The sequence below is a fragment of the Rhamphochromis longiceps genome, linkage group LG6 (genome assembly GCF_057381845.1).
Source record: "Rhamphochromis longiceps isolate RC_006_pf linkage group LG6, R_longiceps_female_GT1.1, whole genome shotgun sequence".
Taxonomy (NCBI): Eukaryota; Metazoa; Chordata; class Actinopteri; order Cichliformes; family Cichlidae; genus Rhamphochromis; species Rhamphochromis longiceps.
This window is the reverse complement of record NC_140562.1, coordinates 13,712,099-13,829,968: the sequence shown is the minus strand read 5'-3', so window position 1 is coordinate 13,829,968 and position 117,870 is coordinate 13,712,099. Positions and strand designations below refer to the sequence as shown.

General features: G+C 40.6%; 7 protein-coding genes, 1 long non-coding RNA gene and 1 pseudogene across 9 annotated transcripts in view; 8 read left to right on the top strand and 1 right to left on the bottom strand.

Moving 5' to 3' along the window:
* Positions 1-7,944: 7,944 nt before the first annotated feature.
* LOC146667642 (zinc finger BED domain-containing protein 4-like) lies at positions 7,945-11,323 on the top strand. The gene is made up of 4 exons (XM_085408794.1): positions 7,945-7,953; positions 8,182-8,372; positions 9,379-10,763; positions 10,905-11,323. The coding sequence occupies exons 1-4, from the start codon at positions 7,945-7,947 to the stop codon at positions 11,321-11,323; spliced, it is 2,004 nt and encodes a 667-aa protein (XP_085264920.1).
* A 6,288-nt stretch (positions 11,324-17,611) lies between these two features.
* LOC146667641 (B-cell receptor CD22-like) lies at positions 17,612-25,888 on the top strand. The gene is made up of 10 exons (XM_085409297.1): positions 17,612-17,829; positions 18,134-18,424; positions 18,508-18,741; positions 18,847-18,951; positions 19,058-19,273; positions 19,982-20,326; positions 24,552-24,897; positions 24,991-25,030; positions 25,167-25,336; positions 25,413-25,888. Exons 1-10 carry the CDS (start codon positions 17,775-17,777, stop codon positions 25,438-25,440), a joined length of 1,830 nt encoding a protein of 609 aa, XP_085265423.1. The 5' UTR covers positions 17,612-17,774; the 3' UTR covers positions 25,441-25,888.
* Positions 25,889-25,933: 45 nt separating this feature from the next.
* LOC146667640 (uncharacterized) lies at positions 25,934-34,101 on the bottom strand. Its single transcript, XR_014912086.1, has 3 exons — positions 32,371-34,101; positions 31,193-31,307; positions 25,934-29,465 (listed from the first exon to the last, which is right to left on the bottom strand). It is a non-coding gene; the product is annotated as an uncharacterized LOC146667640 (long non-coding RNA).
* Positions 34,102-39,462: 5,361 nt separating this feature from the next.
* LOC146667639 (uncharacterized) lies at positions 39,463-42,861 on the top strand. The gene is made up of 7 exons (XM_085408498.1): positions 39,463-39,517; positions 39,776-40,066; positions 40,150-40,383; positions 40,489-40,593; positions 40,700-40,918; positions 41,463-41,801; positions 42,061-42,861. Exons 1-7 carry the CDS (start codon positions 39,463-39,465, stop codon positions 42,414-42,416), a joined length of 1,599 nt encoding a protein of 532 aa, XP_085264624.1. The 3' UTR covers positions 42,417-42,861.
* Positions 42,862-51,064: 8,203 nt separating this feature from the next.
* LOC146667638 (B-cell receptor CD22-like) lies at positions 51,065-54,866 on the top strand. Its single transcript, XM_085408497.1, has 8 exons — positions 51,065-51,438; positions 51,513-51,746; positions 51,834-51,896; positions 52,132-52,344; positions 52,445-52,786; positions 53,646-53,991; positions 54,068-54,125; positions 54,246-54,866. Exons 1-8 carry the CDS (start codon positions 51,123-51,125, stop codon positions 54,360-54,362), a joined length of 1,689 nt encoding a protein of 562 aa, XP_085264623.1. The 5' UTR covers positions 51,065-51,122; the 3' UTR covers positions 54,363-54,866.
* Positions 54,867-59,130: 4,264 nt separating this feature from the next.
* On the top strand, positions 59,131-66,639 carry LOC146667637 (uncharacterized). The gene is made up of 9 exons (XM_085408495.1): positions 59,131-59,185; positions 61,492-61,788; positions 61,863-62,096; positions 62,183-62,287; positions 62,474-62,686; positions 62,789-63,130; positions 63,755-64,100; positions 64,184-64,241; positions 65,463-66,639. Exons 1-9 carry the CDS (start codon positions 59,131-59,133, stop codon positions 65,598-65,600), a joined length of 1,788 nt encoding a protein of 595 aa, XP_085264621.1. The 3' UTR covers positions 65,601-66,639.
* Positions 66,640-78,128: 11,489 nt separating this feature from the next.
* On the top strand, positions 78,129-86,026 carry LOC146667636 (B-cell receptor CD22-like). The gene is made up of 9 exons (XM_085408494.1): positions 78,129-78,183; positions 79,290-79,586; positions 79,661-79,894; positions 79,984-80,088; positions 80,275-80,487; positions 80,590-80,931; positions 85,204-85,549; positions 85,627-85,684; positions 85,784-86,026. The coding sequence occupies exons 1-9, from the start codon at positions 78,129-78,131 to the stop codon at positions 86,024-86,026; spliced, it is 1,893 nt and encodes a 630-aa protein (XP_085264620.1).
* Positions 86,027-92,990: 6,964 nt separating this feature from the next.
* Positions 92,991-99,375, top strand: LOC146667635 (B-cell receptor CD22-like). The gene is made up of 9 exons (XM_085409295.1): positions 92,991-93,004; positions 94,581-94,753; positions 94,828-95,061; positions 95,170-95,274; positions 95,466-95,678; positions 95,777-96,118; positions 98,534-98,879; positions 98,957-99,014; positions 99,136-99,375. Exons 1-9 carry the CDS (start codon positions 92,991-92,993, stop codon positions 99,373-99,375), a joined length of 1,725 nt encoding a protein of 574 aa, XP_085265421.1.
* Positions 99,376-114,971: 15,596 nt separating this feature from the next.
* LOC146667634 (B-cell receptor CD22-like) overlaps positions 114,972-117,870 on the top strand; it is a 6,974-nt pseudogene continuing 4,075 nt past the window's right edge. Inside the window, exons 1-6 of the transcript XR_014912085.1 lie at positions 114,972-115,026; positions 115,210-115,515; positions 115,590-115,823; positions 116,931-117,035; positions 117,212-117,445; positions 117,535-117,870. The exon at positions 117,535-117,870 is cut by the window's right edge and continues 6 nt beyond it. The product of XR_014912085.1 is annotated as a B-cell receptor CD22-like (transcript). The remainder of the gene's footprint in view (positions 115,027-115,209; positions 115,516-115,589; positions 115,824-116,930; positions 117,036-117,211; positions 117,446-117,534) is intronic.

The window sequence follows — 117,870 nt, the reverse complement described above, 5'->3', positions numbered from 1 at the left end:
CTTTATGTAAACGCAGAATGTGTTGTTGAAGAGGACACAAAGTCCCCTTTCTCTGCTAGTATCATAGAGTAGTTCTTCCCTGAGAGTTAGTCCAGGAACATATATATTGTGGGGTATGTTGCCATGCTGGGTAGATGGGAACAGACATAACAGTCTGTATTTGCCGATTCTGCTTTTGTTCTTTCGTGGATATAACGGTACCTGGCATTGTTCATCCACGGATGAATGTGGTCTTGCGTCATATCCCTTAGGTGAGAGTTGTCGTGTGTCCATCTTCTCTGCCTTCCTCCTGGTTCAGCTGTTTCCGGCACCAGCTGGGGTCCTGTAAAAGTGAGCGTCGTAGTCAAGGTAACCAAGAGGGTCCACCTTCCCATGGTTGCACACAGGTCCGTCACGCCTCGCACTTGGTTGCCCTAGAGTTGATCAGAGGCTGGAGGTTGAAGTGCGAGTTTACCCTACGGGGGCTCAATCAGCACTCCCCCCTCACCACTGAAACAACCAAGTGTGAGATTTCTCTATTGTGCTGTCTTGAGGGTGCCGGGGTTTCTTGGGACCTCGACCTCTTTGCAGTGGCTCTGATAAATCCAGGAGGATCTCTCCGCTATTTTGCAGGCAGTTGAAAAGGTCAGAAGCACTTGAATTGGCCTCTATCAACCCCCATCACCTCACTTCAGGCCTTCATCCTGCGGTAGGAATACTTATGACTCTTCTACTGTCCATCCTCTGCAGAAAAACACCTCTGTGGAAAGGGTGCTGGGTTCAGTTATCTTACTGCTGTTGTGATCCCAGCAGTCTTCAGTGTGCCATCGTATGCACAGTATAGTGGCACAGCATTAGGTGTTGTTCATAGGAAACTGCTGTCATCACCACCATGGCTTCTGGTTCCTGGGGTTTCACAGAATCATGATGCCATCCTTAGATTCCCTCTGCGCTGTCGATGGAGCTTGGCATGCTCTCTCCATCCCTCAAGTTTTCATATTCCAACGCTGTGTGGGAAGTCTCCTCTTGATCTCCCGGAAGCTCAGTAGCACAGCTCTCTGTGTGATGTCCGCTGTGCTGAAGATGATCTCTGATCCTCCTGAAGCCTCTCTCCTGGCCTCAGCTCCCATCTTGTGGACGATCCTCTCAGCCACTCCTTCTCGTCATGCATAGTCCTGATTTCTCAGGAGATTACTGCTGCACCTGTATTTCCTTGCTAGGAAGACAAACTATTTGGAGAGTATGTCAACAATCATCAAACCACATTCTTTAGTTCAGTGAACTTCACTTATAGGCCATCAAAGCCTCATCTGAACATGGGTGCACCACTTGCATAGGTTTAATATTTGTAAATAAAACGGCTAATCACACAAATCGCTGCAAAAATTATATAAAACAAAATTTAATGTTAATTCCAAAATTTAATGTTAATTCATTGTTTCATATTAGTCCTGGATCCCTTCTCTTGACACATGCACACTCCCATGAGTCAACTCATCAAAATCAGATTCCTGTCTTAAAGAAAAAGATTAGCTAGATCATATCCCAGGCAACATCAGGGCATCTCCTCCCCTGGAGCAGCACCACCCTGGACCTATAATCCTGCAATAAAAATATTAGTGTGTTTTGCATAACACCTGGCTCTGCCAGGAGCCTGCATACACACCATCATGGCCTGGAAAGCAAAATCTGGAAGTGAAATCAAACTTCACACCTATAAACACCTATAAAGTAATAAAGCATTCAGCACTAGCAGGACAAGTGTCATGTGCAGGTTTTCTCAAATCAGTAAACTACAATTATTACCATAATTTGCCTCAGACATGGATCATCCCATGTACTCAGTCAACAGTAATGTAATCAGTGACTTCTCGTAAGCAAAGTCACTCCACTCATATATTATTTATGGGCTCAAGAGTGGCCAGCAAATGAGCCCATATTAACTATTCCATAACACCGCATCTCTTATTTGTTTGTCTCATGTCACTTGTCCGCTTCTGCCGAATCTTTTACATGTAGTCTCAAAAAACAAACATTAGCAACACACATTGATCATCCTGGTGGGCAGGCGCCAGCCATCCACATTCCAGAGGTGCCATAAAAACACCATAAAGTTAGCCATCCCTAGCTGTAGAAAGAATGTCAGTCACATATAAACCCAGAAATCCTATAGTAAAAAAAAACATTAACTAATCCTCTTATAAATCACATGATCAAACACATGAAAAACTGCAATGCTGTAGAAAAGAAAATGCAAATGTTAGCGCTGCGCAGGCATATGCATACTTTGTCACCGTTACCTCTGTAAGCAACACAAGGTAGTGAATAACACCCCTGGTAGATGCACAGACACAGAAAATGGCATTTCAAAGGTTAAACCATCATGCAACCTCGAATGTTGCTGTCATCTTTCTGCTCCTGTAACAAAAACACATAAATTCATCCACCCTTGTGTCCTGTCTAGGTGGGGGTTAACCTTGAGTCGTGGTCAAGTCCTGTCAGCTTTTACCAGTCAGTCAGTTTGTTTTTTATTTCCATTCATTCATTCATTCATTCTTTCTTTGCTGATAGTGGAAACCATCGTCGCATTTAGTTTCCACTTTCAGCAAAATGACGTCATTTCAAAAGAAAAAGAAAAAGAAGAACTTCTAGATCGGATTACCTCGCTGAATCCTTTTTAGGCAGGGACGCTCATCTAATATTGTCCCAAATAAGTAGCTTTCTCCAGAGCCCATTTTAATGTGGAGAAAACTCACTTGTAACGGCTTTCTCGACAGGTCGTATAGCACTTTCAATTCCCGACGTGCAGATCTGCTTAAAGAAAAGAAATAGACAAACAAAATCAGTGCCTGTTCAAAAGATAAAAAATGAAAAATAACCGAGGTTATCAAACCAAACTTCCAGTGCACTGTGAAAGTATCAAAATAAAAAGGCCTTGTTATAGTCATGACACAAGCTCCTCATCTCAGGAGGGTAAATCACCATTAGCATGGTTCATCATACCATCATACTAATTGGCAGGCTCAACTTCACAACAAAAGAAAAATCATCAGCTAGATTAACTCCAAACCAACCATCAGCTGCACAACACACACATAAGCCTAATGTCTTATTAGCTATGAGTTTAAACACCAGGTCTGTGCTCTTCACTCATTTAAACCACAGATCTATTTTATTCAATTTTCCTTTTTCCCTTCATCATAAAACATGTGACATGCTGTCATGCACTTCACAAAAGAAGTTTGTTCTGACATATTCAGAGTTGTGTATCTAAATACAGGATTCACTCGCACATCAAAACAGGAAACTCAGTGTTTTAGAGTCTCCACTCAACACACAACAAACATCCCATTCACTCGTGCTAGAATTCAGTCACCTTTCATTAATCTAAAACCGATCAACTAATTTGCATATCAGCTATTAACCCACTAAGTTGACAGGACGACAGAAATGCATGTTCAAAATAGTATCACAAAAGACAATTTCCCTCATACAGTAAATTACTTGCGCTGCATCAATCAAGCAGGAAGCTTCTCCCAATTTACTATATTAACAACTAAATTTATTGTCTGATCACTGGTTGGTCAAACCAGGATCTTTTTTCCCACAAAAGTTAAACTGTTGTCCTGCAACCTAGAGAGTCAATTTTTTGCATTGGATAAATTCAGTATTTGATAACGAGTGTCTGCTAAATTGACACTATTTTAACACTGATGAAAGATAACAAGCTAATTTTCATTGCATGGGTGTTTGTGTTATTAGGCAGGTCTAATGCATGTCTGTGGAGCTGCATATCCAGCAGAGCATGTTCTTAAAAGCTGCCTTTTCTACACACTTCTCTGCTATTATTTAATCATTTCTTAACTAATGTGCTATGAGTCTTCATGAGTCATTTTGTGTATGGAATTGTTAGTAGGGTTAATTCATGTTCTGCTTGTTTGTGTGATTTTGTATGTTTCTATTTTCACAATGTTTCAGACTCCTTCACAATTTTCCAACTTAAGCAGTCAGTTTTCTTTTCCCCAGGTTTGCTAACCCAAATTTTGATTTCCCACATTAAATAACAGCATTCCTCTGTGTTCTCACCTAGTCTTCTCACTCTGTGTTCCTCTCCCACTTTCAACAGTCCAACAGCCGGCAGTTCTTCAGCTTTGTCCTGTGTCCCACTGTCTCTTCTTGGCATTTTACTCCACAGGTGGCAAATTTCAAACTCCAACAGTTCAGTTCTCCTCAAACGTTTTCTTCACATGCACAGTGAAGTTTCAGCTTGTTGTAGACACAGTGCCATTCATCTGATCAGTCAGGATGATGGGTTTGCTCTTTTTCTCTGATGCTGTTTGTCCACATTGCTGCTGCTTTGCTGGGACTCTTTGCTCAGGACTTGCTGCTGTCTTTATCTGCCATGTTATTGCTCTTTGGAGCTGCATTCTTCAGGGAGGAGTGAGCACTTGCTTGTGAGGTTGAGAGACACATGGCGCTTTAAATAAGTCAGCCAGAAACTTGGCCTGCATGTTTCCAATGATGTTAAACTATAACTTTCTTTCGACCGCTGCATGTGGAAAATTGATTCAGGTCTGCTTTTCACCTGAAAGTGACAAACTAAGACATGTTCATTATTATCATCGCTGCTTAATCAACACACATCTCTCTCTCTCTCTCTCTCTCTCTCTCTGTTTTTGTGAACAGTCCTTTCTTAAAAGCAGAAAATAAGATTGTAGTTGTTCTTGGCTGATCAACACAAAACCTTTTTCCTATAATTATTTTTCATCTACAATGTAAATTTTGTCTCTTTTTCACTCTTTTTTTAATATATATATATATTTTTTAAATAGCTGGTGACCTGCAGAATCACCGCTCTCACAATCAAAGGCAATTACTTTTACACAGCGCACAAAAACACTGTGACGTCAGACACATTCACACTCACTTTTTCATCTGCGTAAATAAATCACATGGCTGATGATATGTGCCATGGTGATCCATAAATATGATCACCAGTTTATTTAACTATTTTTCAACCCAACAAAACAAATAAACAAAAACATGATGCTGATGTTATGAACACTCTACACACAAGTCAAGATGCAGGAAAACTGCTCACGGAAACGCTGCACACTCCAGTTATCACAGTTATCACAGTTCTGTTTGTGTGAATTATCTGCTTTCATTATTAATACCAGTTTATAGGTTGTTATCCTTTTTATTATTAGTTTGAATGCATTAAAATTAAGTTGTAATTTAGCTTTTTGTTTATTTTACTTTATTCCTCTTGCATTTACATCTATTCAGTCGGGTCTGTTTCCAACCCTTTTTTAAACTACTTCAAACTACTGTGATCTCTAATTTTTGCTGGGTGAGGGATTATTATGTTCTTCCTAGTCTGAACTGCTCTCTTTACCTGAGCTGCTATCCTATTCTGAGTTACTGTCTTCTTTGTTTCTTACAGTCACGTACAAAATGTCCCTCTTTTCCACACCTCCAGCATGTAGTGTTAAAGCCACTGTTTGGTGTGTGTGTGTAGCCTCTACCTCTTGCTCTTCCACTATGCATTCCTCTCTCTTTCTTTTGGATTAGTCCTGCTCCGGCTTGCTGTTTTTCTAGACATTTCTCATCAGGTGTTAATTTTTCTTGTTTATCACCCATTTTCAAAGATTTTGCTGGGCCGTCACTGGCACGCTTGACTTCAGAGTGGTTTACTGATATGGCCTTCGACTTCACCCTAACGGTGAAGCGGTATCAGTTTTATGAGATGAAACTCAACCGTTCTCCTGTCACCAGCACTTGAGCCTGAGCAAAGAAAACAAAAATGGAAGTAGTTCAGCAGCGTATTGTGCTGTAAAACCAACTTACTTCCAGACACATACACACACATAGACAGTTGCGCGCTAATTTGTCACGAGATAATTTCAGCTACCTCTAAAACTGGTCGAAACATAGTTCCTTTTGCCAAACTTAAACCTAATTTGTCACGAGATAATTTCAGCTACCTCTAAAACTGGTCGAAACACAGTTCCTTTTGGCGAACTTAAACCTTTTTTACCACATTTCTTTAAACTTTTGCGGCCGTCTTATATACCAAAATAGTGTTTCTCACCCCTGACGTCCCACTGGTGATTCAGATCATTGGACTGAATCCCACCGCCGTGGACCAGATTATAACACCGGCCCAGACCCGAATTTAACGTCCTGGGGCTCTCTCCTCGTCCAAGAGGGCTGTGCACAGGCTTCGGTGCTGGCTCCCCACGGCGTCAGGAATCAGTGCTGGATCCTGGAACAGAGTCACAGATAACAATTCTGATATTTTCTGCTCCGGCTACGAAGGACCAAATAATGTTAGGGAAAATATTCTAAAACACTTCTTCAGTAAAGACTCAGAGAAGAGAAACACACAGAGTTCTTGCTAGCAAGGGCAGCTCCCTACTGAGAGACTCGCACTAAGAAACTGCCCCGGTCTTTATTTATACTTCAGTGTGTGTGTGTGTGTGTGTGTGTGTGTGTGTGTGTGTGTGTGTGTTACTGCTGATCAAAGGGTCAAACATCCTTGGTCAGGAAGAGGGTAGCCTCCCCCTCACCCTAGATGGTTCACCCTAGATAACACGGTGAGGAAGTCCTGCAGTTCATCTAAACAAAGAGCACTTAGACTAAAACAAACGTAACTACGTTAATCCTGCCATAAAACAATAAAACCAGGTACAAGCTCTCTCGTGCTCCCAGGACATGGGGGTGCATTCCTGGGGTGCACCCCAAGCCTGCAGCCTGTTAGTGATCACACACAATTAATTATATGCCTCTAAGTATACATGGTTGAATATTTCCTAATACAAATAACTACATGCAGTATTCTACCATATGCAAACTTATATCACTAAAAGATTATACTGACTACTAAATACAATTTTCCATTGACATCAGCCAACCAAAAAAACTGTCTTTGAATACTGTTCGCTTCTTCTGCTTTCAACTGGAGTGCATTACCACTGAGTTACTTTGCATCTGCTCTTAATATTTGGCCAGTCACTCACCTAACCAAACTACTGCCAGGGTGAAAATGAATAATACCTTACCACTAAATCAGGGGAGAGCAAATGTAGTTTCACATTGTGTGTGTGTGTGTGTGTGTGTGTGTGTGTGTGTGTGTGTGTGTGTGTGTAGTGTAGAGTAGAATAGAAGAGAAAAGAATGCCTTATTTTCCCTATACAGTTGTACAATGAGATAGAGGGCATCTCCTACTCAGTACAAACATGCTGGGTGGGGACAGTTCTGCAGCACTATATACGCATGGACAGTATTAACAGAAAAAAAATATATAAAGTTTACAAATATACAAACCAGTTTTAAAAAGTAATATGTAATAAATAGTGTTATGTATATACTAGAGATGGCACATACTACTTTTTTATGTCTGAGACCGTTACCGATATCAGAAATTTGGATATCTGCCAATACCAATATAAATCCGATGTAGCGTATTTTATAATCAACATAATGTTTTTTTCAAATATGTTGCTGCATTTTGTATAGGTTCATACTGAAGTTTTTAAAAAACAAAACAAAACAAAAAACACTGAAGCTATTCAGCAAAAAATACACTGCACCCAAAATATTTCATAGTTCAGCAATTCTGCTCAATCTAATAAACTTAAGCCTACATCATCCTTCCTATTCTGGTATTTTAAAGAGTACTTAGCAGAAATATTAAGCAACCTAACTAATAGGTTTGCCAACTCCCAGCTAGAGTTGGATGTCTCGAGACCGGTCTTGGTCTCGAGACCACTTTTACGTGGTCTTGGTCTCGTCTTGGTCTCGTCTTGGTCTCGACGTACTTTGGTCTCGGTCTTGTCTTGGTCTCGACGTACTTTGGTCTCGGTCTTGTCTTGGTCTCGCTGTCTTGCTGTCTCAGGTCAACATAGTGGTCGGGAGATTTGGAGTCAACAGTATCCATCACACACAGCGTAACGTTCGATAATGTATCATGTGGAAAAGCTTTATCTCTGAGAGCCGTGCTTAGAGAGTGCTTTGTAGTGAATCAGAATAGTCAACTCCCATTGAGCGAGAGCCGGCTCCTCAATTAATTTCCTTTTGCTGCTCAGCTGTCACACAGCGACACACAGTGGCTCAGCCATGCTCAAATCCCTCCACATTGTGGCATTTTATTATTTCGCCTTTCGCGCCCTTCACACACAACTAAATGCAACCCGTTAGATTGAGTCAGTTACAGAAATTTCAGCGACTTCGTCTGTCATAAAGTTTGCGTTCATAGAACACAAAGAGTTTTTGGTAAATGCAAAAAAGAAGCATTCGGCAAAGTGCAGGTTTTGTAAAGTCTCCTTGACCGAGACAGCCGGGACTACCTCAACCTTCACCAGGCACCTGGAGCGCAAACACCCTCAAAGGTAAGTTAGCCGGTAGCCATCTATCCATCTTCAAACTCTTCTAACTACCTTTCCAACCTCAGATGACCAGGTCATGTTTATGTAATATTGTTATTTATAATGTGTTCTTCAAACATTATAAATTATGTAGGGACAGTTTTTTTGCAACCGTCCCTGCAGACTTAACTTTAACTTAACGTTACGTTACATGCTATGTACAGGTAGCTAGCGCTAGCAGTGGCTATCAGCTACTTAAACAATTTTCATTAACTTTAGGTATTTTGGTGAATTCATTGAGCAGAAATATATCGAAACCATTTCAGTGAGCACTTTAAGGGCTGGTATGGTGCTTTGTTGTGGACTTTAATGGGCATATTTATATGGTTGCTGACTCGTAAGGACGGGCGTTTCAAGAGTGTCCCTATAACATTGCTCGGCTAACAGCAGCGTTCTCGACAGTGAAGACCAGATCAGAGCGGTCTATGGCTCTGGTCCAGATAGCACGGATCGCAAAACTGAGTCCTAAGGTTCTTAAATCGAACTTAAGGACCTTTGACTATGACTTTCTTAGGTGTTTTCTACTATGTTGCCCTACTAAACCAGTCCAGTGTGTAGGGGCTATTTTAGCATTATTAGACACAGTTATTTTGTATTGGTGTAACTTCAGACTTTATTGAGTAGTTCATTTCTTGTCAATACAGCTGTGTCTGATAGCTGACTGGCAGGAGGAGGCTTAATGCAACCTGCAAAGTTAATGCACAGACATTTTGTCTTTTGTAGATTCCATTCAACTGTTTTTCTGTTCTTCTTATTTAAGGTCTTGCAACCCTGAACACTCCAGTATTTTCATTATTACTAGTTGTGCCTAATGATCTATATGTGTCACACTGGATTAGATTAGGTTATTTTGTATGCAAAGGTCTGCCCTCATTGATAGGTTTAAAATTACTGTGCTTGTAAGATACAGTAGTTTTTGTGGTTGAATAGAAACCGATGTTTTACAGATTCCTATTTCCCTGTTTTGTAGGTACTTGGAGTACAAGGCAGGATCTGCAACATCAGTGATAGCGGTCAATCCCACACAGCCTCAATTATCATTGTTTGCTCCAAGCATCCACTTATTTTCCCCAAATTCACCCAGGCAACAGGCCATCACCCAGTCCATCCTCCAGGACCTTATAGTTGGATGCTCTCTCCCCTTGTCTATCGTTGAGAATCCACATTTTAGACACTTCCTGAATGTCTTGGATAGCAAATACACTCCTGTGTCTAGAACCACCTTGACAGAGAAGCTGATACCTCACCTTGTCACTAAATTGAAGGGTGACATAATCAAAGCCCTGGAAGTCCAGCCAAATGTAGCAATAACAACAGACCTCTGGTCTGACCGGAGGCTTCGTACTTTCCTGGGAGTTACTGCTCATGCTGCCTGCAAGAACAAGGACTCTTACAGTTTACAATCATTTTTGCTTGACTGTAGGCGTTTCACAGGGAAGCACTGCGGCGAACGAATCGCCTCAGCATTTGACAGAATAGTTGAGGAGTATGGCATTGGCCATAAAATAAGCTACATTCTGACGGATAATGCATCCAATATGAAGCGGGCCTTTAAAGTCAAGATGCCAGAAGTAGAGCACCCTGAAGGTGACAGCAGTGATGACCTCGATGATGAAACAATGTGGGAGGATGCAGAAGGTTCTGATCCATGGTCAACGGGTGAACGTCTTTCTTGCTTCGCCCACTCGCTGCAACTTGTAATCAGTGATGGGATGAAAGAGGTAAAGGCAATAGCTAGAGCCATTGCCAAAGCCAGCAAGTTTACAAACCTGCTGCACAGCAGTAGTAACCACAAAGACTTGTTTGAGGCACACTTTGGCTCCAATAAGTCCATCCCAGCAGGAAACAACACCCGCTGGAATAGCACCTACAGACAGTTAAAGGCTCTGATCACACTTGACCACGGGACCATCACTGAAATGTGCAGCAATACAGAGAATTTAGTGTTTTCAACCCGAGAGTGGGCTCAGCTGAAAGACCTTTGTGCTTTGCTTGAGCCTTTTTCTGATGCAACAGACCTTACAGAAGGTGATCATCAGGTGACTATTAGCATGGTGGTCCCCACTGTTCTGGACTTGAAGAATCATCTTATAAAGATGGAAGTACAAATGCCCCAGGCCGTAACTATAGTCAGGGCACTGAAAAGATCTTTAGAGAAACGGTTCTCTGGAATTTTCAGGCAGATTTGCATGGACGAAAAGGATCCAGAAGAGCCGTTTAGCCATCGGATCTACTTCCTTGCCACCATGCTCGACCCCCAGTTTGGACTGACCTGGGTAGATTTAGATGTGCAAAATGGTGAAACCGGACCAGCGCTGAAGAGGTTCAGAGATGACCTTAAAAAGTCATTAATAGGTTACTGTATAATAATAATAATTTATTGTTATTGTTGTTTTTGTTGTTCCACTTAATATCACTGTCTTTGGTTTTATAGCATCATTAGAAGCATCCTGTCTAATCCTGTCTTTGTATGTGTGTGTGTGCACCCTTTTCCAGACCTTTTGATCACAGAGGTAGACAGAGACGGACCTGCAGCACCAACAGAAGAAGACACAGAATTATCAGATAGTGACTCAGCGCCACCCCCAAAACAACGTCTTCTTTCACGCTACAAGGCATTTAGGTTGCAACGCAGCACAAGCCAGGACTCGAGCACTGATGCACAAATAAGCAAGTACCTAGACGGCATAAATGACTCTGACTGTGATGCACTCACCTTTTGGTCAAAAAACAAAGAGCGTTTCCCCAGTCTACACAGTGTTGCCTTGAAGGTCCTCTCTGTCCCTGCCTCTTCTGCCCCAGTTGAGAGGGTTTTTAGTAGAGGAGGCATTCTAATGAGACCCCACCGCGCACGGCTAGGCTATAAGATGTTGCAATCTTTAGTTTTCTTGAAGTGCAATCAATCACTGTTTTAAAATGTGAACTGTTTTCTCTCACTCCTCTCTGAAAATATGCTGTTTGTTCATTATATATTTGTTCATAAGATATTTGTTATTTGTTCATAATGTCTGTGTTCTATTGTTCCTGCCCTACTGAACAACAGGCTTGATTTCATTGGCAGTGTGTTGTAATCTCATGCCACTGAAGACATCAAGATGCCAGAATCTTTTAAGCACTTGTTCTTATTCTTATTAATGCACAATTTGTATTGGTATGTAATATTTGTAGTTTGCATCTGATTCATGTGAGGTGTGCACATGTCTTTATATTGTTTGATTACAGAATTTTACTTAAAATGGTGTTGTTTGACTAAATAAATGTGACCATTGACTTTTAAATAACATCTGCATATCACTTTGTGTTGACAGGCCTTATCCATTTTAGGGAAGTTGGTATCATACAGTGTAATTTGGCTAGTACTACTACAATAGGACATGATGCAATTTCAAGTTTATAATCTTCAGTTTGATGTTACAATTTTATCTATATATAAAGTATAACTGAAACCAGTTACATATTTCATATTTTAGTTGTTGGAGGTGATCGCTGTTTTGTCAGATGACTTTGGGGCCAGTCAGTACCATCATGTCAGCCCTCAAAAGCACACAAAAGTTAGTCTTTTTTTGTCCCGGTCTTGGTCTCGTCTCGACTTGGTCTTGGTCTCGGTCTTGGTCTCGATACCCTCTGGTCTTGGTCTTGTCTTGGTCTCGATACCCTCTGGTCTTGGTCTTGTCTTGGTCTTGGATTAGGCGGTCTTGACTACAAGTCTACTCCCAGCAAAAAAAAAAAAAATAGGGAACCACCCCCCACCTTCCACCTCATAATGCTTAATTGACGTAGTCAACTTTAATTTAATGCACGCGTAAGAAAATGTACAGAAATCAATAATTTTTCTACAATAATTAAATAGATTCAACATCTTTCTTCAACAAAATTGCAGACTGCACAGATGGTATCTTCCCAAAGGAAAAGGTACTACAGCTTGCTAGGTTATAAATTTGACTTAATAGTTCCTATATCAAATAATGAATTTTTATACATTTTACATCAGATGAAAACTTTGGTTGTAGGATTCAGATAATTATTTATGAAAAGCTAGACATGACAATTAGAAAGAAAATTCTGGCCCCCTGGCAAACATTTGCTGATGCACCTGTAGCACTTCCTTTAGGGAAGCAGGCTGAACATGTTGAAACCAGGGTGGAAGCCGTCGTTGATGACGTTTGCTGCTCTGTTGAGGCAGCGGGAGGAATAAATGTCCATCAGGGAGGGGAGAGGGCAGCCGATGATCTTTTGTGCTGTCATGACTACACTCTGAAGCCTCGGTCTATCCAACTCAGTGCAGCTGCCGTACCATACCGTGATGCTGTAAGTTAGCAGGCTCTCAATGCACGAGTGGTAGAGGGTCAGCAGCAGGTTGGAGTTCAGCTTGTACTTCCTGAGGGCCCTCAGGAAGTGCAGGCAACGTTGGGCCTTTTTTTTTTGTTTGTTTTTTTTTTTTTGCCTGTCCCGTTTGGTTCTTTTGCCATCAGAATTATTGTCTAAAGGCGAGGAAAGATGCCCAACGGATTTACTTTACCAAGTTGACCATCCCAGCCTTGCCGTAATGGTCTATTTGATTCACCTTTTATTGTTTATTTTTTATTTTTTTTTTATTTTCACTTGCTAGTTACGGGACAGACTTTAATGAGGAAAAGAAAAGGGAGAAAGGAAGAGGGGGAAAAAACTGCGGAGAAGAGGGACGGGGATAAAGGGCAAAAAAAACCCAAAAACCAACTAAATAAGCAGACACACAAAAAAAAAAATGCATATATCAATCACCTGGATCGCCTGTTGAGAAAGAAAAAAGAAAACAAGCAGAAGAAAACGAGAGCAATACAATAAACAACATCACAATGATATATGGGAATATAACAGTAAATATTAAATATTAAACATTATTGTGCAGCACGTAATATCGACAGCGCACAGTGTGCTTTGAGGTAGGAGCCAAAAAGGGTGTCGTTTGTGTGTGTGAGCACCCGTGTGTACACCTGTGAGCATGAACACGTTTGTTTTTAAAAGGTTCCTTCATGTAATGATCTGCTAGAGGGTGTGGGGGGGCCACAGCCCCGTCCTCCAGGGCATGAAGCAGGTATGGAGGAGATCAAGACTCCAGACATCCAGAGGCCCCCAGAACACAAGAGACCAAGGAAGACCAACAGAGGGGCAGCCGCGCCACTGTCCCAGAAAGAGCTGAGGAGAGTCCCAGATGAGGGCTCACTCAGCAGCTGCGGAGCAGAAGCCAGGGGGGGTTGCAGTGATGTGCCCGTGAGCTCCGCCGGCAGCCAGCTGCGCCAGAGTGACTGAACCCCAGGCCGAGAGGCCGAGGGCACCCCACCCCCGAAGTGGCCCGAGCGAGCCCCAGGCTCCAGGCCCTGATAAGCAGCCACCAAGGAGTGAGCCGGTGTGTACCTGGGCGCCCACCCCCGGACACAAAGAACCACCAACGCGCTGATGTCTGAGGGCGTCTGCCACTGGCAGGGGAAGTGGTGGTGGGTGATAGGCCTCCATACCTTAGAGGGCCTGAGATGTCCCCAGAGAGGTGGCGTCTGATACCCGACCTGACATATGGACACAGACAAACAGGCACACACAGATACAAACATCCATTCCCACCCTCATGCTCTCATATGCACTTACTCCACACTCAACCAACGTGGAGACAGACATATAGAGACACTGTACACATGATCACACTCCCCAAGCGTACTCTAAGAACCTGGTCTAGGTACCTTTGCCCCTGGAGGGGGGAACTGCACCCAGACCCAGGTGGTGTTACCCTTTTTCCCTGCGGTGGCGAGAAGCAGACCGTCCCGACTCCGCAGCAGCAGGGAGGCCCCACATTCCAGACCCCAGTCGGATGGCCAACTCCTCCTCCCGGCCCCCCGCTCCAGCAGGTCGCAGAGAATGGGGGTGAGAGAAGACTCCAAAACCTCCCTCCGCCCACTCATATGTAGTGTTGATGCATGTGTGTTCTAAGGTGCATTTAAAACCCAGGAGGGCATGGAGCTACCTGCCAGAGAGCAGCAGGTAAGCGCATAGTCCCTCCTGATAGCCCTCAGTGTCTGTATTTAAAATTGAGAGGTGGGCAACGACGCCAGGGGTGAGGTGTACACCCTGATGGTCTTTTGGAGTCCGTGTAGCGTGCCCACCCCCAAGATCCTATATGTATGTGTTATGAGAGTGTGAGTAATGTGAATGTCTAAGTTGTGAGATAAAATTAAGGCACAAGAAGCCAGAAGGGGACAGAGGGGGGGATGCCTCCCCTGCACCCTGGTGACACACCTTTACCCCAAGGACCTGCATGTGTGGGTGGTTGTGGTGGAACGGGAAGAGGGAGGCAGCTGGAGATGGGGAGGGAAGGAAGGGAGGGGCAAGTGACCCCTCCCTGGGGCCAGCTCCCCCGCTGAACCCAGTAGGCACCTCCATACTCCGCAACCCGCCAGGGAAAGGGGACCCAGGCCCATCCGGACCGGGGCCCAGAACAGCAGCGCCGCCCAGCCCCACAGAGCCCGGGACAGCCCACCTGACCCCACCACAGAGAAAACTGCACCCACCCCGTCATCCACTCATCTTCCAGACTACACAAGACAATAGACGCCCAGGCTGAGATCTTCCTCCACCTCTCCTATATCTCCCCCTCCTGCAGAGTGAGTTCCTGAAGAGAGGAGAGCTCCTGCAAGGTGTAACACCCCCCCACCAGTTGAAGAGCCCCCCAGGTGGCTCGATGCACTGGCAGCACCCTGCGCCAGGGCCGGGCCCCCATACACCCACCCGCCCACAACCCCAGCAACATACCAACCAGGACCCAAGCCCCCGAGGCCCAGCCAGGGCCCCAGCCCAGAGACGGAGCGCCCCCAGAACCTCACGCCCGTCCCAGACCCACCCAGGGGCAGCCAGGCTACCAGGTCAGTAACCCACGTCCGTCAGCACAGACCCTCCCCTAGCCATGCTGCACACAGCCACGAGGAAACCGTCACCTAAGAGCCAACAGAGCCCCTAATAGGCCATGACCGCTACCCCGGGTTGAGCCACCCAAGGAAGATGCTCCTGGGGAACCCCCCGACGAACGTTGGGCCTTCTTGATGACCACTGAGATGTTATCTGTCCAGGAGATGTCAGCAGAGATGAGGACACCAAGGAACCAGAAGGAGTGGACCCTCTCCACACAGTCCCCGTGGATGTAAAGGGGGGGGGGGAGGTATGTCAGTGCTGTGCCTCCTGAAGTCAACAATGACCTCTTTGGTTTTCTTAGTGTTCACTGGCATGTTGTTCTCTGAACACCATGCTGCCAGCTTCAGGACTTCCTCTCTGTAGTCTGCCTCCTCTGCCTTTGAGATGAGTCTGACTACTGTGGTGTCATCAGCAAACTTGATGATGAGTTTGTTGTTGTGGGTCGAACTGCAGTGGTGGGTGTAGAGAAAATACAGGAGGGGGCTCAGCACACAGCCCGGTGGGGAGCCAGTGCTCAGTGTGCGATTTGAGGAGACATTAGGGCCAAGTCTTACAGTGTGTGTGTCTGTGTTTGAATCCATCTCTCACCCCAACCACACACCTCACCTCTGTTTTACTGTTCTGATACATGTCCTCCAGCAGCCTCACCCTCTCTGTCCCACTGCTGTCCTCCTCACACAGTACCAAGGTTCCTTTCTTGTCACGCTATGTCCTCTTCTTCTTTTACTAAGATGAATTCCTTCTAAAGAAGGAAGGACATTTTTATATAATAACTTAACGCCATCTGTCATCACCTACAAAACAACAACCTACCTTGTTGTCATGACAGTGATTAGGCATACAAAAACAGCTGTACCATCAATGTTTCTGAATAAAGTTGAAGGATGAGGAGAAGGTTGAGGAGAGCCATGCTTTTAGAACATGTAAGCAGGAAAGCATACATGTTCTTTAAGGTTCACTTCTTTGTTTCATTTAAAAACTTTGATGTCTGCTAATGAAAGTTTCTGGTAAAGGGATGACTGGACACACAAAAAACATCTAAAACATCTATGGATTAAAAGGTCAGATAAAGCAAAGTCCAACTGGAAATGGTACACTATGCACAAGCAGGGCAACAAGTATGTTCTCTACAGACGAAACCAGGGTCGTGGGCGTGTCTGATGGCTTCCCCACACAGGTGATCAAGGATGTGAGAGAAAGTGATGCAAACATTTACTACTGCAACAAGTATAGAAACAACCAAGAACACTGCTGGGACAGGAGAGTTAAACTCATTGTTTCAGTATGATGCTTGCAAACAGTGATTATTTTATGATTATCACACCGATGAATGCATATCCTCTCAGAGCTGAAGGTAAAGGTGATTCCTGCCTAATCACGACCTGAAAACAGCTCCATCTTAGCAGTGATAGAAAATTGAAATTCAGAGAAACGCTAAAGATATTTGAGATAAAATGAATGAAAATTTTGGTTCCCACAAAATATGAATAAAACAGAGTAAAAGAGGGTACGAATATTACTGAACAGTACACACAGCTTTTAGAGGCTCACACTGCTACCATTCATATAATACCCCCCCCCCCCCCTCTCTCTCTCTCTCTCTCTCTCGTCCAAACATGGATGAAGTATAGACCCAGTGAAGACATTTGATGTGTTATAAAAAAAAATTTAATCGTTTTTCTTCTTTTTTCTATTTCTGTATACTAATATAGGCCAGTCACTGCATCTTTATCAGTAAATCTGCTTGGTCTGATTTTTTTTAATTTAGACTTTACAAAGGTGAGTATACTAGTAATATATAAAAACACACATGTATTTATTATATATAGCAATAGACTACCTTTACTGCTCATTTACTGAAGTATATTTACAGATGAATGAAATGAAATGATATTTTGAAAAATAAAAATATCACGCCTGTTAGTGGTTCTGGTAAGTTTCTTTTTCTGCACCACAATAACCATTAATGCCGCACCATTGTTGTTACTCTGCCAATAGTAACAACTTTGGGTTTTTTGATGAAAATGTAATGAAATGTGGTCATGTAGCATATTTAATTGGGATGCTTTGTAAATTTTAAAAATAACAAAGACAAGAAGTGTGACAATACACAAAAAACCCCACTATAAATTCAAAAGTAAGAGTCCAATAGCTGCTGCAAACATGCATTCTTCACTAGAGGGCTCTGTTGTGAAAAAAAAATTATCATAAAGGAGGAAGTGACTTTGGTCGTGTTAAAACGTGTTTGTCCTGCAGACACGCTGAAATCAGCTCTGTATTCAGGTTTTCCTCTTAGACAGCTCATGAATTTGAACATTTATTCACATTTCTGATATTTTATAAATTTTGATATTAACAGAAGTCATAGCAAGGACTAAATTATATTCACATAATCAACTTTTTGATTAGAAGAGAAAATCTACAGCAGCCATGTTGTTGGCAGAAGCTGGATGTTTGTTTCTGGGTTTCATTCTGTGTCTGTCAGGTAGGAATAATTTGTTTCTCCTCCTCATGATGACTGTGATGATGTTTCTGGAATCTAGAAAAAGATGCAGAAAGTTACAAGTTTTTCTCAGAAGTTAAATTAAAGTGAATTTCCTAAAAAAAAACTCACTTAAGAGATTTACTGTTAACATGATTTTTTCTTGTTTTGAAGTTCTGAACTGTCAAGTGTATCAAAGCACCAGATTGTGATCCTTTACAGTAACATGCTGTCATCACAGATTAGCACAGAAAAGAAAGTTAGCATAAATGTTCACCATGTTTTCTAATCACATGTTGTGTTAAAGGTGTTCAGGGAAAACCAAACAGCATCTGTGCCTTGAAAGGTTCATCAGTGAATCTGCCCTGCTCACATCAACATCCCACTGCAAGAAATGGCTGGTACACTGGACACGATACTGTCTCCAAGATAATGTTCTCAGTAGAGGAAACACATGTAAAGTACAGCATGTCAGCAGAGAGTAATTTCACTCTAACAATCAATAATCTGACAGAGAGAGATGCAAATTTTTACTGCTGCATTAAAACTGCTGACAGATCAAAGTGCCAACAAAGTGGAATTCATCTCCAAGTTACAGGTACAGTTCTTTTTACAAATGCATCATAAATGAATGAGTTTATGAATGATCAGTGTATTCATGTTGGTCATGTGACCTCTCAGAGCTGCAGGTAAAGGTGATTCCTGCCACAGAGGGACAGACAGTAACACTGATGTGCAGCAGCAGCTGTCCTCTGACTGAAAAGCCTGCAGCCTACATCTGGTACAAGAACAGAGAGTTTCTCTATGAGGACTGGTCTCCCTGGTACCAAGAGCTGCTCAGCAGTGAGGAAGCAGTCACATACTCCTGTGCTGTCAAAGGCTACGAGCATCTCAGAGCCCCTGAAGTCTCTGTGGGTGAGTCATGATGGACGCCTCCTCATCATGTTATGAGATGTTAAACACAAACACTTTACTCTTCAGACTCTAATGAATTTACGGAAAGTTGTTGGTTTTTCTCAGGTTCCATCACAGAGACCTGCTTCAGTGTGACCTATGCTAAAGGGAGAATGTGTTCTTCTCAGCAGACATCAGTGGACGAGTCCTGCTCCATCACATATCCCAGAGGTGAAGTTCTGGACAAACTGCACTTTGAAATTTCATTTTTATTTCTTAATTTATTTGACATGACAGAGATGAACTGGTGGAAAATGTGTTCATCATCTCCCAACAGAAATTCATGTCCAGAGGCCTGCTGAACACAGAGGTCACATCAGACTGACCTGTAACAGCAGCTGTTTTCTGACTGAGCCTCTGATTTCCCTTGTGTGGTATGAGACCAGAAAGCCTACAGTGCAGGAGGGAAAACAAATTCAGTTTTCCATCTCTCATCCAGACAGTTTGTCTTGTGCTGTAAAAGGTCTTGAGGATGTGCGCTCTGCTGACGTCTGTGAGTAAACTTACTGTCTCTCAACTTTCAAAGAACTAAAGCTTTTGTTTCTCAAAATATTATCACCCCTTCTTGCAATTAATACTAAGTCTATTAGTCATCACACTAGTAAATCCAAAACGGTTCATTCTGTTCATCTGGACATAGCATTTTCAGTAGGAGAAACGTTTCGTCATTCATCTAAGTGACTTCTTGAGTCTCAGCTCACTGCAGTTTTCCCCAACCTCATAAACTGTACATTTCCACAATGACTGAAACTAGGTCAGTTTCTTGATCATTAATGAGTGATAAATTATTTTGTAAATGTTGGTGATCACATCACAATTCTCAGCTGCAGATCCAAAACTCTGGACTCATCTCCCTCTTCAGATCTGCTCATCTATGATACTAACAGTATTCATCTCCTGACTTCTGCTCAGCTTTTTCAGTCTCAGCCAAGAGTAACTCAGTCTCTCATTTTCCTGAATATATTTCTTTTCCTGATTTATATATTTTTAATGTTATTATTTTATTCTTATAAATTATTTAGTTGATTTTGTATTTTTATCACTAATTATTACAGTAATTTAAAGTACTTTTTAGTTGTTGCGTTGTACTTTGTTGTCAGTTGTTAGCCGACCCACAACATCTGTTATGTTTAAATATATAATATAAATAAACTGATTTGACAAATTCAGTTAAAATATCTGTGTCTTATCGATATTTCAGGTGTTAATGATGATTCCTGCTGGAGTTTGAATTATGTCCACAGCAGAATCTGTGCTCTGGAAGGATCTTCAGTCAACATCTCCAGTAAATACTCACATCCTGACTACCAGCAGATACAGTCTAAATGTTGGTATAAAGTCAAGAGAAATGCTGAGGAGGACATCAGGAGGAACCTGACTGAGGATGCAGATCATGTGGAGTATGATGACAGCATGAAGAACCAACACATCCTCAGATTAAAGAAGCTGAAGAGAGATGACTCAGCAGAATACAGGTTCACCATCACAACAGAAAATGAAGAAGTGAAACAGTTTGATTTTCCTGGAGTTACTCTGACTGTCACAGGTAATTATGGTTTGTCAGTAAGCAAGAGTAAAAATATTATATTTTTCAAACCTACTAGCTCTTAATAGAATATGAAGAGCCATCATTCAACTGTGTCTTACATATGTAATGTAAGTCATCGCACAGATCCAACCAAATGCATGATGCAATCATCAGATTTCTCGAGCCATTCATTTCTTCTGCATATCCATTTTCAAGTTTCAAGGTCCCATCCAAGGTAGTGGCAGTGAATGTAAACAGCAGTAAAACTATAAACATCTAATCTTTACTGCCACTGTTGTGTATTTGTGAATCTTGCACTATATATGCACTAGCCATACTACAGTGATGTTTTAAGTGCAAAAAAGGAAAATATTGTACTTCTGAGTCAAAGGCGTCTGGGAAGGGATCTCGCATTTACGACACCAACTCTCTGCCATCTATAATCCAGTTTTGAGATCCCTTCCCAGACGCCTTAACGCCCACTCACGTCTGGGAAGGGATCTCAAAACTGGATTATAGATGGCAGAGAGTTGGTGTCGTAAATGCAAGATCCCTTCCCAGACACCTTAACGCCCACTCACTTCCTGGGCCATCTGACCTCAGGAATTCGCATGATAAGGTGGGGCCAGGTTTCACAATGAACACACCCGAAACTCTGGCTGATTGGGACCCACACCCAGTTTCACACCTTGGCTCAGGCGATTAGAGGATCATCAGGGGGTCCTTTTGTCCCTCTGTGGGGGGTTACTCCCACTAGGTTTATATCTGGGACTCTCCACCATTTGACCTTAGAACTGAAGAAGCTTCTCGGATGAGAGGTGAAACGTCTTCAAGCAACTTAAAGAAGTCCAGACGCTTTTCTTTGCAAGCTCCTTTGACTACGATGACCTGGATGACTGAGAACCTTCACAGACACATTGTACTTCTGACATATCTTGATTAAGGCATAATACATAATGCCTATGCTTAATTTCATCAGTTGACCAAACCCATGTCTTTGTGAGATAGAGTACTCAGAGAGAGCGCACACAGACACAGCTCCAGCATGCAGAGAGACTGAAGCCTGGATTTGAACCAGGTGTGAGGCAACAGTGCTAACCACCTTCTCACCCACTCATAAAATGTTTATGCTATGTTAATGCTGACTTAATTTTATTTCTAAACACTACCTGAGGTAGAAACTCTGCATTTCCTGTTGACAGGGGATTTCTTAAAATCACCCCGCAATTCTTCAGCTGAGACACTTGAGTTAGAAAACACAAACACTGCAGTTGTCTTTACTTGCGAGGACAAGTGACAGAGCGCTCCTACACGTAAGAGACACTCACGGACTTGCACTCTGTCACCGTCTGCTTTCTTTATTTATACAACAGGAATTAATACATTCGTTCAGTGACATGAGCATGTGCATATGTGATTGTGTGTGTGTGTGTGTGTGTGTGTGTGTGTGTGTGTGTGTGTGTGTGTGTGTGTGTGTGTGTGTGTGTGTGTGCACAAGGTCAGAACTGCTTGTTCAACTTCTTACTATCGCTGTGGATAGATTCAGATACAAATATCAGAACACGTTTCATAAAGAACAATCAGTTCTGAGCAATGAAAAGATCATCATGCAGCATTCTATCACAAATAAACTTATATCATTAAAAGCTTATACTGACTGAACAAATACAATTCTCTATTGACACCTGTATAGTGTCTTCATGTTTTTCACCCATGCATGTTCTGATGTTAGTATGATCAGTTAGGAAAGAAAAAAGAAGAAACTATTTTAGCCAGGCAAAAATGTTTCTGCTGTATTATTCTTTATTATAAAATCTGAATTAATTCAAAATAAAAACAGAATGCAGTGATTTGTAAAAGTCACACAATATAAAACAGAAAACAAATCAAGCATATAAGAATATATTTTTCTTATGAATTTGATGCCAGAAATGTTTCTCAAAAATGTTGGGACAGGGCAAGAGTAAAGCAAATTGGAGGAAGTTTTGCAGCTAAGTTTCATTGGCAACAGGTCTGTAATAAGAAATAAAAAGAACATGTAGAGTTTCTTACATGTAAAAATGGGCAGAGGTTCACTAACCTGCAAAAAACTGCATGTACAAATTGTGAAAATTTTCAGAATAATGCTGCTCAGTCTGTATCAGAGCCTAGACTCTGATTGTAGAGGTGAAGAAGGTGGCTCGAATGGAGCTTGGGTGCTTGAGTGTTAGAGATGCAGGGGGGGTGGGTTATGCAAAGGCATTTGCAAAGGAGAATGACAGATATGGTAAATGGTAAATGGCCTGCATGGCCAGCGCTTTTCTAGTCCCTAAGGACCCCAAAGCGCTTCACACTACATTCAGTCATTCACCCATTCACACACACATTCACACACAGGCGATGGCAAGCTACATTGTAGCCACAGCTGCCCTGGGGCGCACTGACAGAGGCGATGTGCAATGAAATTTAATGTATGAAGCATGAATGCTGATTGGCCTGGAGAAGGTGACTGGACAAGACCAGTGATGGCACAGTTTGACAGTGTGGGAGAGTTGGAGTGATTAAGCTTAGATTTAGCTGGTAGCACCTAGAAGTGGACAGATGTGAGACCATAGAAACTTATGCATAATGTTCATTCAAATGTAACCTGAGATAAACAACAACACATGGCATATCTGTGCCACTATCCATCCATCCATCTTCATCCGCTTTATCCGGGGCCGGTTCGCGGGGGCAGCAGCCTAAGCAAAGAGGCCCAGACCTCCCTCCCTCTCCCCAGCCACCTCCTCCAGCTTATCCGGGGGAATACCAAGGCGTTCCCAGGCCAGCCGAGAGATATAATCTCTCCAGCGTGTCCTGGGTCTGCCCCGGGGCCTCCTCCCGGTGGGACATGCCTGGAACACCTCACCCAGGAGGCGCCCAGGAGGCATCCTTGTCAGATGCCCGAACCACCTCAGCTGGCTCCTTTCGATGTGGAGCAGCAGCTGCTCTACTCTGAGCCCCTCCCGGATGGCCGAACTTCTCACCCTATCTCTAAGGGAGAGGCCAGCCACCCTTCGGAGGAAGCTCATTTCTGCCGCTTGTATCCGCGATCTCGTTCTTTCGGTCACTACCCACAGCTCGTGGCCATAGGTGAGGGTAGGGACGTAGATCGACCGGTAAATTCAGAGCTTCGCTTTTACACTCAGCTCCCTCTTCACCACGACGGACCGGTGCAGCGTCTGCATTACTGCAGCTGCAGCCCCAATCCGTCTGTCGATCTCCGGCTCCCTTCTCCCATCACTCGCGAACAAGACCCCGAGATACTTGAACTCCTCCACTTGGGGCAGGAACTCATCCCCGACCTGGAGTTGGCACTCCACCCTTTTCCGGCTGAGAACCATGGCCTCAGATTTGGAGGTGCTGATCCTCATTCCCGCTGCTTCACACTCGGCTGCGAACCGTTCCAGTGCAAGCTGGAGCCCTCACCCGATGAGGCCAACAGAACCACATCATCTGCAAAAATCAGAGATGAGATTCTCTGATTCTTCTCCAAGTCCACAAAACACATGTTGACTGGTTGGGCAAACTCCCATGCACCCTCAAGTATCCTGGAGAGGATAAAGAGCTGGTCCAGTGTTCTGCGACCAGGACGAAAACTGCATTGTTCCTCCTGTATCCTGGGCCACTATTTATTCCAAAAAATACTAAGCAAAAGGCAGGCACTAACTCGCGATAGGGGAAATCCATGAAGTAGTCAGCTTTATTTCTGTACAATTATTATACATGTTACTGCTACTACCTGCTACTATACTATAATCATAAAATGTTGCTAGTTTTTAACACACTGCTTCTGCATTTTGTTTTCATTTTAGTTTAAAAAAAAATAATAATACAGTGTAATGTATCATATGTTACAGGGTGGCTGTAACAGGTCACCAACTAACTGGAAGGTTGGTGGTTCAATCCTAGTCTGCTCCAGTCTGCATGCCAAGTATCCTTGGGCAAGATGCTAAACCCATGTTGCTCTCCAATGCATCCATCAGAGTATGAATATATGTGGATGTTAGTTATGAAGCACTGAGAAATGGTAGAAAAAAAGTGTGAATGGGTGAATGCACAAGTTGTGTAAAGCACTTTGAGTGCTCAAAATAGAGTAGAAAAGTGTTATATAAGAACCACTTCATTTATCATTTTGTTCTTATTCACAATTCACATTTAATGCATAAGCCACAGAGGAGATTTGCTATAAAAGAGATTTCTTTGACCAACGTTTCTCTTTCAGAGCTGAGAGTGAAGATGAGTCCTTCTGCAGTGGTGACAGAGGGTCAGAGAGTCACACTGACCTGCAGCACCAGCTGTCCTCTGACTGACAACACAAACTACATTTGGTACTTGAACAGTCGACCTCTGACCCCGAGAGAGAACCAGAACAAACATCTGATCTTAGACCCAGTCAGCAGGGAGGATGCAGGAAGCTACTCCTGTGCTGTGAAAACCAACAAAGATATCAGCTCTGCTCCAAAGACTCTCACTGTCCAAAGTATCACAGGAACATGGACACCAGCAGCTGCAGGAGTTTCTGCTGCTCTGCTGGTTTTAGTACTTCTCACTGTCTGCTGGTGGATCAGGTGAACATTAATGTTTTGTCTCTCACATCAACCAGATTCAATCTCAAGTTCACACACTAACCTGTTTCTATATTCATCTGTTTCACTGACCAGAAAACAGAGGTCAGGAAATGAAACAATGGAGAACTTCACGGTAAAGAAAATACATTTAATAATCTTGCTTCTGTATAGGGACAGTCTTTTCCACATTTAATCCTACCACTCCTCTTTTTCACCACTTAATTTGAAATGTTTGTTCTGTTTTGCATCACTTACACTTTGATTTCAAGTATGAAAGCTTCTCACCTCCGCTGACAGAGGAGGAACCTGACTACAGTGAAATCTGCTTGTCCAAGAATAAAACAGAGACTCTCTACTCCACTATTCAGCCATTTCAACCACAAAAGCAGGACCATCACCCCTATGATGTTGTGGACTTGAGAAACAAGACTGCTCCTGAGTGAGTATGTTCTGTGGATATAAATCACACTTTAATTGAATTATTTTAATTAATGCACTAGTTTTCTTACTTTCAGGCTCAATGAACAGGCTCTGGACACCTAGAAACTTTACAACACATCAACCTAAAGAAGATAAAATATAACAACACATCTGGCTGTACAGGACTTGAGTGAATTTGTTGAGATGTTGGCCTTTTTTTTGATGAGTATTTACGTGTTGTGGGTGCTCTTGACAGCATTAATGGATACACTTATAGGAATTGAAACTAAGTGACTAGGGAGGCTGAGCAGCTCTTGATCTTGAGACGCTCGCTCTCAGGCTCTGCCTCACACCAAATAAGAGGAAGCCTCAAAACCTGTGCTTTTTGTATAGTGTGTAATTAAAAGCACTAGTCTTTCACACATTACAAAATCTCAGTTAAGTCTTGGAATTTTCCACTGAATATATAATGAACTGTTTCCCAAAAATGTGCCATTTTAGGAGTTATTACTTTTTAGTATCAAACTGGGAGTCTTATTTAACCTTTTTAACTATCATCTACTGTTTTAATCAAAACTGTTTGAAGGAAAAAATGTCCATCCCGGTTTTCCCTCCAAGGCACGAGCGATAAGCAGAGTTCTGTCCTTTCCTTCTAAGATTCCTAATTATTTAAAGTAACACTCAGGTATGCCATTCAGCTGGGTTAGTTACGACGTCGGGAGCAGCTTGGGAGAACAAGGAAACACAGACTGCTTCAGGTTGTCTTCCCAAATCGACTCAAAGGTTTATTTGATACACAGCAGTTTATATAGAGGAAAAAAAGGTTCGTGTGTCAGCAAGTTCTCAGTTCAAACCAGTACAGACCAAATAAGGAAACGTCTTCCTGCCTTGTGAGCAAAGAAGTATCCTGTGTGTAGTTTATCAGTTCAGCTACAATTTATGATCATCCCAGCAAAATACACAGAATACAGAGTTCTTTCATTAGTGAATTCTGAAACAAACCACCTGGCCTTTAACGAGCCTTTTTCTAAGAGATAAGGAAGGGAGGATGGGAGTAAGGAAGTGGTCTCGTCTCTGTGGTGTTTTCGACCTTGGGGTACCAGCCTGTGAGTCTTACACATTAATTCTTGGGTCACAGAGAAAGAGAAAAACAACTAGTAAATGGGCCTTATTGAGTAACAGTTTCATGTATGATATCAACTATAAAACAATATCCTGTAAATGCTACCATGGTATCAAAATATCATAACAGTTCTCCCCTTTTATCATGAAATGATAACATAGTATAAAGACAGAATGTAATAACATAATATAAAGATAAATCATAACTGTAACTGGTCCTTCGAGCAAGCTTAATATCAAAAATTCTGAGAGCGTATACATGGTATCACACAACAGACAATAATCATCAAAAACATGCTGCAACGGTTACAAAGGCTACAATTAGTTCCTTCCATTTTCCAAACGTGTCCTGCAGCCACTTGTCTAGCCACTGACCGTGGCCGGTATTGGCAATTAGTTCTATCTTCAATGCTTCAAGTTTATTCATAGCTTGTGTGAATGAACCGTTAGGAGCGGTATTATTGGGAATGAAAGTACAGCATACATCAACGGTTACTAGACCACAGGTACCGGTCCAATTAACAGGTAAAGCTAATCTAAGGGTATTATTGCACAACCAATAAGCGTTAGGGATTGCTCTAGTTAGGCGCGTGACCATGTGTGATTCAACTAACTCCCCCCCAGTCAGTATCATTTAAGACACCCTCTGGGGGAACAATGATCGATTCTCTGCTCGAACTTGAACTGTGTGTGTGTTCCTCCAGATATGATAAAACTTCAGCCATAGAGACAGCTAGCCGTGTCTCATTACAGCGTGCACCTGGGGAGTCAGAGAAGAATGTATAGTTATCCTTTGTATAATCTATGTGTGTGTCTGGGCCAGTTAACTTTAGTCTGCGCAGACATATCATACTAGTATTAAAATGGAGAGGGATCTGTCCTAAGGGCAGTGAGGGCTTTAACCTATTCTTAGGGCGTTTCATTGGGGCGCAGGTCCCTGCGGTGTCATTAGATAACTTCAATAATTCGCCTAATGGAGTCTCAGGGTTAGTTGGTGTGTGTGTGTGTCTAAGTAGGCAGTCGAGAGGGCTCAGAGTCAACTGTAAAGCGTCTTTAAAGAGAGCATTATCTCCGCCGATTTTCTCTAGTCCCTCAGTGAGGGGGAAACCGGATATGGGGTATCCTACTATTACCTGTTCTGGATTAGCCTTTGAACAGACATAACAGTTACTGTTGCCTAAATCACGAGCGGCTGTTCTGGCATTTTCATACCAGGCGTTAGCTCCTGTTCTAGAGGGCGCATAAAATGGTTCATTAGTGGCGTCTATGTTGCTATTTACTGATTTTAGGGAACGTGAGGAGTGCATTAAGTAGGTGTCTTGCAAAATAGAGCATGAGGTATAGTCAGCAAAATATGACCTGCAGAAATATGAACATGGTTGCAGTTTACAATACAAAATAGCAAAGAGAAATCCTAAGGTTAATGCGATAGATATGATAAATAACCTAAATATATAAGAAAGACAGTTCTTCAGTCGTCTTCTGGCCTGGTCCCAGGTTCGAGAGACACAGAATAAGCGTCGTGTGATGACAATGGGCATTTCATTTTCTCCATTATCAGGATGGAATGAGTCTAGCTTTATCAGGTTAGACATCATGTGGTACTTTTGGCTTTCTGTTCCTGCTAGATGTTTGAGTACCTTGTTGTTGTTCTTTCAGACGTTGTGTGTTAATCAGTGATTGCGTGTGTGTATGTAACTTTTGGATCCGGGCGCTGGCTCGCCTGAGATGTCATCTACCCGTGTGTGTTTATTTGCTCTAGTTCCGGGCGCTGGCTCGCCGGAGATGTCGTCTGCTTGATCCGACGCCTGAGATGGTCCGATTGGGCTGGTCTTAACCCTGCTGGCATGAATCCACTGAGGTTGTCCGTCCGTAAGGATGCTGGTTCTTCGTCACTGCCAGTACAGTCTGGGGCTGGAACACGCGCGGCCTCCCAGAGAGTCCTTGGTTTTAGTGGCTTCTCCAACATGCATCTCCTTGTCTCCACTGGTGGAACTGTGGAGGGGAAAGGCTGAGAGAGACAAACTTTCTGATAGTTATTATTCAGTTTTTCTACCAGGTTGTGAACATCAGTGGACAATGCAATATACATCACCTTCTACTAGCGGTGCCCCTCTGGAAGCTGACCATGGTGTTGGAAATAGTCTTATTTCAAATGGAAATAATTTGGTTACTGTAGATTGAGTCATTCTAATCTCGCAGAGGATTTGAGGAAGTAATTTGACCCAGGTCATTAAAGTTTTAGCACACTTTTGAATTACTTCTAATGTGAATGAAGATCCTCTATCACTGTTAATTTGGTGAGGTATTCCGAATCTGGGTATTATTTCATTGCTCAACTTTTGACAGACTACTTCTGCAGTTTCTTTTGAGGTTGGATAAGCTTCTACTCATTTACTAAATTGATCCACTATTACCAGTAAGTACTTGATGCTTCCTTGCGCTGGCATATGTGTAAAATCAATTTGTAATGTATGAAATGGAAAATCTGGTTGTGGTAAATGCTGATGTTTCGCTTTTGAGCTACCTACATTAGTTCGTGCACATGTTAGACAGGTTGCTAATATGCTTTTTACTGCATGTGATGTTTTCTCAATTACAAATCTTGATTTTATTGCCCCTATTACCCCTCTTTGTCCGACATGACTCACACAGTGAAAATGTCGGACAAGGACTGGCATCAGGGAATATGGGAGGGCAATCAAACCCTTAAGATTTTGTATAAGCCATCTCTGTCATCTAAGGTACAGTCATTATTCTCCCAATAGGTGTAATCAGATGCAGAGGCTTGCTCTTGTATAAATTTTAAATCAACATTTTTGTCTAAATAGTCTGGGAGTGTAACAAGTGGCAGCTGTAGGGGCACAGATAATACTTCCTGCGGAGGTGGGAGCTGTGATGCAGCTGCGGCCTTGGCTGTCACGTCTGCTAAGGCATTACCTGTTGCTTCGTCTGTGTCAGCTGTACTGTGTCCTTTCGTTTTTACAACTGCAACGGCCGATGGCAGCTGTATAGCCTGAAAAAGTCTTTGAACAAAATCAGAATTTAGCAATTTATTTTCCATCAGCAGATCTAAATCCTCTCTGTCTCCACAATGTGCCAAAGTCATGCACAACGCCAAATGCATAGCGGCTGTCTGCGTAAATTGTCACATGCTTATCCAAATGTAGCTCACAGGCGCGTATTAAAGCCATGAGCTCTGCTTTTTGTGCTGAGTGAAATGGTAATGAGTGAGCCTCTAGTATGATGTCAGGCAATGTCACCACTGAATAGCCACAAAGAAATGAGTTGTCATTCGGCCTTGAACAGGACCCGTCCACATAAACCATGGCTGAGTCTGGGATAGGTGTTTGCTCTAAATCTGGACGTGGTGCTGTGGATTCCTGTATACGTGTCATGCAGTCATGAACGTCAAGCCTGTCTGAGCCATCCTGTCGGTCAGAAGAACATAGCATAGGATCAATAAATGTGCTGGCGAATCAGGTGTGCTGCTCGCTTTTATAGTGAGATTTGCATATGTTGTGTAGTTATGTTTGCTAGAATGGTCGTGACCTGGTGATTGGTGTGTAGAATAGTGTCATGTGAGAGTGTGAGCTTCTCGCAGTCCCTTATCATGATAGAGCAAGCTGCTACTGCCCTCAGGCAGGCCGGCATTCCTGAACAATTCAGGCAGCACCTTTGAGTGGCGGAGGTCAGCACTCCCTGTAATGCATTGAAAGAGGCAGTCATTTCTGTGGACCACAGTATTCGAGGAGGCTTGTCTTTTTTACAACAGTCACGCAGAATGTGGTCATGAAAAGAACAGTCTGGTATCCACTGTCTGCAATAGTTCACCATGCCCAGGAAGGACAACATTTCCTTCTGTGTAGTGGGACGAGGGACAGAGGTCACAGCTTTGACCCTGTCTGCAGTCATGGAACGTTTTCCGTGAGACAGTGTGAATCCCAAATATTGAACAGAAGTCTGACAGTACTGCATTTTCTTTGCTGATGCTTTGTGGCCAGTCTTTTGGAGGTGCTGGAGAAGCATGTGTGTAGCAGTTTGACATAGTTTTTCACTTTCAGCACAGAGGAGGAGGTCATCCACATGTGGATCAGGGTGCAGCCCTGGAGGAGTGAAGCACCATTGAGAAAGCAGCAGAGCTGTCTATCATGCCTTGGGGCAAACGAGTCCAAGTGTACTGCTTATTTCTATGTGTGAATGCAAATAACGGCTGTGTGTCTTACTGAGAAAAAGGAGCGGAGCATAAATCCACCACGGTAAAGTGTGTATGCAATGCATGTCAATATGCTGTGAACATCTGAAACGAGAGGTGGCAGAGGAATGTTGACTGCATTAATTTGCCTTAAGTCTTGTATGAAACGCCATACGCCAGGTTTGTTAGGCTTTGGCACAGGATTGACAGGAGTGTGGGCTTTATTACCCCTGTAGTCAATAAATCTCCTATCATGACATCTAGGGCTGCGGCTTTTTCGGCAGAAATGGGATGTTGCTTGACATATACTGGCTTGTTGTGTTTTAATAGGTGTACGTGATAAAGTGTACAGTCAATAAATCCTATATCATTCTCACTTTTTGACCACAATGTCATATTCTGGTATTCAGCTGGCAACGTAAGTGCAGAAATAGTACAGTCGATAGGGTAGGTTAGATCTATGTGACGACATATTTCGTAACCTATGTCTGAGTTATGTAACAAAATCACTGTTTGACCTTAGAGAAACAAAAGTGTGGCTCCCAGTCATGGGATTACCTGTTAGTGGCGTCTGTACACGTTTTTTTTGGCACAGTGTGTGACATAGAGTACCGGACAAAAAGGATGTTGAGTTCATTCTCTGCTGAGGGTCCAGCTGACACAGAGGATGTTCCTTCTCCATCATGTCGGTACATAGGGCAGAGAAAACATAAGCTGTTATCAGTGTCAGCAAACATTTCACCCTTTATGTTAAATGAAATACACAAATTCATTTTTGCTCTGGGTGTCTGCGGCTGCTGGAAAACTGAGCTAAATTTGCACCTCTAGCTTGTCCAACAGTGCATAAAGCGTTTTATGAATACTAGGATAGATTCATCAGGCTTCTGTTTACACATAGTTACTGCATTTAAGTCAATTTTGTCTCTGGACATTGTTAGCAGGAATTTCTTTAGATTCTTAAAGAAATTGGTGATTTTGTCATTATTTACCCACAAAAACTCTGCAGTTGTGGATGCTTTATCATGCTTTGGGTCTGTTTGTTTACTACCGCGAGTGTTGGCGTAAGGACCTTTGTCATTCCGGCTTTGTTTTTCCTTTTTTCCTTTTAGATAAGTCTTTATTAAAGTTCGGGTAACAGGTTTTTCTTTAGCTACCTCTAAACCTCTAGCTACGATATCGTGGCGTTTCATGTGGGTGTCTATTGTGGACACTGCCTGATGCAAAAGTTTTTCTTCATAGTCGTCTGAATTGTTTTTCATAAGTTCCTCACATTCTTCTTTCAAAAGTTTTTCTCTTTTTTTTATGTTCTGCTAATTCTTCCTCGCGGCGTATATATTGTTTTTCCTGATCCTGTTTAAAGAGATGGCTGAGACCCGTTGCATGTGATTCAGGTTTTTTGTCACTGTCTTTTAAGCTGGTTGGATCAAAGCGCTCACGTTGTTTACATGCGGCTGCTGCAGTAACTATTAATTCGGTCTCATCTTCGTAAGGCGGTGGGGCTGTGGGCTGAATGGCTGAACATGCAAGACTAGCTTTTCCTGCGGTAGATTTATTTTCTTTGCTAGAGCCTGCACTAGTTTTATTTGATGTTAAAGTATCTACGCCTGGTTCCGGTCCTTTTGTCCATAGCGGTAACATTTGATGCATCACGTCGCGGCATTCTATCATATTTTCTACAGGACTTTTTAAGCAGACTACTTTCCTTATCACAAATGATATTCAACATTTCTACTGACCTGGTTTCTGGCGATAATCGTTCGGGATAAGGCTCCGAAAAGAGATTAGAATGCATTGTACTCACAGTCCGTAAGTTGTAAACAAAGTCAGTCACATAAGCACTTCCGCATGTTCTGGATACGTAATCATGGAAGTCTTCGCCGATTCGTGGACGTGGGTTACACGTAACTGGAAATGGGAGTCGTACTGAGCTGTTGTTTGAGACTTTAAATTTAATTTTTTTTGGTTTTACAGGTAATTTTGATTTTTTATCGGACCTGTCTGTGGTCTTTGAATAATTCTGACCCATGTTCAGTGATTTCCAGAGGGGTTTACACGCTAGGAGGATTTATGTTAGTATTTTCGCTGCGGCACAGCTGAGGTTACTTTAAATTTATTGCTAGCAATTTTTTGTTTGTGTGAGCAACTCTCACTTAGCGAGCAACTTCTCGCTTAACGAGCAACTTCTCGTAAAACAACAGGCAACTTCCTGTGTCTTTCTGCTTTTAATTTACTGCTTTTAACCCTTGTATGGTAATCGGGTCTGTGAGACCCGTTTTCAGTTTTCTTTCGTTTTTTTTTTTTTTTTTTTTTTTAACAAAATTAAATTTAATTATTTACTAGCTTTCTGTGAGTGAGCAACTTCTCACTTTTTAACGTACGTTTCAAGATAACAGGCAATCTTCCTGTGTCACTCTTTCTGAGCAACTTCTCACTTAACGAGAAGTATTTAAGACAACAGGCAACTTTCTGTGTCACTTTTTCTGAGTGAGCAACTTCTCACTTTTTAACGTACGTTTAATTAAACAATTAATTATTATTATTATTATTTTTTTTAAACAAAATTAAAATATTCAAGACAACAGGCAACTTCCTGTGTCCACCAACACCACACAAGGGTTAATCTACTTTATTCGGGGACTGAGGAAGTCGTCAGTGTATCTCTCTGGATCACTAAGTGAAACTTCGTCAGCATATCCCGTTTTTTTATGGATCGATCACTGAGAGAGGTATAATACGGTCTTTATATAAATATGAAAGACGCATATTTACCTTCTGTCAGTCAATCCCACTTCTGACACCAAATTGAAGGAAAAAATGTCCATCCCGGTTTTCCCTCCAAGGCACGAGCGATAAGCAGAGTTCTGTCCTTTCCTTCTAAGATTCCTAATTATTTAAAGTAACACTCAGGTATGCCATTCAGCTGGGTTAGTTACGACGTCGGGAGCAGCTTGGGAGAACAAGGAAACACAGACTGCTTCAGGTTGTCTTCCCAAATCGACTCAAAGGTTTATTTGATACACAGCAGTTTATATAGAGGAAAAAAAGGTTCGTGTGTCAGCAAGTTCTCAGTTCAAACCAGTACAGACCAAATAAGGAAACGTCTTCCTGCCTTGTGAGCAAAGAAGTATCCTGTGTGTAGTTTATCAGTTCAGCTACAATTTATGATCATCCCAGCAAAATACACAGAATACAGAGTTCTTTCATTAGTGAATTCTGAAACAAACCACCTGGCCTTTAACGAGCCTTTTTCTAAGAGATAAGGAAGGGAGGATGGGAGTAAGGAAGTGGTCTCGTCTCTGTGGTGTTTTCGACCTTGGGGTACCAGCCTGTGAGTCTTACACATTAATTCTTGGGTCACAGAGAAAGAGAAAAACAACTAGTAAATGGGCCTTATTGAGTAACAGTTTCATGTATGATATCAACTATAAAACAATATCCTGTAAATGCTACCATGGTATCAAAATATCATAACACTGTTGACTAGCAGGTTTGCAAGTCAGAGATGTTTTGCCAGGTTATGGTTATGTTATGCAAGCAAGTTACTCTTGTAGACTTTTAGGCATTGCAGAGACACTACAGAAGAAAGAGACTGGTTACTCCAAGACTGCAGAGTTGACAACAGGATAAGAGGTCATAGAAACACAACTTCCAGGTGGGGGAAAGTCCAACTCCAGTCCTCTAGAGCTACTGTCCTGCAGCTTTTAGACGCGTCCTTGTTCTGACACACCTGAATCAAATGAATGGCTTGTTACCAGGCCTTTACCAAACTTGATGGCATGCTGAAGAGGTAATCCAATCATTTGATTCAACTGTATTGGAATAGGGATGCATCTAAAAGCTACAGGAGAGTAGCTCTCGAAGACTGGAGTTGGACACACAGGATTTAGAGATTCATAAATGACTTCCCCAGTTCCCAGATGTAATTCTGTCAAGTTTCAAGACTTGCTGGAAGCATTCTGGAGCAAGATAACGAAAATAAATTCTCAACCAACATGAAACATCTGCCGTCAGATGACATATACCCAGTTAATTGGATATTTTAATAAAATATAGTATTAGTAAGTAATTCTTTTTTCAACTTTTGCTTTTATTTAGGCTACAGTTATGAATTTTATGTTTTAATAAGCCGGGGTCCCTATGATTTCTTGTCTACTTTTATAGTTACACATAATATGTTTTATAATATCCAAAGGTTCTCATGTGTTTTCAGTATTTGCCATAATCATGTGCATTATGTTATTTTTTTGGTTTGTAATATGACTACTTTTGAAAATATAGGTAATTTGACATGCACATTATCATTACAATTAATGTCCATGGTTTTTCACTTTTGTGTCTACTTCTGTCTTTATAAAAGTTGAGTTAAATTAAACCTGTGCTCCAATGTTTTTTTGATGGCCACACTTCTTAATAAAATATAGGAGTGTAGCCTGACTGGGATTATTTAAAACAAGACCAATTTCAAATGTTATTCATACATTTTATTAACATACCATTGTATTACAGGATTAAGTCAGGTAAAACAGATGAATAAAAGAATGCTAAGTAATTCCTTGCCTACTTCTTCTGCAAAAAAACAAATCAGTCATAGGAGTGTTCCTGTAAGTGCTGGAGTGAGAATGAGGAACAAGAGAAAAAGAAAAGAGAAGGAATGCAACTCTTTTCTCGATGGTCACTTGACACTGTCTTAGACAGTATACATTTCCTCTTTACTCAGTCCACAAAAGGATAAGCTGTACAACCTTTTCACTGGTTAATGTGTTAAAAGTAAACTTGAGCAGCAGGATAAGGTGACCAGATGCTGTAAAACATCTTTAAAGAGGCTTTAACACGTCAGGTGTTTCCTGTGTTAGTTTTCCATATATACTGCTTTGCACTCAATTTCAGAGTAATAGTGAAAGGAACTTTGGTTAAACTGACTCATTCAGTTGTGATTTTCTTGTGCTTTCAGTTCTCCACTAATATTTTTCCACATACTGGAGGACCTCCCTCTTTTCATACACTACACTGCATCGCTCACCTCTTCCAGCAGCACCCCCTGAGACAGCTGGGGACTCAATCTGCACACAGTGATTACTAGATAATGGAAACAGACAGTTCTTTAAAGAGAGAAAAGTGAAAGTTTGCTGGTTCACTTCCAGCTAGAGACACAAATCCCCATCGAGCTTGCATCTGGTTTAAAAATGCCAAATCCAACATGCAGAGCTACCTGCAGTTAACCCTTTTGTCACAAGACAGCAGCAAACGTTTGTTGACATTCAGACTTTGGCTAAAAGACAATTCCAAATCATGTATCATGTACTTGTATTAGGAGTGTGACAGTTAAACTGAGCCAGCTGAAGTCTCTAGACCTGTGATGCTGTAAAAATATTTTGTGTGTTTTGAAATTCTGCATCATGCATGTGAGACTGCAGCATTTGGGTTCCCAGATGTTTGTAGAAGCTGAAAAGCTTATTTTAAAATTGAAAAATGTTCACACAAACATCTTTCCTTGACCCTGCAGCGGTGAGTTCTTCCCTCCACACCACTCAAGCTGCTGTAGTTATCTTTTGATATTCAGTTTCACCTCATCATGAAACTGAATATCACATCAGGTTTGTTTTTGATTGAGTGTCATTCTGCCTGTAAACACGATAGCTCAAAAACCTGAATTAACTTAATGAGTCATTTGTTGAAAATTGACAAAAAGCATAGAAAAGTATAACTTAAACAAACTATGAACCTTACAAGTGTAGTGGGTATTGTCAACATATATAAAACCTTTCTAAGGTTATAAAGTAACTTTATTTGTTAAAAGTTTTTTTTAAAAAATGCTCATGTTTAATTGTATATTGTATTGAGGCTCTTATTTTGTGTTCTAATTTTAATTTTGTTTCTTTTATATTTATTTGTTTTCCATCCATCCATCCATCCGCTTCTGCTTATCCTTTTCAGGGTCGCAGGGGGCGCTGGAGCCTATCCCAGCTGTCATAGGGCGAGAGGCAGGGTACACCCTGGACAGGTCGCCAGTCTATCGCAGGGCCAACACACAGGGACAGACAACCATTCGCACTCACATTCATACCTAGTGACAATTTGGATTATCCAATTAACCTATCCCCACAAGCTGCATGTCTTTGGACGGTGGGAGGAAGCCGGAGTACCCGGAGGGAACCCACGCAAACACGGGGAGAACATGCAAACTCCACACAGAAATGTTGGAATTGAACTCAGGACCTTCTTGCTGTGCGGCAACAGTGCTAACCACCGTGCCACCGTGCTGCCCTTTATTTGTTTTTATTTATTTAAATTTATTAAAATTTTATTTTTATTTCCATATCATTCACTTTGGTCAGTGGTTGCTGTTTTTAAAGTGCTTTATAAATAAAGTTGGGTTGCTTTGGCTAAAGATCTAAAATAGGATGTCACTCAGTCAAGGAATGTTCGACTGATGCCACTCTCCAGTGACATGCGGCGAGTGCTACGCTGTGGGCTCTTGCTGAATGAAGCTAGGACAGCCACTGATGTTTCTTCATTAGTGACAGTTTTCTTGCGTCCACATTTTGGAAAATCCAACACTGAACCAGTTTCACGAAACTTAGCAAGCAGTTTGCTAACTGTAGCATGGGAGATGGGTGGTCTCGTAGGGTGTCTTGCATTGAAATCTGCTGCAATGACCCGGTTACTGCGTTCACCAGATATCAACACAATTTCGATCCGCTGCTCACGTGTTAACCTGTTCGACATGTCAATGGCTGTGAACAAAGAGAAACTTAATAACTCATGAAAGAATAAAGTTACATTGAAACCAAGCACACCATTGTTTTTCTTGTGACATTACCAATAAGTTTGATGTGTCACATGACCCTCTTCCTATTGAAAAAACAAAAGTTGTATCCAAGATGGCCGACTTCCAAATGGCCACCATGGTCACCACCCATCTTGAGGAGTTTTCCCCCTCACATATACTAATGTGCCACAAACAGGGCTTTAATATCACCAACCATTCCCATGTTATTACATTGTATCCATATAAATGGCCCACCCTGTGCTATTTTAAACTTTGTTTCTCACTGCCATTGTTTGAATTGACATTAAGGCTTTATTTTTTTATTTTATTTTTTTTAAACTGTGCTTAAAATGTGACTTACTTAGGTTTACTACTTTGTTTGTATTGGCAACATTTAGGAAACCATTATGGTATATGTGGATTATAAATATAGTAAACTAGTAAAGTAAACTAGTACCACGGGCAGCAGCCAAAGCAAAGACCAAGACCTCCCTCTCACCAGCCACCTCCTCCATCTTATCCAGGGGAAAACCAAGGCTTCAGAGGCCAACAGAGAGATATAATCTCTCCAGCATGTCTTGGGTCTGCCCTGGGGCATCCTCTCAGTGGGACATGCCTGGAACTAGCAAAAGCTTGTAACCATAGGTGAGGGTAGGAACGTAGATCAACCAGTAAAAATGTGTTACCATGGCAACTGAGGCTTTGTGTGGATTACCGTCTGTTGAATTCAAGGACTAGGCAGGATGCTTTTCACCTGCCTTGAATTGAGGAGTCCTTGAATGTTGCTCTGTTGCTGTGTTAAGATCATTCTTAGGGTTTGCTAGCTATTATCACCGCTTTGTCCCAAGTTTTGCCTCCCTAGCTCATTCAGAGCTTCAGGAATGAGGTTTTGCATGACTTACATAATGGGCATAGTCACCAGGGGATAGACAGAATTGAAAACTTGATACAGAAGAGATGTTATAGTCCAGGTGTGTTTAGAGGTTGAAGATCATTGTCAGCAACACTGTGTTCAGACTAAGGCAGTTTATTCCAGACCTAAAACAACCATGGGTCACCTCATGGCTGGGAGGCCTAATCAGATTCTAGCAATTAATTTCTAATGCCTTGAACCCTCTGTTGATGGTCATATAAATGTATTGATTCTTACTGATGTGTTCTCCAAGTTTACTGAGTCCATTGCCACTAAGGATAATTCCTATTGAAATAGGTACCTCTCCAAGGCCACATTTAGCTTTTGAAAAGCTTAGTTCAAGTTCTCATCATATTATGAGATGCTAAACACTAATACTTTACTGTTCAGACTCTTCAGAAAGCTTCTCTTGTGCTGTTAAAGATGTTGAGCATCCATTGTTAAATAACTGGATAACAAGTAGATATGAAGATTAGTATTAAAGCCAGTGTGATGTGATGATTTCAACAATTTAAACAGAAATGAAGTCACTATAAAATGGCTCCTGTGAGAGTTTAGGATGTTGGACTTTGCTTATACATCATAAAAGTATTGTTAATTAAAAATAAAACACACATATATTTTGTATTTTAAATATGTAACAGCAGTACATGTATTCTGTTACTCCCCAACACTGTATAAAACCTAAATCAAGCTGTCTTAGAAAGTTTAGAAGGCCAAATAGCACTGCTTAGACCAGGCATTCACACAGCCCCAGATTCCTGTGATTATAAAGAGGAAAAACAGCCCCGCCTACCAGAGGTGGTTCCCAGACTCAGGTCTTACCTGTCACGTTAATGAGAATTACATTAACATGAATCCAATATGATTTTTAATTTCTGCTGCAGTATATCAGTTCTACACTAGAGGTCTCTTTGTAGTGAAAGAAATGATTGATAAACAAGGAAGCGACGGTATTAAAACTGAATGCAGCTTGGAGAAACACTTAAATCAGCTCTGCATTCAGTCTATCCTCTTAGATGGCTTTTGATTGATTCTGGTTTCTGATATTTTTTCAAGTTTAAAATAAACAGCGGCAGTAACTAGGCCTTTAAAATATTCATACAGCCAACTTTTTCTCATTAGAAGTTAAATTTAATAACAGCCATGTTATTGGCAGAAGCTGGATGTTTGTTTCTGGGTTTCATTCTGTGCCTCTCAGGTAAGAATAATTTGTTTCTCTTCATGATAACTGTAAGGAATATGTGTCAGGAATGTAGAAAAAAGACGCAGAGAGTTACAAGTTTATTTAAGAAATGAGAAAAGTCTCAGTTACTTGTTCTGCTGTTCTGAAATCTGAAGTATATCAAAGCACCAGATTGTGATCCTTCACAGTAACATGCTGTCATCACAGATTAGCACAGAAAAGAAAGTTAGCATAAATGTTCACCATGTTTTCTAATCACATGTTGTGTTAAAGGTGTTCAGGGAAAACCAAACAGCATCTGTGCCTTGAAAGGTTCATCAGTGAATCTGCCCTGCTCACATCAACATCCCACTGCAAGAAATAGCTGGTACACTGGATACTTGAGTATCTCCAAGATATTGTTCACTACAGATGAAACACATGTAAAGTACAGCATGTCAGCAGAGAGTAATTTCACTCTAACAATCAATAATCTGACAGAGAGTGATGGAAATTTTTACTGCTGCATTAAAACTGCTGACAGATCAACGTGCCAACAATGTGGAATTCATCTCCATGTTACAGGTACAGTGCTTTTTACAAATGCATCACAAATGAATGAGTTTATGGATGATCAGTGTATTCATGTTGGTCATGTGACCTCTCAGAGCTGCAGGTAAAGGTGATTCCTGCCACAGAGGGACAGACAGTAACACTGATGTGCAGCAGCAGCTGTCCTCTGACTGAAAAGCCTGCAGCCTACATCTGGTACAAGAACAGAGAGTTTCTCTATGAGGACTGGTCTCCCTGGTACCAAGAGCTGCTCAGCAGTGAGGAAGCGATCACATACTCCTGTGCTGTCAAAGGCTACGAGCATCTCAGAGCCCCTGAAGTCTCTGTGGGTGAGTCATGATGGACGCCTCCTCATCATGTTATGAGATGTTAAACACAAACACTTTACTCTTCAGACTCTAATGAATTTACTGAAAGTTGTTGGTTTTTCTCAGGTTCCATCACAGAGACCTGCTTCAGTGTGACCTATGCTAAAGGGAGAATGTGTTCTTCTCAGCAGACATCAGTGGACGAGTCCTGCTCCATCACATATCCCAGAGGTGAAGTTCTGGACAAACTGCACTTTGAAATTTCATTTTTATTTGTTAATTTATTTGACATGACAGAGATGAACTGGTGGAAAATGTGTTTATCATCTCCCAACAGAAATTCATGTCCAGAGGACTCCTGCTGAACACAGAGGTCACATCAGACTGACCTGTAACAGCAGCTGTTTTCTGACTGAGCCTCTGATTTCCTTTGTGTGGTATGAAAACAGAAAGCCTACAGTGCAGGAGGGAAAACAGATTCTAGTTTCCATCTCTCAGCCAGACAGTTTGTCTTGTGCTGTAAAAGGTCTTGAGGATGTGCGCTCTGCTGACGTCTGTGAGTAAACTTATTACTTATTGTCTGTAAACTTACAAAATAGAACAGTTATGGTATGGTACAGTTGATTGTTCTGTGTTGTTGTTAGAATATCTGACCACAATAACAGAAACACTGTAAATTTTAATGCTACAATAATAATGTGGTAAACACCATTTTTAAGATCTGATAATGTTTTATTTTGTTGGAACAGTCACAGGTGTTGTTCTTTTGCATTTTTATGCTGTTTTGACTCATTATTGTATGAGGTGTGAGTCTCTGTTATAGCTATTGGCAATTGTCAGTGCTTATTTTGCAATAATTTTATATATTTTGTAATGATTTTGTAATAATTCACTGAGGGGTTTTTTTCTGAAAACAGTTTTTTTGAATCAATAATTTACTGTATATCTTATAGGTTCTGATAAAATATTTGCATAGCAATTGATTAAAAATTTATGATCAAGGGAAATCATTTACATATGTGATACAAGAGCATACATAAACAGAAATAATTATTATTTCTGTTTATGTATGTTATATTTCTGTTTCATCCATATTTCAGGTTTCAGTGATTCCTGCTGGAGTTTGAATTATGTCCACAGCAGAATCTGTGCTCTGGAAGGATCTTCAGTGAACATCTCCAGTAAATACTCACATCCTGACTACGAGCAGATACAGTCTAAATGTTGGTATAAATTTAAGGGAAATGCTGAGGAGGAAGCTGAACAGCTGACTGAGGATGCAGATCATGTGGAGTATGATGACAGCATGAAGAACCAACACATCCTCAGATTAAAGAAGTTGAAGAGAGATGACTCAGGAGAATACAGGTTCACCATCACAACAGAAGCTGAAGAAGTGATAGAGTCTGATTTTCTTGGAGTTACTCTGATTGTCACAGGTAATTATGGTTTGTCATTATATATGTAAAAACAGCTGTCAACACAATATCCTCTGCAATGCTTTCAACTGAATTGACAAGAAAAAGATGCAGGAATTTTCCTCAGGTGATGATGATGTTTTATTTAGTCAAAAAGCTACAAAGAGTTTTTAATGCTTCTTGCACTCTTCAGAAGTTAGTGAAAATCCAAAGCACCAAATCCTGTTGTCTCTTTAATGAGAAACCGTTACAGTTACTGACCAGTCTGAGTGTTTTTCAGAGCTGAGAGTGAAGATGAGTCCTTCTGCAGTGGTGACAGAGGGTCAGAGAGTCACACTGACCTGCAGCACCAGCTGTCCTCTGACTGACAACACAAACTACATTTGGTACTTGAACAGTCGACCTCTGACCCCGAGAGAGAACCAAACCAAACATCTGATCCTAGACCCAGTCAGCAGGGAGGATGCAGGAAGCTACTCCTGTGCTGTGAAAACCCACAAAGATATCAGCTCTGCTCCAAAGACTCTCACTGTCCAAAGTACTACAGGAACACGGATACGAGCAGCTGCAGGAGTTTCTGCAGCTCTGCTGGGTTTAATACTTCTCCCTATCACTGTCTTCTTGTGTATTAGGTGAACATTATTGTGTTATCTCTAAGACCAGTCATGTTTAAACTTTATTTGTTTTTGTACAACAGGACTTCCAATCCATAAACTTTACAGAATTTCAGAGACATTGCAGCAATATGAATGTATGTGTGTGTGTCAGGTTGTGTCTTAGACTCCACCTTTCTCAGAACATCTCATGCTGCTCCAGGTGTGGGGGCCTATTTCACCCTACCATGCTCCCTGCTGGTGGCTGGTGCCCCACCCGCCAGCTGCTGCTTGGTGTGGCCTGGTCCCCCTGGCTGTGTCCAGGGCCTGCTGGGGTGGGGGCCCAAGGGTCTTCTCTTTAACATGAATTTATGATCACTGTCTCGTCTCATCAGATGACCCTTGATCTCATTTATGAAAACATCTCAGCTCAGTCAGCAGGGCAGGATGATCATCACTACAGCAGACTGCACTTCAGTGAAAACCACACAGCTGACCTCTACTCCACCATCGAGCCACTGTGTGCTCAATAAAGAAACGTTTGTTAATATGGTGATTTTTTTCTCCAATGATAAACGTTTACCATCACAGCAAAGACACTGCAGCTTCTTGATCCATCAGTGGATTACGCTCACTTTATTGGAATATAAATTACAGGAGAAATAAGTTGAAATTGAAATCCAATTGAGATTGAAAAGCTCTAATCTTAAGCACTTTACTTTGTGTGCTTCTGATGCCATTAATGAAAACATCAAAGTCATTGTGTCTGCAGGTTTCTCTTCTGTTAGGTTTTTGTCTGTACCACAAAATAACCACTAACAGTGTCACATGTCTCTGCTCTCACTGTCAGCACTGTCAGGTTTTAGATGAACATATAATAATATGTAGCCATGTCACATGTTTAACTGAGCTGCTTTGAATGTAGTTTGTCTGGAGAAAGACTCAGAAAAATCAAATCTCTTTTCAGCCTTTCAGGTAGGAGTAATGAAAATGATGTTTCTGGAATGTAGAAATTATGCATAATTTTACTCATTAATTTATTTAAGTTTATAATTTGATTTGATCTGTATGACCTCTGAATTGTATTAAAGTACCAGATTTGTATCCTTAACACTAACGTGCTTTCTTCACACATGAAGTCCATCATTCTACAGTGAGAAAGATTATCGACAAGTGAAAAACATTCAAAACTGGCTTCTGACTATAACATGCTGCTGTGCAGTGCAACTAAGATGTCCTAACCTACCAACAACTGTACCAACCTGATTCAAGCTTATTTCAAATACAATGATCAAACAAAATGAAGTATATACATAATATGTGTAACGGGGTTCAGTAACCTTCCAGTGACTGAGGTGGCCATGGCCCTCACAAATTACTGTAAGTTATTACAGTAATTTGCCTTTACCCAGGGGATGCCATACCCTGCATTTACGGACTTCCTAAAATCCACAAGGAAGCTGTCCCACTCAGACCCATAGTCAGTAGCATAAACTCAGCCACTTATAACATTGCTAAACACCTTGCTACCATCCTTGCTCCTCTCGTGGGGAACACCCCACACCACATCAAGAACTCCACCGACTTCATCGACAAGGTCCAGAAACTTACCCTGGATCCAGATGAAACCATGGTGTCCTTTGATGTAGTCTCTCTCTTCACTTGCATACCCACCACGGAGGCCGTGGAGACTGTCAGAAAACGACTACAAGAAGACAGCTCCTTGGAGGACAGGACCAACTTCACACCCGATCAGATCTGCACACTGTTAGACCTCTGCCTCACCACTACATATTTCAAGTACAACGAAGGCTTTTACAGACAAAAACATGGCTGTGCCATGGGCTCCCCCGTGTCACCTATTGTAGCCAACCTTTACATGGAGGAAGTGGAAAGGAAGGCTCTTGGCTCTTTCAAAGGAAGAGTACCCAGCCACTGGTACAGATATGTGGACGACACCTGGGTCAAAATCAAGACACAAGAAGTGGAATCCTTCACTGCGCACATTAACACTGTGGATAAAAACATCAAGTTCACCAGGGAAGACACAAAGGACAACTGTTTGCCTTTCCTGGACTGCGCTGTGCACATTGAAGAGAACGGCAAACTTAACATCGAAGTTTACCGGAAGCCCACACACACAGACCAGTACCTCCTGTTTGACTCCCATCACCCTCTGGAACACAAACTTGGAGTAATCAGGACCCTACACCACCGGGCAGAACATGTTCCCTCTAAGCCTGAAGGGAAAAAGAAGGAACACACACATGTAAAGGAAGCACTCAAAACGTGCGGCTATCCTAAATGGGCGTTCTTAAAGTCAGCAAAGAGGCACAGAAAAGAAGACCAGACACCAGCGAGGGAGGATAAGAAGGACAGACGCAACAACATTGTCATCCCCTATGTAGCCGGTGTATCAGAAAAACTCAGGAGAGTTTTCTCCAAGCATGACATCCCGGTGAATTTCAGACCCAGCAACACGCTCAGACAGAAACTGGTTCACCCGAAAGACAAAACGCCAAAACACAGACTTAACAATGTGGTGTATGCTGTACAGTGCAGCGAGGAATGCTCAGACCTCTACATTGGAGAGACCAAACAGCCACTTCACAAGCGCATGGCACAACACAGAAGAGCCACCTCCACAGGACAAGACTCAGCAGTCCATCTGCATCTTAAGGATAAAGGACACTCTTTCGAGGATGCCAGTGTTCACATTTTGGACAGAGAGGACAGATGAAGTGAAATAAGCCATTTATGTCCACTGTGAGCGAACATCTTTGAACAGAGGCGGTGGTTTATGACACCAACTCTCTGCCATCTATAATCCAGTTTTGAGATCCCTTCCCAGACACCTTAACGCCCACTCACATCCTGGGCCATCTGATCTCAGGAATTCACATGATAAGGTGGGGCCAGGTTTCACAATGAACACACCCGAAACTCTGGCTGATTGGGACCCACACCCAGTTTCACACCTTGGCTCAGGCGATTAGAGGATCATCAGGGGGTCCTTTTGTCCCTCTGTGGGGGAAAACTCCCACTAGGTTTATATCTGGGACTCTCCACCATTTGACCTTAGAACTGAAGAAGCTTCTCGGATGAGAGGTGAAACGTCTTCAAGCAACTTAAAGAAGTCCAGACGCTTTTCTTTGCAAGCTCCTTTGACTACGATGACCTGGATGACTGAGAACCTTCACGGACTTATTACTGTAAGTTATTATTAATTATTAAGTTAAGGCCATCTGTGTGACAGCTAAATCCTAGACTAAAATGAGTGATACAAAGGACAGTGAACCCAAGCTCAGCAGCAAATCTTCAACAGAATGGCTTAAAAAGAAAAGAATCAAAGTGTTGCAATGGTCCAGTCCAGTCTTTCCAGACCTTAGCCTGATAGAAATACTGTGTTGAGTCATTAAGAGGGATGTGCAAACCTCCATGAAATGAAGCAATGCTGTAAAGAAGGGTTGGCCAAAATTCTTCTGAAATGATGCAGTTTCTTATAGGAACTGAAAGTAAGATATTTAAAGACTTAGCAGCTCTTGAACTTGAGACACTCTGTCTCTGTCAGGCTCTCTCACACCAAATAAGAGGAAGCCCCAAAACCTAATCAAAGGAGCTTGCAAAGAAAAGCGTCTGGACCTCTTTAAGTTGCTTGAAGACGTTTCACCTCTCATCCGAGAAGCTTCTTCAGTTCTAAGGTCAAATGGTGGAGAGTCCCAGATATAAATCTAGTGGGAGTGACCCCCCACAGAGGGACAAAAGGACCCCCTGATGATCCTCTAATCGCCTGAGCCAAGGTGGGAAACTGGGCGTGGGTCCCAATCAGCCAGAGTTTCGGGTGTGTTCATTGTGAAACCTAATCAGATTTAGCTTCATATAAAGGCAAGCAAACCAGTAAATTGTCTGAAATCAGGCCTACTAAAATCCAGGAACTTTTCATTGAACACAAACCATATTTGAACTTGTTCTAATAAATGTGCTATTTTAGGTATTATGACTTTGTACATTATTGTGGATGGAACAAAAGGTAAAAATCTTGATCCCAGACTCAGAGGACTCAGAACTGGTTCATCATCACCATCATCTCAGCTGCACCTAATATATTCTTGATGGTCTGGTTGTATTAAAGGTTCTTTTTATTGCGCAGCTTAAGGGAAAATTTCAGTGACTTGGATGCCTTTTGAAACTGCTGGAGTGAGAATGAGGAACGAGACAAAAAGAAAAGAGAAGGAATGCAACAGCCAAATGACGCTGTCACAGTCAGTATACATTTACTCTGTACTCACAAATCACAGAAGAATAAGCTGTATAACATCTTTATTAGTTTTTTTTTTTTTTTTTGAGGCGAAAACTCACACCTTGACCAGTCACCAGTAAATGATTTAAACTCATGTTTTTGGTAGATGCACCTACGACATGAATGCCAAAATCCTATGTTGCTTCATTCTTGAGTTATCACATTCACAAACTTTGTGTCCATGCTGCCCATTTGGGGCTAAAAGCTTCTGTTAAATTTATGCATGAATATCTCAACTGGTTTTAGCAACAGTTATTTAAGCCACACTGCCATCTACTGACAAAACTGAATATTACTGCCATATCACTTTAGAGCAGGGTTGGGGAACTCCAGGCCTCAAGGGCCTGTGTCCTGCAGGTTTTAGATATCATCCTGGGTCAATACACCTGAACCAAATGATTAGTTCATTACTGGGCCTCTGGAGAACTACAAGACATGTTGAAGAGATAATTTAACCATTTAAATCAGCTGTGTTGAAAACCTGTGGGACACTGGCCCTTGAGGACTGAAATTCCCCCACCACTGCTTTAGAGGAAGAAGTCTTAAAGATATGACAGGAAAAAACACAGTGGGTCATACAGTGAAACGCTTCAATCAATATCATTTTGTAGAAAGGACCCAACACGACTCAGATATGGCTGCTTGTGCACTTTTTTCTTTATCTTATGTCACACTTTGCAGTGTTTCCTCCATCCAGAAGGAGACTGAAGAGCCTCCAGGCCAGAACCAGCAGACTGAGAGATAGCTTCATCCATCAGGCTGTGCTGAATTCTCTCCCTGCTCTGTCCCTCTCGACTCTCTCACACACCAACTCCAGACCTGCATTCCTGCCGCTTCCCGCTGAACCCCCCCACCCCCGAGACATGCAAAACTCTGAACCTCCACCAGCGCCTTTTCACTGACTGCCCCAACCCCACTTGCACATGAGCTCTTGCCCACAAGCATTCTGATTGTGTTGGACACTGTTATTTATGTAAGCTTGTATTGTATTGTATTGTGTTGTACTTAAGACTTTTATTTTATTTTTTAATCTTTATACTGTTTTAGTGTACAGGAGGGTCATGGGAGCATTGCAATTTCAAATTCCTGTGTATGACCTGTAGATTGGGTTTTTGTCATAAAAGCTGACTTTGACTTTGACATGTGACAGATGTGGAAGAATCTGGAGAAGCTGTGGAGGATGTTATGCTGTCTGTAACATCGGGGAGTTATATCCAAGGAGGGATGCACAGACCTTACAGGCTAGGTAACAGCACCCTGACTGCCATTAGGTATCGGGATGAAATCTTTGGACCCACTGTCAGACCCTACACTGGTGCAGTGGGTCCTGGTTTCCTCTTGGTGCACGACGATGCCTAACCTCATGTGGTGAGAGTATGCAGGCAGTTATTAGAGGATGAAATAATTAATAGCATTGACTGGCCCGAACACTCGCCTGACCCCCAGGATAGCATTTGTCGTGACTTCAGGAGGATGTGCTGATGTTGTCAGGCATGCATAAAAGCATGTGGGGGCAGTACAAACTACTAAGTATCAGTTACAAAAACAAAATTTTGGCAAAAAAGCCTGCTGTATCATATTTCCACTTTGATTTTTAGGGTGTGTTTGAATTCTGCCCTCTGTTGCTTGGTCATTCTCATTTCCATCACACATGGCCCAGAGTAGTGGCGTCCTTTAATTCCTTACACAGTACCCAGTCCACATCAGTGTAGAAATGACATTTTCTTTTCCACACTAAAAATTTGGGGGGGGGGGGGTTTGCTGAAAAAAATAAAGTCAGGCACTTGTTTAAAAGGAAATAAAAACTATAATATTACTAAGTAAGGTGATGAAAAACATACAGAGAAAACCTGCTGCATTATGCAATTCTTTTTAAAACCCATGATGATGGAGGAAGTGATTAACTGGTGTTAAACCTTCATACAGTTTATTTTTAGATGTAGTGATGTTCATAACTGTCAGTTCTGTTTTCAGCCTTTCCTGTGAGAACGTTCAGCTGTAAAGATCTTTTAAAGATTCATACAATCAACTTTCTGACTAAAGCTGAAATCTACAGCAGCCATGATCGTGGCAGAAGCTGGATTTTTGTTTTTGGGTTTCATTCTGTGTCTCTCAGGTAGGTATGATTCTTTCTCCTCCTTCCTCCTTACAGGTCTTAGCGTTTTAGCTTTGATGAGCTCTTGAAGAGTCTGGAAGTGCAAGATTATTTTCTTTTATGGTACAATAATATCGGTGGCGGCAGTGTCTGGCAGCCTCGCCTCTGTCAGTGCACCCCAGGGTGGCTGTGGCTACAATGTAGCTTGCCATCACCAGTGTGTGAATGTGTGGATGACTGGTTGTGTAAAGTGCTTTGGGGTCCTTAGGGACAAGTAAAGCACTTTGTTGAACACATAACCTTATCTTGAGCAGTTATGCATGCGTGTGTAGGGCTTGCTGAGCCTTGGTCTCTGGGGACATGGTCATGAAGTGAGGGGTTTGGGGGCTTGAGGCTGAATGTTGTGGCGTGGTCATTGACCAACTGTCTTGATCAGGGATTGCTCAATCAGGGTGGTCTCTGCCAAGTCCTGGGCAGTTCTTGGGCGCCTGGAGCGCAAAGGCAGCCTATGATGGGGACAGTTGCCTGTTGGCTATGGTCCTCTGAACTTGCACCCCCCCCCCCCCCCCCCCTCTTTTTTTTTGGCCCAATTAGGGCCTCCCTTCTTCTCCTGCTGGGATGTGTGTGCAGATATTGCCAAGAAGTGTGGCCTCAACATACCAGTACCGGGCCGCGAGAGTTGAGGCTGGGGTGTGAAATTTATGGTTTTCAGGGTTTTTATTGTTAACTTGGCTTAGCTGGGTCTTTTCCCGCGTTGTAGTTGTGTGTCTTATTTTGAAAGAAATATTTCCAAGTTACCATAGCGACCAGAGAGCATTAAGAGGCAGAGAGGAGGATATAAAATCCTGGCTGACATTAAACCAGTCCGTGGCGCAAAAAAGGGGTGGGACCGCGGCTCTTCAGGGCTGCGGATGGCCCCGTTCTCCCGGTTCCATCTCTGTTTTTCCTCTGCCTCATGAGGGCGTAATTGTGGCATCCCACCCTCATTTTCAAGTACATTTCGCGAAAAAGACACACACTCACACCCTGTAAGAATATTGTTAATTTATGTACCTGTACATTTTTGATTTTTTTGTGTTGAAGGTGTTCTCTGTTTCTTTTTTACACGTGCATTTCTATTTGTACTCTATCCTTTTATTACATCTTCCTGTGTAATAAAAAATAAATAATATAAAATAATAAAAATAAAATGTGACGGAATAGCTGCTTAAAGATTGCTGATACAAAGGATTGCAGAGACATGCTCATAAGAAGATAAGTATTCATTGATGTTGTGATAGACAAAAAGCTGCAGCTAACCACATTGTTGTTTCCCCAACAACACTTTAATTGTGTTTTGCATGTTTTTGCAGTTTTTTGTTTCTTTTTTTCTAAGCCATCTTTTGTGGGGTTTTTAGAACACACAGACTGTGTGAATGTGAAAGCTGTTTGTGATTCCAATTATTTCTGATTGGGGTTGTAGGGTTCACAGCAGAGTAAGGTCTTCATCATCACAGCTGTTCATGTTAATCGCTGATCTTCAGCCTGGAGATTCTGTTTCACCGCAGAGGTGTTACCATTATAAACCAGACACAGACAACAGTTTTCACCACTGCAGCTTCCTGCTCTTGCAAAAACAACCTCAAAGAACACGTCATTTGTAATACGATGAACAAAACAGACTAAAATGAGAGAAAGAAGTTCTGTTTTGCTGTTCGATGTGTTAGACAGCTAAATATGAAACTGTTCAGTTAGCTGATGCACTTAGATTGTCTTTTTAACATATGAGCTGTTGTATTTATTTTCTCAACTGTCCATGTAGAAGCTACAACAATAACGCTGTGAACAAATGACGAGTGTCTTATACTGTGTTCATTTTGTGCTTTGCCTATAGGATATGAGTAATTATTGAGTATTGAATTATGATGAGTAAGCGCGATTGTGGCTCAAGAGTTGGCAGTTCGTCTTCTAATGTCTCGGTCATTGTGTCCTTGGACAAGACACTTCACCTACCGCCTACTGGTAATGGCCAGAGGGGCTGATGGTGTGATATGGCAGCCTCGCTTCTGTCAGTCTGCCCCAGGACAGCTGTGGCTATAACTGTAGCTTGCCTCCACCAGTGTGTGAATGTGAGAGTGAATGAATAGTGGAACTATAAAGTGCTTTGAGGGTCTCAAAAGTGCTATATAAATGCAATCCATTATTATTTAGGAGTCATTAAACATGAATAAAAAGAATTTAGAAAGTAGATACTGCATGGCTGTCTATAACTTAAAATACTTTCTCAAGTTATTTCTTACAGTACAGTACAAACATTATTTAACAATTAATGATAGAAAAACAGAGAGTAACAAAAATAATGTATCTGCTCACTAATGAAAGTTTCTGTTAAAGGTGTTAATGGAGGAGAAACCAGGATCTGTGCTCTCAAAGGTTCATCAGTGGATCTGCACTGCTCACATCAACATCTGACTTCAAGCAGCAAATGGTTCACTGCACACTTAAATGGATCAATGAGTGAGCTCTCTGTGGATGGACAACGTGTAACGTACAACATGTCTGAAGAGACAAAAACAACTTTAACCATCAATGATCTAAGAGAGAGTGATGCAAACACTTACTGCTGTATGAAGACTACAGACAGTCCAGGAAACTGTTCACTCAGTAATATTACTCTTCAAGTTGTTGCAGGTACAGTGACTTTTACTCATGAATTACTTTCCAAATGACATCATTGTATAAGTTGTTCTCCATCATCCTCTCAGAGCTGCAGGTAAAGGTGATTCCTGCCACAGAGGGACAGACAGTAACACTGATGTGCAGCAGCAGCTGTCCTCTGACTGAAAAGCCTGCAGCCTACATCTGGTACAAGAACAGAGAGTTTCTCTATGAGGACTGGTCTCCCTGGTACCAAGAGCTGCTCAGCAGTGAGGAAGCAGTCACATACTCCTGTGCTGTCAAAGGCTACGAGCATCTCAGAGCCCCTGAAGTCTCTGTGGGTGAGTCATGATGTTTATTGTTCTACAAAACAAACAGAATGAGTCACACAGTGAATCATTTGAATCAGTATTATGTCTTTGTTTCAGATTCCATCACAGAAACCTGCTTCAGTGTGACCTATGCTAAAGGGACAATCACATATCCCAGAGGTAAAGTTTAAACAAATTATCAAATATCTTCCATCAAACCTCTAATATATATTTGTTCAATGTCATTTTCATTATAAAAAATTAAGCTAAATATGACCTTTGTTAATTTTTTAACAAAGGTCATATTTAGCTTAATTGACATAATAATTTTTTTTCTTAGCATCCTAAAAACAAAATTTGAATTATAAACATTATGCTACGGTTACTGATGAAAACTGTATTTATTATCTTTCAGAATTTCGTGTTCAAAGAACGAATTACCCATCAGATAGTGTCACACTGACCTGTAACACCACCTGTAAGCTGTTTGACCCTCAAACTGCCTACATGAGCTGCAAAAACACAAGCGGAAACTACAAGAATCAACAATGTTTAACTCACAGCAATTCAACATACAAGTTCTCTTGTGCTGTAAAAAACCACAAGTACCTTCACTCCGCAGAAGTCTGTGAGTAATAAAGAAGTCTTTTTTTTTCTAGTTAACTATAAATACAAATGTCAGCATACAGGCCATTTAAATAACTCTAAATCTTCCATCTATATTTCAGGTGTTCAGGGTAAAAACTGCCGAATTAGGAATTATGTCAGCAGGAGAATCTGTGCTCTGGAAGGATCTTCAGTCAACATCACAAGTGAATACTCGCATCCTGACAACATGAAGCCAGAGTTTAAGTGTTGGAGTAAAAAATGGAGAAAAGATAAAGTGGAAGTTGAAGAGCTGCTTCAGGCTGCAGGTCGTGTGGAGTATCAGGACAACATGAAGAACCAACACATCCTGACCATCAACAACCTGAAGAAGAATGACTCAGGAGGATACACATTCAGATTCAACAAAGATCATGAAAGATGGACTCAGTCTGATCTGCCTGGAGTCTTTTTGGTTGTTACAGGTAAATCTTAGGTAAATTCATTGTATCTGTCAGTGCCATTTATAGGTTGTTAATCTGTAGGCCCACAAAACCCCTTTACAAGAAATTGATTTCGGCTTGCTGATGAAAAAAGAAAAGTGTATCGATACATTCATGTGTTTGATTTGCAGCTGTGGCTGTTTAAGGATCAGTTCATTTTAACTACCTTACATGTATACTGTTGATTAGATTAATCTACAGTAATAAAACTCTATCTGTAAGATCACCATTTCAAATGTTGTCATTCTGTCAGATCAATGTATCTCTGAATAGTCGACTTTAAAAGGACTCAGACAACCTGCCTGTTTCTGACTGTAAAAATAACTGTTACATGTAATGTAGAAGGGTTTTAGGCTTCACATCCTTCAAGTTTTTTTCCTTCTGTAAAAAATGCATGAAGGTATATTTTGTATTTTTATAGTTGTGCTTGTGTAAGATTTACACAGTTCTTAACAACTCTACATGTACACTGTTGGCTAGATCAGCCTTCAGTGCCTTCAGTGAAATAAATCATAGGTATGAATCATATGAAAATATAGGTATTTTATTTTATTAGGAAAATGATTCCAAATCATAGTAAAAAAAAATGGAGAAAACACTAATTTACAAAATGGAAAAAATGTTGTGGAGTAATAATTACAATACTTTTGTGTAAGAGGATTTAGATTGAAGTTACACAAATCTGAAGTTACAAATACCTTGAATTTGCACACTTCTTTGGTAAATACCTTTCACCGCTGAACAGGACTAAAGGATCATTTTGTAGTAAAGTCATGAAACCATCTTTCATGTCTAAGCCGCACAGGAAATTTTTTGTTTTTGACCAATGTTCCTCTTCCAGAGCTGAGAGTGAAGATGAGTCCTTCTGCAGTGGTGACAGAGGGTCAGAGAGTCACACTGACCTGCAGTACCAGCTGTCCTCTGACTGACAACACAAACTACATTTGGTACTTGAACAGTCAACCTCTGACCCCGGGAGAGAACCAGAACAAACATCTGATCCTAGACCCAGTCAGCAGGGAGGATGCAGGAAACTACTCCTGTGCTGTGAAAACCCACAAAGATATCAGCTCTGCTCCAAAGACTCTCACTGTCCAAAGTATCACAGGAACATGGACACCAGCAGCTGCAGGAGTTTCTGCAGCTCTGCTGGTTTTAATACTTCTCACTGTCTGCTGGTGTGTTAGGTAAGTGTTGGTTCACAGCAGTACCTTTAATCTCTGCTCTGAAGTCACTTATTTTCAGTTTATTCACTTCAACCAGGAAAAAGAGAACTTCTGCTCAGTCTCCAACAACAACAAGTTCTGACCACATTGAACAGGTAAAGATTAGGGTTGTAGATTGTCTAATCTTTCCAGTGGCCATTTCATTTTTGCCATCATATAGTAGAAGGAGTCAAGTTTAAAGTGCAATATAATGTAATGCTGTTTTTCTCCATCAGGTCAGCCCTGGTCCTGTGTATGAAAACATCTCAACACAACTGAAGCAGGAGGATGAAGTCCACTACAGCAGAGTGCACTTCACAAACAAACACGTGGTACCTCTTTATTCCACCTGACAGTCAGTTCAGCCCTGAAAACAGGAGCATTTCCATGATGCTGTTGTCAGTGCCTGTAACCCAGTGTTTTCTAGTTTGTGGACATTATGCTTTTTATTTTTGAAATATTCATGGTTATTTTTACATCTTCTATTAAGTTTGTTTCAGTCAGTCTTCAGTTCTTTGTGATTTAATGAGTTGTATTTTTTGTACTTCCTGTTTTATTTTATTAGTCTTTCATCCTGTGTTCATGTGTTCAGTTTTGCTGCCCCTGTGTTGTTATGCTGGATTTGTTCCCCTTGTGTTGCCACCTGCTGTCCATTCTCTCGTTATTGTGTGTGTGTATTTAAGTCCTGAATCTCGTTCGTGTGTGGTCCACGTTCCGTTGTTTATGCTAAGTATGTTTATGTTAAGTTGTGAGTTCCTAGTTGAAAGAGTCTTAGTTTCTAGTTTAGCTTTTGTTTGTTTCTTTTAGTGTTTTTTATACTTCATTTTAAGTTCTGCATCTCAGCAAATAAAGCTTCCTCCACAACTTAAATCCCTTGTCTTGGATTGTGTTTGGGACAGTTGCTGTACTTAAGTCCAATTTTCAGGTATCTCTGCATTTCTTGAGTATTTTTCTGACAACTTTTTACTTTTACTCCCTTCTGTTAGGTCTGCACTCTCAGGCCTCGCTAACTCAGAGACTTATCACCATGAACAAAGCAAGACAATCAGAGCTCAATTGGTTTTACTTGTGCAAGGGAAGCCCAGTCAGATTCTCAGAGTTGCAAGTTCTGCAGCCGACCTCAGTCAGCTCCAAAGCCCCAGCTTCCCTTCGCAGCTTTTATTGAATGAAAACAGTTACACAACCCCCCACTGTAAACCCCATATGGTGTGTCGTAGAAGCTAAGGCTATGTGTGTATATGCACGTGCGAGTATGTGAGTGAATGTGTGTGAATGTGGGTGTGTGTGTGTGTGTGTGTGTGTGTGTGTGTGTGTGTGTGTGTGTGTGTGTGTGTGTGTGTGTGTGTGTGTGTGTGTGTGTCTGTATACGTGACTTCCTGGTTACAACCGTTTTAACAACATCTCTGTTCATAGAAGGGTCATCTCCCCTCACACCCCGTATAGGGCTTAACCCCTTTAATGGTCCACCATATACAAGTACAGGTAGGGATGGGTATCGTTTAGGTTTTATCCGATACCAGCACCAAACCGGTACTTTTGAAATGGTGCCGGTGCTTAAACGGTGCTCGAACCGGTGCTTAAAGAATGGAGAACACAAAATTGGTCCAAAACCTCTCATGTTTAGCTGTTTTTTGTAAAAAGATAACAATTTTAGCCTTTTCTGAAGCTATAGGGGATTTATGGTATCACTCTTGGCTGGAAGCAGTGCTTAATCAATGGAAAAAACAAACTTTGTCCAAAAACCTCTCATGTTTAACTGTTTTCCACATTTTCTTTGGTCATTTTAACCTTTTTGGCCAGGGTGAGGGGAGTATCTGCCATCAAACAAGAAGAGAGCCGCATGTAACTACGATGGAGTTTGCTAGTTCACCTTACATGCATTAATTTAATAACGTGGTTACACACGAACAACATTAAGCTACTGACCCAGAGAAGAACGGCTGCTGCTGCCATCATCATCCGTCATCATTTCTGCTACACTGGCAGGGCTAGGGGCCAGGACTCTCCTCTTTGGGTTTTTGGGGGATGTTGCTAACTCCGGGTCCGATAACAGGCAACCCACCCGCAATAGATGTGCACGGTGTGAGGTCTCGCAGCAAGCTATCAAATACGGTGCATTTCTTGGCTTTTAACTAAATGCTATAGGTCGCCAGGTGTTTCATCACATTCGAGGAGTTACCTCCTTTGCACAGTATCACCTTAAAGCACTTGTTGCAGGCTGCTGAGTTTGCATCTTTTGCTGTGAAGTACAGCCAGACTTTGACCGCTTCGCCTTGGGCATTTTCAATCTGTAGCTCTGCTCTAAAAGAACTGGGCCCACCTACTATCCTCGGAAAGGTAAAATGATTGGCTAGAATCCAAAATGTATGACATCTCAGGAAAAAAAACCCACCGAAATAAAGCACCAAAATGTGCGCTGCTTTTCGGTCTGGTTACTACCGTTTATGTCAGAACATGGCACCGGATACCGGTACCCATCCCTAAGTACAGGTGAGCCCATAAAGGGCAGGAAGGGAAAATTTCTAACTAAATAAGGAAACCAGAATCTTTACATGGAATGTGCCTGCAGTTAAACACTATAGCTATAGCCTCCCCCACCATCCTACATGTAGGGAAGGAGAATAAACACAGAAGAACATCTTTCATTTATAACATTTATACTGGTTACTCAGGGGGTTAAAATGGGCCCGAATTAGTTCTGGTGTCTGTAAGTTGTAGCCAGCATCTAGCTAGCACTACAGAACAGGAATCAGCTTAAAGGGAGTAGCATAACATAACGATTCTACATTTCTATCAACTCAACAAACATTAGCAAATACAAACTGTTTACTGTTAAGTAAAGCAGTTTCGCCCCTGTTCTTTTTTATTCCTCGGGCATCCAGAGATGGCACCGGACTCAGTAGTCATTTTACAAAACCTTTATTCATCCAGTTACCCATGCATCTTCTAGAAGGGGAGATGTGCAAGGCCGGTGTCCCTCTGCAGATCTTCACTTCTTTGTTTGTTACAACCAGTTTTATAGAAGCAACCCCATTGTAAAACCCCCATGGTGTGTTGCAAACTCTGTGTTTGTGTATGTATGTGCAAACACGTGAGTGCCTGTGTGTGCATGTACCCGTGTGTTTATGTGAGTACACGTTAGTGACCGTGCATGTGGGTGTGTGAGCGTAACCATCAAAGCACTGTGTGTGTGTGTGTGTGTGTGTGTGTGTGTGTGTGTGTGTGTGTGTGTGTGTGTGTGTGTGTGTGTGTGTGTGACTTCCTGCCGGTCAAAAAAGTAATCTCCCCTCTCCCAAGCTACACCAAATTCCTCTACACAACATACAAAACAGAGTTAACAGATTACAAGCACTGAGACCCCCACTCTGCATCCACTGGGCCATTGGCCTCTTGTTGTCTTACATTTACAGGTAAGCAAGTGGAGAGTCTCCTGCAAACCTACTTCTAACTTGTGACAATTATGAGCTTTTATTAAATTCAGGTAAAAACATCAGCATCAGCATCCCCCCAACTGTAGCTTCCTGTCTCCTTTTATGACAGGCAGATCGCCAGTGTCAATAAATTCCTTTCCCTCTACACAATTACACACACTCTCAGGCCTACAGCTAAGCCAAACTAAAACACACAGACCTATTCCTCTGATCTACTGCTGGACCCTCTCATCTAAGCAAATTTAACACATCATATTGTAATAATTGTTTTCTTGTACTCACAATACTGGAATATTTCTAACATTTTGAGTTATTTTCCAGTGTTAGAAAATCAGCACTGCTCAGTGTTAGCCATTGTTAATCTTCAAAACTGACTAGGTTACTTTTAAACATATAACACTGTCAAAAGTGTTAATTTAACACTCAACAGTGTTGTATTTAACACTCAGAGGTGTGGACCCATATAGACACTCTCCAGTGTTAATTTAACACTGGAGATTTTGTTGTGTAGGCTGAGACCTCCCAGTAACTTCACCCCCTCATTTCTGAACCCCCCACCCCGCAGATGAGGAGAGCAAGAGCCTCAACCCCCATCATGAGCACCTTTTACAAAGGCACCATTGAGTATCCTCACCAGCTCCATCACTGGGTAGTATGGCTCCTGCACTGGGTCCTTCCGGAAAAAGTTACAACGAGTAGTGAGAGCAGCAGAGAGATCATGGGTACTTCCCTTCCCTCTCTCCAGGACATCTACTATCTCACGGGAAAAGCCCTTTGCATTACATTACCTCTCGACTCTCTCACACATGAACTCCAGACCTACATTCTCCTCCTCCTTCCTCCTCCCTCCACCCCCGAGACATGCAAAACTCTGAACCTCCACCATCGCTTTTTCACTGACTGCCCCAACCCCACTTGCACACAAACTCTTGCCCACAAGCACTCTGATTGTGTTGGACCCTGACTGACATGGTACCAGGATGAAATCTTTGAACCTACTGTCGGACCTCGTGCAGTGTAGGATCCTGGTTTCCTCTTGGTGCACGACGATGCCTAACTTCATGTGGTGAGAGTATGCAGGCAGTTATTGGAGGATGAAAGAATTAATAGCATTGACTGACCCCAACACTCGCCTGACCCCGAGGATAGCATCTGTTGTGACTTCAGGAGGATGTGCTGATGTTGTCAGGCATGCATAAAAGCATGTGGGGGCAGTACAAACTACTAAGAATCATTTTTATTTACAAAAACAAAATTTTGTATCATATTTCCACTTTGATTTTCAGAGTGTGTTTGAATTCTGCTCTCTGTTGGTTGCTCATTGGTTGATCAGAGTAGTGGTGTCCTTTCACTGCTAACACATTACCCAGTCCATATCAATGTAGAAATGTAGAATGACATTTTTTTCCACACTAAAAACATTAAAAATGTTTGGGGTTTTTTTTGTTGTAAGGTGATGAAAAACATACAGAGACAAAAATACTGCATTACGCAATTCCTTTTAAAACTCATGATGATGGAGGAAGTGATTAAAAGGTGTTAAACCTTCACACAGTTTATTTTTAGACGTAGTGATGTTCATACCTGTCAGTTCTGTTTTCAGCCTTTCCCGGGAGCACGTTCAGCTCTAAAGATCTTTTAAAGATTCATACAATCAACTTTCTGACTAAAGCTGAAATCTACAGCAGCCATGATTGTGGCAGAAGCTGGATTTTTGTTTTTGGGTTTCATTCTGTGTCTCTCAGGTAGGAATGACTCTTTCTCCTCCTTCCTCCTTACAGGTCTTAGCGTTTTAGCTTTGATGAGCTCTTGAAGAGTCCGAAAGTGCAAGATTATAATCTTTTATGGTACAATAATATCATCATTAAATGACTGGCACAGAGTAGAAAGACGTGTAAACTTAAATCTGCACACATTTGATAATGAATCTTCTGTTGTGTTTCAACATATAAAAAGATCAAAAATGGTCTCCTGTCAGCTCACAGTATGAATATGTTGATAGTATAAGAAGTATAACATCATTACTGGAACAACAATCCCCAGACTGAGATAATTATTATGAGGTGTGTTAAGATTAAAGTGCAGTCAGTATCACAGAGGTGGCTGTCTTAGTACAATGTCAGATCTCCACCGTAACCTTTGTTGAACACATAACCTGATCTTGAGCAGGTATGCGTGTGCAGGCAAACTGGGCAGTTCTTGGCGCCTGGAGCCCAGGGGCGGCCTATGACAGATCATCTGGTCCGCTGGAACTCAAACCCTTTTGGCCATGAACCTTGGCCCAATTAAGGCCTCCCTTCCTCTCCTGCTGGGATGTATGTGCAGATATTGCCAAGATGTGTGGCCTTAGGTCTTCAGTACTTTACGGCAGTGGTCCCCAACACCCGGGCAAAAGACCAGTACCGGTCCATGTGTCGTTTGGTACCATGCCACGAGAGTTGAGGCTCAGGTGTGAAATTTATGGTTTTCAGGATTTTTATTGTTAAATTGGCTTACCTGGGTCTTTTCCCGTGTTGTAGTTGTGTGTCTTATTTTGAGAGAAATATTTCCGAGTTACCATAGCAACCAGAGAGCATTAAGGGGCAGAGAGGGGGATGTTTTTGGTCCATTTCAGGAGGATGTTGCTGATAATGTTACACAATTACAAGGTGAATTCACATTTATTATTATATTTATAAAATTACACAGTTTTTGTCTTGGTTGTATCATTTTATTTTGTTGTATTTATCCGCAACACCTTAAAGGCTGGTCTGTAAAAATATTGTCTGACATTAAACAGGTGGCGCAAAAAACTTTTGGGACCGCTGCTCTACAGGGCTGCAGATGGCCCGGTTCTCCCGGATCCATCTCCGTTTGCCTCTGTCTCATGGGAGCGTTATTGTGGCATCCCATGTCATTTTCAAGTACATTTTGTGACAAAGATACACACATTCACACCCCATAAGAATATTGTTGATTTATGTACCTGTGCATTTTTTATTTTGTGTTGAAGCTGTTCTGTTTCTTCTTTACACGTGCATTTCTATTTGTAGGCGATTTTTTTTATTACATCTTCCTGTGTAATAAAAAATAAATAATATAAAATAATAAAAATAAAGTGTGACAGAACAGCTGCTTAAAGATTGCTGATAAAAAGGATTGCACTGAGACATGCTGATGAGAAGATGAGTATTCGTTGATGTTGTGAGACACAAAAACATGCAGGAAATCATATTGTTGTCGCCCCAACAACACTTCCATTGTGTTTTGCATGTTTTTGCAGCTTTTTGTTTCTTTTTTTTCCATGTTGCAGTGCATCTGACCTCTGAAGGCCACCTTATAAAATTCCTATCCCATGTCATTGTTTGTGGGGGTTTTCTAGAACACACATGCTGTGTGAATGTTAAAGCTGTTTGTGATTCCAATTACTTCCAATTACCTCTGCTTACTCTGCTGTTAAAAACAGCAGAGTAAGCAGAGTTCATCATCACAGCTGTTCATGTTGATCGCTGATCTTCAGCCTGGAGATTCTGTTTCACCGCAGAGGTGTTACCATTATAAACCAGACACAGACAACAGTTTTCACCACTGCAGCTTCCTGCTCTTGCAAAAACAACCTCAAAGAACACATCATTTATAATATGATGAACAAAACAGACTCAAATGAAAGAAAGAAGTCGTGTTTTGTGTGTTCGATGTGTTAGACAACTAAGTACGAAACTGTCCTGTTAGCTGGTGCACTTAGATTGTCTTTTTAATATTCAAGCTGTTGTATTTATTCTCTCAACTTTACATGTAAAAGTTACAACAAGAACAAATGATGGGTGTCTGATACCGTGTTCAATTTGTGCTTTGCCTCTAAGATATGAGTAATTATTTAGGAGTCACTAAACATGAATAAAAAGGATTATATTATTATAAATATATTATAAATTATATAAGCTGTCTATAACTTAAAATACTCAAGTTATTTCTTACACTGCAGTTATAACATTATTTTAAAATTCATGATATAAAAACAGAGAGTAACAAAAATAATAAATCTGTTCACTAATGAAAGTTTCCATTAAAGGTGTTAATGGAGGAGAAACCAGGATCTGTGCTCTCAAAGGTTCATCAGTGGATCTGCACTGCTCACATCAACATCTGACCTCAAGCAGCAAATGGTTCACTGTACACTTAAATGGATCAATGAGTGAGCTCTCTGTGGATGGACAACGTGTAACGTACAACATGCCTGAAGAGAAAAACCCAACTTTAACCATCAATGATCTAAGAGAGAGTGATGCAAACGCTTACTGCTGTATGAAGACTACAGACAGACCAGGAAACTGTTCACTCAGTAATATTACTCTTCAAGTTGTTGCAGGTACAATGACTTTTACTCATTAATAACTTTCCAAATGACATCATTGTATAAGATGTTCTCCATCTTCCTCTCAGAGCTGCAGGTAAAGGTGATTCCTGCCACAGAGGGACAGACAGTAACACTGATGTGCAGCAGCAGCTGTCCTCTGACTGAAAAGCCTGCAGCCTACATCTGGTACAAGAACAGAGAGTTTCTCTATGAGGACTGGTCTCCCTGGTACCAAGAGCTGCTCAGCAGTGAGGAAGCAGTCACATACTCCTGTGCTGTCAAAGGCTACGAGCATCTCAGAGCCCCTCAAGTCTCTGTGGGTGAGTCATGATGTTTATTGTGCAACAAAACAAACACGAGTCACACAGTGAATCATTTGAATCAATATTATTTCTTTGTTGTACAGATTCCCTCACAGCGACCTGCTTCAGTGTGACCTATGCTAAAGGGAGAATGTGTTCTTACAGGAAGACAACAGTAGATGAGCTGTGCTCCATCACATATCCCAGAGGTGAAGCTTCAACAAATAAGCAAATATCTTCCATCAAACCTCTATATTAGTTTAATGTCATTTTCCTTATATAAGATAAGGCTAAATATTGCCTTTGTTAATAAATCTAGTAGCAGGCATTCTAAAAACAGAAATAAAATTTTGTACATTATTGTGTCTTATGAAAACTTTTTAATCATCTTTCAGAGGTTCGTGTTCAAAAAACCTCCTACACATCAGATAGTGTCACACTGACCTGTAACACCACCTGTAAGCTGTTTGACCCTCAAACTGCCTACATGAGCTGCAGAAACACAAGCGGAAACTACAAGAATCAACAATGTTTAACTCGCAACAATTCAACATACAAGTTCTCTTGTGCTGTAAAAAACCACAAGTACCTTCACTCTGCAGTAGTCTGTGAGTAATACACAACTCGTTTTTTTCTGTCAGTTAACTATAGACAAAAGTTTCAGCATACAGACCAATCAAACAACTCTAAATCATCCGTCTATATTTCAGGTGTTCAGGATAAAAACTGCCGGATCAGGAATTATGTCAGCAGGAGAATCTGTGCTCTGGAAGGATCTTCAGTCAACATCACAAGTGAATACTCACATCCTGATAACATGAAGGCAGAGTTTAAGTATTGGAGTAAAAAATGGAGAAAAGATAAAGTGGAAGTTGAAGAGCTGATTGAGGCTGCAGGTCGTGTGAAGTATCAGGACAACATGAAGAACCAACACATCCTGACCATCAACAACCTGAAGAAGAATGACTCAGGAGGATACACATTCAGATTCAACAAAGATCATAAAGGATGGACACAGTCTGATCTGCCTGGAGTCTTTTTGATTGTCACAGGTAAATCTAAACTCCTCCCTCAGCAGACTTTACTCATTAATGTCTGAACAGGAGCAGAGGTGGAAGAAATATTCAAATGTTGTGAATATAGTATCAGCACACTGTAACACCTTGAAAGTATTTACATGTTTTCAAGAAATCAACTTAAATAAATAAAAGTTTTCCCCATCTGTGCTTAGCTAATTTTGACAGTTTTATGCACAGATTGTTTGGTATTTCAAACTGGAGTTCCTTAAATCATAATAATCATTTGTAGTTTTGCTGTCACCCGTTAATTTCTAAATATATTTACATTATTAAATTTGACTCTTTTCAGGTTTAATACAATAGTTTTAATACCAGACATAGCAAGATGGATAAATATTGAAGAGTAAAAAGTATAATCATTTGAGATGGTGGAATATAAAGTTACACAAAACTGAAAGCAAAAGTACCTTGAATTTGTACTTAAGTACACTGCTTTAATAAATAAATACTTTTCATCACTGGAGAAAAGGATTGTGTAAACCCGAGAGGTTTTTTGGTTCTTGTACCAAGGAGGTTTTGTAGTAAAGTCATGAAACCATCTTTCATGTCTAAGCCACACAGGAGATTTTTTGTTTTTGACCAATGTTCCTCTTCCAGAGCTGAGAGTGAAGATGAGTCCTTCTGCAGTGGTGACAGAGGGTCAGAGAGTCACACTGACCTGCAGTACCAGCTGTCCTCTGACTGACAACACAAACTACATTTGGTACTTGAACAGTCAACCTCTGACCCCGGGAGAGAACCAGAACAAACATCTGATCCTAGACCCAGTCAGCAGGGAGGATGCAGGAAACTACTCCTGTGCTGTGAAAACCAACAAAGATATCAGCTCTGCTCCAAAGACTCTCACTGTCCAAAGTATCACAGGAACATGGACACCAGCAGCTGCAGGAGGTTCTGCAGCTCTGCTGGTTTTAATACTTCTCACTGTCTGCTGGTGTGTTAGGTAAACATATGTTTTCTTTCAAATTGATCCTGTTATTTTTAATGTCATGTTTCTTGACTTTTTCATTAATTTTTATGAATCAGGAAAAAGAGGACTTTCAGTCAACCTCCAAGAAGGGAAACTTCACACAACGAACAGCAGGTACTAACAGGATTCAAACAAGAACAACTCCTCATCTGTTCTATTACTGTTTATTTGAATGATCATTTATTCTCCATCAGGAAAAAAATGTTTGCGTGTGTGTGTGTGTGTGTGTGTGTGTGTGTGTGTGTGTGTGTGTGTGTGTGTGTGTGTGTATTGATCACACTGTACAGTATTTTAGTATTAAAGCCAATCAATTAATGTGTCAGTATTTAGCAGTGTGATCAGAACTGCTGCATAGCATTTGAAGACAGGAAAACAAAATGTTGGTTAAAAAAAAAAGCAGATGTAAAAATTGATCAGGCTTATCAATTAAAGTTAAGAATTGATCAAGAAACGATCATATAAAGAAAATAATTACCTTATAAACATAATTCAATGATAATACTTTGTCTATGTGCAAATTTGAAATAAGGTCTACAAATAGAAACAGGTGCTCTGTTTTATTATCACATATAAATAATTACAGGCGTCAATATTCCTGGCAAGTGTCTTAAATTTTTTTGCAGCCAACAGTCAAAAGTCAAAAAATAAAGAGTCCTCTAAAAATCTGTATTCTTACTGATCCTTCTCAGGGAAATGCAAAGACTTTAGAGGCTCTTTAAAAACTTTAGACCATACTTCTATCAAAGGAAATGTCCTAAAATAGTGATGCTATTTTCTTGACAAATGATTGTTTAGCCTGTGATGACTTCATACCTGCTGATGTCTAATCAAGAACAAAACCTGCTCCTGAGGTGGTTATGGTCATAGTGCCTTTAAGAATCATGATTACTGATGAGCATCAGTAACAAAGATTCTTCAATGCAACTTTATCCTTTGATTTTTTTTTTCCTGTCAAGTACAACTATTTGATTGTTTTTTAAGCATTGATATATCACTATAAGACAAGACATTTACACTAACCTGTTTATCATTGTATCACATTTAATAGAAACTTTACATTAACAGTTCTTACAACACAGTAGATTCATATCAGTCTCATATGTCGGTTTTGTAACTGACTGGATTAAACAGTAGTGATATAACTGATGGGAAACATCAGCTCTCTCTGAATTCAATGGCATGAAAACCTGTGATTTAAATAGTTTTTTAATAAGCCAATGAACCAACCTTTATCAGCTCAGACCTACAAACAGATATTTTATAATATTCTGATAGAACAATGAAATGTTTAATGCAGTTTAATATGAATTTATAATAACTGTCTCGTCTCCTCAGATGAACCCTGACCACATGTATGGAAACATCTCAACTCAGTCAGCAGAGCAGGATGATCATCACTACAGCAGACTGCACTTCAATGACAACCACACAGCTGACCTCTACTCCACCATCGAGCCACTGCCTGCTCACTAAAGAAAAGGTTGTTACCATGGTGATTTAAAGGGACCGTTTCCCCTTAAGGTTTTTGTGTCTAAAATGAGTTCAGTATCATAGCAGAGACATCAAAGCTGCTTCATCTGTCAGTGTTTGTACTCTCTGTACTGGAACATAAAATACAGAAAGGAATAACAGAAATACAGAAATGTCTGAGCTTTCCCATTCAAACATGTCTGATAATGAAATACATGTGTTAAAAATTCCTGTGAAACATAACTCAAGACAAAAAAAATAGGACAACTTTATAAAAAAGAAGTGTGTTCTTGCTTTTTTTACTATCTTTTGGCTGATTTGCACTTTTAAATGTAAAACTAACTGTTTCTGGCAGAAATGAAAACACGCTATCATGTCTGCAGGAAATTATTTTATTTTATTTTATTTTATTTTATTTTATTGGGGGGAGGATGAAAATGTAATGAAATGTGGTCATATCACATGTTTAAATCCAGAGAATGTTGATAAGTAGTACAAAACAAAAACCTCAGAGGTAAAATCAGTATGAAGTGGAAAAACCACCTGCAATACATCAATTCTTCACTAGAGGGCTCATCTTCGAGAGAAAAAAAAGATAAATGAGGAAGTGATGATGTTAAAGCTAAATGCAGTTTGTCTGCAGCCACACTCACACAAGTTGGTCATTCCTGTTAGACAGAAGTTGATTTCTGACATTTATTCATAGTTCTGATATTTTCTAATCTCTGATGAGTTTTAAGAAATATGTACTACCAGTAATCAGCCATTTATCATAATAATGTTAATCAACATACAACCTTCTTTCTCATTTAGACTAAAAACATATAGCAGCCATGATGGTGACCAAAGCTGGAGGCTTGTTTTTGTGTTTCATTCTGTGTCTTTCAGGTAAAAATAATTTGTTTCTCCTCCTCCTGATGATGTTGCTGGAATTCTGTATCTTCAATGTAAATGCAAAAGTTATGAAATTATTTTAGAAAACAGGAAGTTTACTGTTGTTTTCACCTGTTGTTTCTCTTCCTGCTATGTTCTCTCAACTGTATTAAAGTACCAGATTCTAATCCTTAACAGTAATGTTTATTATTCAAATGTTGTGTTAAAGGTGTTCTGGGAAAACAAAACAGAATATGTGCCTTGAAAGGTTCATCAGTGAATCTGTCCTGCTCAGATCAACAAGCCACTGCAAGAAATAAAGTGATCCTATAATGTACAGCATCATGGGAGCAGAGAGGAACGTCACTCTAACAGTCTAACATAGAGCAGTGAAGTTTTTTCCTGCTGCAGAGAAACTGCTGACAAATCACAAAACTGTCAGCAAAGCAGATTTTATGTGTTGCAGGTACAATGGTTTTACCAACTAACAAAATAATGACTTTAATAATCAATATATGAATGTTATTTATTTATATTTCACTGAGCTGCAGGTAAAGGGGATTCCTGCCAAAGAGATCGATCCCTGACCCTGTGTTTTCTGACGGACCCTCTGACCTTTGTGTGGTACGAGAAAAGAAAGAAAACTACACAGTTGTTTCCGTGTATTTTTGCTAGAGATTAGAGGATCTCCTTTTTTCTCATCCATTTGAGTCTCCCACAACATGTCCACCAGGACTGGTCCTCCTGAGACAGCTGGGGACTCAGTCTGCACACAGTGTAATAGAAACACCTTTAAAGAGAAACACACCTTAAAGATGGCCAAATCAAAGTAAATAAACAACACTGTTCCTAAAAAAAATATTTAAGAAATACTAATTATTTCTATGTATGTTTTTATGTATGTAATCTACATTTTTTTAAGGGGGAATTTGGCCAAGCTGAAGTCTGTGATCAGCTGTGATCCAATGGAAATGATGAGGGATTTTTTTTTTTTAATCAAAGTGTGAAACCTGGGATCCCCCATGTTTCCAGACTTAATAAAAAGAAACTCAAAAGCTTACCTTTACATGTACACCTGACCGTCTCTCCCCTGCAACGGTGGTTTCTTGCTTCTGCTATGATTACTGTGCTACTCACTCATTTATCCAATCTGTTACTGCCATCTACTGGCGGAACTTGATATTGCATCACCGCTACGTCAGGCGAGTGCAAACGTTTCTAAAGGTGCAGTCAGTCGTTTGTTTGTTTGTTTTTACAGAAAAAAGGAAGAAAATTGTTCTCATAAATATACAATCATAAATATGTTAGTGTGTAATTATTTCTGTTAGGTATTTTAGTACCATGGTAGCATTTACTGGATATTGTTTTATAGTGACATTATGCAGGAAAACTCTGTCATTCAATAAGGCCCCTTTGTTTTAGTTATTTTTCTCTTTGACCCAAGAATTGATGTGTGAGAATCACAGGCTGGTACAAGGTTGAAATACCACAGAGATCACTCCCTCAGCTACATTAGTTTCTTAATCTTTTAGACGCCTGTTGAAGGCCAAATGGTTTGTTTCAGATTTCACTAATGTAAGAACTCTTCGTTTTGTGCCTTGAAAATATGTCGCTGAGATAATCACAATTGTAGCTGAACTAATAAACTACACAAAGGATGCTTCTTCACCCAAGGGCAGGAAGACGCTGCCTTATCTTGGTCTGTACTGGTTTAAACTGATAATCTGCTGTCTCATGAATTTTACCCTCTATATAAACTGTTGTACTTGTGAATAAAGTTGAGTCACTTTGGGAAGACAATCTAAAGCAGTCTCTGTTTTCTTGTTCTCCCAAGCTGCTCCCGAGCTGCTCGTACTAACACGCTGAATGGCATGCTTGAATATTACTTGAGAATATATTTGACTGTGTTACAGACTAAGGGACATTCTCTGCTGATAGGTGAAGGTACATTCTCTGCTGATAGACGTCCACGCCTCGGAGGAAGCCGATCCACGGAGTAGGCCCTGGAAACAGTTTCCTTCAATTTTGGTGTCAGAAGTGGGATCCTGACGAAGGTAGGCACGTGTCTTTTATTTTATAAGACTGTGTTATGCCTTTCTCAGTGATCCACATAGAAACGGGATACGCTGACGAGGCCTTCTTCAGTGGCCCACATAGTAACAAGTGGGATACACTGAGGAGCCTTATTTAGTGGCCCACATAGAAACACAGGAAGTTGCCTGTTGTTTTGTAAATAAAAGCAGAAAGGACACAGGAAGTTGCCTGCTGTCATAAACTAAGAAGTTGCTCACCAGCAGAAAGGACACAGGAAGTTGCCTGGGGTCATAAAACGAGAAGTTGCTCGTTAAAAAGTGAGAAGTTGCTCACTAAAAAACATAAAATTGCTAGCAAAAAATCAAGTAACCTCAGGTGTGCCACAGCAAAAATAAAAACTAACTTAAATCCTTCAAAGCGTCTAAACCCCTCTGGAAATCACTGACCATGGGTCAGAATAATTCAAAGACCTTAGACGGGTCCGATAAAAAATCAAAATTAACTGTAAAACCGAAAAAAATAAAATATAAAATCACAAATAGCGGCTCAGTACGACTCCCACTTCCGGTTACGTTTAACCCACGCTCGCGAATCAATGAAGACTTCCATGATTACGTATCCAGAACATGCGGAAGTGCTTACGTGACTGATTTCGTCTCGAACTTAAGAACTATAACTTTAATGCATCCTAATGTATTTCCGGAGCCCTATCCCGAACGATTATCGCCAGAAAACAGGTCAGTAGAAATGTTAAATACTATTTGTGATAAGGAAAGTAGGCTGATTAAAAAGTCCTGTAAAAAATATATGATAGAATGTCGTGATGTGACCAATCGCATGCTACCACTATGGAAAAAAGGACCCGAGCCAGACGTAAATGCTTTAAATCAAGCCAGTGTAGGCTCTAGTAAATCCACTGCAGAAAAAACTAGCCTTATATGCCCATCCGTTCAACCTACGGCTCCGCCGCCTTATGATGAAAAAACAGAATTAATAGCTGCTGCGGCGGCTGCACGTCACCAGCGCGTATATCCTGATTTAACAGCAGAATCCCAAAAGAGTGAGGAAGGCACTGAAATGACACCTAAATCAGAAGAAGATGACTGGTTTAACCTAGATCAAAGACAGGAACGAGAATACACTGAACGAGAAAGAGAGTTACAGGAACATAAAAAGCAAACAAAACAGTTAATGACAGAGTGTGAGGAAATCATGAAAGATCCTTTAACTGAACGTACGGAAGCTGAACTGCAGGAAGCCGTTTCTGTCATAGATAATCATGTTCAGCGCCACACTAGAGTAGCGAATGGTTTGACTGTGCCAAAAGCAATAACTAACACCAGAAATTTAATAAGGAACTACTTAAAGCAGAAAAAAGAGGAAAAAACTCAAGAGGGCCCCCACAAAAACACCCGTTATAAAGAAAAGCAGGGATCACAATTTAATGACGTCAGCACCTCCCTCCCGTTCATGATAATAGGGGACATGTGTTGCATTCAACCCCCTAAAATTTCAGAGTTAGCAGCAACCATTAAAGAACTCCCCGATCCTCTACAAAATCCTACAGCCTTTGTTTCTGCATTACAGAGAAGTACCAGATACCACCACTTGGGTGGGCCTGACTATAGATATATATTATGTCAACGAATTCCAGGTGTGACTGAATCTCAGCTTATTGAAGAAGTAGAGGAACTAGACCCTAAAAATGACCAAGCAGCCAACACCACCTCGTTTTTTTGGATAAATGATGACAAAATCACAGCCTTTTTTCAAAATCTAAAGAAATTTCTGCTCACAATGTCTAGAGATAAAATTGATTTAAATGCAGTAACCATGTGTAAGCAAAAGCCAGATGAATCCATTCTAGTGTTTATGAAACGTTTCACACACTGCTGGACTAATGAGGCATGCATGCCTGAAGGAGGAAATGATCAGATTTTCATAACAACATTCTTGAACAATATTCATCCAGAATGTTCACAACTATTGAAGCTGACTGCCACTGATAATCTCTATGACATGAAAATAAAGAACTTTATCACACTTGTCAAAACAAAAGCTGGTGCAGATCTTTTCCCCAACAGCACGAAGGCTAAAACTGTTAAGATGATGTTGAATTTTGATGTTGAAGGCTCAGAGGAAAGTGAAAAAATGATGTATGCAGGGGCCCCGCCCCCTCAACAAGCGCAGCAGGGAGATTTCAGAAGGAGAGATAGGAGTGGAGACGTATGTTTTTATTGTGGAATAATAGGACACTGGAGGAGGGAATGCAAATCAGCAGCAGGTAGATCTCAACCACAAAACACAGGACCAGCTCCTGCCACTAGGCGTAAGCAGAGCTCTTACAGACAAGGTAACTGGCAACGCAGACAGGAATCACATCAAAGAAACGGCCCCTTTGCACTTAGGCAGCAACCTTATAATCCACATTTTAATCCCCACCCATGTGATAACGAAAGACTGGACCAACCATAGGGAGGCCCAGGTGATGATGAGGGACAGTGTGAAGCACTACACACGATGCTGCATTTGCAATTGTCCCGTAACACAGAAAGCTTGCCCATGTTAGATATAGAGATAGGTGAAAAGACTTATTCCTTTTTAGTTGACAGTGGAGCCACTAAAAGTTCACTGTCTGGAAAATTCTATAGTGGGCCTGTTTCCTCTGTGTGCATCAACACCATGGGAATAAACGGAACTCTAGTGCAATGCCCCAAAACTCATTCTCTAAAAACACGCTGGGGCCCAAAACCAGATGAAATTACATATCATCCATTCATAATTATTCCAAACTCGCCTGTGAATCTATTAGGCAGAGATTTAATGGCAAAAATGAACTTGTGTATTTCATTTAACACAAAGGGTGAAATGTTTGCAGATACTGATAACAGCTATGTTTTCTCTGCCCTATGCACCGACACCATGGAGAAGGAACATCCTCTGTGTCAGCTGGACGCCTCAGCGGAGAATGAACTCAATATCCATCTGACTGGTATCCCACGTCACACTCTGTGTCAAAAACATGTGCAAACACCGTTACCAGGTAGCCCCATGCCTGGAAGCCACACTTTTATTTCTCTCACACTGTTCAACAACATGATAACTGCTCACACCAGTGAAGGCCAAACAGTGGTTTTGTCACATAACTCAGACATAGGCTATGACATTACTGCACCATGTCAACACATAGATCTAACCTACCCCATACACTGTACTATCTCTGCTGTCACATTGCCAGCTGAATATCAAAACATGACATTATGGTCAAGAGGTGAGAATGATGTAGGATTTATTGACTGTACACCTTATCATGCTCAGCTGAAAAACAACAAGCCGGTATATGTCAAGCAATATCCCATTTCCGCTGAAAAAGCCGCAGCCTTAGACATCATCATAGGAGATTTATTGACAGCTGGAGTAATAAAGCCCACAGTATCTCCATATAACACTCCTGTCAATCCTGTGCCAAAGCCTAACAAACCTGGCGTATGGCGTTTCACACAAGACTTAAGGCAAGTTAATGCAGTCATTAAGCCTCTGCCACCTATTGTCCCAGATGTTCCCAGCATACTGACATCTATTCCAGCAACAGCTACACATTTTACTGTGGTGGATTTGTGCTCCGCCTTTTTCTCAGTACCTGTGCATGAAGACACACAGCCGATATTTGCATTTACACATAGAGATAAGCAGTACACATGGACTCGCTTACCCCAAGGCATGGTAGACAGCCCTGCGGCTTTCTCAATGGTAGTACGTGCTACCCTGGACGGCTTCACTCCTCCAGAGGGCTGTACTCTGATCCAGTATGTAGATGATCTCCTCCTCTGTGCTGAAAGTGAAAAACTATGTCAAACTGCCACACACATGCTACTCCAGCACCTCCAACAGACTGGCCACAAAGCATCAGCAAAGAAAATGCAGTACTGTCAGACTTCTGTTCAATATTTGGGATTTACACTGTCTCACGGACAACGTTCCATGACTACAGACAGGGTCAAAGCTGTGACCTCTGTCCCTAAGCCCACTACACAGAAGGAAATGCTGTCTTTCCTAGGCATGGTGAACTATTGCAGACAGTGGATACCAGACTGTTCTTTTCATGACCACATTCTGCGTGAATGCTGCAAAAAAGACAAGCCTCCTCGAATACTGTGGTCCACAGAAATGACTGCCTCTTTCAATGCATTACAGGGAGCGCTGACCTCCGCCCCTTGTTTGGGTCTGCCTGACTACCACTTACCGTTCCACCTGTACGTCACAGAGAACGGCACAACCTGTGCAGGTGTATTGGCCCAAGAGCATGGCTGTGGCTACCGTCCAGTAGCCTTCTACTCAAAGGTGCTGCCAGCAGTAGTTCAGGGGATGCCGGCCTGCCTGAGAGCAGTAGCAGCTTGCTCTATCATGATAAGGGACTGCGAGAAGCTCACACTCTCACATGACACTATTCTACACACCAATCACCAGGTCACGACCATTCTAGCAAACATAACTACACAACACATGACCGCACAACGTCGCTCAGGTTATGAAGCTACACTGACTTCAACAGCAAATCTCACTATAAAAGCAAGCAGCACACCCAATTCGCCAGCACACTTACTCATTCGTATGCTGTGTTCCTCTGACCGACAGGATGGTTCAGACGACCCTGACGATCATGATTGTATGACACGTATACAGGAATCCACAGCACCACGCCCAGACTTAGAGCAGACACCAATCCCAGACTCAGTCATTGTTTATGTGGACGGGTCCTGTTCAAAACCAAATGACAACTTATTTCTTTGTGGCTATTCAGTGGTGACATTGCCTGACATCATACTAGAGGCTCACTCATTACCATTTCACTCAGCACAAAAAGCAGAACTCATGGCTTTAATACGCGCCTGTGAGTTACATGCGGATAAGCGGGTAACAATTTACACTGATAGCCGTTATGCATTCGGTGTGGTGCATGACTTTGGCACATTGTGGAGACAAAGAGGATTTAGATCTGCTGATGGAAAATCGATCGCTAATTCTGATCTTGTTCAAAGACTTTTGCAGGCTATACAGCTGCCATCGGCAATTGCAGTTGTTAAAACGAAGGGGCACAGCACGGCTGACACAGACGAAGCAGTGGGAAATGCTCTTGCAGACGTAACCGCGAAAGCAGCTGCTGCCTCACAGCAACCACCCAGAAGGGAAGTATTATCTTTACCTTTACAGCTGCCACTTGTCACGCTCCCAGACTATTTAGAAACAAATGTTGACCTAAAATTCATACAAGAGCAAGCCTCTGCCTTAGATTACACTTACTGGCAAAGTAATGATTGTACCTTAGATAACAGAGACGGCTTATACAAAAACCTTGAGGGTTTGATTGCCCTCCCATCTTCACTACTGCCAATCCTTGTCCGCCATTTTCACGGTGTGAGTCATGTCGGACAAAGAGGGGTAATAGGAGCAATAAAATCAAGATTTGTAATCAAGAAAACATCACACGCAGTAAAACGCATATTAGCAACCTGTCTAACATGTGCACGAACTAATGTAGGAAAACCAAAAGCAAAACATCAGCATTTACCACAACCAGATTTCCCATTTCATACATTACAAATTGATTTTACACACATGCCAGCACAAGGAAGCATCAAGTACTTACTGGTAATAGTGGACCAATTTAGTAAATGGGTAGAAGCTTATCCAACATCAAAAGAAACTGCAGAAGTAGTCTGTCAAAAGTTGTGCAATGAAATAATACCCAGATTCGGAATACCTCACCAAATTAACAGTGATAGAGGACCTTCATTCACATCAGAAGTAATTCAAAAGTGTGCTAAAACTCTAGCAATAGACTGGAAATATCATGTGCCATACCATCCTCAGAGTTCAGGAGTTGTAGAAAGAATGAATAGGACCATAAAAAATCGCCTGACTAAAGCAATGATAGAAACAGGAATGACCTGGATCAAACTACTTCCTCAAATCCTCTGCGAGATTAGAATGACTCCATCCGCAGCAACCAAATTATCTCCATTTGAAATAATCATGGGAAGACCGTTTCCAACACCATGGTCAGCCTCCAGAGGGGCACCGCTATTGGAAGGGGACATAGACACTGCATTGTCTGACTATGTTCATAACCTGGTAGAAACACTGAATAATAACTATCAGAAAGTTTGTCTCTCTCAGCCTCTCCCTTCCATAGATCCAACCCATCCGTGGAAACCAGGAGATGCGGTGTTGGTAAAGTCGCTAAAACCAAGGGCACTCGGGGAGGCCGCGTGTTCCAGCCCCCAGACTGTACTTGCAGTGACGAGAACCAGCATCCTAACAGACGGACAACCTCAGTGGATTCATGCCAGCAGGGTTAAGACCAGCCCCACCAAACCACCTAAGGCGTCGGATCAAGTAGATGACGTCTCCGGCGAGCCAGCGCCCGGATTCAATACACCTATAGATGACGACTCAGGCGAGCCAGCGCCCGGATCCAATCCACCTACACACACACAATCACTGATTAACACACAACGCCTGAAAGAGCCAGGACTCAGAAAGCCCTCTGATCCCCCGCCTGAACAACAACAAGGTACTCGAACATCCAGCAGGAACAGAAAGCCTAGAGTACCACACAATGTCTAACCTGATAAAGATAGACTCGTTTCATCCTGATAATGGAGAAAATGAAATGCCCATTGTCATCACACGACGCTTATACGGTGTCTCTCGAACCTGGGACCAGGCCAGGAGACGACTAAAGAACTGTCTTTTTTATATATTTAGGTTATTAATCATATCTACTGCATTAACCTTAGGATTTTTATTTACTATTTCGTATTGTAAAGTGCAACCCTGTTCACATTTCTGCAAGCCACATTTTCAATGATAACCCGTATAGCTACTAGTACAGCTACTTCAATGTATTTGCAATTAGCACAAATTGATCCTGAGGATGTGCCAGATGTTACCAATGATGTTCCTGATGTGTATATTGAACATTAGGTTGTGAACTATTACATTTTATGATTTGCTTTTTATATTATGTTATTACATTTGTGATTTTTCCTTTCTATTTGAGTTATTATTTTTAAAAAATAATAAAAGAGGGGAACTGTTAGGTATTTTAGTACCATGGTAGCATTTACTGGATATTGTTTTATAGTGACATTATGCAGGAAAACTCTGTCATTCAATAAGGCCCCTTTGTTTTAGTTATTTTTCTCTTTGACCCAAGAATTGATGTGTGAGAATCACAGGCTGGTACAAGTTTGAAATACCACAGAGATCACTCCCTCAGCTACATTAGTTTCTTAATCTTTTAGACGCCTGTTGAAGGCCAAATGGTTTGTTTCAGATTTCACTAATGTAAGAACTCTTCGTTTTGTGCCTTGAAAATATGTCGCTGAGATAATCACAATTGTAGCTGAACTAATAAACTACACAAAGGATGCTTCTTCACCCAAGGGCAGGAAGACGCTGCCTTATCTTGGTCTGTACTGGTTTAAACTGATAATCTGCTGTCTCATGAATTTTACCCTCTATATAAACTGTTGTACTTGTGAATAAAGTTGAGTCACTTTGGGAAGACAATCTAAAGCAGTCTCTGTTTTCTTGTTCTCCCAAGCTGCTCCCGAGCTGCTCGTACTAACACGCTGAATGGCATGCTTGAATATTACTTGAGAATATATTTGACTGTGTTACAGACTAAGGGACATTCTCTGCTGATAGGTGAAGGTACATTCTCTGCTGATAGACGTCCACGCCTCGGAGGAAGCCGATCCACGGAGTAGGCCCTGGAAACAGTTTCCTTCAATTTCTTTCAAAAAGTGATTAATTCTCATAAACCTTGAAATGAACCATTAAAAATATATTGAAGTGGGTAACAGTTTGTGTAATCTGACACATCTACAGTACAGTAGCACATTGTAGTACTATGTTAATTTTTAGGCTGTAGTTGCAGTGTTTTGATTTAAATATTGTATGAGGTGCTGAGCCACTTTTACATATATCGATACTTAGTGTCATTTGTAATCTACTATATAGGTTTGTAATGTACAGTACACTCAGTTTCTTAAAATCAACAATATACTTTATATTTAAGTAATGTAAAATATATTTTTGTTTCTTCATGTTATTAATAATTATAAAATGGATAAGAATGTTGTTAAAACTATCCAGAAGTGAATTTACGCTGCTGTGTTATAAAAGTCCTAATTAGGGGGTTTCCTTCTAAAAACCATCATGAATGAGGAAGTGTTAATTGTGTTAAAGCTGCATGTGGTTTATCTTTAGGCCCACTGACATTAGTTCTGTTTTCAGCCTTTCCTGTGAGAATATTCAGCTGTAAAGACTCATACAATCAACTTTTTGATTAGTGATTGATTGTATGTCAGTCATGGTGTTGGCAGAAGTTGGATTTTTCTTTTTGGGTTTCATTCTTTACCTCTCAGGTAGGAATTACTATTTCTTCTTCTTATGATGACTGAAGACTGAAAAAAAAATGTTTCAATAGTAGAAAATTTCTGGAAAGTTATTAAAGGGTGTAAGAAAACATGTGATTCACTGTTAAGTAAGAGGATGTTAAACTCTTGAAATGTATCAAAGTCTGGTGCAATTTTACCATCAGTGAATGGATGGCACAGAGTAGAAAGGTGTGTAAACAAGATACATTTGCACACATTTCCTAATGAATGTTCTGTTAAAGCATTTCAGGGAAAACTAAACAGCAACCAAACAGGAATCTTTGCCAAGGTGAGCTGTGTGGTGAGCGGGGGTAGGACCCAAACCCAGGACTCAGAGATGGAATAGTTAACTGAAAGTGGCAGCTTTATTGGTTGAGAAAGCAAACTAAAAACTAGGAAAAGTACAAAGAAACACCAAACAAAGCATAAAAAAGATAAACTACAAATAAAGACTCTGTTGTCTATAGAACTCATGACTAGATGTAAACAAGAGACCACACACACCTCACTAAACACTGTGCTAATCTGGAGGACACGATGAGAGACAGGGGAACGGTGAAGAGTTAAATACTTGCATGATAACAAGGCGATTGGAAACAGGAGGGCACACTGCTGGAACAAATCAAAAATAATGAAACAGAGCAAGTGAAAGGGGACACAATGGATACAGGACAAGAGACTATCAGTCTGTGGCCTGTTTAATAGCATTTAGCTGGTTATGGTTTTCTCGTTCAATCTTGTGTCTGTGTCTTGTCTGTATGTTTGAGTCTCTGTCTCAGTGTTAGTCATTTCCTGTTTTTTATAGTCTCTTGTCTTTTGTGCTTTGTATTTAGTTCTACTTGTTTGGCTAATCTGCAGTGATTTCACTCACTTGTGTCTCGTTCTCCCCAGATATCTTCCCTGTCTCCCTAATTATCCTTCTATGTGTGTATTTGTGGTCTCTGTCCCTGCATAAATTGTTGTAATCCATACTTTCTTACTAGAGGTGTGCTCTTTCTAAAAAGGAGGAAGTGATGTAATGCTGTTAAAGCTGCAAAGAGTTTATCTTTAGGTGCAGTGATGTTCACAATTGTCCGTTCTGTTTTCAGCCTTTCCTGCGAGCACACTCAGCTGTAAAGATCTTTTCAAGATTCAAAAAAACCAACTTTCAGACTAGAAGCTGAAATCTACAGCAATCATGATCTTGGCAGAAGCTGGATTTTTTGGGGTGGGTTTCATTCTGTGTCTCTCAGGTAGGAATAACTCTTTCCCCTCCTTATGATAACTAAAGACTATAAAAATGTTTAGAAAAACTTACAAAGGTTATTAAAGAATGTTAGAAAACATGAGATTCACTGTTAGGCAGCAGGAGTTCTGCTTTGAAGAGCTCCTGAAGTGCACAAAAGGACAATAATATCATCACTGAATGACTGGAACAGAGTAGAAACATATCTAAACAGATGTTTGTAATGAATGTTGTGTTAATCCACTGAAGGGAAACTGAACAGCAACCATGCAGGACTCTTCACTCTTGAACTCTTAAAGCCATGAACATATAAAGAAATCAGAAAAAAAAAATTTTTCAGCTCACAGAATGAATATTTTGTCATTAGAACATCATTAATGGAAAAATCCACTCTCAGCCCAGATGGAGGTTTAAAAAGAGTGAAACCAACAGAAAACAGCTGTTAAAATCAGTTTAAAGCCCCTGAAACACAACACAAGAACTACAATTCCCATGAAACAGTGCTTGGTACTGCTGTCTTTGAAATATCATGATCCTTTACACTGATACAAAGAGCAGCTGCAGCTTGACACCAGAGTAAGGTTTACATCATTACAGCTGTTCATGCTCACGAAGCATCAGTCTGGAGATTCTTTGACACCACAGACGTGTTTCCATCATAAACCAGAAACAGAAAACCGTTTTAACACCTCTGCAGCTTTCTGCTCTCACAAAAGGAAAAAATAAACTTGAACTTGAACATGTGACTAAAGACAACAGCATGCTGTAGAGACAACACAAAGTACTAAAATACACTTTGTGTTGTAAATAATGTGGGAAATGGTTGCATGTAATTTCTCATGCCTAAAGACACAGCATACACGTACATGAAGAGGAAGATGCATGTACAGGAAGTTAAGTTTCACTGTGCAGTGTGTTAAACTGAATATGAAACTGTCACTCTGTCGTCATTTTAATCCTTTGCTTTGATAAAGAGAAGTTAACCCAGCAAGGTGAGGTGGTTAGTTTGTCTTTCTAATGTCTGAGTTTTTTTACATTTACTCTTAACTTTAAATGTCAGCGAACAGCAACAATCACAGCTGATCTGCTCAATAATGCAAGTTTGTGTTAAAGGTGTTAATGGAGGAGAAACCAGGATCTGTGCTCTCAAAGGTTCATCAGTGGATCTGCACTGCTCACATCAACATCTGACCTCAAGCAGCAAATGGTTCACTGTACACTTAAATGGATCAATGAGTGAGCTCTCTGTGGATGGACAACGTGTAACGTACAACATTTCTGAAGAGAAAAAGTCAACTTTAACCATCAATGATCTAAGAGAGAGTGATGCAAACACTTACTGCTGTATGAAGACTACAGACAGACCAGGAAACTGTTCACTCAGTAATATTACTCTTCAAGTTGTTGCAGGTACAGTGACTTTTACTCATTAATAACTTTCCAAATGACATCATTGTATAAGTTGTTCTCCATCTTCCTCTCAGAGCTGCAGGTAAAGGTGATTCCTGCCACAGAGGGACAGACAGTAACACTGATGTGCAGCAGCAGCTGTCCTCTGACTGAAAAGCCTGCAGCCTACATCTGGTACAAGAACAGAGAGTTTCTCTATGAGGACTGGTCTCCCTGGTACCAAGAGCTGCTCAGCAGTGAGGAAGCAGTCACATACTCCTGTGCTGTCAAAGGCTACGAGCATCTCAGAGCCCCTCAAGTCTCTGTGGGTGAGTCATGATGTTTATTGTGCAACAAAACAAACACAATGAGTCACACAGTGAATCATTTGAATCAATATTATTTCTTTGTTGTACAGATTCCCTCACAGCGACCTGCTTCAGTGTGACCTATGCTAAAGGGAGAATGTGTTCTTACAGGAAGACATCAGTAGATGAGCTGTGCTCCATCACATATCCCAGAGGTGAAGCTTCAACAAATAAGCAAATATCTTCCATCAAACCTCTATATTAGTTTAATGTCATTTTCCTTATATAAGATAAGGCTAAATATTGCCTTTGTTAATAAATCTAGTAGCAGGCATTCTAAAAACAGAAATAAAATTTTGTACATTATTGTGTCTTATGAAAACTTTTTAATCATCTTTCAGAGGTTCGTGTTCAAAAAACCTCCTACACATCAGATAGTGTCACACTGACCTGTAACACCACCTGTAAGCTGTTTGACCCTCAAACTGCCTACATGAGCTGCAGAAACACAAGCAGAAACTACAAGAATCAACAATGTTTAACTTGCAACAATTCAACATACAAGTTCTCTTGTGCTGTAAAAAACCACAAGTACCTTGAGTCTGCAGAAGTCTGTGAGTAATACACAACTCGTTTTTTTCTGTCAGTTAACTATAGATAAAAGTTTCAGCATACAGGCCATTCAAACAACTCTAAATCTTCCATCTATATTTCAGGTGTTCAGGATAAAAAATGCCGGATTAGGAATTATGTCAGCAGGAGAATCTGTGCTCTGGAAGGATCTTCAGTCAACATCACAAGTGAATACTCACATCCTGATAACATGAAGCCAGAGTTTAAATGTTGGAGTAAAAAATGGAGAAAAGATAAAGTGGAAGTTGAAGAGCTGATTGAGACTGCAGGTCGTGTGAAGTATCAGGACAACATGAAGAACCAACACATCCTGACCATCAACAACCTGAAGAAGAATGACTCAGGAGGATACACATTCAGATTCAACAAAGATCATAAAAGATGGACACAGTCTGATCTGCCTGGAGTCTTTTTGATTGTCACAGGTAAATCTTAATTTCTTACTCAGCAGACTTTACTTAGAGGTTTAAGAACTGTTCAGATCATTTAATAGCGAGAAAATATAAGCCATAACGCCATAACAAGTAAGAGTCCTGCATTTAAAAACGTCAAAATATTCAGACCTTTTAAGAAATTTATTTATCAGAATCTGAAGTACTCATTGTGTCAGTGTTTTATATTTACAGGTGATACAGTCATGTGTTCGATTCTCAGCTGTCAGTGTTTCAGGTTGTTTATTTTAAATAATCTACTTGTGGACTGTTTTAGTTGAATCTACATAAATCACATTCTTTAAGATCATCACTTCAAATGCTGACATCCTCTCACAACCATGTATCTCTGAATATTAGACTTTAAATGAACTCAGAAAAACTGCCTGTTTTCAGATTGTAGCAATTTTCCACATAATCCAGAAGGGTTTTTTTTATGCCTTACAGATCTACATACTTCAACTATCAAAATTTAAAGTGCTAATATACAAAAAGACAAAGGGATTATCTTCCAAGTTTTTTCTGCACATGAAAATGTATATGTAAACTTAACATACAAAGTAAAGAAATTTGTGTTTGGTTGATTGTTTCTTTGCTGTAACAATACATTTTATACTGTTGGAAAGCTTGTTCATTTCTCCTGAAATCTAGCCACACTGGTAATGAAAATGGATTTGTTGGTTGAGCAGAACAGTTGCGTATGTGGGCTACACCCATGAACAGCAGTTGTCAAACAGTTTATTCTCCTGTTGACTCTCCTTTTAATGTTTTTTGTTGGATTGGATGAAGTAAGAACAAACAAGACAAGCATATGGAAGAACCAGACACAATCAAACCAGCCTTTCACTTCCTCCTCATACTGATCACACACTGCTGTGGGATGATATCCACAGCCAGTCAGCCAGCTTTGCCACACTTTAAACCTATGATTCAACTATCATTGGCAGAATCTAGACTCATATTGTGCAAACCTTTATTGCAAATCTGTGAAAGACAGCATAGCGGTCTTATGTGCTGAGGAGGCAAGGAAACTGTGTTCTTGTGTTGTCGTATTCTTGGGCTGGGTTAGCCCTAACACCAGCTTGAAGTTGCCCTATGGCACTGGCCCTTTCCGAATCAGTCAAACATGCTATGCTTAGAGCAGACACTGACTGTTAGCTGTAGCAGCGTCCATGCTAACAGGTGCAGCTAATCAGGCCCCAATCAGGCACACGATTGTCAGCTGCTGGGATACCAGGAGCCCAAAACAAGAGACAACATCAGAATAAGCTGTAGGGCGTGGGTGTCCAACTCCAGTCCTGGAGAGCTACTGTCCTGCAGCTTTTAGATGGATCCTTGTTCCGACACACCTGAATCAAACTTGATGGCATGCCAAAGAGGTAATCCAACTATTTGACTCAGCTGTGTTGGAGTAGGGATGCATCTAAAACCTGCAGGGACACCGGCCCTTGAGGCCTGGAGTTGGACACCCATGCTGTAGGGCATTCCAGAGTGGGCAAGTTTTTTTTATGCATTTATCCCACATACTCAACTCTGCTGTTTAAATCAATAAAACATTTTACTTGCAAACATATCACTATTTGATGGTAAAAAAAGGAAAAAAAAATACAGGCTTTTTTTTTTTTATAAGATTTATTGCCACAAAGAATTGTTACAACAAAGAAATTATAAATCAAAAACTAATTTCCTACTTTTTTACATAACACTGTGCTCTTCAGGACTTTCAGATATAAAAAGTATATTTATGTGGATTCACCTCTGTTTGCACCATTTTGTTATGAGCTGTTGCGTCTGTGGATGCCAAAGAGAGAACTTTCATAATAATGGCTGGACACTGAGCTGACTCTACCTGCCTCCCGCATGTAGCACAAGCGATTACTAGTATAAGGCTGTAGAATTTGAATTTATAAAGCAAATTACAAAAACTGTTAATACTTCCAAGAACCATTGAGCAAGGCATATTACTTGATAGATGCTATTAGGAATGCTTTTAAAAGGCATCAACAGCACAGACACAGTGGATATCATTCACAGAACAAAGTTTTCAACCAGGATGTAAACATTTTTATTTCTGCTGTTATATTGATGTAATTTGACATTTTCATATGTTTTAAATGAAACAAAATTAAATGTTCACACTTCAGATGTTTTGGTAAATCCAATTATTTATTTAATGGGTTGATCGTAATTATTTATGCGTAAGATGTTATAATACCCTGGTTCACTCAGTGACTACTCTGTCTCATAAAAATCTTCTTTAATTCAGTTCAATTCAATCCAACAGTATTTACATACAAATGAACTGAACTAAAGAAAAAACCCAATAATCCCCTATGAGCAAGCACTTGGTGACAGTGGGGAGGAAAAACTACCTTTCAAAAGGTAGAAACCTCCGGCAGAACCAGGCTCAGGGAGGGGCGGCCATCTGCCACGACCGGTTGGGGGGTGGAGCCGATGACAAAGTTATACACAACTCAATATTAAAGCAAATATTATGTGCACGGTGGCACGGTGGTGATCACTGTTGCCGCACAGCAAGAAAGTCCTGAGTTCAATTCCACCTTTCTGTGCGGAGTTTGCATGTTCCCCCCATGTTTGCGTGGATTCTTCCGGGTACTCCAGCTTCCTCCCAGCGTCCAAAGACATGCAGTTTGTGGGGATAGGTTAATTGAGTAATTCAGATTGCCCATAGGTGTGAACGCGAATGGTTGTCTGTTTCTGTGTGTTGACCCTGCAACCGATTGGTGACTTGTCCAGGGTGTACCCCGCCTCTTGCCCTATGACAGCTGGGATAGGCTCCAGCGCTCCCCGCAACCCTGAAAAAGAGAAGCGGATGGATAAATATTAAAGTAAATATGCCTAAAAATGGATGTTTAGGCACTGGAAGTAACTGTTACTATTTAGTTGTAAATTGCTGATATTTTATTAGATGGAGTGAATAGTCTCCAAAACCAGTTGTGCTTCTTTTTCTTTTTTGGTTTTTCTTTTGGCACTTGGTCATCTCGGGCCTCTGGATTTTCTGGTTTAGTAGCGCTGGCCTCCTCTTTTTCTGGCTGATTCTCCTGAAGTGTTGCGTCTTTTTCTGGTTTGATAAACTGGCCTCTTTTCCTGATCTTGACTGATGTAGTGTCTTGTCTTGGGCTGGAGAATTTTCAGGATTGGCAACGTTGGACTGGTCTTCTTGCTTTTTTTTTTTTCTTGTCTCTTGCAGAGACAGCAAAGACTCCTGAAATGAGATCTTTTCTTACTCTGTTTGCCTGAGTTGGTTTCGGATTGTTGTGTTCTCCTGGTTTTGCTTCTCCATGATTTCCTGGTGGGAAGCTTTGGTTTCAGCTCTTCTTTTAAGTTTTGCGCCTTCAAATCATTTTTTTCACGAAGAGCCTCACTGGTGCTGAGTTTGTCTTTCATCTTAGCGAGCTCACATCGGGCTCTTTGTTCCTGATCTTTGCGCTTTGCAACTTCCTCTTCAAGATTCTTTTGAGTTTTGAGGAGCTGCTCACGGAGTTGTTCGATCTCTTCTTGCTGTTTTTTACACTGGACCTCCAACTAAGCTTCTCGATCGGTTTTCACGTCTGTAGAGTCTGTGTGTGGAGCTTCTGCAGTTCGTGTTGAAGCGTCCACACTCAGCTCTGCAGCTGTGTTGCTGTCTTCAACAGGAGCTCAGGTGTTGTTGTGTCCTCGGATCTGTGTTTCTGCAAGCCTGTTCCAGTTCTTCAAGGATGGTTTTTTTCAGCATTTTCTCTGCAGGACTGTAGCTGCAGGCGAAGCCAATTGTGGTGAGGTGTGGTGGCGGTGCCGTGCATGGAGGGCAGACGCACCTGCACAGCATCCTTAATCACGCTCGCCGAGTTAAAACCACGGGGACTCATGAGTTGGGGTGTGTTGTGGTGTGATGCAAGTCAATAATGGCTTAATACTGTGACCTGTGGACTCGCCGTGCCTTATTCACACACCACCAATTATTCTGTGTTTTAGCCGCAGCAGCTTTGTGGTTTGCAGCTGTCATTTTGTAAAGATTGGTTTTGCACATGCACTGAGCCTCCTGCAGGTGGCATCTCAGCGCACCCAGTTCATCAGTGTCATTATATGGACGACTGCCATCGTTTGGTATTAAGTGAGGTTTAGGCTGTGGTTGAGACGGCCCATCATTGGTTCTAAGGTCAGGATTGGGCTGATGTTGCACAGGCCCTTGATTTGGTAAAAACCGTGGATTTTACCATTGTTGCCCAACAATACTTTACAACACTGCCAATGTTCCTCTTTCAGAGCTGAGAGTGAAGATGAGTCCTTCTGCAGTGGTGACAGAGGGTCAGAGAGTCACACTGACCTGCAGGACCAGCTGTCCTCTAACTGACAACACAAACTACATTTGGAACTTGAACAGTCGACCTCTGACCCCGGGAGAGAACCAGAACAAACATCTGATCCTAGACCCAGTCAGCAGGGAGGATGCAGGAAACTACTCCTGTGCTGTGAAAACCCACAAAGATATCAGCTCTGCTCCAAAGACTCTCACTGTCCAAAGTATCACAGGAACATGGACACCAGCAGCTGCAGGAGTTTCTGCAGCTCTGTTGGTTTTAATACTTCTCACTGTCTGCTGGTGTGTTAGGTAAGTGTTGGTTCACAGCAGTAGATTCAATCTCTGCTCTGAAGTCACTAATTTTTCAGTTTATTAACTTCAACCAGGAAAAAGAGAACTTCTGGTCAGTCTCCAACAACTGAAAGGTCTGATCAAATTGAACAGGTAAAGATTAGAGTTTAAAAAAACTCATTTTTGCCAACATACAATAAAAGGAGTCAAGTTTAAAGTGCATTATAATGTAATGCTGTTTGTCTTTATCAGCTCAGTCCTGGTCCTGTGTATGAAAACGTCTCAACACAACCAAAACAGGAGGATGAAGTGCACTACAGCAGAGTCCACTTCAGAAACAAACATGTGGTTCCTCTTTGTTCCACCGTACAGTCACATCAGCCCAGACAACCGGAGTGTTCTCATTATGCTGCTGTCAGCATCAGCTCTGATGGAGCATCTGGTGTCACTCCAGCAGACACAGACTTACAGACTTACTCTACTGTGAAAGTTTGAGAGAGATGTCATGGTCAATAACTGCTTATGTCATGGCAGAGTACAACCTGAAGAGGTCACCAGAAACTCAGCCAACCTAATCAGAGGAAAAATATTTACTTGTTGAAAGCTGTTACTGTGAATGATGTGTGCATCGTGCTATTTCTCTGGTCTACATTTATTAGGAGAGTAGAAGTACATTTATTATACTCACTGCCAGAAGAGAGATAAAAGTAACTACAAAAACACATTTAAAGGATCTTGATAAGCGTGAATCCACCAAGTAGAACTACACAAATTTGATCCTTCCTCTGAAGTCTGAGTTTAATTTCCTAATTTCTTTTTCTACCGCAGGACACACCTTCTGTGTCCTTTTTTAACAACATACAAAAACCCCACAATAAATATATCTGTCACTAACTTAATTATGTGATTTTAAGCCATATTGAATATTTGTTGTTGAAAATGCTTTTCATTGTATGCTTATTATCCTAATAGTTGTCTCATAAGCAACGACTTCAGTGTTATTACTGTATAAGTTGCTAATAGGAGATGCACTGTTAGTAAAGTATATTTTCAATTCTTTTGTTGTGATAAGAGTTTTAAACTTCATTAAAGTAAAAAAAAACTATGATCATCCTGTTAGAAAAGAATATTGAAATAGTATAGTGTTTGTGTTTGGTAATGAAATGTTCTTTTGAAGAATTTGGTGGTAATAAACCAAGATGCACATTTTAAACTAACAAGTGTAATTCCACATTAACAATCAATAATCTAACAGAGTAATGAGAGTTTTACTGTTTTAATGAAGCTGCAAATGAGAAAACTGCCACCAAAGCAGAATTCAGCTCAGTCTTGCAGATATAGCAGACTCCACAAATTCATCCTCTATAAGGAGCGATCATTTGGAAGAACTGAAGATAATTTATTGAGAATTAATTAAGCTATTCTGCGATTAGTCTCCAATGACCCATCACGGTAGAACAAAAAGCCAGTGGTGACAGGATTTAAGATAGGACCCAGAGTCTAGATGCTGGTGATGATGAAGATGAGGCTTAGATGGAACTCGAGGTGACTTGGATGAGGTGGAGATGAAGAAGAAGATGGTTGCATGAAAGAGAGTCTGCAAGGGAGAATGACAGAACAGAATTGAGATTTAAAGTGTGAATCTTCATGCTCCATCTACCTGTCACATTGCTCCTGCCACAAAGACTGATAGAGGAAACCTTTCATGCACAACACAATGACTCTTTGCTTGCAACTCATGTGTCTGAGAATTATGATGATCTCTTACCTCAATAGTTTATGTCAACCCTGCACTCCCACTTAACGCACACTAACAAAACATTGTTGTAAAGCACCGTCTATTCTATAATTTTAAATAACCCATTGCTTATATTATTTGCCTTCTCTCTTCAGATGAACCCAGATCCCATATATGAAAACATCTCTGCTCACCACAGCAGAATGCAGGTTAATATAAACAATCAGTCATTCAAGATGATCTCTCTAACTTCTCTCTAAGTTTTTATGTTGGTTTTCTCTGACTTTTAAATGTTTAAAATGTTCTGTTCTAAATCTGTTGTGTCCCACAAATTAATTTGAGAATTGTAGGACATTACTATGCCAACCATTTTTAGTTTTGTAAATATCGGCTATATTGAGAGGCGTCCATGAATACTTCAGGAAGACGGCCTCTTAGATAAGCTGCTAAAAGAATGCCTCAGGCAGCTGAAGACAGATAGTGATGACAAACAGTCATAGATGACCAAGCCCCTGCATGAGATATATGGATAGATAAAGGAACTGGTTCACATCAAGAAATCCCACCAGTGGCTAGAAAAGGCCGGCTTAAAGGACAGCACAGAGGCTCTGAACTGGCGGCACAAGAACATATGCTCTTTAAACTGTGCAAAGGTGCCCCAGAGACTATCCAGCATATAGTAGCAAGATGTAAAATGCAGGTTCAGACCACACACAAAGAGTCACAACCAAATGGGAAGTACACATTTATTTAAGGAGCTTGGAAAGAAAGTGACCTAGACTCCCAAATAAGTTGGTTTTCTGAGGTGCAAGAGCAAAGAAGCCAAATGTGAGTAAAGCAGAAACGACAGCATACACATCAGCATCGCAGGAGCCAAGCTTGTTTAGCACATGCAGAATAAAATCTGGTGTTGAATAAATGGAAACACCAGCCTCTTACAGTTGGACCCTAATCAGCTCAACAGTGTGCAGGTGTGGAACGTCTTCCAGGATTAGCAGACCCCCACAATACTCTGCATCTGCAACAAACACACTACACACTCACATTGACTGATTTGGCCTGCAAAAAGGACCACAACAGAAATAAACAGAACAAAATAAAAACTACCCAAATGGCACTTTAAAACGATGAGTCTTTAGGTGCTTTTTGAGTGAATCCACTCAACTCACAGGTCTTAGGCTGATGGGACAGTGAATTCCAAAGAGAGGGGGCCACATCTGTAAAGGGTCTGTCACCTTTAGTTTGTAGGAATGGACAATAAACCCTGATCAGATGACCTGAGAGTCCTACTGGTGACATATGGCTGCAAAGTCTATTGACACAGATGCTTTACCATACAAAGCCTAAATGTAATATAGAACCAGTGCAGTGAGATCAGTAGAGGTGTGACATGAGAATGTTTGGAGGAGAATGATTTCAAAAGTCAGCAGCAGAGTTTAACAAGAGGAGCAGCTCATGAAGACTGCAAACTAGCAAAATACAAAACATTCCTTGGTCAATCCTCACTTTCATTTAAAGGCCTCAGATTTGGAACAGTTTATGAAAACCAGAACAGATCCTAGTTTCTAAGGCTACGTCCACACATACACGGGTATTTTTGAAAATGCAGATTTCTCTATGCATTTGCACCGTTCGTCCACACGTAAAACAGAGATTTTTAAAAACTCCGTTTTTGCATTTACGTGTGGATGAGGAAAACAGAGAAAATGCAGCGTCAAAGGTGTGCGCCTTTTTTGACATCACACTGTGCGCCACGTTATTGTTTCGGTGAAATGAATTTCTACAATGGCGGACTTAGAAAAAATACTGTTACTGTTAATTGTACTCTCTGCAGTGTTTAAATACTTACATATACACACACAGTTACTGTCCCTCCACACATAGGACTCAGTTCTACTTCTATGAGCCATCTTTGTTTATTCTTTCCCACCCAGGCTTCTAGACTTCTGATTGGGCAACATTTCTACATGGTTAGGTATATATCTCCAAAAGTTGATTCTGTTCATCTGGACGTAACGTTTTGTGTGAGAAACGTTTCGTCACTCATCCAAGTGACTTCTTCAGTCTCAGCTGACTCCAGGTTTCCCCAAATCTTATAAACAGTACATTTGCATAATGACTGAAACCAGCCCACTGAAGGAACGATGGGCTGGGTTCGATCCTTGGCTTCCCCAGTCATCGGAGTGTGAATGTGTGTGAATGTTTATTAGTTTGCACTTGAGTTTAGAAGTGCTTGTATGAGTAGGGGAAAATGAGGAATGTTGTATACAGCGCTTTGAGTACTCAGGGTGAGTAGAAAAGGGCTATAAAAAATCAGTCCATTTACCGTTATTTACATTATTTTAACACCTGGAGGCGTCTTAAAAATGCATCCACCTTTGTGCTTAACGACAATAAATGTCCATTCCTCAAAAAGTGCTATAAAAACTTTATATATTCATATTTTTTTTCACTTTAAATTGGTCAGTCTTTTAAAACTACTTCTCCCTGAAATATTCATATAAAGTTTTAATAATATTTTCGTTGTTTTAACCCTTTAAATCCCAGTTTCATTACATGAGCGCCCTGTTTTTTTAGCCCCAAAAAACAAAAAAACTAAATATTTTCCAAAAAAAACATTTGAAGTAATATTTGATTGTTATTATAATTAGGCCTTTAGATGGACTAAAGATTGGCACCAAGAGTCATTTCGATCGCCTTTTATTTTTTTTCCAGGAGCGCATTTCATAAAATGCACACTATCGACCACGCCCAAAAAGTGCAATAAAAATATTAAATATTAATTTTTTTTTTAACTTTAAATTGGTCAGTCTTTTAAAACTACTTCTCCCTGAAATATTCATATAAAGTTTTAATTATATTTTCGTTGTTTTAACCCTTTAAATCACAAAAAAACTAAAAAAAAAAAAACTAAAAAACTAAATATTTTCCCAAAAAAACATTTGAAGTAATATTTGATTGTTATTATAATTAGGCCTTTAGATGGACTAAAGATTGGCACAAACAGTCATTTCGATCGCCTTTTATTTTTTTTTTCAGGACCAGAAAATGGTCTCCAGGCGGCAAATGCTCCTCCTCTAGGCCGAAATAAGTGCATGTTGCCGGGGTAAGTCGCGACGATCACCGGGGCACGATCACCGGGGACTGCTTTTTCCAGCCCACACGTCCGATACCACGTGACAACAAATACGTCATTTCCTGTTGACTAAAAAAAAAAATGCACCCTCTCATGGTCCTAGGGACCAAAAAATGGTCCGCACGATCAGCGGGCGAAGCCGCTGCTGCACGCCGGAAAAGAGGCGTCATTTCCGGCAGGTCTGTCCAAGCAGCCCGCTGTTTTCCAGCAGAGGTTAAATGTGAAGCAAGGGCGCCACCCGGTGGACAAATAAAAAAATTACAACTCTAAGGCCTGTAGTCCAAAACGAAACTCAAGCTGGAAACCTGACGACCCCTTTGACCGTATTTTTTCTGGCGTGAAAAATAGCGTTTATAATGGGTTTCAATGGGACAATTTTTGTCCAAAGGCATAAAGGTGGATGCATTGCTGTAGCTTAGCCATTTTAGGCTAATTTAATGAATTTACACCACAATTAAACAAAAAAAGTAAAAAAAAAAATCTTTGACAAATTTGGCTTTAATCCACTCAACACAGTGAAAATGGTTTAAAACTAAAAATTCAAAAGACAATAAATGTCCTTAAGACCCTCCAGCAAATGTTTGAAGAAGTTCAAAATAAATGCATCAACTGTCTCATCTCCTCAGATTAACCCTGATCTCATGCATGAAATGATCTCAGCTCAGTGAGCAGAGCAGGATGATCATCACTAAATAGCTTCATGTTTATTTAAAGGGACCTTCTCCTGTAAATGTTTTGTGTCTAAAATAACTTCAGTATCATAACAGAGACACCACAGCTGTCTGCCAGTGTTTGTATGTGGTGTTAGTGTTGTGTAAAATAAATGACATGCTTTGGGTTGAGTTACTTTCTGTGTGATTTGCAGCTTTGAATGTAAAACATTAGGACTGTTTAACTGAGAAGTTAAAGCTTTAAAGTCATCATGTCGGCAAGTTTAACATATATTAAGTTTTGTTTTTTTAAACCTCAAAATAATCCCTGACAGCTTCATGTCTCTCTCCTCTCACTGTGAGCACTAACAGGTTTTTAATGACAATATAACAAAATGTGGTCGTATCACACGTTTAACTGGGATACTGTGATAAACTAAAACAATAAAGCCCATAATTGTGATGATAAATATGAAGCAATTCATTCAATGGTTCTGTATTATGTGAACTGGCTCATGCAGTACAATGATTCTACACTAGAGGGCTCTTCTTTTAAGGAAAATAGAAATGAGGAAGTGCTGGTGTTAAAGCTGGATGCAGTTTGTCTGCAGACACACTCACACAAGTCAGTTCTCATGTTAGACGGCTGTTGATTTTTTTAACATTTATTAATATTTTTGGTATTTTCTAATCTCTGATGAGAGCAGCAGCAGTAATCAGGTCTTTAAAATCATCATACAGTCTTCTTTCTGACTTGAGGGTTGAGGGTTCTCTGCAATATCTTCTATTGCCGTTCCTATGACTGTGCTCTTCTGTACAGAGATCTCTGATGCTGTACCTGAAATCTGATGGAGACAATCTGTTTAGCCTACTGTACATCCACCCCATTCTGCCCTTCACACACACAGTGACAGGCATGAAGTGAAGTCTGTTGTCAGAGAAAATCTACCTGAAAAACTGATAAGTGAGAAGAAGTGAGGAATGAAAGCGTGATTCCCAGAGAATAAGAAGAAACTAGCTTTATTGGTCACATACAGAGTACAACATGCCTTTAAATGTATCATGTCCGAGCAGCAGACGTGGTGTTATGGTATGGGGGACCTAGCCAGGTCCCTTGCTGGATACCAGGAGGGAATCAAACTTGAGATCTCTGCTCTAAAGGTGTGTGGTCTTACCATTATACTATCCAGCTGCCCTGAAGTACATTTTGTGAAAGGAGGTGGTCGGACATATTAATTGACATTGGTCTCTATTTTCTGTTTGTATTGCTGATTTTTACTTTGAGTGACCGTAAAGGAATGAAATTTGTTCACTGACAGTGTTTTTTGGAATTATTCCCAAACCCATGCAGTGATTTCCATGACAGAATCTTGCATATTTTCATTGCAGCCCTGCCTGAAAGCCCAAAGATCACAGGCCTTTAAGTGTTGTCTTTGTCTTGTTCCTAGCCCAGAGTGTTTTCTCCAGATTCCCAGAATTGTTCAGCGATGTGCTGTAGATTAGGCCTCGGTCACACTACAGGGAAAAAAAGGCCAACCACCAGGAAACCACGAAAAATTGGTGGTAAGCAATTAAATTTCCACTGAAATGTTTCATTTTGTGGGCACATTTGTGGGCAACCATGTGGGAGAGAACTAGGAAAGCAAGCACTGCCAGAGCCCTACAAAATGACCTCCAGTAGGCATCTGATGTTAATGTTATTAACCAAACAATTAGAAACAGACTTCCATCAAATTCAGCCCTCTGAAGGTTGATGGTTTTCATTTCCATCAAACAATGTGCCATCAGTCTGTATCAGTATAGATATCCACTGTGACGCTTTCCCCATTGAGATCAGATGAGGTGTTTTTTAAGCTTTACATTCATTGTTTTTCTAAATTGTGTATGTATGAAAATAATACTACTGATTACTGCTGTTCTCAAAACAAATAAAGCATGTTTGTTCCCTTGCTTGGCAGGAACTGTTTACTTAAAAGAAAGAAAAACACTAAGCTTCACACTTCTCCAGCCTCAGTCAGGCAAATGTAGAGAAATTTCTGCTGTTTAAAAAAACTCCACAAGTTAAATTTAAGCTTAAGAAGTCTGCTCTTTCTAAAAAACACCATGCAGGAGGAAGTTTGATGGTGTTAAAGCTGCAGTTTATATTTGGCTGAACTAACTTTAGTCGTGTCAGTTCGGGTTTTTAAGCTTTAGTTCCTGTGTGACGAACAATGCACTTAACTTTCTGACTAGAAGCTGAAATCTGACAGTCATGATCTCGGCAGAAGATGGATTTTTGGTTTGGGGATTCATTCAGTTTGTCTCAGGTAGGAATGTTTCTCCTCCTAAAGCATTCATGGATGAATGTTTTAAACGTAGGAAAACTCTGGAAAGTTATTAAAGGATGTTAGAAAACACGAGATTCACTGTTAATCAGCAGGACTTAAAGTTTCCGCTTTGATGAGCTCTTGAAGTGAGCTAATGAATGTTAAAGCAGTTCAGGGGAAACTGAACAACAACCGAGCAGAAAGCTGGAGTCTGAGATGATGTCAATATACAAAGACATCAGAAATGGCCTCCTTTCAGCTCACTGTATAAATATTTTGTTGGTACGACATCATTACTGGAATAGTCCACTCCGAGCCCTGACAGTTATTCTAGTAAAACAACCAGAAAACAGTGATGTCAACAAAAACTTTTCAAACTCTATGACAGAGGTTTGATTGCGGAAACATGTCAGAGTTTTTTAGGCTAGATTAGGTTTTAGGTCGCTCGATAATAAATATGATCCTTTACATTGATACAAAGAGCAGCTGCAGCTTGACAGCAGAGTAAGGTCTACATCATCACAGCTGTTCATGCTGATCACTGAGCTTCAGCCTGGAGATTCTTTGTCACCACAGACGTGTTTCCATCATAAACCAGATACAGACAATAGTTTTAACACCTCTGCGGCTTTCTGCTCTTTGAACAATAACTTGTGATTAAAGACAACCTATAATAAGTAAAATACAGACAAAACATCATTATAGGAGGAATAATTGCACAAAATATTTCAGGTAAAAAGACACAACATGCACATACAAAGAAAAGACAAAAGGAAAGAAGGAAGTTAAACTTTGCTACGATGTGTTAGACAGCTGAATGTGTCATTTTTGGCATCATTTTCATCATTCACACTCAAAGAGAGAACTTGACCCAGCAAGATGGAGCTAGAGCTGTTTGTATTGTTTGAATTATTTTAGATTGATACTGCATCATTTAAGCAACACTTTGTAAATTCATCTAAGATTTTACAGTACAAATATATAACATTATTATTTAATGATTAATGGAAAAAAAAAGAAAAAAAAACAGGTAATAACAGCAATCTAATAAGCAAATCTCTAATAAATCTGTTACTAATAAACTTCCTGTTAAAGGTGTTAATGGAGGAGAAACCAGGATCTGTGCTCTCAAAGGTTCATCAGTGGATCTGCACTGCTCACATCAACATCTGACTTCAAGCAGCAAATGGTTCACTGCACACTTGACTGGATCAATGAGTGAGCTCTCTGTGGATGGACAACGTGTAACGTACAACATGTCTGAAGAGAAAAAGTCAACTTTAACCATCAATGATCTAAGAGAGAGTGATGCAAATACTTACTGCTGTATGAAGACTGCAGACAGTCCAGGAAACTGTTCACTCAGTAATATTACTCTTCAAGTTGTTGCAGGTACAGTGACTTTTACTCATTAATAACTTTCCAAATGACATCATTGTATAAGTTGTTCTCCATCATCCTCTCAGAGCTGCAGGTAAAGGTGATTCCTGCCACAGAGGGACAGACAGTAACACTGATGTGCAGCAGCAGCTGTCCTCTGACTGAAAAGCCTGCAGCCTACATCTGGTACAAGAACAGAGAGTTTCTCTATGAGGACTGGTCTCCCTGGTACCAAGAGCTGCTCAGCAGTGAGGAAGCAGTCACATACTCCTGTGCTGTCAAAGGCTACGAGCATCTCAGAGCCCCTCAAGTCTCTGTGGGTGAGTCATGATGTTTATTGTTCAACAAAACAAACAGAATAATTTAAGTAAATTAGTATAAATGTAAGAATGATCTCAGTATATCTCAATACATCTTTTGTTGTACAGATTCCATCACAGCGACCTGCTTCAGTGTGACCTATGCTAAAGGGAACATGTGTTCTTACAAGCAGAGATCAGTAGATGAGCTGTGCTCCATCACATATCCCAGAGGTGAAGTTTCCACAGATAAACACACATCTTTCACCTAACCTCTCACATTTTTGTTTAATGTCAATTTTCCTTTTATAAGATTACACTAAATATGACCTTTGTTAATAAATCTGTTAGCACACATCCTAAAAACAGAAATAAAATGATATAGGTCATTGTGTGTTATGAAAACTTTATTAATCATCTTTCAGAGGTTTGTGTTCAAAGAACTTCCTACACATCAGATAATGTCACACTGACCTGTAACAACAGCTGTAATCTGACCGACCCTAAAACTACATACACGTGGTACCAAAACCGAAGCAGAAACGTCAAGAATCAACATATTTCAATTCATATCTCTGCAAAAGACAAGTTCTCTTGTGCTGTAAAAGACCACGAGCATCTTCAGTCTGCAGAAGTCTGTGAGTAATTCATTTCATTTTTTCTTTCAGTTAATTATGAATAAAAGTGTCAGCATACAGAAAATCAAACAACTCTAAATCTTCCATCTTTATTTCAGGTGTTCAGGATAAAAACTGCTGGAGAGTGAATTATGTCAGCAGGAGAATCTGTGCTCTGGAAGGATCTTCAGTCAACATCACAAGTGAATACTCACATCCTGACAACATGAAGCCAGAGTTTAAATGTTGGAGTAAAAACTGGAGGAAAGATAAAGTGGAAGTTGAAGAGCTGATTGAGGCTGCAGGTCGTGTGAAGTATCAGGACAACATGAAGAACCAACACATCCTGACCATCAACAACCTGAAGAAGAATGACTCAGGAGGATACACATTCAGATTCAAGAGAGATCATGAAGGATGGACACAGTCTGATCTGCCTGGAGTCTTTTTGATTGTCACAGGTAAATCTAAACTCCTCACTCAGCAGACTTTACTCATTAATGTCTGAACAGGAGCAGAGGTGGAAGAAATATTCCGATTTTTTAATTATGAGAAAATAGCTACACCATGGAGTAAATAGTCCATCATAGCAAATGCAAGGGTAAATTTTAGATACGGTCCAATTCGGAGATACAGAGGTGGAAGAAATATTCAGGTCCTTCATCTAAAACAGCATTACCACTATGTTAAAATACTCCACACAAATTCCTGCACTGAAAGATCGACTATAAGAAGAAACAAAATATTATCTTTACTAAAAATGACAAAAACTGTGGAAAAACTTGTCATCTCATCATCATCATCATCATCAACTTTATTTATAAAGCACTTTAAAACAACCACAGCTGACACAAAGTGCTGTACATTGGAACTGTAAAATAAAATTACATGAGATATAAATAAAAAACAAATAAAAGAAGAGTGAAATCATTAATTAAATAACTACTGCATTAAAAAAAGAAACTAAGTCTCACTGAGGTTAAAAGCCAAGGAATAAAAGTGGGTTTTAAGACGTGATTTAAAAGTGGACAGTGAAGGGGCCTCTCTAACATGCATGGGCAAATTATTCCATAATTTTGGAGCCACAATAGAGAAGGCCCTGTCCCCTCTGAGCTTCCTCCTGGATCTCGGTACCTCCAGGAGCAGCTGGTCAGCTGACCTGAGAGACCGACAGGGTATGTGGGGATGAAGAAGCTCAGAGAGGTAAGGCGGGGCAAGACTGTGTAGACATTTAAAAACAAACATAAGAATTTTAAAATTAACTCTAAAAGACACAGGCAGCCAGTGCAGAGAGGCCAGCACGGGGGTTATATGCTCTCTTTTTCGAGTTCCTGTTAGGAGTCGTGCAGCCGCATTTTGAACCAGCTGCAGACGTGAGAGCAATAACTGACTGACCCCCACATAAAGTGAGTTACAGTAGTCCAGGCGGGAAGAAATAAAAGCATGGATCACTGTTTCAAGGTGCTGCCTCGAAAGAAAAGATTTTAGTCTTGCCAGTCGCCTTAAATGATAAAAACTGGACTTCACCACTGCTCTGATTTGGTTGTCCAATTTAAAATCACTGTCCAACTTAAAACCAAGGTCAGTAACAACAGATTTAAAATAGACTTCCAGGGATCCTAAAACAACAGAGGAGGACTCACAGGGACCACTGGGTCCAAACACCAACACTTCTGTTTTCTTTTTATTAAAATTTAAAAAGTTTCGAGCCAACCAAGCTTTAATGTCATCTAGGCATGTCAAGAGAGGTTTTATGGAGATGGCATCCTTGCGTTTTAGTGTCAAATAAATTTGGCAGTCATCGGCATAACAGTAAAATTACTTGTGTTAGTTGACGTCAGAAATAAGTTGTGGACTAAAAAGTTTTCTCTTTTAAGATAATTTAGATTGAACTTTGACAAAACTGAAAGTACAAATATGTATGTATAACTTGTAGTGAAATACACTTCTTTAATAAATACATTTCTCCACTGAACAGGAGGACTAAAGCACCAGTTTGTAGCTTTAGTCAAAATCCATGTTTAGTGTGTGAGTCACAGAGGAGATTTACTCTGAGATTAAATGTTTTTGATCAGTGCTGGTATCGTTACTCAAAAAAAGAATATATGACACATTACTTGTTACACCTTTTAAAAGTAATACAGTATGTCACTTGATTACTCACCAGATAAAGTAAATTGTTACACTGCTCACCTGCTCGTTACTCTGTGAACACAAAGCTAAAAACACAAAGCAAAGATGAAAACCAGAACAAAGAAACTTTATAGCGATTCCCAGTGATTCTACTTTAGAAACATAAACAGGTAGAAACAGAGGCTGCAGCCTGTCTGCTCATTGCTGCCTCTGTTACCTGTTGAAGTTCAGGCTGCTGGGCTGGAGTCAGCATTCACTCAGCTTTATCATCAGTCTGGGTTCTTGACTGGCTTTGCACTAGCATGCTGTCTGTGCAGATGTTTGCAAAGACCCAAAGTTGTGTTAGCAACGTAATGCAGTTGTTTTTTGTTCTAGATGCAGTTTCCACTTTATCATCGCGCTCTGTTCTTTACGTGCAATAAAGATAAAAGTAATGTCTTTGCCTACAATTCGGAGAGGCTGTAGACCGCTCTACCTTTTTCCTAATCCTGCACACAAACTGAAATCAGCTGATTGTGGCAGGAAGGAAAAGTTTGTTTGGAATTTTTCTTCTTTCTCTCCACCCGGTGTGCAGATAACAGTTTTCTGTTATCTACCTTTGTAATGCAAGTAATGACATAATTGTAACTGTAATGTGATTAGTGAATTTAGTACAGTAACACATTACATTACTGAGTTACTGAAAAATGTTTTGTGTTTACAACAATACATTAAACACAACACTGCCAATGTTCCTCTTTCAGAGCTGAGAGTGAAGATGAGTCCTTCTGCAGTGGTGACAGAGGGTCAGAGAGTCACACTGACCTGCAGCACCAGCTGTCCTCTGACTGACAACACAAACTACATTTGGTACTTGAACAGTCGACCTCTGACCCCGAGAGAGAACCAGAACAAACATCTGATCCTAGACCCAGTCAGCAGGGAGGATGCAGGAAGCTACTCCTGTGCTGTGAAAACCAACAAAGATATCAGCTCTGCTCCAAAGACTCTCACTGTCCAAAGTATCACAGGAACATGGACACCAGCAGCTGCAGGAGTTTCTGCAGCTCTGCTGGTTTTAATACTTCTCACTGTCTGCTGGTGTGTTAGGTAAGTGTTGGTTCACAGCAGTAGATTCAATTTCTGCTCTGAAGTCACTAATTTTTCAGTTCATTCACTTCAACCAGGAAACAGAGAACTTCTGGTCAGCCTCCAACAACTGAAAGGTCTGACCAAATTGAACAGGTAGAGATTGGAGTTTGTGGATTGTCTTAACGTTCCAGTGGTCATTTCATTTTTCTCAACATACAGTAAAAGGAGTCAAGTTTAAAGTACAGTATAAATTAATGCTGTTTGTCTCCATCAGCTCAGCCTTGGTCCTGTTAATGACATCTCAACACAACCAAAGCAGGAGGATGAAGTCCACTACAGCAGAGTCTACTTTAAAAATAAACATGTGGTTAATCTTTGTTCCACCGTACAGTCAGATCAGCCCAGACAACAGGAGTGTTCTCATTATGCTGTTGTCAGATTCAGCTCTGATGGAGCATCTGGTGTCACTCCTGCAGACACAGACTTACAGACTTACTCTACTGTGAAAGTTTGAGAGAGATGCTGTGTTCAACAGCCACATATCCATTACCCTGCAGCCATGTCAGAGTACAACCTGAAGAGCTCACCAGAAACTCAACAATCTAATCAGAAAAAAATGGTTAGTTTGTAGTGTTGGCTGAGTTCAGTTCGCCATCTTAACTATCACTATCTGACATTACAGGACACAACACAGTTGTTGACAGCTGTTACAATGAATGATGTGTGCATAGTCTCTTTTACATGGCGTAGCTGTAGGTCAGGCGGTGGAGCAGGTCATCTACTGATCGGAAGGTTGGTGGTTCGATTCTTGGCTTCCCCTAGTCTGCATGCCTGGGGTCTTGCCCATATCCTTGGGCAAGACACTAACCCAAAATTGCTCTCCGATGCATCCATCGGAGTATGAATGTGTGTAAATTTTAGCTTAAAAAAAGCACTTAGACAAATGTGCTTGTGCGAATGGGTGAATGCACAAGTTGTATAAAGTGCTTTGAGTGCTCAGAAGAGTAGAAAAGCGCTATATAAGAACCAGTTTACCTTTCTAGTCCACATATATTGTGCTTCAGCCCGCAGCGCTTTTATCTCCATTTTCAGACTGCGAGTGTAACTACAAAAACACATCTGAAGGTTGATTATGAGTACAATCCTTCCTCCAAACTCTGAATTTCATTTCTTTGAGTTCTTCTGACTCTTACTTCAACCTGATATATAGCCTCCTACATCTTTGTCAGAGCTGCTTCTCTTCTCAGCTGTAACAGATTATTGTTTGGGATAAAAAGCTTCACTTCAGGTGCTCTAGCACAAGAATGTTGCGACAAACAACTGGGCTGTGGTTGGATTGTTAAAAGAAATAACCCTGTGTGTTTTCCAACACTTTTTTGTTGTAGGATGTCATTATTTCATAACCTTCTTAACCTTTGTTTGATCTGAGGTTGAGCAGTTCCAGTTCTTGACAATGTGTGTTCTACATGTCTGAATGCACTGATGTGATTTTCTAATTAAATATTTGTCTTAACAAGCAGCTGGACAGGCATACCTAATAAATTGGCCGGTGAGTGTTGCAGTGCTACTGCGATGTATTGTGGCAAAACCTTCTTGTAAAATAAAACTCACAAAAGCAGAAACAAGACTCAGAACAAAGGTGCAGGAAAACTGGATATAACAAACACAGCATGTTGAGAACACAGGGCTTATATACACAGGGGAGTAATCAGGGAATGGGCAACAGGAGGGAGACACGGCTGGGAGAAATTAGGCTAATGAGACAGGGGAGAGGTAAAACTGAACACAGTGACATAAGATATGAACTTTCAAAGTAAAACAGGAAACCAGAAACAACAACTAAACCTATACTAAACATGAGGGCATAAGAACAAAACCTAAACCAGAATAGGAGAAGAAACCAGGATCTGTGCTCTCAAAGGTTCATCAGTGGATCTGCACTGCTCACATCAACATCTGACTTCAAGCAGCAAATGGTTCACTGTACAATTGAACTGAGTGCAGTGCGCACTGAGTTCGCACAGCGCTTTGGTGACTTTGAAGCACAAAAAGAGAATTTCGGGCTGCTTCGCAACCCATTTACAGTTGCCGTGGAAACTGCACCTGTGTAGATTCAGATGGAGCTGACTGAGCTGCAGTGTGATGGACCCTCAAGGCAAAGTACAACACTGAAGGGCCCGCACAGTTTATTAGTTCAATTCCTGAAGCAATGTCCAGCTACATGCGGCTCGAACCTTGTGTATGTTTGGTAGCACATATCTGTGTGAGAAGCTGTTTTCAGTGATGGAGATTAACAAAACAGCACACAGGACTCATCTCACTGATGAACACCTGCAGTCCATCCTGAGAATCTCTACAACACAGGACCTCGCACCAAACTTAAACAAACTTGTTGCCAAAAAAGATGCCAAGCATCCAGCTCTGGCAAAATGGCATAAGAGCAAAGAAAACTGAATGTTATGATTTGTTCTTTTTTTTAATTTTATCTATATTTCCAGGGTTTTTTTTGCATCATGTTCATGTTTTGAATTTGTATCATTTATATTAGATATTTTTATGAAGAGCATAATTTTTGTTGTACCACCAGATTTTCATATACTTACATTTGAAAGTGTTTTTCTCTCCCACTTCAACCACTATTGTCATCAGAAGAAAAAAAAATCTCCTGTATGGCCTGCAATGAATCCTGGGATATTGTAGGACATGAAGGATACACCCAACCCATCCTTGAAATTTGGGGAAATGAAGGATGCATTTGTCGCCACATTTGGAGGACTCTTCGAATTTGGACAGCCTTCGTTGCGTCGCTGTGACATCATTACCTCCAAATACAGCATTTGAAGCATCCTTCCCCTGAATTTGGACACAGCCGTAGATTCCAGGTCAGAAACATTACAGTTTTTCTCAGTTGCTTTGGTGCATTTCTCACAACTGAATTAAACTTTGCACAATAGTTAGTTCAACCTCCACAACATGTAGTCGTTTTGGCACAACCTTGTGGCGGTTTCATGTTCATTTCATCCAAAGGCAAATGCCTTTGGACATGAAGCAGTTGAGTAAGTACAAATATCTAAAGAATGGTCACTTTTGACTTGCTATTCATCACTATCTCCTTGCTTTTGTCATGAGTGTCACAATTATTTATACTTGTACCAGCTGAATAGTCATTGTCCTTACAACTAATAGTTTTCATTTCATTGCTGTGTCAGTGCACTCAAAATTGTTGAACATCTTGTCAAACAATTTGTACACCCATTTTGAAAACCCTATTTTTAAGGATTTTCCATGAAAATCTCCATAAATTACTTTTCTCAGGTGAACCTTATCTCACACTAATGAAAATTGGTGTGTGTTACTCTTACTCGCAACCAATGAAAAGCCTCTTCTACCCAGTCACAAGTGAATCGCGTTACAGTATCCCCTACTCTACAAGTATATATATAATGTAAACCAACAGACAGGATTGGCATGAGGTGCATACTGAATCTACAAAACTGCAGAACATGGAACGTCAGCTGTGTGGAAGAGGGGTGAGGATCGGTGGAGGACGAGGACAAAACCGGGTAAGAAGAGACCAACCACATAGACACGTTCCTGACGAAATCAGGGCAACACTTGTGGATCATGTGATAAACCATGGCCTCACAATGGCCGAGGCTGGTCGAAGGGTGCAGCCAAATGTTGGGAGGACTACTGTAAGTTTTATTATTCAGACATTTCGTCGGGAAAACAGGTGAGCATACTGTAATGTAGTTATTCAGCACAAACTAATTTGCTCTGCACTTTCATAGTCATACAGGAGACTTGCATTAGGACATGACCTTATAGATCTTTACATATAGACGTACTGTAACTGAAGCGCAGACTTGGCCCAGGTGTGGCATAGTGTGCTGTGGTACAATACAGTAATGCTGTAAAGAAAGGAGTTTTGAATGATAGTCCTGTAACAATTACTGTAAGCATGTTTGCGCTTATTTATGTTTGTGTTTTTTCATCTGCATCTCAGAAAGGACTGCCACACAACCTAGAAGAGGTGGAAGAGGTCCACTTTTGACTCCGCAGCAAGAGGAAAGAATTTGTGCAATGGTGGCTGCAAACAACGCTTTGAGACTGAGAGAAATACAAAGAACTGTCGTAGAAGATGACACCATCTTCGGAAATATTCAGTCAATATCAATTTCCACCATAGACTGAGTCCTCAGATGGAATGAAATGTCCATGAAGCAATTGTACAAAGTACCATTTGAACGGAACAGTGATCGAGTGATGGAGCTCCGTCACCAGTATGTACAGGTAAAACATGTTTGCATATGTACCTCTGTTTACTGTAAAAGTTTAGGCCATGTACTGCACTTACATTTATGCATGTTACTGTAATCCTATTTACAATTCCAACTGTACAATCTGTTGTGCCAAATGCACCATTACAGACTTTTTTATTCTCATCCTTTGTATAGCGTATCCTGGAATTGGAGGCCAGGGAACCCCTGCACACGTTTGTATATCTTGACGAAGCAGGAATCAATCTCACAAAAGCCAGACGGCGTGGACGAAATCACATTGGAGAAAGAGCCACCATTGATGTCCCAGGCCAACAAGGAGGAAATATTGCAATGTGTGCAGCAATCTCAGAAAATGGCATTCACACCCATATTCCTCGTATTGGTGCATACAATACACAACACCTGTTGGCTTTTCTGGACGCTCTTTATAGGGACCTAATCCCACAAAATGAAAGGGATGATCCTGGTGACAATCGGACAATGTGTGTAGTGGTTTGGGATAATGTTAGCTTCCATCACTCTGCTGTAGTCAGGCAGTGGTTTGCAGCACACGGCAGGATGCTTATGGAGTTTCTTCCTCCTTACACTCCATTCCTAAATCCAATTGAGTTTTTCTCTTCCTGGAGGTGGAAGGTATATGACAGGCATCCTCATACCCAAATGACCCTGCTAGCAGCTATGGATGCAGCTTGTGATGACATCACAGCAGAGTCCTGCAGAGGGTGGATTCGACACTCCAGAAGATACTTTCCCCGATGCATCGATAGAGCTGACATTCGCTGTGATGTTGATGCAAATATGTGGGCAGACAGACGGGAGCATCTAGATATCAATGATTGATATGCAGCAGTGTCTGTTTTTCAGTTTGTTTGTTTTTTGTTTCATAACTACTGCAGTAAGGTTTACTGTCTAAGTGAGTTTATGTTTGCTGTAAAATGTTTGATTTACTGTATTTCCCCAGTTGCACAATGCTGTGAACAGTTTCAATTAAATATTATCAAGAGTGCATATGAAGTGTCTTGATTTTCCTTTACAATTTATGGTTTTCAACATGCCATGCATGCTGTCCAGACTTGACATGTCATTGGGAAGCACCTACAAAGAAATCCGTCACAATGAGAACATGTTCAAACCATTTGATTTTGTGACCAAAGGTGCTGGTGTAATGACTTGTAATTGTGACAGCCCTGACACTTTGATTGATATAAGTACTTGCTTTTGATGAATATATTATCTGTTTTGGTTAAGGGACTTGCTTTTGAAGCATTGACTACTTATTTTGAACAACTGACTTTTGTTTTTGATGAAGTGACTCACTTTTGCAAGTTATCCACCATGTTTTGCAGTTTGCACTAATTGTTTTGAGAAGAGCCTTAGTAGTGGTGCAGAGATCAATTCTGTTGTGAGAAATGCACCAAAGCAACTGAGAAAAACTGTAAGACAATAAGTGCCTTAAACCTGCATTTTGTCTGAAAGCCACCAGATGGCGATATCTGGTTACTGGTATCAGTGGGTCATTTTGGGTCTCACTCAGTACCAAAATAAGACCCAAAAGATCTGAACTTCAGAGAGCAGTTACATTTTTTTATTTTGTCACTGGTTATTGAACAAACAGAGACCATGGTGGTTACCTAGTATTAGTCCAGAGAGAAGTTGCCTAATTTTAGATTTTGTTCATGGTAAAAATAACATTACAGTTTTTCTCAGTCGCTTTGGTGCATTTCTCACAACAGAATTAAACATTGCACAACAGTTAGTTCAACCACCACAACATGTAGTCGTTTTGGCACAACCCTGTGGCGGTTTCACGTTCACTGCGTCCAAAGGCAAATGCCTTTGGACATGAAGCAGTTGAGTGAGTACAAATATCTAAAGAATGGTCACGTTTGACTTCCTATTCATCACTATCTCCTTTCTTTTATCATGAATGTCACAATTATTCATACTTGTACCGGCTGAATAGTCATTGTCCTCACAACTAATAGTCTTCATTTCATTGCTTGTGTCAGTGCACTCAAAATTGTTGAACATCTTGTCAAACACTTTGTACACCCATTTTGAAAACCCTATTTTTAAGGAGTTTCCATGAAACCCCTGCACACGTTTGTATATCTTGACGAAGCGGGATTCAATCTTGCAAAAGGCGTGAACGAAATCACATTGGAGAAATAGCCACCATTGATGTCCCAGGCCAACGAGGAGGAAATATTTCAATGTGTGCAGCAATCTCAGAAAATGGCGTTCACACCCATATTCCTCGTATTGGTGCATACAATACACAACACCGGTTGGCTTTTCTGGACGCTCTTTATAGGGACCTAATCCCACAAAATGAAAGGGATGATCCTGGTGACAATCGGACAATGTATGTAGTGGTTTGGGATAATGTTAGCTTCCATCACTCTGCTGTAGTCGGGCAGTGGTTTGCAGCACACGACAGGATACTTATGGAGTTTCTTCCTCCTTACACTCCATTCCTAAATCCAATTGAGGAGTTTTTCTCTTTCTGGAGGTGGAAGGTATATGACAGGCATCCACATACCCAAATGACCCTGCTAGCAGCTATGGATGCAGCTTGTGATGACATCACAGCAGAGTCCTGCAGAGAGTGGAGTTGACACTCCAGAAGATACTTTCCCCGATGCATCGATAGAGCTGACATTCGCTGTGATGTTGATGCAAATATGTGGGCAGACAGACGGGAGCGTCTAGATATCAATGATTGATATGCAGCAGTGTCTGTTTTTCAGTTTTGTTTTTTTGTTTCATAACCACTGGAGTGAGGTTTACTGTCTAAGTGAGTTTATGTTTGCTGTAAAATGTTTGATTTACTGTATTTCCCCAGTTTGCACAATGCTGTGAACAGTTTCAATTAAATATTATCAAGAGTGCATATGGAGTGTCTTGATTTTCCTTTACAATTTATGGTTTTCAACATGCCATGCATGCTGTCCAGACTTGACATGTCATTGGGAAGCACCTACAAAGAAATCCGTCACAATGAGAACATGTTCAAACCATTTGATTTTGTGACCAAAGGTGCTGGTGTAATGACTTGTAATTGTGACAGCCCTGACACTTTGATTGATATAAGTACTTGCTTTTGATGAATGTATTATCTGTTTTGCTCAAGGGATTTGTTGTTGATGCATTGACAACTTATTTTGGACACCTGACTTTTCTTTTTGATGGAGTGACTCACTTTTGCAAGTTATCCACCATGTTTTGCAGTTTGCACTAATTGTTTTGAGAAGTGCCTTAGTAGTGGTGGAGAGTTCAATTCTGTTGTGAGAAATGCACCAAAGCGACTGAGAAAAACTGTAAAGATGCTAAAAAAAAAAAAAAAAAGCTAATATCTTGTTATTTTTGCAATGTTTTTTTCTAATAATTTCATTCACCGACTTCTCTGAACCTTTAAAAGATAAAGGTGGTTTAGGGAGTCTGAAAAATCCTCATGCAGCATAACATGATCAGCATTGAAGCATTAATATTATAAATTACAGATGGATGACTGTTAAAAGAAGATTTGGGCCATAATTTTAACAACTCGCACTCTTCACTGTTTTGTTTAGAACCCAACCTAGACACACTGTGAGCTGCATGTTATTTTTTTATCTTAAGATATATTTTCTTTACTGAATAAGATAAAAAAAAATATTCTGAGTGTTAAATAACTCACTTGCTCGTACTGTCTGTCTATTTGCTTGAATCCTAATCTCATATATGGAAACTTCTAAGCACATACAGCACAGCAGGATGTTCATCACTATAACGTCTATCTTCAGTAGGAACAACACTGATCTCTGCTCCACCATCGAGCCTCTGTCCGATCACTAAAGAATAGTTTGTTACCATAGTGGTTAAAAGGGACTTTTTTCCGATCGGTTTGGTGGTTGGAAAATCTTCATTTTTATAGCAGAGACACCTCAGCTGGAGTGTTTGTCAGTTGTTTTCACACACATTTACAATGTGTGTGGTTTTCACACTCTTTAAAACCTCAAACAGCTTCTTAGCTGTTTTTTTTTTTTTAATGTTTGACAGAATACCCATAAACCACCTCACGTCTCTGCTCTCACTCTTCAAACTCTTTTAACTTTCAAATGAACATGGATCAACAGCCTTGTGCTTTTATTTGTATTCTTGTTAAGATACAAAAATTGACAACAAACCTTTAGTGTTCTGAAATATTGGTTTAAGGAATTAGCAAATAACTGCATTTTGTTTTTATTTACATTACAAACAGGGTTCAGGGATTGTTTAATCTTGAAGCTTACATGTTATATTCTAGCTTTAGAGTTTCTAATCATATAGTGGATCTTCAGATGATTTGTTGCTGAGGTTATCTGGATGTTTCATGCTGGGAAAAGTTTTTGACACTTAATTATCAGTGTATTAAAGACTATTAATAATTGTAATTATCTCAGTGGTAACAGTTTTAGTAAAACTGAGTCTTTACATTTTGAATCCTGGAACCAGTGATTGTTTAAATGATTTACATTGAATAAATGTAAAGAGTGATCCCTCGTTGTTTACTTTTCTATGCTGTGGTGTGCTGGGGGAGCAGCACAGCAAAGAAGGACTCATCCAGGCAGGAGAAACTGATCAGGAAGGCTAGCTCTGTGGTCGGCATGAAGCTGGACACTCTGGTGACAGTGGCAGAGAAAAGGACATTAAAGAAACTGATGGACATTATGGACAATGCCAGGCATCCTCTGCACACGGCCATTAACAACCAGAAGAGTCTGTTCAGTGACAGGTTGCTTCTCCCCAAGACAAGAACTAACAGACTTAAAAACTCCTTTGTCCCACACGCCATCAGACTGTTTAACTCCTCTCTGGAGGGGAGAGGGAGGGGAAACAGGAGGACAAAGGAGGGGGGAACAACTAAGCTGTTGTGCCTCTTCACCTCACTGTACAATACCTTGTGCAATACTTTTTGTAAATAGTCAACAGTGCAATAGACCTCAATACTTGAAATGTGCAATTCACTTGTATTTTTATTTTTATTCCTATTTATTCTATTTATCCCCTTTGTATATTTTATTTATATTTGTCTCTGTATTTATATATGTGTGTGTATGTGTGTGTGTGTATATATATATATATAATATTCTGTAACTCTGTAACTTCTGTCGGTGCTGTGCTTTTTTGGAAATCGAATTTCCCAGAGGAACCCACCCGAGGGATTAATAAAGTTCTATCTTATCTTATTTGATCATCACTGCTGTGTGAAATGCAGAAAACTTGCATTATGTTCCAGTGAAATCCTGCAATATAACTACACAGAATACAGGGTGACATATGGATCCGTTCCACTTCTGCTGTACCACACACACACACACACACACACACACACACACACACACACACACACACACACACACACGGTCATTTGTTTAATTTTCACCATTTATTTGATCGTGTTCCAACTTTTAAACTTTGGTCTTCACACGTGAAAGACAGGTACTGTCATGCGCCGTGGTGCGCGGGCACGAAAGGATCCAGGCGCAGACTCCGAGCTAACAAAAAGACACTTTATTAAAACAACGAAAGGCGACCCGGGGAAAGTAGAGAGCAAAACAGAAACTAAAAATCCGGGGAAACAATGACACGAGGAAGCCGGGATCGGGAGGGCGGGGGGCTGCAATAGAAAGGGGAGATGATTACTAGGGAGCCAGGAAGCGGGGAGAACATATCAGGACTGAGTTAGAGTAGGGGCTTACGATAGAACGGAACCGTGGGAGCTCGGGAGGGAAGTGTGGCAGTCCGTGGGGGCAGGAAGTCCGTGGAATGGCGAGTGGGCCAGGTGAGCGCCGCGAGATCCAGTTGAGCCGGAGGACAGGCAGGTAGCAGACGCCGAGTAGAAATCTGGACAGAAGTAGGCAGGTTAAACAAAGTTCCAAGCAGAAGAGAATGCACACTTTTCGTGGAAGTCTGGTTACCACTGTGGGGATGACTACGGACTGGCGTGGAGCATCCGTCAGCGCCGGATTAAGTGGATCTCCGTGTAATCACCGGGATGGAGAGCAGGTGTGCTAGTGATGGCCCAGCCCGGGGGTGTGGCTACCCGAGCATCACGCATTCCACAGACCATGACAGGTAGCCAGGAAACCAGGTGACCAAATGCATCCAAAGCACAATAAAAACCCGAAACATAGAAAGAGTTATATATTGCTTTTCTTAATCAAATTACTTTGGACTTTTCTGCAGTACACTTAATGATCACCGAGGCAGAGTCGGAAATTCTTCATGACTGAAGTGTTTCCAGCATAAACCAAGTGCAGACAACAGTTTTATAGTTCTATATAGTTCTATATTGTGTATTTTGTTGTACAGTTATTTTATTTTCAACTTTAATTTATATATTTTATCTTATTCTTTCCCACTTAAATTTACCCTTCATTCTAATTTGTGTTGTACAGTTATTTCATTTTTAACCTTAATTTTTTATATTTTATTCCTTCCTAGTTAAATTTACCCTTTTTAATTTTTCATATATATTTCCTATCTTATTCATAGCCTTTTCCCTTTTTTTCTTTAGGTCACGAGCAGTTGTCTAAGCATTTCACTGCATATCGTACTGTGTATGACTGTGTACGTGACAAATAAAATTTGAATTTGAATTTGAATTTTATCAACTCTCCACAGCTTAACACAACTGCACAACTCACTGGAGGCTCAAAACATAACGTCAGTAAAAAAAATTATTGTTGGTCAAATCAAAGTGACAACAATAAAATAATAACCTTAACATGTTGACTCCTTCAAATTCGGGGCACACAAAAAGAAAAAAAAAAGCCCGCGCTCTCAGAGAAAAAGAGGAAGGAAGTTTTGATCGCCACATTAATGTGATACAGCAGTCCAGTTTCAGCCCTGACTATCGTTCACTCTGTGCTGCATTGTATTTGAACATAGCAGTTATTTTTTTTTAATATTCATTGTGTGGATGCTTTAAGCATCCACACTATTGAGTTCCTGTTTCTCTTTATTCTTTATACTTTATTATTCCAGTTGCTTCCGTACACTTTTTGGCACTTAACTACTTCCACAATTTTCAGCCGATTTTCACCGTTCAAATTTTAAACTATTCTGCTATTTCTGCTAATGATCGCTATGACTTTTGCTATTTTTTGCTATTATACTTTTTAAAATATTCCACTTTTTTCCTTTAATTTGTCCCATTGAAATGAATGGGAAACTTCCAAAATTCTGCTAAATTTTGCTTGTTTTTGAAACTTAACTACTTCCTCATACTTTCACCTAGAACAACCATTCAAACTTTAAAATGTTCACAAATTATTGGGCTATTCATGTATGATTCAGCTTTTTCAAATCTTTTACCATTTTACTTTTATGCCTCTTAAAGTTTTGAGTTGCACAATTGTGATTTTTCACAAAATACATGCGTTGTTATGGTTGCTATGCTCTTGGCTTCCAGTGTGTCACTGAAGGTTTTGCAATTTTCACTTCATGTCCGAACAACTTCTTGCTACTTGCTCAATTTTCACTCAACTTCCACAAATTATACATCAAAACGTAGGTATTTTTGCTGGCATTCAGAAAATGTCACTATCATTGTTGTGGGATTTATAGAATTTTGGCAAATCTCCTCAGACCAACACAAGGTCAGAAAACTCTCCATACAAAGTCAATGGAGAGCTTGTTCAAAATCATCGCTGGCTTTCTGTAATGAGAGGCATATTCGAATCGTCATATCTCCTTAACGAAGCAAAGTTAAGACATGAGGCTTGTCCCCGAATATCTTCAGACACCCCTGACGCTCACAATTCAAGAATTTCTTTCTCACCTATTACCGTTCTGAAATGAGTTGGACTTGTTTGAGGGTAGGAAATTCGTCCTTCGCTCAGATTTCTTCAGATTTCAAACTGTGGAAATGAACCACTTTTTTCTCTCGTCATAACTTTTTGTTGGATTTCCACAGAGACGTGAAAATTTCCATGATTGTTCACCAAAGCCTGCTGTCTCTTACGGTGAAAGAATGATATCGATACTCCAAATAGATTTCAAGTCACAAAGCGTTGTTTGAGGGCAAGTCAAGGCAGTTTTTGCTTCGCTCTACTCAGTTATGGTGCATTACAAGTCAAATATCTTTAATAATTCATATTTTAATGATAAATTGTAAACACTGGAAGATTCCCCCATCTCTTCTGAACAAAACGGTGTAAGAATGACCGCTCTAGCCCCTACGGTTTGGAAATTATGGTCATTTGTTTGAGGGGAGTCGTCACTATGAGAAATAGGCTGCAATAATCCTGTGCCTCTCTGTGCTGCGTGTGTAAAAAGAGGCACATGTTTTGGCGGGAAAAAGTACACAGGCTCTCTGATTGGTGGATTCAAATTCAGCAGCTCCCAGGCTGACCTAGAAACTTACTTCTCTCTCCCTGTGCATTTTTTTGCTGATTTTTTCATTTAACAAGTATATTTGAGGGACCCTCAGCATGTTCAGCATTTTTTCAGCTGTCCATTTTGCTTTTCCAATTTTTCTGTTTAACTTATTACTATTGTGCTAAATCATACTGTTTCTGCTATTTTATAAGATTTGTGCTTAATATAGTATTTCTGCTTTTTATAGGATTTGTGCTTAATATAGTATTTCTGCTTTTTATAGAATTTGTGCTTAATATAGTATTTCTGCTTTTTATAGAATTTGTGCTTAATATGGTATTTCTGCTTTTTATAGGATTTGTGCTTAATATAGTATTTCTGCTAAATTATAGTATTTCTGCTTTTTATAGTATTTGTGCTAAAACATAGTATTTCTACTAAATGTAGTATTTATGCTTAATCATAGTATTTCTATATATTTCTGCCAGGTCCCCAGGCAGCCAATCCTCTGTGAGGACTGAGAAATTCAAATTTTCAAATCAGGGCCTGCACGGCTTCCCAGCCAATCATATATGTGTCCTGAGGCATTCAAATTTGCATATTGGGGCCTTCATGGCTTCTAAGCCAGCCAATCATATCTGAGGGCTGAGGAATTCAAATCCACAAATCAGGGCCTGCACAGCTTCCCAGCCAGCCAATCATGTATGTGGGCTCCAGGTATTCAAATTTGCATATTGGGGAATTCGTGGCTTCTAAGTCAACAAGTCATCCATGTCATATATCTCTAAAAATTCATATTTTAATGATAAATTGTCAACACTTGAAGATTCCCCCATCTCTTCTGAACAAAACGGTGTAAGAATGACCGCTCTAGCCCCTATGGTTAGGAAATTATGGTCATTTGTTTGAGGGGAATCCTCACTATGTGAAATAAACTGAAAGAAGCAGGTCTATGTCTCTGTGCTGCGTGTGTAAAACAGATGCACCTGTTTTGGCGGGAAAACGTAAACAGCCTCTCTGATTGGTGGATTCAAATTCAGCAGCTCCCAGGCTGACCTAGAAACTTAGTCCTCTCTCCCTGTGTGTGTGTGTGTGTGTGTGTGTGTGTGTGTGTGTGTGTGTGTGTGTGTGTGTGTGTGTGTGTGTGTGTGTGTGTGTGTGTGTTTAGTGGGAGAGAGAGGACCCTGCCCTTATTTGACAGCATGTCATTGTAGGATTTAAATTGAACATAGTTAGACTGGTTGACTGGATTAGAGCCTGTGTTTGTGTGTCCCTCTGTGCATTTGTGTTTCAATAAGTTATTACTATTCTGCTAAATCATAGTATTTCTGGTACTTTTCGGTACTTGTGCTAAATACAGTATTTCTGCTAAACCATACTATTTCTGCTTTTCATAGGATTTATGCCTAATATAGTATTTCTGCTAAATTATAGTATTTCTGCTTTTTATAGGATTTGTGCCTAACATAGTATTTCTGCTAAATTATAGTATTTCTGCTTTTTATACTATTTGTTCTAAATTATAGTATTTCTGCTTTTTATAGGATTTGTGCTTAATATAGTATTTCTGCTAAATTATAGTTTTTCTTCTTTTTATAATATTTGTGCTAAAACATAGTATTTCTACTAAATGTAGTATTTATGCTTAATAATAGTATTTCTATATATTTCTGCCAGGTCCCCAGGCAGCCAATCCTCTGTGAGGACTGAGACATTCAAATTTTCAAATCAGGGCCTGCACAGTTTCCCAGCCAATCAAATAAGTGTCCTGAGGCATTCAAATTTGCATATTGGGGCCTTCGTGGCTTCTAAGCCAGCCAATCATATCTGAGGGCTGAGGAATTCAAATCCACAAATCAGGGCCTGCACGGCTTCCCAGCCAGCCAATCACATATGTGGTCTCAGGCATTCAAATTTGCATATTGGGGAATTCGTGGCTTCTAAGTCATCCATGTCATATATCTCTAAAAATTCATATTTTAATATTAAATTGTCAACACTTGAATATTCCCCCATCTCTTCTGAACAAAACGGTGTAAGAATGACCCTTCTAGCCCCTACGGTTAGGAAATTACGGTCATTTGTTTGAGGGGAGTCGTCACTATGAGAAATAGACTGCAAAAATCCTGTGTCTCTCTGTGCTGCTGCGTGTGTAAACAGATGCACCTGTTTTGGTGGGGAAAAGTGCACAGCCTCTCTGATTGGTGGATTCAAATTCACCAGCTCCCAGGCTGACCTAGAAACTTACTTCTCTCTCCCTGTGTGTGTGTGTGTGTGTGTGTGTGTGTGACAGAGAGAGAGAGAGAGAGAGAGAGAGAGAGAGAGAGAGAGAAAGGCTTTTAATGGGATGATCTCATTCTAAGATTTAAATTCAATATATTTAGACTGGTTGACTGAATTGGATCTTGTGTGTGGGTCTCTCTGTGCATGTGTGTTTCCTCATGTGTACATATTTGTGATTGTGTGGCTGTAATAAATTTTTTTGCAGATTTTTGTCATTTAACATATTTGAGGGACCCTCAGCATGTTCAGCATTTTTTCAGCTGTCCATTTTGCTTTTCCAATTTTTCTGTTTAACTTATTACTATTGTGCTAAATCATACTGTTTCTGCTATTTTATAAGATTTGTGCTTAATATACTATTTCTGCTTTTATAGGATTTGTGCTTAATATAGTATTTCTGCTAAATGTAGTATTTATGCTTAATCATACTATTTCTGCTTTTCATAGTATTTGTGCTTAATATAGTATTTCTGCTAAATTTAGTATTTCTGATTAATTATAGTTTTTCTACTAAATCATAGTACAGTATTTCTGCTTTTTATGGGATTTGTGCTAAAACAAAGTATTTCTACTAAATGTAGTATTTGTGCTTAATCATACCATTTCTGCTTTTTATAGGATTTGTGCTTAATATAGTATTTCTGCTAAATTATAGTATTTCTGCCAAATTATAATATTTGTGCTAAAACATAGTCTCAATTTAAAATTACAATATTCATAGTTCATCACAGTGTCTCTGGTAAATCACAATATTTCTGCTCTGTTGTACTATTTTTCTAAATCATAGTGTTTCTGTAATGTTTAAGTATTTTTGGCTAAATATATTCTTTCTGTTATCTTATACTATTTCTCCTAAATTCTTGTATTTTTGAGAAGTTATCATGTTTCTGGTAAGTTACAATATTTCTGCTAAATTCTGCTATGCTATTGTATTTCTGCCAAGTATTATGTTTCCTCTAAGATATTGCAGTTCTGCTAAGTTATTCCATTTTAGCAAACTTCTTTTGCTTCTGCAAAGTTTTTACAATTTCTGCAACTTTTCAGCTTTTTCAGCTACTTTTTGCATACAGCTTCAGCTTTAAGCATCCACACTGCATTTTCGCAGGAAATGCAAATTTTTCTAGTTATTATTATTATTTATTTATTCATTCATTTTATTTATATTTTTTTCCTGCTGGAAAGTGGGACTACAGCCATCATGTTGTTGACAGATTTTCAACTGATGTTTCTGGGACTCATTTTGTGCATTTCAGGTATGAGTGATAAATTATGTACCGCTACATACTGACAGAGAAAAGTATAAAAGTTGATATGATTATTATACGTATGATTTATAAATGAGTTACTAATTTCAGCTGATTTCTTACAATAGAGAATAAAATAAATGCTCATGTTAGAAAAAAAAATCTGTTTGTTAATGAAAGTTTGTGTTAAAGGTGTTAATGGAGGAGAAACCAGGATCTGTGCTCTCAAAGGTTCATCAGTGGATCTGCACTGCTCACATCAACATCTGACTTCCAACAGCAAATGGTTCACTGCACACTGGAATGGATCAGAGTATGTTCAGAGTGAGCTCTCTGTGGATGGACAACGTGTAATGTACAACATGTCTGATAAGAAAAACCCAACTTTAACCATCAATGATCTAAGAGAGAGTGATGCAAACGCTTACTGCTGTATGAAGACTACAGACAGTCCAGGAAACTGTTGGCTCAACAGAATTACTCTTCAAGTTGTTGCAGGTGCAGTGACTTTTACTCATGAATTACTTTCCAAATGACATCATTGTAAACGTTGTTCTCCATCATCCTCTCAGAGCTGCAGGTAAAGGTGATTCCTGCCACAGAGGGACAGACAGTAACACTGATGTGCAGCAGCAGCTGTCCTCTGACTGAAAAGCCTGCAGCCTACATCTGGTACAAGAACAGAGAGTTTCTCTATGAGGACTGGTCTCCCTGGTACCAAGAGCTGCTCAGCAGTGAGGAAGCAGTCACATACTCCTGTGCTGTCAAAGGCTACGAGCATCTCAGAGCCCCTGAAGTCTCTGTGGGTGAGTCATGATGTTTATTGTCCCTACAAAACAAACAGAATGAATTGGAGGCCTATCTCCACCCACCACCACTTCCCCTGCCGGTGGCGGACTCCCTCAGGTGTCAGTGTGTTGGTGGTTCTTTGTGTCTGGGGGTGGGCGTCCGGGTACACACCGGCTCACTCCTTGGCGGCCGCTTGTCGGGGCCTGGGGCCTGGGGCTCGCTCGGGCCCCTTTGGAGGTGGGGTGCCCCCGGCCTCTCGGCCTGGGGCTCGGTCACTCAGGCGCAGCTGGGGGCCGGCGGAGCTCACGGGCGCGTCACTGCAACTCCCCCTGACTTCTGCTCCGCGGCTGCTGAGTGAGCCCTCATCTGGGACTCTCCTCAGCTCTTACTGGAACAGTGGCGCGGCTGCCCCTCTGTTGGTCTTCATGGTCTCTTGTGTTCTGGGGGCCTCTGGATGTCTGGAGTTTTGATCTCCTCCATACCCGCTTCACACCCTGGAGGACGGGGCTGTGGCCCCCCCACACTCCCTAGCAGATCATTACATGGAGAAACCTTTGGAATGCAAGCATGCTGATCCACACAGGTATGCACACATGGGTATTCACAGACGCGGACTAAAGCTTTCTTGGCTGCTACCTCAAAGCACACTGTGCGCTGTCTATCTTGCGTGCTGCACAATATCGTTTATTATTTAGTAAATATTGATATCTATGACTAGCTAGTTTATTGTGATGGTGCTTTGTTTTCTCTATTATTATGTTGCTCTTTGTTGTTTGCTGTCTCCTCTGTTTGTTTTTTTTGTTTGTTTGTTTTTTTTTCTCCATACAGGTGACCCAGGAGTTCTTTTTTTTTTTTTTCTCTCTCTCTTCCCCCCCCCTTCTCACCGTCTCTTCTCCCCTTTGGTTTTCTTTCTTTCTCTCCCCCTCTTTCTCTCATTCATTCCCCCTGTCCTATTTATTAAAAAAAAAAAAAAAAAAATGACAAAGGATGAACTGAAGCTCTGCCATCACGTAATGTCGCATACTGCTGTTTCTGATGTCATTAAAAAACAAAAAAAAACAAAAAAACAAACAGAATGGGTCATACGGTGAATAATTTCAATCAATATCATTTCTTTGTTTCAGGTTACCTCACAGAGACCTGCTTCAGTGTGACCTATACTAAAGGGAGAATGTGTTCTTACAGGAAGACATCAGTAGATGAGCCGTGCTCCATCACATACCCCAGAGGTGACGTTTCCAGATAAACTGTCTGTTGTGAAAAAAACCTCTTAATTTTTTTAAATTTCTCTCTCCATTGATTTATAAATATGTATATTAATATATATATATTATTAAAAACATAATAAGAAGATTGTTATATCTCATAGTGACTTATAGAAAATATATTTATTATCTCTTTAAAGAGGTTCACATATTGAAGACTCAAGGGGGAAAAGCGGAGTCTGTCACACTGACCTGTAACACCACCTGTACACTGACTGACCCTCAAACTGCCTACATGTGGTACAGAAATAGACAAAGTTATAGAGAGAATCAACATTTAATTGCTGAATATCGGCTTAATTTTTGGAACTCTCGGGAAGCAAAAGTCTTTTGTGCAGTTAAAAGCAACACCTATCTTCAGTCTGCAGAAGTCTGTGAGTAATACAGAACTATGTTTATTTTGCCAGTTATTATTATCATAAAGATCATTTGTACAACTTTAAATCTTCCATCTATATTTCAGGTGTTCAGGATAAAAACTGCTGGAGAGTGAATTATGTCAGCAGGAGAATCTGTGCTCTGGAAGGATCTTCAGTCAACATCACAAGTGAATACTCACATCCTGACAACATGAAGCCAGAGTTGAAATGTTGGAGTAAAAAATGGAGAAAAGATAAAGTGGAAGTTGAAGAGCTGATTGAGGCTGCAGGTCGTGTGGAATATCAGGACAACATGAAGAACCAACACATCCTGACCATCAACAACCTGAAGAAGAATGACTCAGGAGGATACACATTCAGATTCAACAAAGATCATGAAGGATGGACACAGTCTGATCTGCCTGGAGTCTTTTTGATTG

Bases quoted from the DNA above. Each gene is read 5' to 3' on its own strand.
- LOC146667642 (XM_085408794.1), top strand. The intron at 8,373-9,378 runs GTAAGTTAGCCG...CCTGTTTTGTAG, and splicing joins GAGCGCAAACACCCTCAAAG to GTACTTGGAGTACAAGGCAG. The intron at 10,764-10,904 runs GTTACTGTATAA...ACCCTTTTCCAG, and splicing joins CCTTAAAAAGTCATTAATAG to ACCTTTTGATCACAGAGGTA.
- LOC146667641 (XM_085409297.1), top strand. From the start codon at position 17,775: ATGTTGTTGGCAGAAGCTGGATGTTTGTTTCTGGGTTTCATTCTGTGT. The intron at 19,274-19,981 runs GTGAGTAAACTT...TCGATATTTCAG, and splicing joins TGTGCGCTCTGCTGACGTCT to GTGTTAATGATGATTCCTGC. The intron at 20,327-24,551 runs GTAATTATGGTT...TTTCTCTTTCAG, and splicing joins AGTTACTCTGACTGTCACAG to AGCTGAGAGTGAAGATGAGT.
- LOC146667639 (XM_085408498.1), top strand. From the start codon at position 39,463: ATGTTATTGGCAGAAGCTGGATGTTTGTTTCTGGGTTTCATTCTGTGC. The intron at 39,518-39,775 runs GTAAGAATAATT...GTTGTGTTAAAG, and splicing joins TTTCATTCTGTGCCTCTCAG to GTGTTCAGGGAAAACCAAAC. The intron at 40,919-41,462 runs GTGAGTAAACTT...TCCATATTTCAG, and splicing joins TGTGCGCTCTGCTGACGTCT to GTTTCAGTGATTCCTGCTGG.
- LOC146667638 (XM_085408497.1), top strand. From the start codon at position 51,123: ATGAAAGTTTCTGTTAAAGGTGTTAATGGAGGAGAAACCAGGATCTGT. The intron at 52,345-52,444 runs GTGAGTAATAAA...TCTATATTTCAG, and splicing joins CCTTCACTCCGCAGAAGTCT to GTGTTCAGGGTAAAAACTGC. The intron at 54,126-54,245 runs GTAAAGATTAGG...TTTCTCCATCAG, and splicing joins GTTCTGACCACATTGAACAG to GTCAGCCCTGGTCCTGTGTA.
- LOC146667637 (XM_085408495.1), top strand. From the start codon at position 59,131: ATGATTGTGGCAGAAGCTGGATTTTTGTTTTTGGGTTTCATTCTGTGT. The intron at 61,789-61,862 runs GTACAATGACTT...TCTTCCTCTCAG, and splicing joins TACTCTTCAAGTTGTTGCAG to AGCTGCAGGTAAAGGTGATT. The intron at 63,131-63,754 runs GTAAATCTAAAC...TTCCTCTTCCAG, and splicing joins AGTCTTTTTGATTGTCACAG to AGCTGAGAGTGAAGATGAGT.
- LOC146667636 (XM_085408494.1), top strand. From the start codon at position 78,129: ATGATCTTGGCAGAAGCTGGATTTTTTGGGGTGGGTTTCATTCTGTGT. The intron at 85,550-85,626 runs GTAAGTGTTGGT...AACTTCAACCAG, and splicing joins ACTGTCTGCTGGTGTGTTAG to GAAAAAGAGAACTTCTGGTC. The intron at 85,685-85,783 runs GTAAAGATTAGA...TGTCTTTATCAG, and splicing joins GGTCTGATCAAATTGAACAG to CTCAGTCCTGGTCCTGTGTA.
- LOC146667635 (XM_085409295.1), top strand. The intron at 98,880-98,956 runs GTAAGTGTTGGT...CACTTCAACCAG, and splicing joins ACTGTCTGCTGGTGTGTTAG to GAAACAGAGAACTTCTGGTC. The intron at 99,015-99,135 runs GTAGAGATTGGA...TGTCTCCATCAG, and splicing joins GGTCTGACCAAATTGAACAG to CTCAGCCTTGGTCCTGTTAA.